This window comes from Pithys albifrons, chromosome 13 (assembly GCF_047495875.1).
Source record: "Pithys albifrons albifrons isolate INPA30051 chromosome 13, PitAlb_v1, whole genome shotgun sequence".
In the NCBI taxonomy this organism is placed as follows: Eukaryota; Metazoa; Chordata; class Aves; order Passeriformes; family Thamnophilidae; genus Pithys; species Pithys albifrons.
In genome coordinates this window covers 4,652,198-4,786,415 of record NC_092470.1, presented here as the reverse complement: position 1 = coordinate 4,786,415, position 134,218 = coordinate 4,652,198, and the positions used below count along the sequence as shown (strand labels likewise).

Here is a 134,218-nt window from a genome sequence, read left to right as displayed (position 1 = left end):
AAGGAATGACAAAGCAAGGACCTGCTCACAGTTCTACTCAGACCACCAGGATATCAGTTGTTTTGTGTCTCTTCAAAAAGATCTGAAATTTGATTTTATTCTGATGTGGAAATGCTCCTGGAATGCCAAATTTCCTTCACTCCTACATTTTACAAGTGCTAAAACCAAAGGCAAGACATCCCAACTAGGATGAAGTTACCAGGAATTTGGAGCTAAATGTGGCATAAAGCACATCTGCTATACTTGATAGCCTGTGTATGGATAGAAATAAAAAGATTCATCACAGTAAAACCTATTCACATCCCTAAGTGCCTCCCCGTGAAATTACCATCACCTGGTGTTTGGCCAATAAAATTCTGCTGAACAGAAAATAAGAACTCTTACTTTTCCCAGAGCCATGGGTTGGAGCTGATTAATCATTCCCTGCCTTTTGACTTAGGAGTACCCCCCAGTGACCCACCTCACTTCCTTCTCCAAGAGCTGACTTGGTGGCAGCAGCAAGGACCAGAAACTGGAATTACAGGGGCTGGCACCAGTGAGTCAAACCAGTTTGCCCCTGATGGAATATTTCAATTAAAGTGCCTGCCTACAAGGTCTCCTTTCCTTTTACAATTAAGACCAGCTTTCCAGGGCTCAATCTTTCACACTGCAGCAGTGGACAGTAATAGAGGGGGAGACCCCACATAAAAACCCTTTTGTACAAAGAATATTTGGAATTATGGATGGGAAGAGCCAGAACTGTTTGCAGAACTGTATTTAAAACCACGAAGAAATTTAGAACTACAACCCAAGGAGTATCAGAAGCACATGGAATCTCCTGTCTTTGAATATGGAAGCACAAATCCTGAGACCATCCCTCTGTCCCTCTCTGGAGTCAGGAATTGAGTCCATGCTGGCTCACCAGGCCACTGAAATCAAAGCAAGGATTTGAACACCTCTCACACAGTTCCCATTCCTGCTATTCATCCATCAGTTTTGTTCCCTACTGTAAAAGCACTTACCTTGCTGCCCTATCTGAGTATTTGTCTCAGAGATATTGCAAAGAAAGGCTGTATGTGGATACACAAATACAACCTCACGTGAATTAATGCCCCTGCTTGTACCACAGTAAGCTGACAGGCAGAAAAAATCCACCACATGTGCCCCCAAAAAAGCAGAAGTTTGAGTCCTTATCAGTAAGGGACGTGGCATACCCGTGCAGAATTCTTTATTAGCATTCTGAGGTACCACAATTCTTCTGTAGACTATGGGCTCTGATTCCAGGATGTTCTCATCGTGCCGATAGCGAGCCGGTTTCTCGCTGGGGGTGCCCCGGGAGCGAGTGCCACTCCTCCTCTCATAAGTTTCAATCTCTTCAAACACAGCTGCCTTGTCAAAAAGGGCCAGGTTCCCTTCAAAATCAAAATCAGTGTCTGGGATTTCATCAATGTCATCCCCAAAGCACTCATCGTCCTTGCTCTTCATCTGCCCGTTCTTCAGGCCGCTCTTCTTGGGAGTCACTTGGTTGGGATGGCGGCTGCTGGATGACCCTAAACAGAAAGTTGAGGGTGTCAGGAATGGAAAAAAAACACTTTCTCAGCAAATTTTATGAGAGAGGAGCTCATGCTTACAGTCCCCACCCCCAGGGACACTCACTTCCCCAAGAAACTGTCACCCTCATCCCTGGCATTACACAATGCTCAGCTAAGCCAGCAGAAAATGGAACAAGAGCACCAGGAAAGGAATTTTCAGGGACTTTCCACCAGCAAGGTTAAAAAAACAAGTTTCACCATAGTAGCAAAAGTGTTTCTCCACATTCTCTTTAATCCCAGGCAGTGTCACATGGGTGGCAAGATAATTAGGTAACTGTAATCTATAAATTTTCCTCCTATACTGAGCTCATGTTAATCCAGGTGTGTGGCCCAAAATCTTCTTTGGAATTCCCCTCAGTTTCAGAAACTACTGTGTTTTCTCACATTAATGATCTTTAAGGGAGAACTTCAAACCATGAATATAAAGCATCTTTTTCCTCATCCTTGCAATCATTTCTGAATGGCACACAGTCCATTCCCTCACTCCTCTTTCATTATCCTGCTTATTCCTCACCTTACATGTTGAAGGGCACTTCTTTCCAATCACAAGTCATTGGGAAAGCCAAAATTCTCTGGAGTGAGACTGATGAAAGTCTCCTGATTATGGCTGGAGATCAGGGACTGATATAAATATGCAATTACAAGGTCAACATACCCCTTTACTTGCTTATTTCTTACATTACTATTGAGGTCCAAACAATATTAATATGTTTGTCATATTAGTGTTAATTTTGCAATTACTAGAAAAAAAATTCAGGCCAATTCCTGCAATTACAGGAATCACCAACAGTGTCCAACAGATGGAGTAAGTTATCAAGCCAGAGCTGTTTACATTACTAAAATATTTCTTGTTGTTTAAGATAATTACCTTTGTGAGGGATTTATACAAAGGAGTTTGAGAGAATCCACTTGATAACACATAAACAAAGAAATCCAAACTCCTCTGAGGAGACTTAGGAAACATCTCAAAAGATCTGCAATGCAATAGGCACAAACTTCACAAGGAACCTTTCTGAGTGCAGACAAGTCCAGCTTAACTACATCTAATTTATGCCATGCTGAAAGATGACTTGCTAAGGATAAGTACTTTTCCCAGTTAGGAATGCTTTGTCTCAGCAAGGGATTTTTCCTGTATTTTAGACAGTGTCTGACTTGATTTTTCTAGAAAACTCTTACAGTGACTAAACTGAAAGGTTTCCCAGCCCCTACAACAAGACCCCAAAGCTTCACAAGGCTTTGCAGAGTCATCATTCCCCATAAAGAAAAAAACCCAGAACACCCTTCTCGAGTGAGAAGAGACTGTTATAATACACCTTTTGTCTCTGAAGGACAGACAGCAGAATTCTAGATGTGCTGGTGACAAAACATGATTTAGGAGAGGGGAAAGGCTTTCTGGCAAGCAGAATTCCAGTAGGCTCACTGCAACCCATCATGCATGTGCATAGTTTTGAAAGCATTTTAATAACAACTTCTGTCCTAGATAAAGAGTTCCCAAAGCAAAAGTGACATGTAAACTACTCCAAAGTTGTACAGAACTTGGTATGGAGCTATAACTGACACTGCAAACGAGGGAATCACATCTGCTGCTGCTACTGTGAAGAATGAAAATGAGAAATGAAAACACAGATCACAGAATCACAGACTATTCTGAGCTGGAAGGGACCCACAAGGATCATCGAGTCCAGCTCTTAAGTCAGTGGCCCACACAGGGGATTGAACCCCTGACCTTGGCATTATTACAACCAAGTTTTAACCAACTGAACACAACAGGTTAAGTGCTCTAAAAACTCAGAACTGCAGGTCAAAGCAATAGCCAAGGGACTCAGGAATAAGCCAGAGCCTCCACTGCCACAAAGGCAAAACATGGTGGTTCTTGTGTCAGCATCAAGTGTTGCTCCTGTTACACTCCTTGCCAGATTCCACTCCATCCAAAGGACCTGGAAAGCCAACTGTGGGGGCAGGAGCAGCTGATGTGAGCAGTGTGTAAATGCTGATGGAATAAAGAGCTGCACCAGCAGGGCTGGGAGAACAATGGCTGGAAAGCTCCCTGGGCTCCCCTGCAGCCACAATGAATGGCAGCCAAGAGTGAACCTCATCCAAACAAGATGTGCTGGCTTTGTGGTAGGCAGCTCCCTAATCCACACTGATGGATGCCAGCTCTGGAAAACTGCTGACCCACACAGCTAGATGGCTTCTCACTGATGGCCTTACAACCTCCTAACAAAAGTAGCACAGAACATGTAGAGGCCTCCAACAAGCTGTGATCAAAGTAAGAGTCTAAGTTTTCCTCTTCAAGCATCACCTTTTAGACAGGAAAAAACAGGCACCTGCTTCTGCTCAGGGGATTCAAAGAGACACAGAAAAGGGCAAGGGGAGGAAAGGGAAAAGCCAGGCTACAGAAAGCCAGAATTCCTAAGTCAGTTCCTTTAAGATCAAAACGTCCAATGCCTCTGCCCTGCATGAAGCTTATTAAGGAGAGGAGCACACAGTTCCACAGCAACAGAATCATAGAATGGATTGGGTTGGAAAACACCTCCGAGATCATCAAGTCCAACCCTTGGTCCAACTCCAGTTCCTTTACCAGATCATGGCACTCAGTGCCACGGCCAAGCTCACCTTAAAAACCTCCAGGGATGGGGAATCCACCCCCTCTCTGGGCAGCCCATTCCAATGCCTGAGCACTCTCTCTGCAAAGATTTTTTTTTCTCATCTCCAACTTCAATTTCCCCTGGCAGAGCTCGAGCTCATGCCCTCTTGCCGAGCTATGTGGCAGCTCCACACCACACAGAAAAAGTACCTCCCTCAAAAGATAAACAATCCTTCCCAGGATTTTTTGTTTCTAAGGAAAAACAAAACCTTTTCAAGTATAGCACACAAGCAAACAAAGTCTCCAGCTGGCATCTTTCCTGCAAGATCCCTGTGGGAGCTGTTCCTGCCAGCCCTGGCACGAGGAGCCCGGTGCCAGCACGGCACCAGAGCCATTGTTGGGAAATCTGCGTTGGTATTTGTCGTTTATTGATTCCTGTCACACAAGTACTCCAGAGGGGGAATTCTGTCCCTGACTGGGCACGCTAAAGGCCAACAAGAGGGCAACTTTCAGCCTTATTAAGCCCTGTATGACTGAAGTGCTACATGACATCTCAGCCCCTTCTTCCCCAGAAAGCTGCACCCACAATCTCCACAGAGCCAGGACCTCTTCCATTCCCTTCCCAGAACTCATCCATCATTCACCCTACTCTCCAAATACACACATTTTAGAGGGTAAACATGGATTCAAAAATGAATCCAAGCTAACAATCATAGAATCATAGAATGGATTGGGTTGGAAAAGACCTCTGAGATCATCAAGTCCAACCCTTGGTCCAACTCCAGTTCCTTTACCAGATCATGGCACTCAGTGCCACGGCCAAGATCAGCTGAAAAACCTCCAGGGATTGGGAATCCACCCCCTCTCTGGGCAGCCCATTCCAATGCCTGAGCACCCTCTCTGCAAAGAGACCTTGTTCAACTTGTTTCAAAGTCTGTCAATTAAAATGTGACCTGTTGTTGTGTTCATGTAAACCAAACACAAGGTATTTGTGTGTTGTACCACTCTCTGCTCACCCCAAATCCACCAGACACCCTGGAAGGGGTGAAAATAATCCAGCTGTTGGGGGAGCAGAAAGACTTCCGGAGGTCTGGGAATTTCCCCACAAAATACAGCCTTTGACCTCTTTACCTGGCCTGGCCCACCTTGGGCTTGTTTCTTTTCTAAATGCAAGGTGGGGGAAAAGATGAAGTCATGGAAACATGCTGGATATATACTGACATTTCAGTAATTGGATGATGGAGATCTGGAAAGCAGGATATCTCAAGGGGCTTTGATAAAAAAATGAAAACCCCAGTTTTGGTCCAATTTTGAAGATTTTATCAACAAAAATAATTAAGGTTTGACTTTGGAATGCTGGTTGTATCTTACAGCATCCTCATTAATTTGTATTTTTAACAACATAGCAAAAAACCATTTGTAATTATTAGAAGAGGAGGCTCAGAGGTGACCTCAGCACTGTCTGGAACTGCCTGAAGGGAAGTTCTGGCCAGGTGGGGGTTGGTCTCTTCTCCCAGGCACTCAGCAATAGGACAAGGGGGCACGATGGGCTCAAGCTCTGCCAGGGGAAATTGAAGTTGGAGATGAGAAGAAACTTCTTTGCAGAGAGAGTGCTCAGGCATTGGAATGGGCTGCCCAGAGAGGGGGTGGATTCCCCATCCCTGGAGGTTTTTCAGCTGAGCTTGGCCGTGGCACTCAGTGCCATGATCTGGTAAAGGGACTGGAGTTGGACCAAGGGTTGGACTTGATGATCTCAGAGGTCTTTTCCAACCCAATCCATTCTATGATTCTATTTTATGGCTCTATATTGTGTGGTTGATTATGGGTATACAGGCTCTAAATACAAAAGTTTGTTAATATTGCAGTTTGTTTCCAGTTCCTTTTAGAGGAAAAGTGGAGGTTGGAAACTGTGTAATTTTCAAATAGCAAGAATGAGGAAATCTTTGAATTGGCATCAGACATTTTCTGTGCATACAGAGATATATTCTGTTTCAGAGTGATGCACAGGGTGGGACAGGGATAGTCTCCAGCCCCATTTTGCAAAGTTCTTGCTGAAGAAGGGCAGATGTTGCAGGTGCAAAGGAAAGCAGCAGGATAACCCCCAAACTCACAGGAATTGTGTCTGCGCCGGAAGCCTTTGGACTGAGTCAGTGTTTCCAGGTGTCGATCCATGTAGCTCTTGGAGCATTGCTGCTGGGGAGAGATGATGATATCCTGGTTCTTCAGGTCTGTTTTCCTTGGAATATTCTGTGGAGCACTGCTGGAGATGGGCTTCTTCAGCACCTTCCCAGTGCCATTCTGGCTGGGCCCCACCTGGCACCCAACCCCAGGGATGATGCCTGTTTCCATCTGCTGTGGATCCCCACATTTCCTGCTGTCCCCTGGCCCTGGGATCTCCAGAATCTTCAGCTCAGTGATGTCACCTGCCCTAAAAGCACAACAAGAAAACCAGAAATCCAGGATTCTAGAACTTTGCAAGGAAACTCCTAAAGCACAACATCCAGCACTGTACAGAGGGATGGTTCTGATGCCATTATCAACAGAAACAGGGGAAGGAAAATATTTTAATACTCAAATATACAGGATATTTCCACAGACAAATGAAACACTAAACAAAAATTAAAAATAACCATTTCAGTACACCTGGATTTTATTTGAAAGGTTGTGTTCTCAGCCAAAACAGGAATCAGTCCAGCAAAAAATGGCCCAGATCTTTGCAAAAATCTGCATTAATTTAACAGTCTCTGGATAATTAATTACTCTCAGCCTTGAGGATCCTATTACTTTTAATCCATTCCTAAGAATGCTTCCCTTAGATTAGTGCAGCTCATGCTCAGGTAAAGACAGTACTTCCCACCTCCACAGAAAAAAAGGATAAAGAAAACTAATCTAGCACTGGGCACAAGCCAAAAGGAAACAAAAAAGTGATTATAAAGACCTGCATTTGCACTGACTGCAAGAATTATACCAGAAATGAGGCTCAGGTTTAACTTAGTATTTGTCAAAGTGGGGTATAAGCAGACAGACTTCAATACATCTTCTGACAGGATATGGTTCTTTCCACACTCTCTCTCTCTCTCCAGAACTCAAGGAAAAAAATTAAGAGTATTAACTTTGTGGAATTAATCTTAATGAAAAGTCAGTGACTCAGAGTCTTAACTAGAATATTCCAGGGAACAGGAAAATGCCCAATGATGAGTGACTGTTATTTATGCTTTTTAAGTACACTGTTACCAGGAATTGCTGGGAAAGAACTGCTGAGGGCAAAGCTTTAAAAAAGTGGGTCATCCCCCTCAGTTATCCAAAATCCCAACAAGGGAATGTACACATACAATAAATAAATTTATACACACAGAGTCTCACCCACAAATAACCTCCAAGTCTAAACTACCCACTGTAACTTTAGAATTTGAGCCAGACACTAAGCACTGCACACAAACTAACACAAACATGAGGCACTCGAAATTTAGGGCAAAGAGGTCATTTCTATGGGAAAAAATTCCCCAAAACATCCAAACCATCACAGACCTTGCCTGGAAAAAGGCAGGGGGAAGAAGAGAGAGACACTAACCTGAAGGTGACTTCTGGCACGAGGCATTTGACCCCGTTGTGGAAGGGCCGAGTCAGGGAGATGGTCTGGCTGACCTGGTCCACAGCAGACACTCTGCCCTGGTACACTCCCAGGCTTTCCCCACAGTTAATGGACACGATGCTCCCAAGCCAGTCCGTAGCCATATTTCTGGCACACAGTTGCTGTAAAGAGACACAGGGCTGGCTGTAACAAGAGGAAGGAAAGTGACAACCTGAATCAGCATCAGCTGCATCCCATGGCCCACAACCCTGGCTCCCACCCAGACTCCAACTCTGTCAGCTTCTCTTTCCTTTGTGGGGAGGAAATTTGCTGATGACACCAAGTTGTCGACCTGCTGGAAGGCAGGAGGGCTCTGCAGAGGGATCTGGAGAGACTGGAGAGATGGGCTGATTCCAATGGGATGAAGTTCAACAAGGCCAAGTGCAGGTCCTGCCCTTTGGCCACCCCAACCCCCTGCAGCGCTCCAGGCTGGGCACAGAGTGGCTGGAGAGCAGCCAGGCAGAGGGACCTGGGGGGACTGAGGGACAGGAAGCTCAACAGGAGCCACCAGTGTGCCCAGGTGGCCAAGAAGGCCAATGGGATCCTGGCCTGGATCCAAACTAGCGTGGCCAGCAGGCCCAGGGCAGTGACCCTTCCCCTGGACTCTGCCTTGGGGAGGCCACACCTTGAGTGTTGTGTTCAGTTCTGGGCCCCTCAGTTGAGGCAAGAGATTGAGGGGCTGGAGCGGGGCCAGAGAAGAGCAACGAGGCTGGAGAAGGGACTGGAGCACAAGTGCTGTGGGGAGAGGCTGAGGGAGCTGGGGGTGTTCAGCCTGGAGAAGAGGAGGCTCAGAGGTGACCTCAGCACTGTCTGGAACTGCCTGAAGGGAAGTTCTGGCCAGGTGGGGGTTGGTCTCTTCTCCCAGGCACTCAGCAATAGGACAAGGGGGCACGATGGGCTCAAGCTCTGCCAGGGGAGATTGAAGTTGGAGAGCAGAAAAAACTTCTTTGCAGAGAGAGTGCTCAGGCATTGGAATGGGCTGCCCAGAGAGGGGGTGGATTCCCCATCCCTGGAGGGTTTTCAACTGAGCTTGGCCGTGGCACTGAGTGCCATGATCTGGTAAAGGGACTGGAGTTGGACCAAGGGTTGGACTCGATGATCTTGGAGGTCTTTTCCAACCCAACTGATTCTGTGATTCTATAGATTTCCCCCCTCCCCTTCTTTTTGTGTTAAAAGGAAACTCATGTTTTTTGAAAGGCTCTCCTGTGTGGGCCACTGACTGAAGAGTTGGACTCGATGATCCTTGTGGGTCCCCTCCAGCTCAGAGCAGTCTGTGATCTGTGATCTGTGTAAGGTGATGGTGTCTGCTGAGCTCTTTCCCTTATTTTCTAAGGGAGATAAAAATGCCAGGAGAGGGAATGAAATTTTAGTTTTCCTGCAGGTACTCAGGGATGTGTTCCCTGTATTTTCAGAGTGCTTTTTATCAGCCATCATCTTGGCCTGCAGACATTGTCCTCACGGGTTAATATAAATACAGAGCAACAGGAAGGAAAGGAGGCAGGTCCTGAGGGATTTATGGCTTAGTGACCAGATTTAGTGTTTTCTTCCCTTTGAAGCATCCCCTGTTTTCAGTCCTATGAAAGTTGGGGGATGTCAAATTTTATGGATCCAGGTTTTTTTTTTCCCTTGCATCTTTTTCCAGGAAGCTCAGCACAGGAAGGGCTTGAAGAGAACCAAAATGCCTCTCCCAGAAATGTGATTTATATATTGACATTGATCTTCCTGCACTCTCTGCTGTGTTTCTGTGTGCTCTGTAGGGTAAATACCAAACATTCTCCCTCTTTGATTGCAACATGAAAGGCAAATCTATACATTTAGGAGCTTGTCATCTCTCTTGCTCTCTGGTGGTGCTGGTGAGCCTGTCACCTCCCTGTGTTCTGAGGGAATCTCAGATCAAAGGAGCTGTTTTGCTGCATCCAGGTGTGTTGGGACTAAACAACTTTGAGGTTTCCTCCCTGATTCTGATGCTGGAAAGCAGAGCAACTTTTTTTTTAAAGTTTATTTAATTGTGGCAGTGATATTAATAATCCTGGCTCTGCACAACATGGAGACTTCTGTCCTGGATCCCAGTGTTTGGGATTTTCCCTCCTTTTTTATCTCTCTGTTCCCTTAAAGGTTTTGGTTTTCATTTCCCCATGCAGAGATCAACCTCAATTATCTGAAAATTATCTCAATTATCACAAAAAAAAATTAATTCAAAGAACAGAAACTGTTCTGCCCCAGTGCTCATATGCCAAAACTTCAAAAAGGGAAGTGAAGATAAATTGCCTGTTTGAAATCACAGGGAGAATGTCCACAGACAGCACTAAATATTGAATGTTTAGAATCTGTAAGTGCTGTGTTCAGTCAGTCAAACAGTGATCTGTGTTACAGTCAGAGACAAAGCCCCATCCAGGGATTTGGACTCTCACTGGGATCCTTGGTGTCCATAGAATATAGAATGGATTGGGTTGGAAAAGACCTCTGAGATCAAGTCCAACCCTTGGTCCAACTCCAGTCCCTTTACCAGATCATGGCACTCAGTGCCACGGCCAAGCTCCCCTTAAAAACCTCCAGGGATGGGGAATCCACCCCCTCTCTGGGCAGCCCATTCCAATGCCTGAGCACTCTCTCTGCAAAGAAGGTTTTTCTCATCTCCAACTTCAATTTCCCCTGGCAGAGCTTGAGCCCATCGTGCCCCCTTGTCCTATTGCTGAGTGCCTGGGAGAAGAGACCAACCCCCACCTGGCCAGAACTTCCCTTCAGGCACTTCCAGACAGTGCTGAGGTCACCTCTGAGCCTCCTCTTCTCCAGGCTAAACACCCCCAGCTCTCTCAGCCTCTCCCCACAGCACTTGTGCTCCAGTCCCTTCTCCAGCCTCGTTGCTCTTCTCTGGCCCTGCTCCAGCCCCTCAATCTCTTTCCTCAACTCAGGGGCCCAGAACTGAACACAACACTCAAGGTGTGGCCTCCCCGAGGCAGAGTCCAGGGGAAGGGTCACTGCCCTGGGCCTGCTGGCCACACTAGTTTGGATCCAGGCCAGGATCCCCTTGGCCTTCTTGGCCACCTGGGCACACTGTTGGCTCCTGTTGAGCTTCCTGTCAATTAGTACCCCATTAGTACCCTATGTTTGAGTGTAAATAAAAACTAAACTATCCCAGCGCCGGAGCAGGGTGAGGTGCCCTCCAGGAACACACAAGGGGTAAACAAAGGGGACCCCCTGCCCCAAGTAACACAGACCCTCCCCAGGGAAACACAGAGTGCCCCCCGCCACAGGCAAACACAGGGGGCCCTCACGGGTTAACACGGGGCCCCCCAGAGTTCCACACAGGCGCCCCACAGACCCCCGGCCCAGCCTCCCCACCACGGCCCGCGCGGGGCGGGCAGGGCCTGGCGCCACGGCCGCGCCTCACCGCAGTGCCGAGCGAGGCGCAGCCCTCTCGGAAGGTCCCGCCTCACTCCAGCCCGCTCCCACCGAGCTGTCCCGGTCCGCCCCGCTCACCTGCCCCACTCACCTGCCCCGCTCACCTGGCCTGTCCCGCTCCGCCGCCGCTCCCGCCTCACCGCGGCCCCTCCGCGCCGCCGACGCTCGGCGTGACGCCACTTCCGGCCCGGCCCCACCCCGCCCGCGCGGCGCTCCGGCCGCCGGCGACCATAGAGAGGAGCGGGGCGGTGGGCGGGGCGCATGCGCAGTGCTCCCGTTCCCGCGCTGCGCGGAGCGCTGTCACCGCTGTCACCTCCGTCACTTCTGTCACCTCTGTCACCGCTGCCACACCTCCGTCCCGCCTCCCCACCCCCCCGACACCGCTGTCGCACTTCTTCCCGCGCCTCCATGGCAGTCGGCATGTCCCCATCGCACTTGTGTCGCCTCTGTGAGCTCTGTCACGTCTCCATCGCCGCTGTCTCATGTCTGCTGTCCCACCCTCATTACCTCCATCACATCTGTATTGTTGCTGCCTGTCTTCTGTCGTGTCTCCATCAGTGCTGTCAAATGTTCTCCATGACCTCTGTCACCCCCATCGCACCTCCATCCCCTCCATCACACCTCTGTCACCTTTCCATCCTCTCCATCCCCTCCATCACACCTCTGTCACCTTTCTGTCCTCTCCATCCCCTCCATCACACCTCTGTCACCTTGCTGTCCTCTCCATCCCCTCCATCACACCTCTGTCACCTTTCCGTCCTCTCCATCCCCTCCATCACACCTCTGTCACCTTTCCGTCCTCTCCATCCCCTCCATCACACCTCCATCACCTTTCCATCCTCTCCATTCCCTCCATCCTCTCTATCACACCCCCATCAAACCTCCATCCCTTCCATCACACTTCTATCACCTCTGTCACACCTCCAATCCCCCCAAAAATACCTCCATCCCCCCATTACACCTCCATCCTCTCCATCACTTCTGTCACAGCTCCATCACCTCAGTCACCTTTCCATCCTCTCCATCTCCTCCATCACCCTTCCATGCCCCCCATTACACCTCCATCACCTCTGTCATACCTCCATCCCCTCTGCCACCTTTCCATCCTCTCCGTCACACCTCCATCACCTTTCCATCCTCACCATTCCCTCCATCCTCTCCATCACACCCCCATTTACACCTCCATCCCTTCCATCCCACTTCTATCACCTGTCACACCTCTGTCACCTCTCCTCCCTCTCCATTCCCTCCATCACCTCTGTCACACCTCCAATCCCCCCAAAAATACCTCCATCCCCCCCTTACACCTCCATCCTCTCCATCACTTCTGTCACAGCTCCATCACCTCTGCCACCTTTCCATCCTCTCTGTCACACCTCCATCACCTTTCCATCCTCTCCATTGCACTCCCATCCCCTCATCACACTTCTATCACCTCTGTCACACCTCCAATCGCCCCCAAAACACCTCCATCCCCCCCATCACACCTCCATCACCTCTGCCACCTTTCCATCCCCTCCATCACACCCCCACCACACCTCCACCCCCTCCCTCACACCTCCGTTCCCTCCCTGCCCTCTCTCTGACTCACCGACAGACACACAGACATCCATCGCCCGCTTTCTCCTCGGTTCCATCAGCACCTCCTTTCCCCGCTCCGCAGCCAGAGGCTGTTTTGCTCATTACTGGGAGGAAGGAGCAGGTGGAGCCCTGGCTGCCTGTGCCGCTGCCCTTCCCGAGCTAAACACAGCCCGGACCGGGGACACTAATTAAGCACAAACTCATTCTGATGGCAGCGGTAACAACAACGCGGAGCCGAGCGAGGTTACAGCGGGAGGAGGGCGCCTCGAGCAGCTTTCCACACCACAACACCAACTTTAAACATAATTCCATGGTCCGACGGGGCTGGAAACCCCGGAGGGCTGATCACTGCAAGGATGCACAAACCCCAGTTTTCCATGTACTTGTTACTTGCGTGGGAATTTAATGTTTATTGCCTTGTTTGTTTGAAGAGAAATTAAGCAAAGCTTCGGATTCAATTGTGCTCAGAGATGGGGGAAAGTGGTGCAGGCGATGGCATGAAACCCCTCCATGGATTGCTCCCTGAATGGCTGGTTAGGACCTATTGATTCCATTTTTTCAGGACTAGAAAGGCTAGTCCTGATTTTCAGTAGAATCCTGAACTGATCCAGAGCTTGACATCACCTCTCTGCAAATCCCAGCTGAGACTTTATACAGGAGAAGGAGCAGAGTCAGCTCCCCTGGGAACTAAAATCTTCCCCCAGTGCCATTGCTGTCACAGGCCACTCATGTCCCACGGGAAAAACCCTGATGCAAAACATCAAGTCAGACTTTCAAGGATGATAGTGATGTGTGTGATGTTTTCCCCCCCAAAAAAATCATTTCCCAGTGGAATAAGACCAACAAGAAACTAAAAAACTTTCAGATAAATATTTATTGGGTTGGAAATATTGTGTGCTTTGTGTCAGAGCACACAGCTGTATTCCATACAAGTGCAAACAAGCAGTTTGCCATGAGGCTTCTCCTTCCCACTGGCTAAAGTGGAATTCATCATAAGGCACTTCCTGCAGTTCTCAAATTCTTGTTCCTTTAATTAGTCTGGATACAGAAATCTATTGCTTCATAAGAAAAAAAACCAACCTCAATAATTAAAAGAAGCAGCAAATACACAGTCTAAAAGCCAGAAGTGTCCTCCTGTTCCTCTTACTGATTCCTGTCCCTTTTTCCCAGGCTTTGTGTTGGGAATTTAGTTGATATCTCAATCCATGAGCAGCACTCTTAGGGACATATTTATTTTTCCTAGCAGGCTGCCTCCAAGGCTTGGTAGAACACTCAGAAAATAATTTAATGAGTTAACATTCAAGGAGTTTACGTGTGTGGGTGCACCCAGGACAGGTCCTCTCGAGGTGGGTGCTGGTGCAGCCACGAGAGCCCTTCAGAAGGCAGCTGGAGCAGTGGGAAGGACCCATTCCCATTGGCACAAAGAGCTGAAGGCTTGGGAAAACAGGCTTCACCCTGTGAGATAAGGCTGGTCAGGTTTCTCCCAGAAGAACCTGCAGGTTTATTTATATTTGGATGAAGGAAGTTGTTCATGGCAGCTGCAGCTCAGGGCAGAGGACATCCCTCCAACATCCCACCCTCAAGCATCCTCCTCCCCACCACAGGGCTTCACTTCACCTGGATCTCTCCAAGAGGCAGGAGTGCTGGACCTCTGGTGAGCATCCATGTGGGAAAGGGTGATGGAGCTGCCTCCAGGGATTGCAAAGAGCCCGACAGAGCTGGCTTTATTCCTCCCTGTTCCCATTTCCATGAGAGGAACAAGCCTCCAGTGAAGCAACACAAAAGGGGCTATGCTTTAGCAAAAGCAGGTTTGAGTGTCCAACGCCGAGGGCTGGCTTTCCTCTGCAGGGCAACACTTCTGGCAGCTCATGGAGAGCTTTTCATGGGAAAACGCTGCTTAATCTGGAAGCATTCACACTTCTTGTACTTCATGGTCAGTCCATACTGAGGGGTGATGTCCACCTCCTCGCCGGGGCGGAGGCTGAACTCCAGCTGCTGCAGCAGGGTGGTCAGGAAGAGGAAGATCTCCCACCGGCCAATGGTCTCCCCAATGCATCGTCTCTTTCCCAGGCCGAAAGACAACACCTTTTCACTCTCTGTCTTATTTATTTCGGTCCTCGTGGAGTTGAGGAACCGCTCAGGGTTGAAGACTGAGGGTTCCTTCCAAAGGTTCCTGGGGCAGAAAAGAGACACACTTGAGGATACCGTTTTATCATCCAATCACAGAATGGTCTGGGGACATAAAAGCTCATCTCATTCCACCCCCTGCCATAGGCAGAGACACCTCCCACTAGACCAAGTTGCTCCAAGCCCCATCCAACCTGACCCTGAACACTTCCAGGGATGGGGCAGCCACAGCTTCTCTGGGCAATGTGTTCCAGGGCCTCACTACCCTCACAGAGAAGACTTTCTTCCCAATATCGTGGCAGTGGGAAGCCATTCCCCCTTTTCCTGTCACCCCAGGTCCTTGTCCAAAGTCCCTCTCCAGCTCTCTTGGAGCCCCTTTAGGCACTGGAAGGGGATCTCAGGTTTTCCTGGACTCTTCTCTCTCCAGGTGAACACCCCCATCCCTCCCAGCCTGGCTCCAGCCCAGAGGGGCTCCAGCCCTTGGGGCATCATGACAGTTTTTGCTCATTGTGATGGGGACAGTGATCAAAAAATCTCTTTGCAGAGAGAAACTTTGAATTGCTGTCTCATTCCACCATCCCAAAACCTTTGGCAAGCTCTATCCCTGATCTAAAACGTGTCTGTGTCAGACTCCATATCAGCCCAGTCTATTGAAACTTCTGATCCAAGCTCGGATTATGTTTGCCTGTGCAGAAACTGGAGATGGATTTAACTCTGCATGCAATTGCCAGAAATCCTGCAGTTTCAGCACAGAAATCAGTCAGCAGCCCTTCAAAAAGGAAGGATGGTGGTGACCAGAGGGATTTCTCTCTTTGAATCTTCCCAGCAAAACTTCCCAACCTGTCCCAGCTTGGCTGCTGGGAGATGCTGGGTGGGATTTAACAGTGTCTTAGCTGAGAACTTCTGCTTGAATATGGGGAATCCTCTGTGTCCTAAAGACAGCATTCCCATTTCATGCCCACCAGAGTAGCAGGAGCAGAAGGAATATTGGAAGGTTTCTGTGCTGCTGGGGTATTTGGATACAAATGTCCTGAGCTTCTGATCAAAGATACCTGGTCTGGGAACCATGTTCTGTATCAAGCCTTAATCAGCTTCCTCCCCACCAGGAGGGTCTCTATTGGGGAGCAGTGGAGAATCAAGATGGGACTTTGGTTCCCAGACCCCTTTTCATTCACAAAACTGTTTATCAGCAAACACAACACAAGCCAATCAAGTTTACTGAAGACATCATGACATTTTTCTCCCTTAAAAAGGAACTGGACCTTTCCCATTAAGCACATCCAGAGCTGTCAATCCAGATCACAAGATCTGCATGGCAGGAGGATCTACTGATTCCTGATTATCCAGCAGCCTGAGCTTCCAGCCCTTGCTCTGTGCATCAAGGGCCTCTCCACATAAACTGGGCAAGCCCTGGTGTTGGGGAGCTGCTGAACTGATGGCCAACTCAACCTGGACTAGCTCCAAGCCCAGGAGAGCCAAGGCTGGGCTCAGCACCTAATTCACATGATTTTTTGTCCAGTCTACCTTTTCTTCCATGATCCATTCATCTTTTGGCACAGATCAGACTGATCTTAACACCAAGCAAACCCATGGCAGCCCAGATGAACACAGGGGGTTTGGAATACTCACTCATCGTGATTCACTTGCCACTGGTTGATAAACACACAGGTGTCCTTGGGGATGTAGTAGCCATTCAGCACTGTTGCTTTTGTTGTGCTGTAGGAAGCACAGGTGGGAAGATAAGTTAAAGGAGACCCACATGATAAATCAAAGCCTGGCAAGTCCTGGCAAGTCATCTTTAATACCCTTTTTTTCCTCTTAGGACTGGCTAGGAAATACCACAGACTGCATTTGGGAGATTAATTAGTCTTGGTTATACTTTCTCTAAGCAGGAAAATTCTAGCTGCATTTCACAACTCATGCCAGGTGAGCTGTGATGTGTTTTTCCCAAGGCAGGAGGAAATTATAAACCCAGGGGTGTTCACTATCCCTCTGCTAGCAAAGTTTTTGGAGTGAAACTACCCTCAAAGCAAAGCATTCAAACCCAGAACAGCAGCAAGCCAGAATATTTCCCCCTAGCAGGGATCACTTTCCAGGCAATTATCTGTCTAAATGGAACCTCCCAGAAAACCAATCCAAAAAAAACCCCAGATAAGGTGTCAGCCACTTCAGCCCATACCTGTGTGGGATGGTAAAGGGCACGAAGGAGGAGTGCCTGAACACCTCCAGGATAAAGGCTTCTGTGTAGGGCAGCATGCCCCGGTCCGACAGCCGCGGTCTCCTCTCCCGGCCGATGGTCTGGTCTGAGGGAGACAGAGGGTTAGGAACAGTGCTGACCAGAGAGGTGCTGGCCCTGAAGGAAGGTGGCTCATGGACTCACCCAGTTCTTCCTGGATCTTCTTCTGGATGTTGGGGTACAAGGCAGCATACATGAGGCTCCAGGATAAGCCAGTTGTCACAGTGTCAAAGCCTGGATGGACACAAAAAAGGCATTCAGATATCAGAAGAGAACAGGTGAGTGGGTGTTACAGATGCCACTGCTCCAGATGTTTGCCTTAGAGAGATTTCGCCATCAGCTGTCACTGAAAAGCTCTGGCCACTGCCAAGGAGGGCACCCGAGAGCTCAACAGCAGCTCCACACACCTAAACATGGCCAAGTTCTCATCCCAACAGCTCTACCTCCCCCTTCAGCCTCCAGCACCATGACTTTACCCTCAGGAACATCCTCACCTGCTCCAAAGAGGTCGTTTACAATGTTGATGATCTTCTCATTAGAGAGCTGGACATGGATATCCTCCCCAACAGTGTTCTCCTGGCAGTGCTCAATCAGTGAGTCTGTGATGTCCCGAATCTGCTCCTGGGAAAGAGCTGGTGGGTCAGGGACTTCACAGACACATAGGGATGGGGCCAGCTAGTGCTGGCTCCTGGGGGGAATAACTGCAGATAGGAGTGCTCCAAGGAGCTTTCCTGGGCAAGGCGGGAGGACGAGGGTGTACCCTCTTCCCCATATCGCCAGGCAGTATCTCTGGAAGTTGCAGACATCTCCACCCACATCAAAGGGCATCCAGGCTCTTACCTTATCAAAGCTAGTGTAATGCTCCTCAACAATTTTTTGCACAAAGGCACTGAATCGCCTGTTGAGGTCCTTAAAGAGTTCCATGGCACGGTTGGGAAGGTACTGGAGCAGGGGGATGAAGTCAGCAGGGTGGCCAGAAGCAGCCACTTCCCCAAATTCATTGCCAAGGTTCACCAAGCTGAGCAGCTCCTGATCATTGTGCTCGTAGCGCTTGCCAAAGCACATGGCACAGATGACGTTGGCCACTGACACCACCAGGTACTGGTAAGGTTCAAAGCTCTTCTCCTTCTCCATCAGCTGCAGGAACTTGGTGATCAGGTACTCAGCCTCCTTGGAGACATGCTCCTCCAGCAGGCAGGAGGAGGAGGAGGTGGGGCTGCGGGCAATGGAGAAGGTTCTCAGGGCATTGTTGGCCAGTTTCCTGCGGGCTTTCCACACCTCCCCAGAGTCGGGGCTGAAGGCCAGGCTCTGCCCATTCGAAATGTACTGGAAGCTGTGGAGGTCAGGGCGCCCCATGAAATCCTCTCCTTGCTTCACCAGGGCTTGCTTGATGGTCTCCAGCCCACTCAGCACCAGCACAGGCCGCATGCCAATCCTGACCTCCATCACGTCCCCGTACTTCTGGCTCAGCTTGGTCAGGGTCAGGTGTGTGTCTTTCCGCAGCTCCAGCACATTCCCCAGGATGGGATAGCCCCTGGGTCCCGGTGGGCTCTTCAGCCCCTTGGGCACGTGCTGCTGGAGGGACTGGAGGAGCAGGAAGACCAGGCAGAAGACAGCAGCCACCAGGAGCACCTCCGTGGCCGAAATGACACCTTGGCTCCCCACCAGGGACATCACAGCCTTCATCATTGCTGCTAGCAGGTAGGAAACCTAAAAAAGTGAACCAGAGTGTGGGCAAGAGCTGGGATCAGCAAGGGACTGAGTCCTGTGGTTGTTCCTGATGCTGAGACAGAGCACTGAGAGCCCTTAAAGAGCTCAGGCTGATGGACCTGCCCATGCAGCACTGGGAGTTTCAAAGGGGAAGAAGCTGAAGATTTGTGAAGACTCCAAACACACCCACCCATGACTAAAAGGGGGACTTCAACCCCCCAGAGCCTTCAGTGACACCCCTTGCCCCAGAGAAGACACTTAGACTGGCATGCAGAATCCTTAGTAGTAAACCAAGGAGGCATTAGGAAGAGGGGCAGGTCCATGAAGCACCTCTAGGTTGAGACACTTTTGGCAGGACTTTTAACAGGACTGTGGACAGGAGAGCTGGTCTTCATTTCTAATTCAGAGGTGCTGCATTTTTCTACACTTTAGGAAACTCCTTGCACTAAAAAGGAGGGGGTTTGCTAGCCAGGAGGAATAGGAAGGAATAGGTCCCATGGCCTTTTCCCTCTGTATGCCAGGAAAGCAAAGGTGCTCCCTTAATCACAGGACCTCTCTTTTCTCCTGCAAAGTCTTTTCCAGAGCTCTTGACTAGGGAAGAGCTGGTCCTGATTCGAGTCATCCTAGCCTCTGCTTGCCAGCAAACTAAACACAACATTGGCAGGATTCGTCCCAAAGACAGATGGCCACAAAAGATAACCATGGCTGTAGCATGGGACTGGCAGGATGAGTGCACCCTGCTCTCAGCTCTGTTGGAAATGATGGCATCATAGAATACCTCAAGTTGGAAGGGACCAACTTCCAGGTTCTCACACGACTAAATCCTTCAGAAAACCTTAGGCGGGGTGGGAAGAGGTGGAGTGTAAAATCCCACCTCTCCTAGGGTTTGGCAGGGTGCTACAGCAACCCACGAGACACCCGTGGAGTGATGATTCTGGGGGGCCGTTGGGACCCCTGCACTGCAGTGGGTGCAGCCCAGCTGAGACCCCTTCCCATCCCACGGCAGCGGAAAGACCCGTGAGGGGAGAATTACCTCCAGGACCCTCAAGAAACCACCTTCCGACAGGAGGGGGAAGGATGCTGCAGGAGGTTTGAGTCGTCGGAAAGTGGGAACAGCCCATGGTGGGGCTGCCCATCACTTGGGGCTGCTGGAAGTGGCCCCCCAACACCTCTCCATCGTGGGTCAGGGCTCTCTGAGTACTCACCTCGGTGCGGAGCGGGACGGAGATGGGACCCGATCCTGCGACAGGTGTCCGCTCCCTCCGGCTCCTGCTTTATATGCATCGCCCCACGCCCTGATTGGTCCGCCCGTCTCCCGTCACGTGGCCCCCAACTCCCCAAGAACTCCCCAAGAACTCCTCGCACCCCCCACATCTCCCTTGGTCTCCCTGTCCACGGGACTTCGCCCCACGAGTGGGGTGCGGGATCCCCGCTGATCCCCGCTCATCCCTGGAGGGGAGGATGGATGGCCGGCGCGGGGGGGAGAAGGAGGGAGGGAGGAGGGCTCCCAATAGGTCGTGGCGTGGGGTGGGGGGGTTGGGGGTGTCGGTGCCGCCCGTGGGTTCCAGCCCGGGGCGGGCATCGCGTGCGAAGCGGGCGGGATGTTTGGGCAAACCCGCACCGCCCCGGTCACTCCAGTCACGCTACCGGCAGGATCTTAAAGGCGCCGGTCCCGCGCCCCGCTGCGCCCCACGACCGCCCCGGAGGGCGCCCCGGCCCCCTCCTCCCCCCGAAAACTCACAGGGTTCCATACACATGCACTTGCACCCCTGTCTCGGTGCCCGCAGCCCTGGGATAGCCCCGGGATAGCCCCTGTGTCCGGAGCCGCAGGGCGAGCGGGAGCGTGGGAAAACCGTTCCGGTACGCGCGGTGCGGGGCAGGAGCGGGGGGATTGGGGCATTCATCACTCCACAAGGCTTCGAGAGCCAGCGGGGATGAGCGTGGACCCCCCCGCCGAGGGGCTTAAGTGATCCCACCGCTCCGCGGGGGCTTTGCCCATCCCGCCACCGGTGTTCCCGGTAAAGCAGAGCGAGGGGCACCGGGTCCGTGCATGTCCCTCCACCCTACGCTGCCAGACCTCCCCACAGCCCCCGTGGGGACGGGGCGGCGGTGCCACCCCAGGGGTCACGGCCCTGACTACCCCGGCCCAGTTAAAAATTGTCCAGGTTCGCGTGAGAAGCCGCCGTGCCCTCTGCCACCTCTGTCCCCTGGGGACAGAGCGACCCAGCGGACGAGGTGGGGCTGGGATGAGGCAGAGGTTACAACAGGAGGGAGGGGGGAGGTCACGTCGAGGGGATGCTCGAGGGTCCAAAGGGGATCTCAGGCAGAGTTTGCAGCCCCCAACCCCGTCGCCGTGGGGTGACAGGTCAGGACCTGCCCTTCAGGGAAGACAAGGGGAACCAGCTCGCACCCCAAATATTCCCCCCTCCACCCGAGTCCTTGTTCCACGTCCAGCTGTAAAGAGATGGGAGATCGGCCAGAGGGGTCCCGCCCCGCCGGGGGGTCCCAGAGGTGACATTAGGGACATCGCGTGCGAAGGGGCTCTGGCCAGACCCGGGAGGGCTGCCCCGGTCACTCAGAGTCACGCTATGGGTGGAGGGGGGGGAAATGGCTTTTAAAGGACCAGGGCGGTGTCCCCACGTCCAGGAGCCTGGCCCGGGGTCAAGGTGGCGCCAAAGCAGCTCAGGATCAGCTGCCTCCATTGCTGTCTGGGTGCTGGGGGGACACGGGGGTCCCCAGCAATGGGTACATTGTCAGGTCAACAGGGGAACATCCCCTCTGCCACAGGATGCTGCGTTCCCTGCAAGGGGACAGCAGCCCCCTTGTCACTTGTGTCAAATGGACACAGTCATCCCAGCCGTTTACAGCCACAAGGAGTGGGGTAGAGGGTGATTTCACACCCTGCAAAGAAGGGAGATTTCAGTTGTGCCACCACCATGTCCCCTTATGTGGTCCGGGTGACACTGGACATGCTCCGAGTCCCTGGGGCATGACCACCAATGTCCCCATGGCTTGGGACACACATAAACCCCAGGCAGGGACATCTCCAGCAGCACAGCACCTCATACAACATGTGGGGGCACCCACACCTGTGGCTCCTGGTTGTGCCCATGTCCCTCACATGCCTGTGTGAGCATCCACCCCGTGTACCTGTGCATCTGTACAGGTGTGTCTCTGCACAGACAGACTGCACACAAACCTTGCACACACAGAGCCAGTGTGCACATTCTTGTGTGTGGGCACACACATGGATACAAACATCCTTTATTCTTCTTATAGATCCATAACCCTCATGTATGTGCACATGCTCATGCACACACATGCCCTGCCACACGTGCACATGCCTGCAGGCACTTGTCATCCTCTTGCTCATGTCTGTCCTTGCACGCACACGCTGGCATGACCAATCCCACGGGATGGTGACCCATGGAGGGAAGTGCGGTCCACAAGACCCATGAAGGGCTGGGGGCTGGCAGCATCCCCCCAGCTGCTCCACAGCCAGAGCCAGGGATCCAACGGCTTGGCAAGGGGTGGTGGTTGGGGCTGAGGATGTGTTTTTGGAGTGTGAGACTGCCTGGCATGCAAGAGAGCAGCTCTTAACACTGTTCTCATCACAATGCACCCTGCCCTCGCAGCACTTGGCAGCCAGCACAGAGGAGCCAGGAAGGGCTGGGAAAGAGTGGAACAAGGGCAGGTGGGTCCCACGAAGCCCCTTTAGGGTTCCTCATGTGGACCCAGGACCCTCCACAGTTTCTTCAGAGCCTTGCAAGGTGATGGATCAGGAGAGGCAGGGATGAGTTCCCCAAGCAAGGCCACCAAGGTCTGAAATGCTCTTGGAGGGGGTCACTCAACCCTCCACCTGCCCAACCCCATGCAATGGATCCAGGTAGATCCATAGGTTTGGGAGACACTGATTGGATCCAGCCTGCCAGAAAAGCCCTTCTCCTTTGAAGCTGCAGCCTGCTTCCCCAAAAACATTCCCAAGGGTCCTCCTCATCAGTGAAGTTGGGGCTGGGAGGGCTGCAACATTCCTGGGAATTATCATCAGGAATATTAACAGCCAGGGTTTTGTAACTGTTCTTGCCAAACATTAATGAACGGCGTCATTGCTATTAATGAGCCCGATTAAACCAGATGTTGAAAGCCTTTATTAAATATTAGCTCAGCTTCTACCTGGGCCAAATTCCCACTGGAATTTTCAAAGACTGAATGAAACTTCGGGCCAAACCTCAAAGGTCTGGCTCATTCCTGCTTATCCCAGCTGCAGTTCCCAAATTCCCCTGAATTTTGCCCCAGCTCAAGGAGCAGCCCCTCTGACTCAGACATTTCCTGGTGAGTATCACACTGTTTGTGCGGGGATGAACTACCACAGCCTTGCCCTGTGCTGCCCCTTCACCTCTCCTATCTCTCTGGCTCACCTCCTCCCCTCTGCCCCACCACTCCTCCTCCTCGCTGCCTGTTTGCCCCGGAGGAGCCAGGGGAAGCGAGCCAGCTGCCTTCTCACGCAAACCTGGGCAATCGTTAACCTGAGACTGGCTCTGCTGCTGGCCCAGATGATCCTGTCACCACCACTCCTGGGACATGGAGGCCAGGGATGGAGAGGGCTGTGGATGCAGGTGCCTTGCCACAAACATGTCCCCTCACTTGCAGCCTGCAGCTCCCAGCATGTCCAGAGTGGCTGTGGAGATGATAGCCCTCTCTGGGTCCTGAGAACAATCTGGTTAGCCCAGAAAATGTTTTTTGGGAAGTGATAGCACCCACATCCCACAGGAAGCAATGCTGAGAGCACATCCTTCATCCTCCCCAAGTAGGGCATAGGGACCCCTTCTTCTTCCCTGTGCTTGGGATCCCCCTCTGCCTTCCCATTCCCGGCTCTAGGGCAGGCACATGCCCTGGGCAGAAGGAGAAGTCACCATTCATCCCCCAGAGCCTGTTGGATGGGAAGAAGGCTCTTCTCGGACTTCCAGCCTAGCTTGGCCCCATTTGTTAATCAGTAGCTACTTCCAAGGGCCTTTGTGCCATGTCCCTCTGGTCACACCCAGCTGTGCAATGAGGGGAGTGCTTAAGGAGTCGTAGTCTTCCAGGTGGCAGGAGGAAAAGGTTTGGGCAGGAGAACAGTGTGCAGGTGGCAGGAGAAGAAGGTTCAGGAGGCAGAGGAGGATCCACTCTGCTACCCAGGGCAGGGTAGCTGCCAGACACCCTGTACCTATCGCTGCTGGGAGCCCTGCACAGTAGAACCAGCCCAAAGACCTGCAGGTAGGAGACAATATGTTTGTGTATGGGTTTGAATGTGACCATAGGACTGGGAAGGTCATGTTTGGGTCTCCCCTCCTGCCCCCGCCCACCCAGAGCAGCCCTGTGACATCCGTGCTCCCCATGCTCCCTGTGTGCTGGTGGCCACCCAGCAGATTCAGCCTCCTGGCAATAACTGCTCATGCATTTGTTGGTCCTCAGGCCATATTCACTGAGGAGCTGCTGTTGCTCTCCTCCTGCTTCTCTGTGCTTTGTTGAGCTGCAGTTTTGCTGTGCCTTGTTAAAAAACCATCTTCCCTGGGCAGGAGATACGGCTGTGCCAGTGGGTGCTGGGGTCTTCTCTGGGGCAAGGGGTGTCACTGAAGGCTCTGGGGGGTTGAGGTCTCCCTTTTAGCCATGGGTGGGTGTGTTTGGAGTCTTCACAAATCTTCAGCTTCTTCCCCTTTGAAACTCCCAGTGCTGCATGGGCAGGTCCATCAGCCTGAGCTCTTTAAGGGCTCTCAGTGCTCTGTCTCAGCATCAGGAACAACCACAGGACTCAGTCCCTTGCTGATCCCAGCTCTTGCCCACACTCTGGTTCACTTTTTTAGGTTTCCTACCTGCTAGCAGCAATGATGAAGGCTGTGATGTCCCTGGTGGGGAGCCAAGGTGTCATTTCGGCCACGGAGGTGCTCCTGGTGGCTGCTGTCTTCTGCCTGGTCTTCCTGTTCCTCCAGTCCCTCCAGCAGCACGTGCCCAAGGGGCTGAAGAGCCCACCGGGACCCAGGGGCTATCCCATCCTGGGGAATGTGCTGGAGCTGCGGAAAGACACACACCTGACCCTGACCAAGCTGAGCCAGAAGTACGGGGACGTGATGGAGGTCAGGATTGGCATGCGGCCTGTGCTGGTGCTGAGTGGGCTGGAGACCATCAAGCAAGCCCTAGTGAAGCAAGGAGAGGATTTCATGGGGCGCCCTGACCTCCACAGCTTTCGTTTTGTCATAGACGGGCAGAGCTTGACCTTCAGCCCTGACTCTGGGGAGGTGTGGAAAGCCCGCAGGAAGCTGGCCTACAACGCCCTGAGAACCTTCTCCATTGCCCTCAGCCCCACCTCCTCCTCCACCTGCCTGCTGGAGGAGCATGTCTTCAAGGAGGCTGAGTACCTGATCACCAAGTTCCTGCAGCTGATGGAGAAGGAGAAGAGCTTTGAACCTTACCAGTACCTGGTGGTGTCAGTGGCCAATGTCATCTGTGCCATGTGCTTTGGCAAACGCTACGAGCACAATGATCAGGAGCTGGTCAGCGTGGTGAATTCAGCTGCTCAGTTTGATGATGTGGCTGCTCCTGGCAACCCTGCTGACTTCATCCCCCTGCTCCAGTACCTTCCCAGCCGCAGAATGAAAATATTTATAGATTTCAACAAGTCCTTCCTCAGCTTCCTCCAGAAGATAGTCAAAGAACATTACGAGACCTACGATCAGGTAAGACCTTGCAGAACCCTCACCTGCACCAAAGGTGTGTCTCTGCACTCCTTCCCTCTGTTAGCAAGTTGATTTTCTTCTTTCAGCCAAGAAGCAGTGGGTATTCTCTCTCTTTCTCCAGACCTCCTTCTCATAGAATATTATAGAATCATGGAATCTCCTGAGTTGGAAGGACCCACAAAGATCATCAAATCCAGATCTTAGCCCTACACAGAACACGCCTCAACAATCCCACCATGTGCCTGAGAGCACTGTCCAAATGCTCCTTGAATTCTGGCAGGCTTAGGGCAGTGACCACTGCCCTGGGGAATCTATTCAGTGCCTGACCACCCTCTGGCTGAATTACCTTTTCCTAATATCCAATTTAAACCTCCCCTGACTTAGTTTAATGAGCTTCCCAGCTTCTCCTTCATTCTCTGTGTCATAGGGCCAGTCTGTTGGTTGAACATCTGTGCCTCAGGATCCTTGGAGAACCATCTTTTTGTTTTCATAGGTGCCATGGGAAATGGAAAATGCTCATATGACCCTGGGCTTCCCCGGCATCAGATGGGGTTGCTCAGGAACATCCATTCCTCTGTCAGTTCTGCTGCCATGAGGTTGTCTCCTCTTCCTTTCAGAACAATATCCGAGACATCACCGACTCCCTCATTGAGCAGTGCCTGGAGAAAAAAGTGGAAGCAAATACTGGGACACAGATTCCTAAGGAGAAGATCGTCAACCTCGTGAATGACATCTTTGGAGCAGGTGTCTCCTTCCTCCTCTCCTCTCACTGCCCCCTCAGCTACTGCAGATTTTCTTAGACTCTTCCTGTTATATCTCTGTCTGATCCATTTTTGTCCAACACCAGGCACACAGTTTGTGTCTAAGTACTCACTCTCCTGCTCACTGGTCTTCTTGGACCTTCTAGGGATACCTCTAGAGACCAGTTTGGGACATTAGCTCTGAAAAGAAGCTTCAGGGACAAGCAAAGGGCATGGCTTGTAGCTCAGTTGCACTTCACAAACCAGGGTGGCTTTTCCCTGGTTGAGAGAAATGTCTGTGGACTGATTCATCTTTGAGTTACCCTGTGGAAACTCCCCTGTTTCCAGAGAAGTTATACAAACCTGACACAATCCAGGAGTGAAACAGGATGAGAGGGAGGCATATTTTAGCAAGGTTTTCTGTGATAGAAAGCAACACATCTTGTTGTGTGTTCAGAATGTCCTCTGCCTTCTTGGCCATCCCAGACTGCTCCATGTGATGGTTAGCCTGCAAGACAAGATAGGTGTTACACAGACCTCATTCACTTGCTTTTCTCTTTGCCCAGGCTTTGACACTGTGACAACTGCCTTATCCTGGAGCCTCTTGTATCTTGTGACAAACCCTGACATCCAGAAGAGGATCCAGAAAGAACTGGGTGAGTCCATGAACCCCACCCCCATCCTCCAGGGATAAAACCTGTCTGGACTGAGCTGACCCCAACCCACTCCCTCTGCTCTGTCTCCCACAGACCAGACCATCGGCCGGGAGAGGAGACCGCGGCTGTCGGACCGGGGCACGCTGCCCTACACAGAAGCCTTTATCCTGGAGATGTTCAGGCACTCCTCCTTCCTGCCCTTCACCATCCCACACAGGTATGGGCTGAGCTTGCAGAGGAGGTCTAGGGATGAGGTGGTCTTGAGGCATTTTGTTATGGCTCAAGGACAACACAACTGCCTCTCATGAAACCTCCCCTCTGGGACACATCCTTCCTTCAGCAGTATCAGGAGCAACCTAGTAGTCCCCTGAGGTTGCAGAAGAACCTTTAGACTTCCCAAATTCTCCATCTTTTCTCTCCCCAGCACAACTAAGGACACAGTGCTGAATGGCTACAACATCCCAAAGGACCGCTGCGTGTTTATCAACCAGTGGCAAGTGAATCATGATGAGTAAGTACCTTGTGAGACAGAAAGCCCCCTCAGTGACAAACAGGGCCCCTTTCTGCAGAGTTCTCTTCCTGAGCAGGAGTGGGGTCAACCTTCTTGAAGAGAAAAGGGAGCAGATAAGGGACTTACTGACTTCAGAGATGTTCTTCTTGACAGCTCCCACCTTCCAGTGTTCCACCTTCACCCGTGACCAGGAGAAACCATCTCAACATCTGACATTTTCCATTCCAGGAAACTTTGGAAGGATCCAGAAACCTTCAACCCAGAGCGTTTTCTCAGTGCTGAAGGAACCAAACTGAATAAAGAAGAGGGGGAGAAGGTGCTAATTTTTGGCCTGGGGAAAAGGAGATGCATTGGTGAACCCATTGCCAGGTGGCAAGTCTTCCTGTTCCTGACCACCTTGCTCCAGCAGCTGGAGTTCAGTGTCTGTGATGGCAAGAAGGTGGACATGACCCCGCTCTATGGACTGAGCCTGAGGCACAAAAGGTGTGAGCACTTCCAGGTCAAGCAGCGCTTCCCCATGAAGAGCACAAACTGAGCAGGGGGACCAGACATCACCAGGGGGCAAAGAACTTGCAGCAGAGCTGGGTCTGATATAACTTTACAGGATGATGTAATAAAACCATTGAAACTCCTGTTTTATCTGGTTCACTTTGTCACGTTTCTTGCCTTTTCCTTTTCCAGTGTTTCTAGTGTTGGATATTCCATTAAGTGTTGGCCATTCCATCACATCTAGTCTTAGACTGTACCCTTTTAGAATCAGTTGTTGAGAGTTGAAGAACAGTAAACCCACACCATAATGCCACAGCCTCCACCACTGTTTAAGAAGCATAGAATTATAGAATTGTTCAGGTGGGAAAAGACTTTAGCACCATCAAGTCCAACCATTAACCCAACACTGCCAAAGTCACCACTAACCCATGTCCCCAAGTGCCACATCCACATGTCTTTTAAATCCCTCCAGGGATGGTGACTCCTCTACTGCCCTGGAAAGTCTGTACCACAGTTTGATCACCTTTTTGGTGAAGAAATTTTTCTCAATATCCAACCTAAATCTCCCATGGTGCAACTTGAAGCTTCCACCACCTCCTTCACCATCATCACTGCTGGCTCTGAAGGACACAGGGAAGGACCTTCAGCCCTTGCTATTGAGGAAGCCATGCTGCAGGTGTTCTGGGCTGGAGTAAGGGTGTTTCCACAGCAGGAAGAGAATGAGAACAGGAATTCCTCCAACTCAAACCCAAAAGTTTACATTGGCTGCCAGTCAACCCTTCCCAGTAAAGCCAGATGCCTCCGTTTCTCCAACTTGCAAGAAAAGCCACCTTAGCCAACCCACCACCTGGCAAGCAATGATATGGGCACAAGTACAACCATCCAGAGCAACATGCTCTGCTCTTGAACCCATTCCCATGGGAGGCATCTGCTCCCATATCCCCAGACCCTGACCAATGAGAGCACCTTTGATGTCCAAATACTGATCACTCATCACATATTGCACAAAAACTTCCAAGAAGAGGCAGAAAAGAAAGCGTGTTGGGGAAGAAAACAGGGAAGTCAATTGCCCAAGACTTCAGCTTGTTCAGACCCGCTAAGCAAGCCTGAGTGAAAAAGAGTAACTCTGTGTGTCCGGGTGCTACTTGGTCACCGTTTACATGATGCAGCCACAGAGCCATGTGAATTCATTGAGCAAGCACAAACAGCTTCACTCGGTGTCACACCAACTTTGTCTTCACTGCTTATTGTCATAATCCCAATATTGTAGGAGAAGCAACAATGAGGACCAGGAGGTCCAAACCACAGTTTGTGCTGCAGGCTATAAGAGGACTTGGAAGAAAAGTAGAAAGATACTTTAGGACAACCCATGAGGTCCACCAGCCAAATGGCATCTCCACTACCTATGACAACGACCGTAGGTCAAGACAATGGAGTCACAAATGCCCTCTCCACGAGGGACATCCCAAAGTCAGCATTAACCTACTGCAGGGGAAGGTGGGGCCATCCAAGAGATCAATCTCAGTGCCTAATCTGGGGACTCAGAAGAGCAGCAAGACTGCCAGGAACTTGTCATCAGTGTGCCATGCTGTCCCTGTGACATGGAGAGGCTCTTGGGGACTTGGCCCAATGACTCCACTGCAGTGGGAACATGCAATGCTGGTCCTGGTGCAGGATCATAGACCTCATTTTCTGGAGTCATTGCGTGACTCTCTTGCCTTGCAGGCTGGCAGGATTTGCTGATAAGGCTGCAATAAGCAAGAGCAGATACAAAGAACAGTGGGAAATTTTTTTCCCCCTTTGGAGATGAGGGTTTTATAGCCCTGGGGTAGATAAGAGCTTAATATTAACATTAGTGGGGTGGAACAGCCTCTTGCTGGTGGAAGGTCTCCCCAGGGTACATTTATCAGGGGCTGATTAAGTCACCCCTGCATCAGCTTAGGGTAGGGGAAGGGAAGAGGCTCAAGGGGAGAGAAATAAGCCCTTCTCTTCATAGTGTCAGAGGGGAAATACCCCAGTTTATAGCACCCCATCTATTTTAGCACCTCTCCCTCTCTTGATGCCAAGGGAGACATCCTATGATACCGTGTAAGACCATTCCAAGCATCTTGCAGAGGCAGGAGAAACCCCTGAGACCTTGGTCAGATATCCCTGCAAGCACATATCTCCTTGAACATCCCATTCAACAGCCTCGTGACCCCAGGTGAAGTCCCAGTTTTCCTGCTGGCATTCATAATAGAACAGAATAGAATGTTCTGAGCTGGGAGGGACCCACAAGGATCACACAGTCCTGGCCCTGCAGAAGACAACCCCAAGAATCCCATCATGTGCATGACAGCATTGTCCAAATACTCCTTGAGCTCTGGCAGGCTTGAGGCCATGACCACTTCCCTGGGAAACCTGTTCCAGTGCCTGACCATGCTCTGAGGGAAGAAACTTTCTAATGAGCAGCCTAAACCTCCCCTTTCCATCATCACTGCAGTGAAAGCCTCAGTTGCTCACTGTAAGTATGGGACTCCATCTCCCATATCTTTGCTTGCCCCTAATGACCTTCCTCAATTAAACCCTCCAATTACTCCTTGGGTAGAGTAGCCAAGTGCCACGATTCCGTTGCTGGAATTGGGGCCCTGATAAGCCAGGGAAGCTTTGATCACTCCATGGCCAACTGCTTTTATGGTTGGTTTTAAAATGAGTCATGAGATCAGTCATGGCAACAGGGCTCCAGCTTCTCTTTCAAGGTGGAGCAATGCGCCCAGCACCCTCATTCCCACAGGAAAAGGTCCAGGCAGAAACACATCTTCTCCCTCAAGCTGAGACACCTGCCTGATACCAGCATTCAGGCTGGTGGCATCTCCTCACTGGGAAAGCCAATCTCCAGCCCCAAAACGGGCCAGAAGTACCACTTGTGACCCTTCCTCATGGGTGGAAGGAAGACAGGATTTGTTACAACATTTAATAACCCTTCTGATTAGAATTGAATGCTGCATTTCTAATTTCTTTCCTTTGGCTCTTTGAGATCTTTTATCAGGAATTATCTCCCCATGGGGATTAACACTTGTGTGCTTCACTTTTGCTGCTTGTCTCCAACAGTGATGACAGAAGGAAATCCCTGAACCTCCACTGGAACAGAGTTGGGATCCCTCATACCTTGAACTAGTTTCTGGTTTACCCTTTTGGGGGCAAAAGTCTCTGCTCAGCCTCCATGAGCAGCTTCTGGGGTGCTGGAGGTGGTGGGACCTTGCACTGATGAAGTTTCCACTGTGGTGGTTTGGGGAAGATGCTGGTTCTCTGCTCTACCCAGGTTCAACCTGTGGATGAAGCAGAACTTGAAACAACAGTGCTGGACACATTAAACCTGGTTCTGCTCCACCGCTGTGGGGGCTTCCAAACCAGTGTGAACCCTTCCTTCTCCTCCCACTCCTCCCCTCCCTCTTCCCTGGAGAAAGCAGTCAGTGTTTGGGCTGATCAACTGCCCTGTGGCATTAGAGGTACAAGGTACCTGTGAATCAGAGGGGATGAAGGCAGGTAAGGGTGGAGTTTGTCCCCCAGGTTGAGAAGGGAACAGCAGAGATTCAGAGATAACTGCTCCCTGCACGCAAAGTGCTCCTCAGGAGAGGCTGAGGGAGCTGGGAGTGTTTAGCCTGGAGAAGAGGAGGCTCAGAGGTGACCTCAGCACTGTCTGGAAGTGCCTGAAGGGAAGTTCTGGCCAGGTGGGGGTTGGTCTCTTCTCCCAGGCACTCAGCAATTGGACAAGGGGGCACGATGGGCTCAAGCTCTGCCAGGGGAAATTGAAGTTGGAGATGAGAAAAACCTTCTTTGCAGAGAGAGTGCTCAGGCATTGGAATGGGCTGCCCAGAGAGGGGGTGGATTCCCCATCCCTGGAGGTTTTTCAGCTGAGATTGGTCGTGGCACTGAGTGCCATGATCTGGTAAAGGGACTGGAGTTGGACCAAGGGTTGGACTTGATGATCTCGGGGGTTTTTTCCAACCCAATTGATTCTATGATTCTAATCTATGAAAAGCTCCAGGCTCCTGGAAAGTTCTTCAAACCTGGCTGTACACCCACTATGGCTTGATTTTCCATGGGGGAAACGAAAAGGGTAAAGAGATGGCAGCAGGTCCCATAGAGCCAGGGGCAACCAGATTCCATAAGCACTGGGAAAGGCGAAAACCTCTAGGATATGGGGTACTCCTCAGGCTCTGACCTAGGTGCAGGATGTGGGCTGGAGAGCCAGGATACACTCAGTGCTGGCAGACACCTGTATGTCCCCAACACTGAGAGAACCCGCATCCCCAACCCAACCTGCTCCATTTCAATTAAAAACATCCTGGGAATGAGGGCTTCCCAGGACAGCCCTTGGAATGGGGCTGTTCTCCACTCCCAAGGGGGTTTTAGGATTGGCATGGGAGGAGAAGCCCCCTGAAAACTCAGACTTGGGATGAAGGGAGCAGGATCCTAATTCACTGAAGCTTTGCTGTCCCCTCACGCTGGGATTTGGGACATGAACGCCCTCCCGTGGCACCCGTCACACCAGCTCCTCCAGTGCCTGTGGCTGCTGGGCACAGAGGAGCCAGGAGGTTTACCCCTGATGGGAGTTTTTTTGTGGGAGGAACATTCAGGGAGGGGGATCTCTAGGAGACTGACCCCCCCGCAGAGTATCCCGCATCTCTTATCATCCTCAGTAGCTGTGGGAGCCACAGAACCAGCTAAACTTGGTTCCCTTCGAGGGTTTTTTCAGCTGGAAGGTGAATTGCCAGAGTGAAGTGAGCTGGAAGTTTTCACGCTGTCTTTACTCTGATGTTCCCAGCCACCGCTTGCGGATTCTTTGCTGTCTTGTACGTCCAAGGCAACAACCGTTACCCTTCTCTGCCCACCACTTCTCATCCTGTCTGCGCTGCCAGAATCCCCCAGAGGCACCAAATCCGCTGCTCGACAGGGACTAAACCAGCCGAGGGATGCAGAGAAGAGGCAGAGACAGGGCAGGCAATTGCCTCGGCAAATCTCGGTCGGGATTTCACCCTCGGCTCCTACTCTGTTGCATTTTCTTCCCTTTCTTTTATTTCCCCGTTTCCTTCTGATTCCAACCAGCTGAAGGGCCCCCTCTCCTGGTGCAGGGCAGGGAGGTGGCCATCCATGCCTCCCCTGCCGTGGCCAAATTCATGCTTCGTTTTCATTCAGGGAATCACACCCTCAAACCAGGACCTATCCTGGGAAAAATTCCAGACGGGACACGGCAGCAGCTGTGCTCAGAGTATTCTCCTCTGTATCTGCTGCATGGACGAGCCTCAGCTGCATCACCACATCATCCATCATCCTTCCAGCCATCCCGGGGAATGCTCATGGTCTTGGGGTTTCAGGGGGAGAAAAAAAACTGTGGCAGCTCTGAGCATCTGTTGCTGTGCTTGTGTTGGAGTATTTCCCCCTTCATGATGGACTCAGAAAACTTGGGACTGGGTGCGATTCCCCACCAAGCTGGTGGTTCATGCCTGATCTTTTCACCCAAGAGCTGAGACCCACCAGCCTCATGTTGCTCCCCAGCCCCAGGGAGAAGGGACTTGTGACTCCAGTGGTGCTGTGATATTTCTGGAATTCTAGTTAACTGACACACAACACATCCTGTGAGGGTGCAGAGGACTGCTGAAGTGTGTGCAAGGCTGCATGGGTGCACTGATGCATGGGTGGATGGGTTTGGGCTTGCAAACGCATTTCTGGTATGTGAGTTGGTTTCAGTTCCTTCCAGTATGGCTCTGCTTTGGGCTGGGCAACGATGAGGCTCTTCCCCAACTCCTCGATGCCATCAAACCCACTGGACCCTGGGGAAACCTGGGCCTACAAAGGGATGCCTGACTCCAGCAGTAGGTCCCTGGCTCTTTCCTGTGCACTTGTGGAGCAAGGATGTGCTTCTTAAATGAGCTGAACTTTGCAACCCACTCCCTTGGCCTCTGGGATCTCCCTGGTTCTGTAACCTGACTTTCCCTGTCCCCTACAGTCTTTTTGTCCCCTTCAGATCCATCTCCATTACCTCTTCCTGGTCCCCTCATCCCAGGGAGATCATCCTTCCCTGCCAGCTGTGCAGAACCCAGGCTAAGAGCTTATTTTTTGCCTCCTCCATCAGGAGATACATCCACAGGGGTGTCACTCTCAGGGGTTGCAATCTCTTCCCATGCCATGGCATTCTGGTTGGGATGCTGAAGGATAGGGAGAAGTGACAGTCAGCCAAAAACTGGTGGTAGGCCAGTACCCAGACTTCCTGCCTCACTGTGTGTGACAGTGCTGGTGCTGGGGCAGGAAGTGACAAACATCTCAGTGTCACCTTGGCGTTCCGGTGAGAACACACCCATGGGCCTGCACCCTTCCCAGGGTATGGATGCACCAGGGATGAGCAGATACCTGGCCATCCCAAGGTAGCAGCATGGTGAAGGAAAAGTGACAGGACACCCAGAGGATGTTTCCCCCCTCCCATTCCTCTCTCCATTATGTTTCCTTGCTGGAATGGACCAAGGGATGTTTGCAGGCTGCAGTGCATGGGATGCCATTGCCAGAGACCCTGGGATGCTGCAGTGAGGGCTAGGAGATGGTGGGGGAGACCCCAGGACAGACCCCTGCTCTCTGCCCACCTTGCTGCAACCAGACCCCCACTCTCACCCCTATCATCATCATCATCATCATCATCATCATCATCATCATCATCAATGAACCATGAAATCAGAGAATGGGTTGGGTTTGAAGGGACCTTAAAGATCATTGAATAATTCTATTAATTCCTTTAATTCTATCCTATGTCATATCATCTTGTTATATGTTATGCTCCATGATATTTTTATGTGATGTCATGTTACATATTATTACTTTATTATTTGAGCAATTTATCATTATTTATTGCTTTATTATTATTGTTGTTATTACTGTTATTATAATAATTTACTATATTATAATATACTATTATATTATATTACATTATGTTATACCATGTCATCTTACATCATGGTGTTATATTCTATATTATATTGTTATTTTCCTGCTTGAGCATTTTGTACTTTTTATTATTAGCAACATTATTATCTTGTAGAAACATAAAATAATGGATTTATTTAAGTATTATAGTATAGCATAGTATAGTTATTATCTTATACTCTAGTCATATGATGTTATATATTATTGTCATTTGACCATTTCATGGTTATTTGTTGTTATGTTTTAATTATTTTTATTATTTTATTGGCATTTAACATCATTTTAGTACTATTTTGCTCCCATGTGAGCACACACCGAGCAGGCAGCCTGGCCCAGGCAGGAACCGAGGGGCCATTCCCGCTCCCAGTGTCGTTCCCGGTGCTGGTCCCGTTACCGGTGCCCGTGTGGGCGTAGCTGGCAGTGCCACTGCCGGTGCCGCTCCCGCTCCCAGTGCCGCTGGCTTTCCCGCTCCCGGTGTGAATTCCCGCTGCCAGTGCCCGTGCCCGCGCGGGTCCCGGTGCCGGTGCCGGTGCTGGCGTCGTTCCCATTGCCGGTGCGGGTCTTGCTGCCTCTGTCAGTTCTCTTGCTGCACCCAGTAGGGGTGCCGGTCCCCATGTTGGTGTCCACCCCGCTACCGGTGCCGGTCCCTTTGCCGTTGCCGCTCGGTGCAGGTCCTATTCCCGTTCCCAGTGCAGGTGCACGTGCCGCTGCCGCTCGGTGTAGGTCCCGCTCCCAATCCCGGTGCGGGTGGTGGTGCCGCTCGATGCAGATCCCGCTCCCGGTGCAGGTGCCGGTAGTGCTGCAGGTCCCATTCCCGTTCCCGGTACTGGTGCAGGTCCCGCTCCCGTTCCCACTCGGGGCAGGTCCTGTTCCCCCTCCCGTTCCCGGTGCCGCTCGGGGCAGGTCCCGCTCCCGTTCCCATTCCCGTTCCCCGTGCCGCTCGGGGCAGGTCCTGCTCCCGTCCCCCGTACTGGTGCAGGTCCCGTTCCCGGTGGCGATCGGGGCAGGTCCCACTCTTGTTCCCGTTCCCGGTACCGCTGAGGGCAGGTCCCGCTCCCATTCTCGGTGCCGCTCGGGGCAGGTCCCGTTTCCGTTCCCGGTGCCGCTGGGGGCAGGTCCCGCTCTTGTTCCCGTTCCCTGTGCTGCTGGGGGCAGGTCCCGCTCCTGTTCCCGCTCCCGTTCCCGGTACTGGTGCAGGTCCCATTCCCGTTCCCGGTACTGGTGCAGGTCCCATTGCCGCTCCCAGTACTGGTGCAGGTCCCATTCCCGTTCCCGGTACTGGTGCAGGTCCCATTCCCGTTCCCAGTACTGGTGCAGGTCCCATTGCCGCTCCCAGTACTGGTGCAGGTCCCATTCCCGTTCCCGGTACTGGTGCAGGTCCCATTGCCGCTCCCGGTGGCGCTCCCGGTCACCGCCGGCAGGTGGCGCCGCGTCCCTCCCGGTGCCCCCGCCCAGCTGCCGGCGCGGTCCGCCCGGAGCATGCGCGGTGCGGCTCGGGGCGCTCCGGTTCCGGGCGTCGCTCCCTCCCTCCCTCCCTCCGGCCGTCTGTCCGTCCGTCCCTCCCTCCCTCCGACCCCGCCGCCCCGCACCCCCCGCCCGCCCCGGCCCTCCGCACCCCGCGGGTCCCGCACCGCGCTGGGCCCCGCCGCGCTCCGGCGGCGGCGGCGGCTCCGGCTTCCCCCGCCCCTTCCGCCGCCCCCCCCGCGCCCCCCGGCGGCCCAGCCGAGCCCGGAGGCCCCGGCGGCGCCGCATGGAGCAGCGGGCGGCGGGCTGAGCCCCGGCCCGCAGGGAGGTGAGTGATGCGGGCCCCGCGCCGGGGCAGCGGGGCGCGGACAATGGGCCGGGGGGCGGGTCCGGCCCCGCTGACCCGCCGTGACCCCGCACGGCCGCGCCCGCCCCGCCGCCGTCCCCGGGGACGCCTCGCCCCGCGCCCTGTCCCGCAGGGACAGACCGACAGACAGGCAGGCACCCCCGCAGCATCCCTGCCCACGGCCCCGAGCCCGCCCGGGGTACCAACTCCTCCTCCCGCTGCATCCCCATCCCATACAAAGGCCCTTGGGAGAGGGGGATTTGGGACCAAAGGAGGGGCTCGGGTGTCCAAAGGCGTTGGCAGCGCGTTTATTGTTGGGTTGATTTTTTTAAATTTGGGGATTTTTTTTTTTTTGGTCAATAAGCCGGCAGCGGGTTATTTATAGCCACGGCTGTTGCTCGTTGGTTTAGCGAGAGTGAAAGGGGCTGTGCCGTCGGGCGAAAAAAACAGTCCCAAAAAAATCAAAATTCAGAGGGAAAAGTAAAAAAAAAAATCGAAGATGGGAGGGCTGGGCAGAGGGAGGAGGAGGAGAATGGCAGCTTTCCTTGCGGGACAGGGATTTGTTCCCAGTGGACCCACGCAGGAGCACAGCCCCATCCTGGCAAGGTAGGGAGGGGCCAGAGAGATTCAGGGAGGGATGTGGAAAGATTTGGGAGCATCCCCATCCACCCTCACGGAGAATCGGTGGGATGGGAGTGATGAAACCCTTGCAAGCCCAGGGAGTTTTGGGGTGCACTTCACCCTGTGGCTGCTGCCTCCCCCCATCTTTTTAGTTTCGAGTGAGTGTTTGCCAAAAAACCCCTTCTGTGCTCCTCTCCACGCCATGTGTGAATCCTCAGGGATACCCTGACATCCTTCAGGACCTGGGGCGGAAAACAATCACCCTGATGAGGTTTTTGTAGGATAGAGGAGGGCCTGGAAAACCTCACTGTGATGGGAAGGCCAGGAGCAGCTTCTCTCCAGGCCTCCAGCTGTCCCCCAGGTGCCTCCTGTGGTCTGACCAGCAGCATCTTCTCTTTTTCTTCTAAAAAAATTTTAAATCATTGAAAAAGAAGGAAGACACCTTCCCTTTCTTCACAGCAGGGCACCCATTTGTGGCTGGTTTGGAGGAGCAGCTCTGAAACCGTGTGAGCTCATGGGTGAGATGAAGGAGGAACGTTTTTCTTTCAATTAGAGTAATCGTAGGTGTTCCTTGTAATAACAGGCGATACGATCTTTCAGAGGCAGGGAGGATGTTGTCTGGTTTTGTGTTGGTTTGGGTTTCTCTATTTAAGTTTAAAGAACTTCCCTGGGAGATGTTTTGGTCAGGGGAGATAGATGAGCAGAAGTGGGTAGATGCAAATCCACACATCTGTTTCCATCAGGAATGAAGGTTTCCTACCATTGGCAACTAAACTTTATTTAATATAGAGTCATCTTGGTGATGGGCAGGTGCTCCCTGTTCCCCTAATTGGGTTTGAAATGGAAATGTGGCATCTTTCCTCCACCCCATGCTATGGTGATGGTGCTCCTCAGGTGGAATTCACACTGGGAGTCCCCAGTTCCTCCCCAGCCTGCCTGTGGGTCTGGCACAGCACAGTTTTGGCTGGTGATTAAGGACAGGAAAGGTTTCCCTAGCTCATTTCTCTGGTGCCCTTTGGATGGTGACAAAGGTACTCACTGTACCTGGCCTTCCCACCTTTCCCAACTCTTGGCTGCTGAGCCAGGCTTCCTGGAAGGAAATCCAGAAGCAGGACTGTGGGGAAGGCAGTGGGGATGAACCTCGGGGGGCAGCGTTGGGATGAGATGCATCACTGGGATTGCTGAACTGAGTGGCTCAGAGCATGCTCAGGTGGAGAAAAACGGGACGTGGGTTTTGGCAGAGTGTGTTCACCTGAGCACAACCCAAACCCCAATTCAGGAATGGGGAGCTTCCACAGGGAACAAACCCACGCCTGGCAGGGCTGAAGATAGCCAGACCCAGCCAGCTCTTGGCTCTGCCAAATTGGTCAAGCTGCTCTCTGGCAAATTTTTAATTATTATTATTTTCTCCCTTGTGCTGCTGCACATCCTCCTTTAGGAGAGAAAGGGCAATGCCTGTGTTTTCCTGAAAGGCAGAGAATGCTGCTTTTAAGCTCTGGATCCACCCCACCAGCATCAGTGCATCCTTCTCCTAACCTACCATCCCACAGGGATACGGGGCTGGCGGAAGCGGCCACGGACACGAGGTCGTGGGTGACGTGCAGAGCAGGAACTGCTGGCTGTCACATGAGGCCACCACAGGCCTTCAAGGGGCCGGGTGGCAGCAGCCCTGGAGCTGGGAGCTCTCAGGGGCGTGTGGTTTCCTCCTCCTCCTCCTCAGAAAGTCTCGGCTTTGAGGCAGGCAATTAGGTAACAATTGGAAATGGAATGAGGCTCAGGACGAGGAAGGTCCGTGCTGGGGTAATTTATGCTGGGGCAACTTGTGCCAGGGCTCTGAAAAGGGCAGCTCTTAGTGTTGGAATCACCTCCCTCTTTAATACTGAAAAGCAAATTTATTTTGTGTATTTATAACAATGACACAGTCCAGTGCCATGAATATCCATGATCTTGGAAGATTAAAAAGCTGGGACCGGCTGGAACATGTACTTGGTGTGGTTTGCTGGGGTAGTTTCCTTTTTAGCAGGGAAAAACTACTTTTTGTGAAGGCAGGCTATGAATTTTATATCCACTCTGCTTTTATCAAATACAAATTCTGGTAGCATCCATGAGCTGAAAGGCCAAACAACTGGCCTGGGGATTGGGAAGATCCAGCTCCTGTGCAGGGTGGGAGGTGGCTTTTCTAACAGGCAGGTGGGCTATGGTCCTGGGGTGGCCTCCTGGGCATCCCTTCTAGATGCTTCCTGATACCCTGACCTGGCTCCAGCCACGGTTTTCCAGCTGGAGTCACACCTCTGATAAAACCTCCATCCTGCTCATTTTTGATGTTTTAAAGTAACACACAGACGGTAGGAAGCACTCACTCAACGCTTTGGGCATCAGCTGCTCCTTGAGCAACGCCCAGAACCAGCTTCTACTCGGTGTCCCCACTGGGTGCTGGATGGGCACCACGGCTGAGAGCCCTGGCAGTGAGAAATTCCCTGCATCACATCTTAAACCACCTCCTTCCAGACTTCAGCCAAATCCTTCTCCCTGGACTGAGAGAGTGTAGTTTATTCCCTGTTTTTCTTGTGGTACATTTTGGACTGGTGGGATCCAGACTTTTTGCTGAAATTTTTGTTGCATCGAAATTTTAATCAAAGGTCAGCTCGGAAAGGCGGGGAGTTGGACCTGCGGCCGTTTCAGGGGGCTGCACTCCCAGCTGGCGCTCCCCAGCCCAGTATTACCCAGCTCTGCCCTCCCCTGGATCCTGGCCCCTCCATGGCATGAGCCCTCCAGGCTCACAGGTGCCCTCAGGTTGGGTTTGGGTGCCATCTCGAGAGGCTTTTCCTCATCAGCAGCCCCGGAGCTGGCTGGGAAGAAAACCAACCTGACTCGGTGGTGACAGACACTGCAAACCCCAGCACTCAGGTCCCCAAACTCTGTTCCTAGGTTGAGCATCCAAGCCTTGGTTTCTCCTTTCTGATGCCGAAAATAAAGCGGTTTGTGTTGTGTCCCCGCCCTGGGGGAAGGTGAAGGAGCTGGTTGGTGACAGCGTGACACCTTTTCCGGTTGGTGCTGGGCATGGCTGTGGTGGAAACAGGGCCGTGTTCTCACCGCATTCTTCCTCCCCACAGTTCTGCCCCTTATCTTCTTCCTCCTCCCGTCTCTCAGCCATGCCCCTTGTTTCACTTCCTCCTTCCCAAAATACTTCGAGTTGCCGACAGCAGGGCTGGGAACGGTGACCGTCAATGACCCTGAATTGATACAATGAATTAATAAATATTTGGGTGGGTTTTGGGGGTTGCTCTGCCTGTGCCCCCAGCCCAGCATGACCCCAGTGCCCCAGCCCAAGAAAGCCTGGTTTGGTTCCAGGGCCAGTGACTTCATCCCTTCCCCGGGGTGGAAGCCATGAGAATAAAGCCGGGTTTGTTCCACTCCCACACACTCATCCCAGGACCTCAGGGCAGAACACAGCACCCCTGGTCAGTGCATCCCCCTGGAGTTAGAAGCTGGTGGGACCACTTTTGTACCAGAGTCCCAATGGGTTTTATCCTTCAGGGAGTAAATACTTTTTTTTTTTTTAATCCCAGGCCTGGGAAGCTCTCAGGGCTGGATGTTTCCACACACGGGTCACCAGGGGAGACTGGGGCCCTGGATGCATAGCCTGGGAGAAGAGTGGGATAGGGCTCCTGAAGGTCATCCCTGCTCCCTTCCCTGGGAATCTCCATTCATCCACACTGTGTTGTAATTTAACTTGATGCAGATGCTGCACTTAAAAACTTTGATGTTAAGAAGCTGTATCCATGCAAATGCCTCATAATCTGGGTGAGCAGCTCCACGCTGGTCCCACCTCTGTCTGCAGGGGCTGACCTTGATTTGGTGATACTTTGGAAGCAGCACCTCAGACAGGACCTTTTTGTGGCAGGAGAAGAGATGCTCACGTGGCTTACAAACACATCCTTTGGGGGAGGCTGCTCCCTGTGCATCCTCACTAGATGTCTGTCCCTGCCATACCCAGTTCTCAGTCGTCCTTTCTCTCCATGCAGGTCTCATGGTACCAAGTGACGTGTCCCCCCTGTGAGATTCGCACCCCCAACCTCCTGAGAAGATGTCAGGGATGCAGGTAAGCTCTGGATGAAGATAGGCCGGGATGGAGCAGCCCCAGTGCTCAGGAGGCACATGAGGAAATGTGGTTTAAGTAGATCCCCTTTGGATTTACATCAGAGGGGTGTTCCTGAGGGTTGAGGGGAGTCCAGGGATGGGGTGACATGCCCATCCAAGACTCTGATGCCATACCCTCTTTCTGGCCAGGCCGTTTGGCCGTCCGGTACAGAATGTATCGCCAAGTACAACTTCCACGGTACCGCTGAGCAGGACCTGCCCTTCAGCAAAGGAGACGTCCTTACCATCGTCGCTGTCACCAAGGTAAGGTTTCCCTGCCACCTCCCACACCAGGATTTCCATGGGACACACTTCCTTCATCCTGTGACATGTGTCAGTGGGATCTCCTGCTCCTGGCAGTCCCACTGGACAGGAATCAGGCCACATGTTCAGTTAATTAATTCATGGCCTTGTTAGTTAAGGTTTCTCTGAAATGTAAGTGCCTCCTGGGAGGTGGAGGACGATGGGAGAAGCAGCAACACTGGGCTTGACTCTGGTGAAGGAAAAGAGGGGCTGTGGGTTTGGGGAGCTCTGGGATGCCCAGCAGGTTGGGAAAGGGTCCACAGTGACCCCCATGGGACCACCAGCATAAGGGTTTGCTGCTTTCAGCACCAACCCCAATCCCCTGCACATCCCATCCTTCCTGCAGCCAGGAAGCAGGTACCAGTGTGCCTGGGGAGTCCCCAGGGCCCTGCTGACACTGCTATGGACTCCTTGGGTGGAATGCAGCTGTCTCCAGAGGCCACAGGCTTGTTGTGACATCCTGCTGTTCCCACAGGATCCCAACTGGTACAAGGCGAAGAACAAGGTGGGCCGGGAGGGCATCATCCCTGCTAACTACGTCCAGAAGCGGGAAGGAGTGAAAGCTGGGATCAAGCTCAGCCTCATGCCGTGAGTATCCAACCAGGACTCTGCCAAGGTGAATTCTGGGGGGAGGTGGCTTGGTCTGGAGCATCCCTGTGCTCAGAGCCATGGCCCAAGCAGAAGCAACATTCCTCACAAGGCTTAGCGATGTCAGAAGGCATAAGAGGCAGGGGCTAAGGCTTCCCAGCACATGGATCTGGGGTTGGGATTTGCTGCTGGGGAGAGGTCTGAACGCCTTGGGAGCTGCTTGCATGGCTTGAAATGTGATGGATGGTTGGGTTGCACTTCAAACTGGGTTTTTTACCCAAAATTGGGGTTGTAAAGGCTGCTGGGAGGAAGAAGGAAGGTTGGAACAGGGTCTGTACAGGAGGGATGGGACATAGGCAGATGGATGGATGGTTTTGGTATTCCTGCTGCATCCCAGAGCCACTAGTGACTCCCAGTGTGGGGGAGCTGGAGGGAGGAAGCTCCTAGGAGTGTGCAGAGGGCTTGGATCCCAGGTTGAGGACCAGGAGATGGGAAGCAGGATGCCATGGAAGGAGCTGTATTGAGGGGTGGATGAGGACAGCAAAGAGGAGCATAGACAAACTGTCCCTGTGCAGGCAGAGATGAAAGCTGCTGCTCCACATCCCATCTTTCCCAAATGCAGTCTGACAGGGATCCAGCCAGCACATCCCCAGCCCTTACCCTGCCCTGTGTGTTCTGGTGCAGGTGGTTTCATGGGAAGATCACACGGGAGCAGGCAGAGCGGCTGCTGTACCCTCCTGAGACGGGGCTTTTCCTGGTGAGGGAGAGCACCAACTATCCTGGGGACTACACTCTGTGTGTGAGCTGTGAGGGGAAGGTGGAGCACTACCGCATCATCTACTCCTCCAGCAAGCTGAGCATCGATGAGGAGGTCTACTTTGAGAATCTCATGCAGCTGGTGGAGGTGAGGCTTGAGCTACCACCACTCTGGTCCCCCTCAGATCATAGCCTGAGGCTGGATGGGGACATACAGGGACATTGGAGCTTGTGGGTCTGGAGGTCAGGAGATGGTGGGACCTTCTCTGCTGACCCCATGGTGTGGGGTTGCTGGGGACAGACCCCTGGGGTAAGGAGAGTGGACAAGGGTAGGATGCTCAGGGGACAGAGAAACCACCAGGAGGAGGGACAAGGACCCCCAGTCCCCACCAGGCCCATCCGTGGCCTCATACTGCCACCTAGTGGGATCCCAGAGTCTGGCATCGCCTTGGCAGGACTCCCACCCCAAGGTGTCTCCCACCTCCCCACCCCCCACTGTGTCCCCCCCAGCATTACACCACAGACGCGGATGGGCTCTGCACCCGCCTCATCAAACCGAAGGTGATGGAGGGCACGGTGGCAGCGCAGGATGAGTTCTCTCGCAGTGAGTGGCCGTGCCCCCTCCCTGGCTCCTGGGAACCCACCCAGCACCCCCTCACTCCCCCTTCTCCCCCACACAGGTGGCTGGGCCCTCAACATGAAGGATCTCAAGTTGCTACAGATCATTGGCAAAGGGGAATTTGGAGGTGAGCCCAGTGTCCTAGTGCTGCAGTGGCCCTAAGCCGGGGTGGCAGTGGTGGGGAGCACTCCTGTGCAGCCCCTTAGGGTGGTGGTGGGGCCCCAGGAGGCCAGGATGCTTCCCAGTGCCTCCAATGCCCACTTCTCCTGGACTGCAGATGTGATGCTGGGGGATTACCGGGGGAACAAAGTCGCCGTGAAGTGCATTAAAAACGACGCCACAGCGCAGGCCTTTCTGGCGGAGGCATCCGTCATGACGTGAGTGTCACCGTCACTGGGGTGGGGACAGCATGAGGGAGGGGCACCTCTGTCCCTATGAGCAGGGATGAGTGGTCCCTGATACCCTGCAGGGACCCCTTCTCCTCAAAACTCTGCCCTTAACCCTCCTGTGCCACGCAGGCAGCTCCGACACAGCAACCTGGTGCAGCTCCTGGGAGTGATTGTGGAGGAGAAGAGTGGCCTTTACATCGTCACTGAGTACATGGCCAAGGTGAGACCCCCATGCCAGCCACCTGCCCTACCATTCTGTCCCTTTTGCCCCACCCAGAGTCCTGGGGCTGCACCCTGCCAGACCAGCTGGGTCATCCCAGCTTAGGTGGCATCTCCCTGGGGCCACTGTTGTGGTTGGAGGTGGCGTTTCCCATCACTGGCTCCAAGGGAGGGTTGGCATCCCCAGATCCTGCCCAAGGGAGGAACATCATCCCAAGATCCTGCCCCCAGGGAGGGGCATCATCCCTGGGTCCTGACAAGGTGGGAGAGGGCAGCAGGTGGGATGCTGACTCTGGTGATGCCGTCTCCATCCCTCCCTCCATCCATCCAGGGCAGCCTAGTAGACTACTTGCGGTCACGCGGGCGATCAGTCCTTGGGGCAGACTGCCTGCTGAAGTTCTCCTTGTAAGTACAGGGCAAGGCCATGCCCACCACCCTGACCTGCACCCACCCGTGTTTTTGGACTGCCCTGCTAACCCCCTTCTCCTCCCCACCCCACCCAGAGATGTCTGTGAAGCCATGGAGTACCTGGAAGCCAACAACTTTGTCCACCGGGACCTGGCGGCGAGGAACGTCCTGGTCTCAGAGGACAACATTGCGAAGGTCAGCGATTTCGGGCTGACCAAGGAAGCCTCCTCCACACAGGACACGGGGAAGCTGCCAGTCAAGTGGACAGCACCAGAAGCACTTAGAGAAAAGGTGGGTGAGGAGAAGGGCCCCTGGACTTACTGGATATGAAGCAGGCTGCAGGAAGGGGGCATATTCCAGGCTGCCCCAAATTTTCCATGCAGAGATGGTGCTTGAGTCTCACTTCCCACTATCTGACTCCACAACCAGCTGCAGAGGAACTATTGCCCCCCATCCCTGCCTGAGCCTGCTCACAGGGCTTCTTTCCCCTCCCTCCAGAAATTCTCCACCAAGTCAGACGTGTGGAGCTTTGGGATCCTCCTCTGGGAAATCTACTCCTTCGGGCGAGTGCCTTATCCGAGAATTGTAAGTGAGGGACTACCCCAGTACCCCGAGGGCTGATTTTTGAGGGTGCTGAGGCTGAGCCCCTGTTGGGGGGAGAGCCCATACCCTCACATCCTGATTGCCACCCTGTACCCGCAGCCCCTGAAGGATGTGGTGCCCCGTGTGGAGAAGGGCTATAAGATGGATGCTCCGGACGGTTGTCCGGCCGTCGTCTACGAGGTGATGAAGAAGTGCTGGACCCTGGACCCCGGCCACCGGCCGTCCTTCCACCAGCTCCGTGAACAGCTAGTGCATATCAAAGAGAAGGAGCTCTACCTGTGAGGTGGGGGCTCACCCACCCCAGCAGCCCGGGGGGACCCACGCTGGGGGTGGGACCGGGGTGTGGGCAGTCCCCCTGCCCAGCCCCAGCACCAGGAGGGAGCCCCGGGGGTATCGTCCCCACCCGAATCCCCCGGTTGCTTCCAAACTTCCAAATCTTGTCAGTTTTTATTTTTTATTTTCCAGGTTTGGGGTGGGGTATTTTTGGTCTCCCAGGCTCCTTTTTTTTATTTTTGTGGATTTTTTTTTGTTGTTTTCTCAGTTTTGGGGGGGGCTTTGTTGGTTTTTTTGGGGTTTTTTTATTATTTCAAGCAGGGCCCAGCTGAGCGCTGGGCATTTTACTAAAAGTACGAATCTTATTTTTTAATGTAATTACAAGAAAAAAGAAAAAAAAAAGAGCAAGAGGAAGGTTGATAAAAGGAGAATAATAATAAATAAACCAATGAAAAGGACACACAAAAAGGAAACCCCCAGCGACAGATGTGATGGTTGACGGGGAGACGCTGGACTCGCCGCCCAGTTGGGAGAGCGTGCCCACATCCCTGCCAGATGCTTTTTTTTTTGGGTTGTTTTGCTTTAAACTCGTTGCAATGTTTGCATGCTGTCTCCAGAGGCCTTTTTTTCCAGTCCTGTCCAGTGCTTTATTCTCATGTAATGCTATCGACTGTGAGATTAAAAACTGTAATAAAAAAAACCATTCCATACAGACGCGGCACATCCTGCCTCACTGCCCCTCTGTTGATGGCTCTGCTCCCTGCGGTTCTGGGATCCCTTGGCAGGGTAAAAAGTGGGGATGAACACCCCTATTTCTGCCCAGGGTCCCCATGCAGATGGGATGAGTAGCTTGGACATCACTTGGCTTGATCCTGCTCATGGGAACTGGTGAGGTTGTGACAGTGATGAAGCTGCCAAATGATGCCAAAACTCTTTAATCCAGGCTTTGCTTCCTGATGCTTGGAGCCGGTGGAGGAAAACCTGGGGATGCATTTTGGGGCTGATTCCTCGACCTCATGGACCTTGTTCCCTGCCCTGCTTGTCTCAGTCAAGAGGGAAAAGCAATCTGTGCAGCAGGACCCCCGTGTCCTGGACCACCAAGCTCAAAGGAGTTGTCCCCGTGCTGCTTTAGAGGGTGTTGGATGGAGGTGGTGTCTGGCACGGCAGGTTTTTAATAGTTCCCTCATCCACAGGGAATTATTCAGCGTTAAACAATGCTCAGAGCATCGGCTTTGCTGGCTGGTTGCTTGGCAAGCCAGAGTCAGGAGCTCTCCATCTGGTTTGGACCAGGATTGAGACTGAGACTGCTCTTGGAGGGGAGTTAAAGGAAAAAATAGGGAGTGCTGGGGCACAGGCACATGGGGAATGTGTGGGATGGAGGATGGAGCATGCATCCTTTGGAGGGAAGATGTGCTCCTGACCCCCTTCCCCTGAGACCTCGGGACATCCAGATGTCTGCAGGGGCCAGGACAGTGATGTAATGGGCTTGGTAGCATTTCATTTCCCCTGGACTAACCCCCCTCCTCTTGTCCATGTCCCCCCCATTCCTCCCAGTGCTCTGGCAGGTCCCAGCCAGATAAGCAGCTTTACTTTTTGGGCTTATGAAGATTAAAGTCATTTACAGGCAAAGCCTGCAAGAAACATGGCTTTGGGAGCGGTGAGAAATGCCCAAAACCTTCACATGATGTGAGACATCAGGGAAGAACTTTGGTCCTGTCCCCCACCATGTCCCCTTTGCTCCCCTTGCCCTGGGTCACTGCTCTGGAGAGACCCCTGCCAGCTATCAAAAAAGGGGAAATCTAACCCAAAAATCGTTTTCCTTCAAATGGCTGTACACTGGCAATTTCTGGTACTGTGCATGGTCCCACAGGGTCTTTGGGAGGGTGTTTGTTGTCTCAGCACCCTCCAGGATGCAGTTCAATGATGCTGAAAGAGAACTGCTGAGAGAAATATGGTTCTTCGTAGCTAATAAGGGTATTTAACTCTGCCAAGCCCCTCCTGCCACTACTGTTTGTGCCTCAGTTTCCCCACACAGAGCAAGTTGCTCCTGCCACTGGGCAGTCTCCCATGCTTTGGGCTGCTGCCTGGAGAGATGCACAGCCTGGATCCCAGTAGGTGATTTCTCCCCAAGGATTTTGGGGCTCTTTTCACCACCTGATAACCCCTCAGCAGCCTGTGCAGCAGTGTGGGCAGAGGGGACAGGCTGGGTGACACCCTGGGGCTCTCGGGTGCTGGCTAACATCATGTTCCCTTCCTCCTTCTCCTCCTCCTCCCATCAGAAATGAGGTTGGCACTGGGCCCAGTTGTGTCAGCTCCCATCCTGCCTCAAATAACCAGTGTGAATCATCTGTGGCAGCAGCATGCAGGGAGTTATTCCCACTGCCAGTGCTGGGTGTCCATGTGATGGCACACATGGACCTTGCCTCTCCCTGCACCTTCATGACGTGACCTGCAAGGAGGAAACAGGGAGACAGGGTTTAAAAAGCTCTGGAAAATCCAGCCTTCAGTTCTGGCAGCTCTCCTGCCTCTCCTCTCCACGCCTCTGAGCAGGATCCCAGCTTGGGCTGGCCCTTGGTATCCCAGCCAGATCAGGACAGGGCTGGGAAGAGCTGGGATTTGGTGTGCAAAACGTGCAGGGGGTGAAAGGACGTCTCCAAAGTCACACATACTTTGCTTTTCCATCCCTCCCATCACCTGCCTCCCTGGCACAGACTCACTGGAGTCACCATGGCCCAAGCATCCCTTCCAGCAGCAGCCCTGGTTCTCTCTGCTCCCATCACTTCTCCATCAGGGCTCTTCCCATAAGCTTTGTCCCTTCCCTGTGTCTCCACATCCTGCCTGCCTTCTCCCCGATACCCACAGAGATGCAGCGAGCCTTCCTCTTCCTAAACAACCAAAAATCCCAATCTCCCTTCAAAGGAACCCAGTTCCAGCTGCAGCAGCCACTTCACATTTCCCGGGGTCCCAAAGCCTCCATTCCAAGAGGAGGGGGTGCAACATGCCCTCCACACGCTGCCCACTGCTTGTTTCCCTCAGGGCTGCTTGGGGCCAATTACCAACTCTAATTATGGTCCTTCTGCTGCATCCTCAGAGCACGGGTTTCCTAACCCCTGGCATCCCTTGCCAGCATCTGTACACTGCTGGCATCTCCTCCCCCTCCGCAATCCACTTTATCACAAGGACTATTTTTAGCATAGTGTACAAAGCCATTCCCATCACCGTTCCATGTCATTCACCTCTTCAGCTCCTCTCTTTCTATCTGGTTATTTCCTTCTGAGCACTCCAGGAAATGAAGGCAAGGCTGAGAAAATCCCCCGTGGGAATACTGTGTGCCTGCGTGGCCGTGTGTGTGTTCCGGCTGGCGTGTGCCTTTGCTCCGGGCTTGCTCTCCACCACCGGCACAAAGCAGCACATGGTCTCCCCATGTGCCTGTTTACATGCTCTGTATGTCTGTCCGGGTGGATTTGTGTCACTGCTTGGTGCAGACACTACCATGGAAGCCCCCCCCCTTCATCCCAACCACCTCCCTCTTCTTCCTCACCCCCCACAGAATCCCTCCTCCTGGCAAGACTGGCAACCACCCAGCTCTCTGCTGTGACCTTCTTCCCCTCCTCTTCTGCTACGGCACTCGTGGCACCCCCAAACACCCCACCCCTTGGGACAGGAGCAGTATGTCTGGTATGGCAGGACCATTCCCACTGCAAACCCATATTACTCAGGATGTATGTGCTGTATGACAGGACCATTCCCACCCCAAACTTCCCCAAACCCAGCAGTGATGAGTCCAGGCAGCTCCATGCTCACTGACATGATGATGAGACCAGTGGATTCAGAGGGAACTGGGGTGACATCCTGGCAGCATCCCCACTTCTGGCTTCCCTTCCTGGGGAGAACTCAGGGGCTCCCAGGGAATGCTCACCCCAGGGTGAGGAGGAGGTGTGTGCACTGGGATGTTTTCATCCTTTGGTGATGGCAACAGATTTTGGGAGCTTAAAGGATCGGTTCTATAGGAGTGGGAAGGCTTTCCATGGGAAAAGCCTCCCTAGGTCAGGAAAAGGCAGCTTTGGTTTCATTTCCATACCAAGCTTCCTGCTGCACTGCTGTCCATCTTTCTCAGCCAAGGCAAAGTCCAGCTTTATGGAATTCTGTTCAAGTAATACAACAGGAAGTCATTTTATTTGGTAGTTTACACACCCTTATAAAATTTTCTTTCTTTCCTCTGTCAGTGACGTGGTAGCACTTTGATTCCAGTAAGGGATCTCCCAGAAGGAATCCCAGAGTCCTCCAGAGCAATGTTTTGCTCAAGACCATAAACTCTTGAGAGATGAGGGTTAATAACAGTACTGGAACCATCTGGACAGATGTCACCGTGCCTAATCCCTGTGCCCAGGGCAGCGGGGGTCACAACAAGGTATCCCTGTTCCCATTCCATTGGAGCACCCCCATCAGCAGGTGGGAAAACAGAAGGTGACTCTGCCCCGGCACCCGGGGTCAGGGCTGAGCGCCGTAGTCCCTGTGGTGGCAGTGCCTGTCGCTGTAACCAGAAGTGACAATCAGCTGCCAAGCACCACCGTAACTTCCCCCAGCAGCAGGCTGCCTGCTTTCTTTGGAAATGCCTCCTCATTTCCTCCCCATTAGGGCTCCAGCACACACACACACACACACACACACACACACACACACACACACACACACACACACACGTGGCTTTCCAGAATTCTTTCACCTACTTCAAAAGTTTGCACCTTTCTGTTCCCTGGCTTTCAGGCTGTCAAGGATCAGATTCCTGCCTTTTGATGGCCTTATTGCCACTGCACTGCAATGCAAGATCACCGAAACTTCCCCTCCTCTCCACAGTATGTGGGATCGCTGCAGGAATCAGCCGCTCCAGGACCATTTAGGGATCTCTGGAGCATCCTATAAAAACCCGGTTGTGGTAATTGTGCCTTTGGAGCCATTTACGTGGAAAGAAGAGCTGTAATGATCCCTCTCACCGTGGCAGAGGGAACTTTTTGCATCCAATTTAAATCAGGTGTCAATGCTGAGAGAGGATCCTCTTAACTTCCACCAGCTTGTCTGAGGCTGCGACATGGGGACGTCTCATCTCCCTCCCGTCTAATCCACGGAGATGTGTGATATAGCATAAGCTAATATAATGGGTCATGCAAGGATTTACATCTCATTATGACAGGTTAGAGTCCTGGGAGGATGGATGACTCATCCTTACTTGAATATATTTCAGGGATAAGGAACAGTTCAGCTGCCCAAGGAAAAGCAAATGGGGAAATCAGCTACCTTGAAGCATCATTTACCAGCTCACTGCACCCTCTGATTGTCCCCGCAGCTCTACTCCCAGGTGGGACTTTCCTCTCCGGGAAACCTTTCCTTTGCCTTTGCTCCACCCCTAAAACCCTGGGCTGCAAGAGACTGCAAAGGTCAGCCTGATGGTCCCCTCTGCGGGGTACATTCATCTCCTGGTGAGTGAGCATCCCGAGGCCAGACCCAAAGCACTGCCAGGAATGGCGTGCTCTTTTTCACCTAGTTGCCTTGGCCAAGCATTTCTGCTTATCAGGAGCTGTTTGCTCTTAGTTTCTCAGACAGGGAGGCTCCGTGGGAGCTGACCCATCTAATCCAGCTGGAAAAAATCGGTCCTGACTTCCAGTCTCTTATTGTTAATGGATGCTTAGAGAGAAATCCGGAGTGAGCAAAGCTTCCAGGACTAGCTGCATCCAAAGTCTGCTCTGCACCCACCCAAGGCTCAGATCTGCCCAACACTCAAGGACACAACCAGGGATGCTTTTCTTTCTCCCTGTCCCTCTTCTCACACAGACTGAAAACCAGAACATAACTGTGCTGTTGGCAGTGGAACATCTGTGGAGTGCCCGGGGCTCCCAGCCTATTTTTACGCAGGCTGTGGTAGCTCATTGTGGGTTAAAATTAATTTTCCATGGGTTTTCCATGGAAAAAAAAATGCTTAGGGGGTCTGCAGATTGGTGTGAAAAGTGAAAGTCATAACTTCAAACATTTGGGAGGACTCCTGAGCTGCCAGCTCAGGGTAAGCAGCAGCCACAGGGTCACCTGCGTGGTGGGAGATGTGAATGACACTGGAGTTGTGCCAAACGGTGCCTCAGAGGGACCTACCCCATCCCAGAGGCAATTTGCACATTTGGGTGAACTCAAGGGAACTGCTGGCATTATTGAGGAGTCTCTGCTCTGCCAGGAGGGCCTTCACCAGAACAAATTCCCTTTAATCACCTCCAAAAAGTGTGTTCCAATCCCTAACAGCAGCAGTCACTGCCAAACTGCTGACCGGATTATTATCCAAGAAAAATATATTATTTTTTAATCTATTTTCCACTTAAGAAAGAATTTTACCTTGGACGGGGGGAATGGGAGGAGATGGGCTGATTCCCCCTCCCTCTGTCACTTTGTTTTATCACTTCACAGCTGTTCCATCATTTTAATCTGCAGAGATTGTCTTCAGATTTCCGAAATGAAATGATTTCCTGCAAGCTGGGATTGGGGTTTGGATTCACGCTCATTTTTCATGAGCAGAGAAGGAGAAAAGGGAGAAATGTCTGTTAAAGCCAGGCTGGCCATCTGGAAAGGGAAGCGTTGCTGATGCCATTAATTGCTCACTCCCCAAGGTCTGGAATATGGCTGCAGTCAAAGGGAAGAGCAGGAGTGAGAGTGGGGATGGAGAGACTGAGGGAATGATGCAACAAAATCAATCCTGCTCCTTCCTCCTGGTTTAGGTGATGGATGGACGGATGGGTGCCTGGGCTGTGGGAACTGAGAGCAGCTTTAATGTTAATTAATATCATAAAATAATGGAATCATAGAATGGTGTGGGTCAGAAGGGACCTTAAAGTTCATCTTGTTTCAATCCACTGCCATGGGCAGGCACACTTTCCACTAGAGCAGGTTGCTCCCAAGCCCTGTCCAGCATAGCCTTGAACACTTCCAGGGATGGGATTACTTCCACGGATATCACTAATGGGAAAAAAGACAGGGAGTTTTTTGAGCGAGCCCTTAGATTAACAAGCAAACCGTTGTGATTGGTGCATGGTACATACAGCTTGTAACGAGTGTCAAGCCCGGCTTTTCCTCCCGCCTGACCCGAAGGATGGGGAATAGAGTGAGAAAAAAGCACTTGGGCTAGTTTGCTCCTCGGTGGGATGAGCAGCCGGGAATCCTGAAGGGAAGAGTGTCCAGGGGGCTCCCCGCGCCCACCGTGGCTCCATCCACTCCCGGTGCCCCCAGGGGACTCTGGGGGCTACTTCTTCCCGCAGGAGTGCCGGGCTCCTCGGTGGCCCCGGGGTGGGTCGGGACGGCGGCGGCTCCGCCCGGCGGAGGGCGGTGGGGCTGTGCGGGAGGCGGCGGGACCGGGCGGGAGGCGGCGGGACCGGGCAGGAGGCGGTGCCGCCGCCGCCGTGCAGGGACACACACACCGGAGCTGTGCGAGTCCCGGTGCTGTAGCGCCCGCCGCTCCGCTCCCAGCCGGGACCGGCTCCGTCATGGGCGACAGGGCGGCACGGCCCCGCTGAGCCCCGGACACCCCGGCAACATCCCGGGAACATCCCGAGAACTCGGTACTCCGGCATCCCGGCAGCTCCGCTGATCCCGGCATCTCCGGAGCTCGGGGCTCCGTTGCCCAGGGAACTCATATCCACAGCATCCCGGCTCCCCGGGAACTCCGCTGTGCTGACCGCAGCTCCTCCAGCACTCGGTACTCCGGCATCCCTGGAACTCCGCTGCGCTGACCCCGACTCCCCAGGAATTCGGTACTCCGGCATCCCGGGAATTCATCTGCGCTGGCCCCTGCTCCTCCATAACCCCGTGCCCCAGCTCCCAGGGAACTCAGTTCCTTGTCCCCGGCTCTTCCACACCCCGGTACTCTCGCATCCCGGGAATTTAGTACTCCGTCATCCTGGGAACTCGGCTCCGCTGATCCCGGCTCCCTGGGAACTCGGTCATCCCGGGAATTCATCTCCGCTGACCCCATCTCCTCCCCGTACCACAGCTCCATGGGAACTCAGCTTTGCTGACCCCGGCTCCTCCACCGTACTTCTCCATGCCGGGAATTCAGCTCTGCTGATCCTGAACCCTCCATAACCCAGTACCCCAGCTCCCTAGGGATTCACCTCCACTGACCCCGGCTCCTCCACAACCTGGTACCCCAGCTCCCCGGGCAGTCAGTACTCGGATCTCCGGGAACTCAGCTCTGCTGACCCCAGCTCCTCCATACCCAGGTACGCCGCCTGCCCAGGAGCTCGTACCTACAGCGCTCCGGCTTTCCGCTAACTCCCTACTCCCTGCACCCCAACACCAGCCATACCTCGGGTCCCTGGCGCTCCTTTTCCCTCTTAGCCCCGTTCCTCGGGCTCGCCATAACTCCGCATCCCCACCTTCCCCACTCCTCGTACCTCGGAGCCCTCCACTAATCCCGGTTCTCCCAGCTCCACAGCCGCTGTGCCCACCGATTCCCCGGCCCCCGGGCTCCCTGGCCCGCCGGAACCGAAGCCATGGCATTCATGGTGAAGAGCATGGTGGGGGGGCAGCTGAAGAACCTGACGGGAGGCCTCGGCGGCGAGGAGAAGAGTGAGGGCGAGAAGTCCCCGGCCGAGGCACAAGGCATGACCCGCGAGGAGTATGAGGAGTATCAGCGGCAGCTGGTGGAGGAGAAGTGAGTGCGACTGGCACCGGGACAGGCTGGACCCCCAGGGTCCCCGAGGGAAGGGGATGCTCCTGCTGCAGTCCTCTATCCCGTACATGGGAGTTGGGGGGAGCCAGGACTGGGGACAGCAGGACCGTGAGGGAGTTTAATGAGCCCCCTAATCCCTTAATCCGCTTCCTCGCCCGGGAGATGGAATTGTTTTCTCCCTTCAGGCTGAGCTAGGGGGAGGAAATTGTGGGGAACCGGGACTTTTCAGAGACAATGGGGGATACTGAGGTCGGGGAGTTGTGCAAACTCAGGGATGGGGGTGCATGGGCTGTTGGTAACAGCCCTGTGTGGTTCGCAGGATGGAGAGAGATGCCCAGTTTGCCCAGCGCAAGGCAGAGAGAGCCACGGTCAGGTCCCACTTCCGAGACAAGTACAGGCTCCCCAAGGTATGGCTGTGATGGAAATGGGGCAGCGGCGGGGGGAGTGGGTCACATGGGGACACAAAGCCCAAATGCAAAACATCTTTCTCCCCAAATTTTGGCCTCTTTTCATCACCCCTGAGCACCACAGACCACCCAGACAGCAGGACTCCCAGCCTTGCTTGATCCACCTCTTTCTTGCTTTTGCCCCCTAAATCCAGTTGGATGAAGGAAAGCCACATTCACCCCAGACTCCCTGGAGCTGGGAGCACAGTCAGGGTTACACCATCCTGGCTGGATTAGCCAGCTTCTCTCCCCAGATTATTTGGCAAATGTCTCCCACCTAAACTCCAGTTTTGGAATTTCTGCCCAATGAACAATTCACTAAAAACAACTTAATCAAGGCATAATTCATCTATTCTTAGAATTGCTATGAGCTCTTCTCCCTTCAAACCCACCCTTTATTTGAGAAGAGTCTCTCAGTGGTGAATACTCCAAATTGGAGCCGGGCTAATATTAGTTCCAAAGGGTCAGCTAAGCCAAGTGAGATTGTTCTGATTGTTTAGCATTGTTCAGCTACCCTGGATTCACATCCCCTGCTTCCCACCCCCCTTTTAGTGCCAGGAAATAAACAGCCAAAAGCCAGAAAAGGCAGAAAAAGAAGAGATGGAGATCTTTTATTCTTCAGGGGAAATGGGGATTTGTTTGGATCTGGCCCCACAATCCTTTCTCTGCTTTCTTGTGCTTGAAATGTTCCTTCTCGTCTTTTGACAAGTTTCTTCTGCTTATTACTGATCCCGCTTGGCAGCTGGGCTGCCTCATCCAGAGTCTCCCCATGGCTCCTGGCACAGAGCTGATCCCAACCTCCTGTGCAAGCAGTTGTTAAGCACACGTGTGGCTTAATTAGGTGCCTAACCCCCCAGAATGCATGCTGAAAACCAGGGTTTTCATCTCAGCTCCTGCTGTGAGCACCCAGGCTCTGCTCAGCTGTGTCCCCTCTGGATCAAGATCCCACACACAGTCCCAGGGACCTTCCCACATGGGCCTTGAAAAGGGAAGACAGCCCAAAGTCCCTACTGTGAGGCTTGCATGTGCTTCCAGAAGCCCCCTTACCACTGTGACATTCCCCCTCTTGACTTTCTACTGGCTCATTCCAGAATGAAACGGATGACAACCAGATCCAGCTGGTGGGAGGTGACGTGGAGCTGCCCAAAGAGCTGGCCAAGATGATCGAGCAGGACAACGAGGAGGAGGAAGAGAAGAACTCGGTTATCGGGCAGCTCAGCAACATCCAGAACCTGGACCTTGATTCCTTGAAGGACAAAGCTTCAGCCACACTAGAGGACCTGAAGCAATCGGCGGAAAAATGTGCTGTGATGTGACGGGGCTGAGCCCCCCTCGCCGCCGGTGTGATGGCGGGGGAGCAGGGAGGGGATGAGCCAAGGGTCTGGGGGGGCTGTTGCCTGCAGTGGGGACCCCACCAATGTTGTCACCCTTGCCGTGTGTCACTTGGGTCCTCCTGAGCCATGTGACCCCTTGAGTCCCTGACCCAGATGTTCCTGATGTGTGGTTTTTGTTTTGTTCTCCGGTCTGAGGTTAGAGCCAAGAGCCAGCATGTCCCCCTGTGCCCCAGTGCCCCTCCTGTGCCCACGGCAGTGGGTGTCCATAGCCAGAGCTGGGCAGTGGCAAGGAAGGAAAATGACCTTGGAGTGTTATTGACCTGTGACAGCATGGGAAGGACGCTGTGTGGTGGCCATATGCCATGTTCCTGCCTCCACATTTCCACCCAACCTCCTAGGAATGACTGGGAGGCTCCACCAAGGACAAGGCATGGTGTGGAACACCCTCCTTCCCTGCATCCCATCCCCATCCCCTGAGAAATACATCCCGTCTGTGCCAGAAACACCAACCCCTCTGCCCTTGAGGACCCCTCTAAAGGAGCCAGCTGGGAAGGACCTGCTATATAACGTGCTATATGATCCCATTATCCCTGTGGGAAGAAAGGTGTTGAGGATCAGAGGGCTGAAGCCTCAATTGTTAATTGAGGGCCCACACCAGCCCTTCCCTGGAGCTGTGGTGTACACTGTCCCTCTCCTGGGGTGGGATCTGCTTCTATCCTTGTTCCTTCCAGGAGAAGAACAAAGTGATAAGGGAATATTTCCCCATCCACCCCCTCCATCGTGCTTGTAGCAGTGTGCTGTGCTCAGTTGAGTGTCCCTCCACCTCCTGTGCTGCCCCCATGCCATGGTACTGTTATAACCGGTGGAATAAATACCAGGAGATGTCTATGCATTTATTTTTCTCCTCAAGCTCTGTTTTCCTGATCAAGGTTTTGGGGTGCACCTTTACAGGGTAGAGATGGGAGCTCAGGGAAGAATTCCCTGGCAGCAGCACCCCAAAGAAAGCATTGTTCCTGGCTGTGGTCACATTTGGGACCAAAGGGATGCTACAAGCAGCTCATTGTCAGCAGTCAGGTTTAAAAGCAAACAAAATTTCCATTTTTTTCACAAGTTTTTGGCTATTTTAGTATAAAACCTTCAGGACACTCAGTCTGGGACACTGTGGGGATGTCCACAGCACTGCTCCGAGCAAGGACACGTCTCTGCAGGGGTGAGCCCATGATGAGTACAGGTGTGACTCCAGCCAAAGCAGCTCCAGCCAGATGGCATCCCGGCAGGCAGTGGGCTCCTACAGAGAGGCTTCCTAGAAAAACTTGGCAGGGGCTAGAAATTTATCACTCCAAATCCCAAGGGAGCTGATTAATTGCACTTTGGTTTTGTGGGGGAGGTGGGTCGTCCAGGAAAACAGGAGAGGGTGCTGGGAAGTTCATAATGTTATTCATCATCATTATCATCATCATCATCATTAATGCTGGATCAGGCCACAGCTGGGGCTGCTGGGGCAAGAGATCCCTTTCTGCCCCAAGCTCCCTGTTAATACCCTGCCAGGGCCAGGTAATTCTGGGAAACTCCTGATATCCATCCCTGAGAGGACAGACAGACAGACAGAGGCAGCTCAGGTGTGATGCTCTTCCCGTGAGGACATACATCCTCATGACCCTCCAGTCCCAGGGAGCAGAAGACCTGCCAGCAGCTCTGGAGACATCTGGCCTCAGGGATCCCAAATCCAGCCCCACACAGCTCTGGGAGCTGGGGAGAAATGAGGGAAGATTGGCAGGAGCAGCTTTAGCTCTGAAAGGAGATCATACCTGATGAGGATCAGCCCAAGCTGACTTAATCCCCCACCAGGAAAGGGATAGCAGAAAGCAGGCACGGACTGAGCTGAGCCCTTGGCATTTAAATCCCAGGCTGATGACGAGGCATAATCAATAATCACCCAATGGGAGAGCAGGATCCCAACCGGAGCAGGACGTGGTGGGGCTGGGGGATGCAGTCTTTCGGTTCATCCCACTCCAAACCAGCCAGGATCGTCTTTTCCACCTTTTCCTCTGCCCCCTTCGCCTCTCCCTCCTTCCCGACCCTTCAGCTCTGCTCCGTGCTCTCCCCCGGCCCACGTGCCGTCACGCAAAGGCCGCGTGAAGCTCAGCGGGTTTATTTTAGGAGGCACCATGACCCCCAGGCATGCGAAAAGCAAAGCAGCACACGCTCCCCCCCGCCTGGCTCTGTGAGACGTGTTAAGCTTCAGCAAAGCATTCCCGGCAAAGTCTTCAAAGCATTGGGAGCTCTGAGGATGCTCCGAGCTCGCATCCCTACTCCCATTGCTGGATTGCTGCCTGTACCGGGGAGGAGAGGTTGGGATGGAGGGAGAAGAGTTTGGGACGGGAGGAGCAGGGGCAGCCAGCTCCCCTCCTGCCTTTTCCTTTCCCATCACAAGATGCATCCCAGTTTCCAGTGTTCCTCACTGCCGGATCCCTGAGCACCCCTGCAGACAAACATCCTGGCTGCCTCCATGCTGTACAAAAGCTCCAGGCATCAACACAGACTAAAAAACTTAAAGCAAAGAATTAGTGTGGATTAAAGCAGAAAATGTATTTTTTCTCTTCTACACTCCCTATATAATTCCCTCACCTATGGGACCAGGCTTGGGATGGATTTGTCCAAGTAAGCCCCTGCTGGCTGCTGAAGGATGCCAGCAGCAGGGAATCTGTTGATAAAATAAATTTTATTGACTGAACTGCCCTCCTGCACCAGTCCCTTCCTTACCTGGCCACAGAATCTTCCTCCTTCCTTACTTGGGAGTTTAGGGTAAGTGGTTTCCCCGATGGATTAAGCATTAAATGAGCAGTTGTTAAAGTGCAGGAAGAATTGAGTTTCCATGAAAGGCTGGGGGAATCTCCCTTCATTTTCCAGGCAATTACACCTCCCTGTGAACTGCAGGAAGGGACGGCCCATCCGTCCAACTGCTGATGGTCCAACTATTGGCATAATCCACACACTGACCCAGCTCTCCCCAACCCATTGTCTGGACTCACATCAACCCCCAGGCTGGCGCCTTGAGTATGACAACCCATCTGCCACCCCCGTGTCCTCCTCTGGGTGATAATCTGGCCCCAAGAGCCACCCCATGTGGGTTGGAGGAGCCCTTTTGGAGAGCTGGATGATGGCACGGATGGGACTGGAGCACGGCAGTGCTTGCTCCTCGCTGTGCATCTGAAGCCACACTGAGTGACAAAGGCCACACTGCCAGGCTCAGGACTGCTTCCTTCATGCCACCTTCCCTCCAGTCCGGGCAGCGACATTTGGGCAGCACTCTGCTGAAAAGCCCTGATGTAGACGAGACTCACATCCACCTCGACACAAAGCCAGGGCACCCCAAGCTCCATCACCCCTGGGGGAGCATCTGAAGCCTCGTCGTGCTTCCAAAGGCTCCAGAGTCAGCGGCGCGGAAAGGCAGATGCGATTATCCGCGCCGGCTGCCGCAGCCAGCCGGTGCAGCCATCCCCGGTGGCCCCATGCTAGCCCCAGGCCAGGGAAGGACACAGGGCTGAAAGCTCTTTAAAGCCTTGGGATATAATCTCTGCTCAGAATAATAAAAAGATATAAAAATGCCTTGTCGCATCTGCCGGAGAAGCTCTTCACCAGTTTGGGCACGGAGCAGGCGGCACAGGGGCAGGAGCTGGTGGGAAAGCTGTCTCAGGAAGAGCTCAACTGGGGTCATGGCTGAGAATATCCCCAGGACCCCCAAAAATTCCTCTCATCCAGCCCCTCTGCCTTCCCTCCCAGGCCAGCACAGTCCTTCTTCACCTGCCACAAAAATCTACTGGAGAAAACAGGATTTTACGTAACAGCTCGTGTCATTCTGCTCCGTGTTTTTCATGCACATAAAAAATAAAAAGATGGGAAGTGAAAACAAGGTCAAACCTTGCTTTGGCTGCCTTGTGTCCCCAGGGAGCACAGGGAAGGGCACTGCTAGAGCAGAGGAGGGGACGCCTTGGCTCTGCTCCTGGGTGACAGGGATAAGGATCCCCAGCCCTCTTTGATGGCTCCAGGATTCCATGATGGCTCTGGGTCCTGGGCTTGGCTTGGGACCCTCTTAGGGCTCAAATCACAAACTTGAGAGTGAAGGAGGTGGAGAAACCAAAATAAGCATTTATTAAAGACAATAAATTACATTTCCCTTGAGATACAGTAGATTTTTGAGACAAGTCCCTTGTTTTGTAGGACAGGCAAACCTCAGCACCCCTGACAAGAGACTCCTGGAAATATGATTTGGATCTTGGGGCTGTCAGAGCCCTGAGGAGTGGAGCAGAGCAGGCGGGATGCTGAGGATGGCTGTCACTGAAGATGACTGATTCCTGCTCATGTCTGACTCAATCAGTCCCTGCTGAACGCTGCTCACATGCATGACACTGATGATGCATCCGGACCTGCCAGACTCCAGGTTTAGAAATGAAAAGCCTCATTCCCAATGCTCCAGCAGAGAGGGAGGTGTGGCTGGGCTGGGACAGTGCAATGAGGTGCTGGAGGCTGGATGAGCCACACTGGGTGCAGAGGTAGACGCTGGGTGAGGAAGGCACAGCAGAGCATTCTTGACTACCCTGAGCTCCCGGCTGGGATCAGTGGACCTGGGCTGTGCAGACACTCCCCCAGAATTTGGGAGGTGGAAGAAACACCCAGCCAAAAAAGCAGGGTGGATATTCTGCTGGAGCCTGGTGCCAGGATAAAAATACCCATCCCGTGGCAGCCAGTGGAGGGAATTAGAGTGGAATAACCCGCCCGCCGTGGACGGGGAGGCTGCAGCAGCAGACAGTCGAGGCAGGGCTAGGAGGCAAGTGAGCTGATGCCAGCACCTGGGAGAGGAGACAGATGGCCCTGTGGACCCCCAGGGATGGGAGCCCGAGGGTGACTCCCGAGATGTTACCCTGATGTGGCGGGGGCGGGAGCCTCATCTCTCCAACGGCATCTCTGCACAGGGCAGTGAGCAGCATCCCACTGGCCAGCTCCTGGGAATCACTGCAAGGTACAGGCTGTGCCAAGGGACAGAGGGGTCTCACCTGGCTGCACACACCACTGTCACCCAGACTTGGATGACCTCATGGTGGGGGGAGAGGTGGGAGTGCAGGATCAGGTCACCCACAGGCAGGGATATCCCCATGGCTGTGGCAGCTGGAGGGATATTTCCTGCCAGGTCCCCTCTGAAGAGGGCGACTCACCGCTCTGGATGGGCTCTGCCAGTGCCTCCTTGCCCATGGACTGGGCCTCCCGCATCTGCCATGGAAGAGGAGAGTTTTCTAGCCTGTATCCTTGCTCAGCTCCAGATCCACACCAATCAACCATACCTTGATCTGATCCTTCAGGTACTCAGCTCGGGCCATCAGTGTCTGGATCTGGCACAGAGAGAGATGACACAGTCCCTCTGGATTCAGGTCAAGGGAGACAGGTGGGTGTGCCATGACTGGAACTCACCTCTGTATGGAGCAGTTCCCGTCGCCGCCCTGCTGGCTCCGCTGCAGAGGGAAGAGGGATGTGCCATGGGATGAGGGATGGGAGCAGGATCCATCCCTGCCCTCCAGTCCCCACCACAGCCCCAACCCACCGGCCAGGAGGAGCAGCAGCTCCCCCAGACTCTGCTGGTACAGCTCCAGGGTGTCACCATCATCCTTGCCTTCCTCCTCCTGCAAAAGATCCCAGGGGTTGGCCACAGCTGGGGGAATCCATCGGCTTGCTCCCCACCAAGTTTGCTCCTTCCTCTTCCACTTGAGGGAAGAGGGGAGCACCCTCACCTTGGCAATGGCAGCTGAAGCCATTTCCAGAGCTGCACAGAGCTGAGGCTTGTCCTTGGCCATCTCTGCAAGGAGACGTGACAATGGGGATTGCCCAAAACCTTCACCCTTCAGCCCCAAATTCCAGTAGTGCCCCCTGCCCACTCCAGCCCTGGGGGATCCCCCAAAATCCACTACCTTTAAGGAGCTCTCTGGCTGGATTCCCTTTCTCCAGTAGGTTCTTGTTCCTGGAGTTGACCAAAGCCTTCAGCTCCTCTGCTCGGGAGATATACTGCCCCACCTGCACACACTTAGGGGGTGAGGGGATGTCATGGGGGTGTGGCCCCCCACCTTCCCAGGGGTTTTCGGCTCACCTTGGCCCGGATGGCTTCTTTTCGCCTTGCATCACTTTCATCTGGGGGAAGAAACAGAACACTGGGGTGAGTGGGCTGAAAAATGGCCTCTCCTGGGGTGCTTCCCCCCACAATACACCCAGGACACACACAGCCCCCAGGGGGAACTCACAGTCCAGCGCTGGCACGAAATACTCCAGGGCTTTGCAGTAGAGAGAAAAGGCGGCGTTGGCGTCCCCCTCCTGATCCTTCCTCACTGCCTCTACCACCAGGTCAGTCTGAGGGACACGAGGTGGGGCTCAGGGCTCAGTCCCCCCACATTCCCGGGGTGCAGCCCCCCAGCTCCCTGCTCACCGCCTTGCCAAGACTCTCAGGGCCAGGGATGTGCTCCATGTCCACAAAGGGGTGGGCAAAGAAGCGCTCGAAGGAGATGCGTTTCTGAGGGTTCCTCTCCAAGAGCTGCCCCAAGAGATCCCGGCACTCCGGGGAGAGCTGGGGTCGGCTGGGAAGCTGGGGAGGGAAGGGACTGAGACTACTGACAGCTGTGAGAACCCACCCTACCCCACCCCACCCCACCCCACCCCACGTTACCTCCACAGCCCGGTCGCTGCGAATCTTCTCCTCCAGCTCAGCAAAGGAGCGGGAAGCAAAGGGTGGCTTCCCAAAAAGTGCTTCTGCAAGAGGACAAGGAGAATTGGGAGGAGAGGGAGAGGGGAAAAGCAGCCCTGAGCGGACCTCCAGGGGGATAAAAGCCAAAGCCCACCGTAAAGGATGACGCCCACCGACCACAGGTCCACGTGGGCATCATACTGCTGGCGACACACCATCTCGGGGGCCATGTAGAGGGGGGAGCCCCGCAGGACGTGCTTCTCATCCCATGGGGACATGTACTGCGCAAAACCGAAATCTGGCAGGGAAAGAGCTCATGGAGGGACAAGAAGAAATTCTGCCCCGCCAGACCCTGCCGGGGAGCGGCCCTGACCTGCCAGCTTCAGCTGAGGGTTCTCCCGGGAGCTCAGGAGGATGTTCTGTGGCTTGAGGTCCAGGTGGGAAATGTTGCGGTCGTGGAGGAACTTCAGGGCACAGGCTGGGCGGGTGGATGGGCACATGGCAGTGCAGCCCTGCCCACCAAAATCCCTGGGGAGAGTCCCTGACAGAGCCAGTGTGGGAACCAGGCAGGGTGTCCTTACCGAGTTGCTGCAGGAAGATGCGTGCCACCTTCTCAGGGAGGATCCTGCGCATCCGGATGAAGCGGGAGAGGTCACCCCCAGCACAGAACTCCATGATCAGATAGATGTGGTCACTGTCCCACTGCAAGACAATAAGACGCCATCATGCCATCCCAGCCAGTCCCACTCACACAGGTTCACCTGGACCAGTTTGCCCAGTTGCTGGCACCAAGCCACATGAGACACCCTTGGGAAGTCAGGATGGACCAAAGCCAGAGTAGTTCTGGCTCAGAGCCCCCCCCCCGGAGAAGCCCCAGCCCACCTGGAAGTCCTTGAGCTCCACAATGTGTGGGTGGCGGATGGTCTTGAGGATCTCGATCTCTGTCAGCAGGTTCTCCACGGATGCCCGGTTCAGACTCCTCTTGCTCACACATTTAATGGCCACCACTTCACGCGTGTCCCTCTGACAAAGAGGAGGGATAACCCTGAGTCCCCCGCCCCAGCAGCCATCCTGGGGCACTCCCTCAGCCTGCTGAGTGCAGAGGGGAGGGAAGAAACCCTTGCAAGAGGGTGGCAGGTCCCAGGAGAGGGCTACAGGGGTGGTACCCGACGTGCAGGGCTGGAAAAGGGGGTGTCCCACGGGAGTGGGGGAGCAGACTGGGGGGCAGGAGGGGGACCAGGCCCTACCTTCCTGTAGGCCTTATAGACGGTGGCGTATGTGCCCGAGCCGAGGCGCTCGGTGAGAATGAACTCGTCCAGGCGTGGCGGGGCCCAGGCGGCCCCGGCCATGGTCCCCCCGGAACGCCGGTCCCGGTGCACGGGGCGCGGGAAACGCTTCCGCCTTCCCGGGGCGCCACGGGCGCGGCCACGCCCCCAGCGGCACAGACCACGCCCCAAACCCCGCCCCGCTTGTGGTATCCGCTGCGCAGGCCACGCCCACAAAAGCACAGGCCACGCCCCCATCCTGTCCCGCCCCTCAAGTGTCGTCCAGGCCTGCCACGCCCCCAGCAGCACAGGCCACGCCCCCAGCCCAGCCCCGCTTGTCATCCGCTCCCCTGGCCACGCCCACAAGAGCTCAGACCACGCCCCCAGCCCGCCCCGCCCGTTATCCTGTCATGGCCACGCCCCCAAATGGCTCCATCCCCATTTGGCCACGCCCCTCCAATTGACCACGCCCCGACCCAGCAAAGGCCACGCCCCCATCCGCAAGCAGGAGGGGCATCGTCATTTGGACCACGTATACATTTTATTATTAATAATTTTTTAAACATTAAAAGATCAGACACGGGGCAAAAAACAGTAATAAAGGAGGAAAAAGGTGTTAAAATGTTGATTTCTGGGTCCCAGCCCCCTCCTCCAGCCCCGCACCAGCACAGGTTTGGGGTCTAACACAGCCCCCACCCCATCCTGGGAAATGGGCGCCACAAAGCCAAATGTGCATTAAATGCCCTCCTTGACACCCAAAACACAGGGCTAAGCAGGGAGCAGGGGGATCTGCCCCCACCAACCCCTGCGCCTCACCTGCATCCCAAGGGACATCCCATCTCGGGATGCAGCTCAACACACATGGAACGAGTTCCTTCCCAGCTGGAAAAAAATTAAACTTGGGAGGACTGTTCCCTGGAGAAAGATTCATCCAAGGTTAGCTGGAGAAAGACGTTGCAAGCACCATTTGGTGGCTGAAGCAGCGTCTTCAGTGCTCCTGGTGCTCCAAACTTAGAGCTGGGAGTCAAACCAAAATCCCTTTTTCTCCTTCCTCTCCTGGTTTCAAGTCACAGCCCCCACTGATCCCTTCTCCCCCTCTCCATGCCCAGAGCTGTCGCCTGCAGGATCCTTGTGGAAGCAATGGATCTGCCACAGGGGGACAAGGAGAAATACATCCCCTCACACTCCCTGCTGCTCCCAAATTTTCCTTCATGCCACGTTATCCTGACGCTCAGAAAGCCAAGCAGTTACGAGGTCAAAATACAGTATCATGTGAGTGTAATAAACCAAAAGTACAGTTTCTGTTCTTAAAATTAACGACAAACTACATGCACATTACAAAACCCCCCCAAAACATCAGATAATCAAATTCTTCGTAGCAAAGGCCAAGAGAAAAGAGAGAGTAAAACCAAAAACCTGCTTCCCCTCGTCTTCCTGCTACAGAGTGAGGGGAGGATGAGACAAACACCTGGTAGGTCCTGGATAGAGAAATACATTTGTCTCAGGGAATGTCTCCCCGTTCTCCCCACACCCTAAAATAAGACAGAGAAAACTAATCATCAAAACCATAGCTCAGCTGAAGCTAAAAAACCTCTTCTCATCAGGAGTCAGCATCACAGAGCTCACATGGTAGCCCTAAAAAGTGCATTTTTAGGGAAAAAAAATAAATGAAGGTTGGTGTGGTAAGGGCAGAGAAAGCAAGGGGGAGGCAGCCCAGGAAGGGCTGGTTTTGCTGGGAAGGGCTAGTTTCCCCGGAAAGCATTCTGTGCAGCTGAGGAGGCTGCTCCAGCTGCCACATTCTGGAAGCTCCTGTTGGTGAGGATGCCTTGGGAAAACTCCTCCTGGGCCCTTTGAAAGCTGGCTCCTGTGCGCCGATACAGGGAATGCACCTGGGAACAAAGGGAGAGGGGAAAAATTAACCAAATCAGCCTGTAGCTGTGGAATTGCTGCACATGCCTTGCTTTTCCTTGGCTCTGCTGCTAACCAGCTCTCCTGACAGCCAGCACCCCCATCGCTCCCAGGATGGGATGCTGAAGATTTCAGGAGACATTTGCTGTAAAATACAGAGTTTTGGCAAAATTGCTGGTTTCAGACCCAAAACTCTGCTCCCCATACTGTGATGGCACAGACTTAACCTGGCATTTACTGGAGGGCAGGACGTGAAAGTGCCAAAAAGCATCAGTTATTTCCTTCAAGATAAATGTAGGAGAAAAGAAGCAGCAGCCCAGGATCAGCCCAGACTGTCCTTGACTTCTCCAAAGCTCTATTTCTGCTGTTCCTGTGGAAATCCACCCCTGGTGTGGTCAGGCAGAAGGAGGGCTGTGTTTAGAAGCCAGCAGGAAGGCGTTCACTGGGATCTCATCAGGATTTGAAAACCCCACAACAGAGAGTAGTGATTATAAAGCCCTGGACACTGAACAGAGCTATGGCCACCTCTGCTCAGCTGGGTTCAGGCAAGATAAGGGGGAATGGTTTTAACCTGGAAGGAAGCAGGCTTACAATGGATATTTGGAAGAAATACTTTCCTATAAGGATGGGGAGGCACTGGCACAGGTTGTCCAGAAAACCTGTGGCTGCTCCATCCCTGGGAGTGTTCAAGGCCAGGTTGGATAGGACTGGAGGAACCTGGTCTAGAGGAAGGTGTCTCTGCCTATGGCAAAGAGTGAAACAAGATAAGCTTTCAGGTTCCTTCCAACCCAAAACATTCAATGATTCTAAAGGGAGGCTCAAGTGTTCACAAAATTTGGCATCCATGCAGGAAGCACAAGTAAAACTACTTTCGTTAAAAACTCTTGACCTGCCAGTGCTCCAATTCCATCTTCACTCCCAGACAGTGAAAAGAGGCAGAAAACCCAGGATATCCTGGGAGCAGCCTGACCTCTTCACCTCACCTCCAAGCCACTCACCTGCTTCAGGAGGAAGAGGGAGAGGACGGCACACAGCGTGAAGAATGCTGCCACCACCATCATGATGACTGACACAGCCAGGTTCCCGTGCACCTCCGACAGCGCCGCGATCCACCCGCTGCGAGCAAGAGGAGAGGGGGTGAGCACGGACCACACTCCACCATAGGAGGAGGTGGAGCAGTGGAAGAAGAGGCACCCATGGTTGCACAAGAGCTTTAGGATGATGTAACAGGGAAGTTTGAAACCAAACAGCTGTGAAAACAGGAACCTAGAGCTCATTCAGGCCCTCATTTTGGGGGAGAGTTTCCACTGTTATTTTTAGGTAAGGACTGTGGTCATCCCACCCACGTTCCAGACCTGGGCCACCTCCCTCAGGCAGGAAAATCAATACCCTTGGCACCATCAACTTCCACAAACACCTTCTCAAAATTCAGTCAAGCCAGGTAAAGATAGGCTGGAATAGCCACAATGGAAGAGATCAGCTAGCAGGTTTGGAGCCTGGATCTATGTGTCACCCTGACAAGGATGTAAGCATTGGGAAGGGAAGAAGAGAAAGGAAAGGATTAAGTTGGTGAGGCCCTGGCACAGACTGTCCAGAGAAGATGTGGCTGTGCCATCCCTGGAAGCATCCAAGGCCAGGCTGGATGGGGCTTGGAGCAACTTCGTCTAGTAGAAGGTGTCCCTGCCCATGGCAAGGGGGTGGAAAAAGCTGGGCTTTAAGGCTCCTTCCAACCCAAATCTGTGATCCCATGATTCTAAGCTAGAGCTACAGAAAGGAGGAAACTGGGAGTTGTTAAAGGGAAGTGACAAAGGGAATGATGGAAGTTACCAGCACTTGGCTGCAGGTGAAAATACTGAAACACCTCATTCAAAACACCCTCTTGGGTGCTGGAGAAAGGAATCTTTCCAACTGCTAAACCAAGCACACTGTGAGCTACCAGGAGAGGGGGAATCAGCTGAGCCAGAACAACCCATCTGATGTGCTGTACAGCTTCTCACTCGTCACAGGAAGCAGAAAGGCACACCATGCACTGCAGCCAAAAATACACGAGCTGTCTGGCGGGAAGAAACAGAGCAGAAAGCTCCAGGCAGGCTCTCCTAACCAGACTAAACTTGGAGTGCCCCCTCCCCGTCCCCCATGACTCAGGCAGCAGGGACAGAGGCCATCTCTGCCCACAAGCCCTTCTGCAGGCAGTGGGCAAAAATAGACAGCAGCTTCACTGCTCACCTGAAGGCTTCCCCTCAGGAGAACAACCACAAGCTGTTAACCTTTTCCCTATTCTCCATAACTCCCAAATGTGATCTGTGGCCAAGGCAGCAAGGCGAAAAGAAAGGCTGTGCTTTCCCTGCAGGGCACAGCTGCTGACACGAGGCTGCTGGACCCTCTCCAGAAGCCCAGGCTCATCCTTCTGTATAATGTCACTGAAAAAAGGATGAGGGTAAAACTCTCTCTGCTTACTTTTTTGAATCACAGCCCACTGACAACACACTCCAGAGAAATTCAGGAAGAGCTGGGGGCAGAGTCAGGCTGGTAGCAGCAGTATCAAGCTAAGCCACACCCAGACTGCAGGTCAGAGATTCCTCAGCCCCAGGCTACCTCTATCAGGGAAGGCTCCAATTTAACACAAGGCAGACATGGACAACACCTGAGACTTAGCATCAAGAAGAAGCAAATATGATCTGTATTAAATGAAGGAGAAGGCAGCCAAAGGGGCGTGGAAGAGTTATCACAGACTCTCCAAACGGTTTGGCTTGAAAGGGACCTTAAACCCCATGACATTCCACCCGCCCTGCCATAGGCAGGACCACATTCCACTATCCCAGGTTGCTCCAAGCCCCATTCACCTGGCCTTCAACACTTGCAGGGATGAGACAGCCACAGCTCCTCTGGGCAACCTGTGCCAGGGCCTCAGCCCCCTCACAGGGAAGGATTTCTTCTCAGTATCTAATTATTCACATACTCCCATCAGCACTGGCTCCAGCAGCAGTAGAACAGGAATAAGCCTTTCCTCTGACTGGGATGGGAAGAGCAGAGGAGGGAGGGAGCCCAGCTGGGACCTGCCAAAGCTGTGCAAGGACTGAGACAGAAAAACCACAGGAGAAAGAGGCCCCAGAGCTTCTGACAGTCACAGCCTTGGTGAGAAAAAGGATCTGCTTAAGGCAGCCAGTGAAACCAAGCTTACCTGTCTCCCCAGCCAGGAATGCCAACAGCCTGGATGACGTAGATTGCTATTTGGCAGAAGAAGACAAAAAAGAAGACGAAGAAGCTGAAGGAGCTGTCAGACCTGTGGGAGAGATGGCAACAGGAGTGAAACCCATGACCCCTGCACAGACTCCTTGCTCTAAGAGGAAGGGAAAATTTTCAGTGAATTCCTTTCTCCAGGAAAAAGCTGCTGAGGGGAGGTGATTTGGGGAGGAATCTGGGTACCCATACAACCTATGTGGCCACTGCAAATCCAATGCTCTGCCCAGAACAAGAGAAGGTGAAGGCAACTCCCTTAATACATGCAGTGTGCTCAACATTAATGTACCAGTGTCTCAGAAATGAACAAAATGAATTAAAACCCCCCAATGACTGGCTATCTGTGGATTGCAACATGAAAAAGGATCACCATAATTAAATTCTATCAGATAGCTCTAATATGTTTAGGAACATAGTGGGTTTGATTTATCTAATGATGCGAAGAGCTGGAAAAATCCTGCAGGCAATACACGATGGGAACAGATAAACCCAAAGCTCCTCCCACTAAAAGATACATCCCTTTTACAGGAAAAAAAAACAGTACTTGCCTGAAAGCCTTGTAAATTGGTCTGTACCAACAGAGAAAGGCACAAGGGGTGAATAAAATTAACCAAAGAATCGAGAGACCGAAGTCTACTCCTCTGTTACTATCAACTGTGAACCACGCCAGACAAGCAAGCAGGTTTAGGAGCAGGGTAATGGTATGCACTGTTTGGGGTGAAAGAGAGAGAAAAAAACATCAGTAAGCTCTTGGAAAATCCAAAGCATCCCTAATCTCTCACTGAACACACTGAGCACTGCAGAAATTAAGGAGACTTTGCGCCATCTAATTCCACTGCCTCCCTTGGAAGGAAAACATAGCTTAACCTAAGAAGCTCATCTGATCCTACTGCTTACAGCCAAATCTCAAATAGTTGTTCAAGTCTCCATTAAACAATTAAAACTCTTTCACAAATGAGCTGTTCCCAAAGCATAAACCTGGAGTTCTTCATACTTGGGAGGGAAAATGACTTTACCCTTGCAGACAACACCGACAGAATTTTCTGTGTGACAAAGCTCAGCTTTTGATACACATCTTAGAAGGATGTTTTATTGCAGTTCAAGCTATTACTTACACATCCACAGGTAATACAGCATCTTGCATATCCGCTGGTAGTCAGCTGGGATGTCTGCAGAAAAATCCTGATAAAAACACGGCTTGATGGGACACTTCTTGGGAAGAGGTGGCCAGTTGTTCTGCCTCGCTGTGGAAGAAAGGAAGGAGCAGCTCTTCACTTGCTCGTCTCTCACTGAAAGACTAATCCACACACTATAATTGCCAAGTAGCCATTTAGATATGACTTAATTCAAACATTAAAACCTTGGGAGAGCCCAGGGGTTGGTCAGTATCTGTTAGAGCAGGCAGCACAACAGCAATGTGATAAACTGCTGTCAGAGCAAGGCAGACCAACCTAGCTTGGGGGTTTTCCTCTGGGGAAGGCAGAATTCCCCTGCAATGGCCAAAGGGCCATCACAAGCATCATTGCTCTGCAAGCCCAGATTCAGCCATTTAAAACCAAGACTAGGGAGAAATATTGGTTTATTGTGCTTAAGAGAGCCTCAAAAATGAAAAAAAAAAAGCTCTGTTGCTCTTAGTGAAAATCCTTAATATGGCAATGGCTCCAACATAGGTACAAAATTGGTGTTTGAGAACTTTTTGTGGTGAAATGCAGCTGCTGACAGCACACTCAAGGGCAGGGACCCACCAGAGTCTGATCCTTTCCCATCTTGGAAGCTACAGGATGACAGGTACAGTCAGGAGGATTGCCACAGCTGTGATGGACTAGAGGAAAGCCTAAAAAAGCTTCTTGAAGAGCTGTGCATGCTTGGACAAGCTGAGCTTTCCTGAAATTCTGACAGATCAAGCAATCCAGGCTTCCCTGGGCACCCCAGTGAGGGCAGGCAGGGCGCTGCAGGATGCAGTACTCACGGTTAATGCTGGCTGAGTGGCTCTGCAGTTCCCTTTCCTTCTTCTCCAGCTCAGCTGCCTTCCTCTCTAGCTCTGCCTGCTGCTGAAGCAGCCCAGCCTGTGCTGCTGCAGCCACGGCCTAAAGCAGGGGACAAAGAGGTTAGTCCTGCCCCAGGTGAGGCAGGGGTGGCACCACCAGCAAACACACCAAACTGCAAGACAAGCAGGGCAGAGGACAACATGAAAACTCAAACATCTTAACTCTTTCTGCCTTACCTGCTGAAGGACAAACTCAAGATCAACGCAGGCCTCCACCCAGGTGTCCCTCTTTTATCCCTATCCTTATCCTACAGGAAGGTAGGGCTGGCTTATTGACTCCATTCCCCATCCTCTGTGTCCTTCCTTTTCACCAGAGCTATGCTTTTCTCACAGCTTCTTCTACCCCACAGTTCACCTCATTGCTCTGAGCACCTCACAATGGAGCAGAGAGCAGGGCCTCCTGGGCTTACCAGGGCAATTCCCTGGCGACATAGCTGGCTACCAAACCTCTTAAGCTTCTCTTCTACCTGTTTTGTATTCTGAGAACTGATCCTTTCTCCCAACAGCCTCAGCCTCTCAGCTCTTTGGATGAGGTGGCCCTGGTGGTCAGGTACTTGCATTTATGTCTGACCAGACACCAGAACTAAGCTGAAAGCAGGATATATACCACAGGATGCATTCCACAGTTTCCAGAGGGAAGCCAGAGCCAAAAGGACATAAGGCAAAGCAAACTGTCACCACAGGGACAGGGAAAATGGCATTAAGATGCATGTAGTCCCTATAAACCTCTGCTTCCCAAATGAACACTGAAAAGACCACCTGCAGCTTCTCACACAGAACCCCAGAGAATCCCACTCCCCTCCTACACCCCCAGAGGCCCCTGGGAGCTGCTGGAGGCTGGGAAGGCAGCAGTGAGGAGCTGCCATACCTGGGGAGTGGGCTCCACAGACGTCTGCAGCACAGCCGGCTGCGAGTGGCCCGAGGGCTGTGCGGCTGGCGTCGTCCGGGCTGCATTTGTCTGCACAGAAATCACAAGCAACAGGGTAAAAACATGGCACAAGAAACAAATTGATCAATTGTGTAAACCACAAATCTTGGTTTCCTGTTCTCCTTCTCCCAGCTGGCTCATGGCAGCAGCCAGGGAATAAGAATGCAGCTCTCCCAATGATCCATCAATGGTATTGCCATGGCAGTTCAGTTCCCAACCCAGGGACCAAATAGATCCTGATGTGTCCTGCCACAAACCATCTTCCCCTTCACGCTTCAGGCGGCTTTCCCATGAGTCAGCAGCCAGCTGGAGAGAGGCTGTTCAATACAAGTGGAGAGCCCCAGTTGGGAGCTTATTAGTGCTCCAGTGCAGAAGCACTTGCTTGCAGCTTATCATGCAAGCCATGAGTGACATTCCATGGGGAAATCAGCTGTGAATTCCTCTTTTCTTAACTTGCACCTACCAAGGGACCTTTTACACCACTAAAACCATCACAAGATACACGGGGCACAGACACGTGGCACGTACCAGCTGGGAGCTCTCAGAAAAGGGGTTGAATTCATCCAAGCCACTTTGGCTGGTGTTTGTGAGCTGTGTCACTGAGGGATCCTGAAGGGAGAGAGCACAAGAATCAATCAGCATTGGATATAGGGCATCATCACTTCTATCATCAAATTGTTCAGGTTGGAAAAGGCCTTTAAGATCATCAAGTCCATGTTATCCATGCTGCCTGCCTTCCATCTGCTCATTAGCTGGGAATTGGATGGGGTGAAACACAGGCTTGCCACAGGAGGATGGCCTTGGCTGGCATCGAATTTAAATATCCAATGAAATTAATATCAGAAAGGCAAAATTTGTGGGCAGAAATAAATTTCTGTTCAGCCAAGAGGTACATCTGAACACCTATAACATGCTTTTGGTACAGGAACCCTTTGTGCAGGTTACTACTGCTTACCTACAGCAAGTTATCTCTGATTTCCAGGGATTTGGATTCATTCATGGTCAGAATGTTGCTGGACATCCAGGACCACCTCCCAAACCTTACCTGCACCTCATAAAGCAAGTACAGACCCACAAAGTACAGCAGAGCCACACAAAAGAAGGTTCTAGATATAACTGGTCCTGATGGAGAGATGTCAGCAACTAAAATGCCAATGGTTTTTTTGAAAAGGCTAAACTCTCAGGTAAACTGAGCTGGAAGTGTTACACCCAATTATTTTAGGAAGTTTTAATGCTGCTGGTATAACAGCTGTTTTCCCTTTTACTCACAGCATCTCCCACTCACGTCCATCAAATCATCTGAATTTAAAAACAGGCTCTCTGCACATCTGAGAGCACCTTTCTCCCCTCACCTGCAAAGCATGCAGCTATTTTTATCTCCTCTTTCCTACATACTACTTTCCAAGCAGAGATTCCTCTTTGACAGCCAGATGTTGACCTCTGCAGTGCTCCTCTCCCCAGCTACTCCAGAAACAAGGTCCTTTTTAAACTCAGAAATCCTCCTGCCTGGCAACTCGAGATCTGGGTGTGGGTCAAAAAATTAAAAAGTGGCTTGTATCCCTCCCTCAGCAACGAGGGTGTCCAGATCAGTCATTATAATCTGGTGTTTAATGGGGTGAGAAACCACTGAGGCTGCACGGAGGTGAGAGCGAGACATGCAGGGGCTGAGCGAGCCAGAGCGCTGCAGGAAAATCCCTCTGGAGCCATTCCCGGGGTTTTAGCGCAGCCTTCTGCTGAGCAGGAGACACACCGAGCAGTTAATGAGTAACTCCACGCAGCTCCTCGACAGCAGGCACTCCCTACTAACAGGTTGCACTAGTTTGTGAATCACCCCGGCTGAGGGATCGCAGATGAGGAGGATTTGCTTGGTGAAGCACAACTCATGAGCCAGAAAGGGCTGTAAAAACTAGGAAGCACCAAGAGAACTGCCGTGCTGGAAATAAAACCAATGCCTTTATTCACTACTGACTCCTCTGGAAGCTTCAGCTGCACCAGTTTGACAGAGACAGGGGCTGACAGCACAGGTTTACAAGTCACTTAATGCACAAGTGCTGCACACCAGCACAAACCCTTTAATCCCAAGCAGATGAGGCCCCAGCCACACTGAAGTACAGCAGAAAACTACATGAGGAAGAGAAACTCCCTTAGAGGCATGGGAAGCATAACCCTCTGAAGAGCCTAAATGGTCAGGCTCACAGACTATTCTGAGTTGGAAGGGACCCACAAGGATCATCGAGTCCAACCCTTAAGTCAATGGCCCACAAAGGGGATTGAACCCATGACCTTGGCATTATTACAACTAAGGCTGGAAGGAAAGTGCTTGGAAATAAGGAGAAATGCTACAACAGCACAGTAAAACACATATTTTTCTTGCCTTGGCTCATCTCCATTCCAAAAGAAAGCTGGAGGTTCATCAAGGGTAGGAGAGCAGCATCACTGCTTCCCTGCTCCACGCTGCAGTTTGATTTCCAAGGCAGACAAGCTCTTATCTTTCAAAAAATCACTAAATTAGGTGGTAAGGCCAGGCATAGCAGCTCAGCTTAAGTGGCCTGCTATTGTGTCTAAAATAGAAACACAGAGAGCAGGGAATTTGCAACAAAGCTGAAGTTTTTTGTCACGTGCCTCTGTGCCCTGGATAGGGCAGGAAGGAAAACAGAGGGTGATACTCAGCACCAGCTTCCTCCAGCCTGGACCAGGCAGCGTGAAGGATGAGTAAGCACCAGGGACGCAGAGACGAACAAGAAGTTGCCTGCAAACTTCATGTTTTACAGTTACTTTCTGTAAGCAGCAAAAGGCAGCTGACCCTCTTGAAACAAGCACAGGCCTGATCCTTGGAAAGGACCAGGAAACAGGGTCTTAATTAAGCCACAGAACCTCTTGAAGCCACAAATAAGTATGTCCAGCCACAAGCCTCGTGTTCACAAATCAGTGATTGTCTTGATCTGCAGGATTCCAGTGAGCAGATTCCATTTGTTGCCCTTCCAACCATCAGTTCCTCAGGCACCACGGAGGTGTCACATCATTTTTCATGGCTTCCAATGCACAAATACAGAATAAATCATGTTTTGACCAAATTAGACTGACATGAAGATTAAACTAATTTTCAAACACACGTAAGAAGTTGCTGTCACGCTGTGCCAGCTGCTAAAATGTTTTTATACAACAGGTTTGTGCAAGAAATTCCATTCTTTCATTTCCTTCTGTTCCCAAAGATTAAAGAAACAAAATGAGATGCCTCTCTAGATGAGATCAAGGCAAAAGAACTCAGCTGAGAATCACCTGGAACTTAACAAAGTTGTCTAAAGTTGACATTATTGTCACAAATATCAGCACTCCTGCAGCTGGAAGATGCACTGAGAGAAACCTCAAGGATTTTATTATTGATATCTCTAAAAAGAATGGAGGTTATCAGCTCTGCCTGAAGCTTGGATCAAAGTTTTGTAGGCAGCTCCCACTTCTAGCAGGTTACTGGATAAACCAAGGCAGTTAATCATCCTCTCATTAACCAGTAGCAATAAATAACAGAAAAGCCAAAGATAATTTTAACAGGAGCAAAGCAGCTTATTTTATACCAAGTTTAATGAATATTGTAAACAAAGTCTCCTTAAAAGGCAAAGATCCTCATCATGTCAGTATTTGAAGAGTTTGAAGCATTATCCTGGGATCCCCAGCAAGGAAAGAGAACCCTGGTGCTGTGACAGGAGAGATCCATCAGTGGGACAGGGCTGGGAGGGTGAAGATGCTTCCAGTCTTTCCAGTGTGTGTGGAAGGGGATGTCAGTGGGAAACTGTTGCCCCAGCACTGAAGGAACACCTGGATGCAAACCCTGACCTGGAATGGGCTGTCCCATATCCTGAGATTCCACTTCAAATCGGAGCAACAAGGCTTTGAGGCTCTGGGAAGCAGCAGCTGGAGACTCCTCACAACGAGCTGTTGAGGACTGGGCAAGTTTTCTTTAAAAAAAGGTCAGACAAAACCTCACAGTCCTGAAAGGAGGATACAGAACCTGCCACAAAGATCAGAGGAGCAGCAAAGAGCCATCAGACAGGGCATAAATGGTGGGTTTTTCCATTAAAAAGTGAGCCTGACATGGGAATTACCTGCTGGAAATCACCTTCAACCTTTTTTGTTTGAACAGTGAATAAAGTGTGTGCACAGCCCTGTGCAGTCAGATACCAGGACAGCTTTAATGTGCACAAAACAGGTGAAGGGGACCTGAGGGAGCTGACAAGAAAGGACTTTTTACAATGGCATGGAGTGACAGGAAGAGGGGGAATGGCTTCAAACTGAGAGAGAGAGGGATTAGATTGGATATTAGGAGATTCTTCCTGTGAGGGTGGGCAGACCCTGGCACAGGTTGCCCAGAAAAGCTGTGGCTGTCCCATCCCTGGAAGTGCTGAAGGCCAGGCTGGTCTTGGAGCAACCTGGGACAGTGGAAGGTGTCCCTGCCCATGGTGGGTTGAAACGAGCTGAGCTTTAAGGTCCCTTCCAACCCCAAACATTCTGTGATTCTATGAAAAATTTACTTCCTCAATGCCAAACAACAAATCCCAACATGAAAAACAACACATTCCACCCCACAGAAGGAATATCACAGGAACAGGGTCATCCCAACCCTTCCCATTCCTGAGACTCACATGAACGTACTAAAACGAAAGCAAGGAATAAAATGAATTTTTGACTCTGATTCCTCAAAACAGTCAGCAGCCTCCTGAAAAAAACAGTTTCAGTTTGGCTCAGCCCTGAAATCTGAGGTCAGGACTCACTCCTGCCTGTGGATCACATCTCAGCCAAGCAGTAAAGGTGAGGTTAAGCTCACAGATGGCAGCCAAAGGCCAGACACTGATTTTCACACCACTGCACAGGCTCCAGGTCCCAGAGGCCATCCCAGGCCAAGTCCTTGCATAAATGACCCATTTTCAGAGCACAGGGGTTAACCCAGAGATGAGAAACCCAATCAACACAGTCCAAATCCTCAGTGACCTCAACAGGAATCCCACGCTTTGGACCCTGAAATCCACAGCCAAACACTGCACTGTTTAGAGCTGCAGCACCTTAAAACCAGACCCAGAAAGAGCCAGCAGACAGCCAAACCAACAGGTAGCACACCCAAGGGAGGTTCAGCAATTGACTATTTTTAATAAGCCCACAAATTAGATATTCAGGGCAGAAAAACCCCTCCCCACTGCCTGGGGAGGAGGGGACTGACTGGGTCTGGCAGCACAGCGTGGAATTCTGGAGGTGAGGAGCAGGATGGGCCGGTAGAGACACAAAGCTGCGAGGCAGTGGTGGTGGGAAGGACCCCAGTGGCAGAGGGCAGAGCCGGGGGGACCTGCGGGGGACTGGGGAGGGGGCATGGGACTGTCACCCGAGCTGGACGGGACACGGGGAGGAGGAGCAGGACCCCCAGCCCCGGATGGAGGGGGGTGCAGGGAGGGGGAGCGGGGCCCCGGCTCCAGGGAGGGGATAAGGAAGGGGACGGGACCCCCGTCCGGGCCGGAGGTGGGTATGGGGAGGGGGAGCGGGACCCCGATGGGGGATCAGGAAGGGGAACGGGACCCCTGTCTCTGGGCCAGGGGAGGATCAGGAAGGGACCGGCACCCCTGTCGCCAACTCTGGGTGGGGAATCAGGAAGGGACCGGAGCCCCGGGCCGGGGTAGGGATCAGGAAGGGACCGGGACTCTTGTCCTTAGACCAGGGAGGTATCAGGAAGAGACCGGACCCCCGTCCCGGCCGCAGGTGGGTCCGGGGAGGGGGAGCGGGACTCCGATGGAGGATCAGGAAGGGACCGGGACCCCTGTCCCCAGCTCTAGGTGGGGGACCAGGAAGGGACCCGGACCCCCGTCCCGGCCGCAGGTGGGTCCGGGGAGGGGGAGCGGGACTCCGATGGAGGATCAGGAAGGGACCGAGACCCCTGTCCCCAGCTCTAGGTGGGGGACCAGGAAGGGACCCGGACCCCCGTCCCGGCCGCAGGTGGGTCCGGGGAGGGGTCGCCCAGACCGCCCTCCAGTTGAAGGTCCCGCCCCCTTTCTCTGATTGGCCGCGGCACGGCCAAGCGGCGCCCCCATTGGCCAGCGGCGCTTCAGTCAGCGCCACGTCCCGGTGGCGGGCGGGGCCCGGAGGGGCCGGGCCGGGCCGAGCCGGGCCGGGTCGAGCCGAGGGAGAGTGATCCGCCCGTGCCCCGCGCCCACCTGGAAGGGGTTGATGTCCACCGGGTCGGCGAACGGGTTGGTGTCGAAGCCCGACATAGGCGCGGTCCGGTCGGTCCGCTGCGCTCCCGCCGCCGCCGCCGCCACTCCTGGCGCTTCCGGGCCACCCGCGTGACCGGGAGCCGCGTGACGTCACAGCGGCGCATGTACCGCGCGCGGTGTTACCCCTATGGGCGTGACCGCGTGACGTCACAGCGGCGCTTATAGCCGGCGGGGGGGGTGGGGGGAGGAAGGGAAAGGAAAGGAAAGGAAGGGGAGGGGGAGGACAGTCCTGCCCGGCCGAGCCATGGCGGAGATCCGGGGTGAGCAGGGCACGGGGCACCCCCTGCCCGGGATGGGGATGGGGAGCCCCCGAGAATGCCCCCAGGACGATGGGGCAGAGAAACACTGTGAGCCCTGCCCTCAGCCCGAGCATCCCGAAATTGCCATATGATGGTTGAAAATCGCCCCCCCATGCGGTCTCCCCTCCCAAACCCTTGGTCCCCTCCTTCCCTGATGCCCTCTCAGTCTGCACCGGGGGCTTTAGGGGTGTCTGGAAGGAGTTTGGGGTGTTAAGTCTGTTCCCTGCTAACATTTGACTTCTCTCCCGTAGTGTTCCCCCTCTCCTGCGTGGTGCAGAACTATTCCTGGGGGAAGGTGGGCCTGGAGAGTGAGGTGGCCAAACTGCTGGCCAGTGGTGACCCCTTGGTCCAGATCCAGCCTGACCAGCCCTACGCTGAGGTGAGTACATCTGTGCATCCATCCTGTTTGTCTGTCCATCCTGTTCATGTGTCTGTCCCTCTCCTGTGTCCCTCTCACCCAGCTGTGGCTCTCGCCATGCTGTGTCCTATGTCGATGGATCCTGATCCACCCCCCCAGCCTGTCCCCCTGTGGGGCTGCCCAGGTGGAAGAGGAGAAGCCTGGTGTGATTCAGCCCCCGAGGGAGCTGCCTTGGCTGCACAGGTCACCCCTGGGGCCAAGCAGCCTCTCGAAAAGCCCAAGTCATCCATGTTGGCTGCCCAGCTCAGGGTTCCATCAGTCTGTCTGTCTCTCACAGCTCTGGATGGGCACACATCCTCGGGGTGATGCCATCATCCGAGATAATCGCATCCCCCAAAAGACCCTGGGCCAGTGGATTGCTGACAACCCTGCCTGCCTGGGGGCAAAGGTGAAGGACACCTTCCAGGGATGCCTGCCCTTCCTCTTCAAGGTGCTCTCAGTCGATACTGCCCTCTCTGTCCAGGCACACCCCAACAAGGTAGGGAGAGCTCCATATCGGCAGCTCAGCTGGACCCCATGTCCCTGGGAATGTCACCCAGCTTCTCTCCCCCTCTACAGGAGCTGGCAGCAAAGCTGCATGCCCAGTTCCCTGAGCACTATCCTGATGCCAACCATAAGCCTGAAATGGCCATCGCTCTCACCCCCTTCGAGGGCTTGTGTGGCTTCCGGCCCGTGGAGGAGATCGTGTCCTTCCTCCAGAGTAAGGATGAAGGGTGCACAGTCAGACCCTGGCATGGGGACAGTACCCATGTTCCCTTGGGTTGGGGTTTGGGGTGGGGACAGGGGCTGTGCTCCCTTGGCATAGGTTTTGGGTTGGGAATGGGGGCCATGCTCCCTTGGGATGGCATTTGGGATGGGGTTCAAGGTGGACATGGTGGCCATGCTTCCTTGGGATGGGGCTTGGGGTGAGGATGGGGGCTGTGCTCCCGTGGGATGGAGTTTGGTGTGGGGACAGGAGTTATGCTTCCTTAGGATGGAGTTCAGGGTGAAGGCACTGCTCCTCTGGGATGGGGTTTGGGGCAGGGATGGAGGCTGTGTACCCCTGAGATGGGGGTACTGGTTCTGGCTGGGGCTGTGCACCCCTGGGATGGGGGTGCTGGTTCTGGCTGGGGCTGTGCACCCCTGGGATGGGGGTGCTGGTTCTGCCTGGGGCTGTGCACCCCTGGGATGGGGGTGCTGGTTCTGCCTGGGGCTGTGCACCCCTGGGATGGGGGTGCTGGTTCTGCCTGGGGCTGTGCACCCTTGGGATGGGGGTGCTGGTTCTGCCTGGGGCTGTGCACCCTTGGGATGGGGGTGCTGGTTCTGACTGGGGCTGGCCCCACAGACGTCCCTGAGCTGCGGGCTCTGATCGGGGAGGTGGCAGCAGAGCAGCTGGAGCGCAGTGGGAGTGACGACCCCCGTGGTGTCTCGGCTGCCCTCCGCGTGTGCTTCACCCGCCTCATGAAGAGCGAGAAGAAGTTCTTTGTTGACCAGCTGAACATGCTGGTGAAGAGGATCTCCCAGGAAGGTGGGTCCTCACTGTGGTCCCCCAGAACAATTTGGGGGGCTCTGTTTAGAGGAGGGGCGAGGACACCCTTGGCTCCCTCCTCATGTTGTGCCTGGTCTCTTTCTGCACAGTGGAGGAAGGGAAGGACACATCAGGGAGCAATGGGGAGCTGCTGCTGCAGCTGCACTCCCAGTACCCAGGAGACATTGGCTGCTTCACCATTTATTTCCTGAACCTGGTGAGGCTGGAACCGGGGGAGGCCATGTTCCTGGGAGCCAATGAGCCCCATGCCTACCTGCATGGAGGTGAGTGTCATGGCGGGGGGGGGGGGGGGGTGTCTCCTAAGCCAGCATCCCACAAGGACTGGCCATGGGGACAGGTGGAAGGGCTGAGGTGGGCTGACAGCACTGCCTCATCCTGCAGACTGCGTGGAGTGCATGGCGTGCTCTGATAACACAGTGCGTGCTGGGCTCACCCCCAAATTCATCGATGTGCTCACCTTGTGTGAGATGCTCAACTACACACCAGCACCCAGCACCTCCAAGATCTTCCCCGCTGTGCAGAGCCAGCTTGATCCCAGTGTCTACCTCTATGACCCACCCGTGCCAGATTTCACCATCATGAGGATAGAGGTGAGCAGTGACGGGTCCGTGTTGGGGGCAGCAGCTTCCTCTGGGCTCTGGGTGGGACACCCCAGTGCTGGCTGGGGTTCACTCACTTTTGTAGTTAGTACCCAGTGAGGAGAGAGGGATGCTTGGGGATGCTGCTTGTCTCTTTATCCCTCCCCTGTTCCCTCTGTCTGGAGCTCATTCACATTCTCCAGAAGCCCCAGGCAGAGGGAGAACTAGGAAGAGGTTTTGGGTGTCCTCAGCCAAGCCTGAAGTCTCTGGGCTTGGGCTGCTGCAGGCACAGCCAAGGGGTGGGAATGGGGATAACCCCCTCCCAGCTCTCTGTAGAGGAGGAAAGCTGGAGGACACTCCAGCCACAGTGACATTTTCCTTCGCAGATACCTGCCTCCATCAAGCTGTACCTCATCTCTGCCATAGACTCTGCCAGCATCTTGCTGGTGATCCAAGGGACAGCTGTGGGAACCTCCACAGCTGCAGCCTCTGAGATGTCTCTCTGTCGTGGCTCCGTGCTCTTCATCTCAGCTAATGAGAGCATCTCCCTCCACCTCTCCTCTGCAGATGGGATGCTGCTCTTCCGAGCCTGCTGCCTCCTCTGAGCAGGACCTGGGACACTTCCTCTCCATCACTCCATTGTTTGAGTAGATAGAAACTGGTGTGGGCAAAGTCATCTCACTTGGAAGTTTTCCTTCCATCTATTAAATCCCAAAACTAGACCTGATGTATAGAAAGAACAATTCTATAGATGGACTCCTTAGACATGGCACAGAGCAGAGCACACTGAGGCTTTCTGCCACTTCTAGTGGGCTCTTCCCAAGCCTGGCTGATGGCAGCCAGTGTTGCCCCTTCCCTGGCTGTAAAAGGGGGCTGCTTGGGCAGGCTGATGGAGTGGGAAAGCTTCCGATGCCGTGAATAAAGAGGTGACTTTGTCCTCAGCACAGGGCAGCGTGGTGCAAGGATCAGGAGGAGGATGGGAGTGGGAGACTGGAGGAAAGGCTGGGAGCAGCTCCAGCTGTAACCCCCCTCACTCCTCAGGGGAACAGGAAATGGGTGAAATGTGATGAAAGAAAGCATTGCTCTGAAATCCCACCACTCAGGGAAGAAGCTGCTGGCAGGAACACTGCACAGCCCCCACCACAGCACCAACACACCCTTCAAGTAATGAGTTCCAGTTTATTGAGTGCTCCCTTTAACAAGTAAAATACAAAACCGAAACCCCAAAAGCAAACAAAAAATTAAAACAAAAAACCAGTTCAGATCTCTAGACATGAAACATTTAAATAAGCTTTCTGTATAAGAAGCTGATTGTCCCCAGTGTTGTAGAGCAGGACCATGGTTTAAGGCAGCTTTTAAGGTTTGCAGCAGAGAGACCCCAGCCCCCCAGATCCCTGTGTGGAGCTGGTATGGTGGGTCTGGGCTATCCTTTGGGATTGGTTGGTATCTGCCATAAGCAGAACCATTCAGTCATTGTGTCACCATCCCAGCATGGGCCTCAGACCCTAACAGCCATCCCATGGGACAAAGAAAGTGCTGGACTTTGACCTGTTCTTGTGCAGCTATTGGATCACACAGGAGAGATTTTCTCCAAAACAACAGGGGCAAGAAGAGGACGCAAGAGGTTTTGGGGGGATGAGATCCAGGTCTTCATCATCAGGGACCTCATCAAGGTGGTACCCATCCTGCAGCAGCTGCCGGCTCAGGTCCTGGTTCACCTGCTGTGGGGGGACAAGGTGGAGCTCTGCAGGATGGGACACATCCACACCCCGTGGGGTGACACTTCCAGCCCCAATCCAGAGTGTCAGGCTGTGAGGGGAACAAGGGAGCCTGCGGGGACCACGCTGTTGGAGTCAAACCCCCACACTTGCCTCAGCAGAGGAGTATCCTGAGGAACATCTGGATCCTGGCTCCCCATCACTAAGAGAAAAAGGAAACAACTGGCCAGGAAATAACCTTAGAAATAAGCCTTGCATAACTGCATGGGATTTGTTAAAGTTGGGACAAGAGAAGCATTTCAGAAAATATTCTGAGTTGGAAGGGACCCACAAGGATGATCAGTAACTCTTTAGTGGCCCATACAGGGATCAAACCCACAACCTTGGTGTTATTTGAACAATGTACAAACCAACAGAGCTAATCTCTATTTCACTGCTCAGAGTGCCCAGTGCTCTACAAGTGACAAGGAAAATCAATCCCCAAAGTGAACCCAGCTCTGAGCACACCTCACCAAAAATGCTGGGATAATCACCCAAAAATCCTGGAATATTCACCTGTCTGAGTCGAGGGAGACCAGGTTTTCATCAGCTGTCTGGCTGAGAGCAGTGTAGCCCTTGTTAAACTTCACCAACCTGCCAGAAAGCAGCAGAGTGAGACCAGGACAGATGTTTTACACATGGAAACACATCCATGGCGCTGATGGACTGAGGAGCCAGGGCAGGAATTCTGCTCCTTCCCAGCCATGAACTATCCAAGGCAACCACCAGCTAAGTTCTAGGATACCCAAACAAATCCATAACACCAAATCATCCCCAAAATAAAAAAGCCCCATATTTTATTATGTTGGATGCTCCTGGCCAAACAACCAGCAGAACAAGGTTCCAAACTCCTATTTGTAGTTCTCTGAATTTCCCAGTCTCCCCGAGAAAGCAAAAAATACATTTTGGGAACAGAAAAGGGGGATCAGACCTTTTAGGTGCTGGTTTCAGGGTGGTGGGTCCCCCCAGCAGCCCCTGCCTTCGCAGAGCTGCCTTCGCCAGCTCGCGCTGCCTCTCTGAAAGCCAAGCACAGGGACAGAGATAAAAATTCCCAAGTGTTCCCCAAGGGTCTGGTCTTTTTGGGAATGGGTGGTGGAGGTGTTGCAGGTGAGCATGGGGGCAATGCAGTGCTTTCCACAAACATCACTATGGGGTTTTTAATGTTTTTTTTATAAAGGTTTTATCCCACCAAGGAATAAAAAGGCTTTTGGTAACTCCTGCCCTGGCAGAAATTACTCCCAAAATCCCAGCACAGTCCACCAAGCATCATTTACTCAGCTTGGCCTGAATGGAGGGAGGTTTGCTCAGGATGTATGGTCCCCTTTTCTCCACTGTATCCGTCCCCTTGTTCAGCCTCTTGTTTTCAGCCCAAATCAGCTAAAAAAAAAGGGAAAGAAGCACATTTAGCATCTCTCCATGGGGATGAAATAACACAGAGTCATCTCAGAGCATCCATTCATTCCTGGGAGCTCAAGGTCAGCTGGAGAGGGACAGCTCCTCCTCCCCAGATGAGGAGGAGGGAGAGGAAAAGCAATAAGCAGATCTAGTCACAGATGAAGGGATTATGTGGGAATGGCAATGCTAAATCAAAACCATGTGTGGTGCCCAGCAGTTCCTGCACAAGCCTGGCTCCAGTAATACTTGGGAAAACCCACGATGGAGGAGATTTAATGAGCAGGTTCATCAAGTAAAAATGTAAGAATAGTTTATTTTAATTTCTCTGGAGAGTTTGAGTCTTCAAGCTTCTCCTTTCATCCAGTTATTCTCAAGGAGAGCCAGCACTCCTGATGGCAAGGGGGAAGAAAAAAGCTCCACAAATAAGTAATGAAGAAAATAGAGGGAAAGTCAGGAAAGGGCAGAGGAGAGTTGGTGTAGGAGGGATGGGGAATTAAAGAAACAAGGCAGAGGACTTATGCTGGTGATTGGAGACTGCAGTCAGGATTAGCCTCAGCGTCTTAAAATGGAATTAGCAGGGCAGAGCCTCATTGTGGGAATAACCAGGCAGGCAGCAGACCCCAAACCCCTCCAGATGTGCCATACCACTCCCTACACAGCATGAACTGTGCTGATACACTGTCCCTGCACTGTGCCTCTGTGCATGTACCCCCTCTACCCCCATATTGCCCCTCTGTACATAAACCCACCCCATAGTGCCCCACAGACATCCTCCAGCCCCATACCCATCATTCACATACCCCATAGTGCCCCACAGACATCCTCCAGCCCCATACCCATCATTCACATACCCCATAGTGCCCCACAGACATCCTCCAGCCCCATACCCATCATTCACATACCCCATAGTGTCCCACAGACATCCTCCAGCCCCATACCCATCATTCACATACCCCATAGTGCCCCCCACACACACACTCCAGCCCTATAGTACCCCCAGGTATAATCCCCATACTGCCCCATGCCCCCCCAGCCCCATACCACCCATGCACAAACCCCATACAACCTCGTGCTCACTCCCAGCCCGCTAACCATGATATACATACCCCATAGTGCCCCACAGACCAGCCCTAACACCCCCATACACACACCCCACAGACAGCCCCCAGCCCTACACCGCCCCCATACGCATACCCCATACTGCCCCGCGGACACACCCCACACCACCAGCACCCCCGTACCCCCGAGCCCCTCAACCCGCCGCCTCGGCCCGCAGCGGGATCGGCATCGGGACCGGCATCGGGACCAGGACCGGCCCCCGCTCCGCCGCCGCCCGTCGCCATGGCCGCCTGTGGCCCCGCCCCTGGGCCTGTCAGCCAATGGCAGCGCGGGGCTGCCGGGACTTAGCCAATGGGAGGCGGGGAGGAGGCGCGCCCCTCTGGCGCGCATGCGGGGTGGGAGCGGGATGGGACATCGGGACGCACAGACGGACTGCGGGACGGGACAGACAGACAGACAGCGGGACGGACAGTCGGACTGCGGGACGGACGGACAGGCAGCGGGACGGACGGACAGGCAGCGGGACGGACGGACGGACAGCGGGATGTCCCGCCCCGCACGACCCCGGCGCTGAGCCGGCTGCGCAACGGGGAACCCACAAACTCCTGTTTTCCCCGAACATTCCCCTTTCCCAGAGTGAAAATAGTAAAAATTAAGTAATTTCTCTTCTCTCCCACGCAACAGGTCCCCTCCCAGTGAGAGCTCATCCCCTGCAAGGAGCAGCCTCTCACCCCTCTCTGAGGCTTTGGGAAACTTGGGCAAGTTCATCCCAGGGAAACTTGTCCCCCGAGGGCTGCCAGAGCCTGTCACGTTCTTGCTCTGCTCCTGCCCAAAGCTGTGACAGGAGGGTTCACCGTGCCCTCCACACAGTTCCTGACCTTGCCCCTCCCAGGCAGGTGCTTGGGATGGCCACAGACACAGCCTTTGCCAAGCAAATAATAATTTATAAACTCCTAAGAGTACATTTATGTTTTATTTCTTCCTTTTACCTAGAAAGGCAACAAGAAATAACCACACAAGCCACTGCTACCGTATCAGCCAAGCCGGTATTTCCTTTATTAGGTCCAACTTCACAGCACTTACATGGCAACTCAATAAAGGAAGAAGTTATTTCAGATAAGATTTAAGGTTTGTGTCTCCAAGTGACTGTGTACAATCAGGTAGCATCAGTAAAACACTTGAGTAATGCACCTGCAACAGAAGAGGGGAAAAAACCAAAAAAGCCATTTAAGAAGCAGCCCAGTATCTCCACAAAGTTTCCATGAGGTTTCAAATTATTTTAAATTATTTCCATCTCTTTTACCTTGAAAGCCTCATTTGACCATCCTCAGCCCGAAAATGCAGGTACTGCATTCCCAGAACAGTTGCTTCAGTATGCCCTAACACCAAGACATCATATTCCAGGGAAAGGAGGAGGGAAAAGTCTTAACAGATCCAGAATTAAGTACTATTTGCAGCAGGCTGACTCATGGTATCTCTATTCTGAGCACAGGATTTAAAAAAAGAATGTGACACTGGTCATCTCCCAAAGAAACTGAGTTGAGGCTTCACTTCCATGAGAACTTTTATTTTGGGCTAAATTTTAGTCTGGGATTAGAGCACACCAGGTCTTGCCCATACTCTGTCTTTTCCAGGGGTTTTGGGGTACAGAAGTCCCATGCCAGGAGTCTGGGAAGCAACATCATCCCTTACCAATAAGGTTTATGCTTTGTCCAGGCCCAGTTCCTCTGGAGTGGAGATTCCCAGTTCACTCAAAGTTGGTCTAAGCTCCTGGATAACGTAAGGATAGATTTCCTTGTGAGGTCCTGCCTTGTCCTAAACAAAAAAGGAATGGCGTTATTTCAACATAGGAAAATTCTTCCATTGGCCTTACACCTCCAAAACCTCCACTGCTTGTAGCAGAGCAGAACTGCTGGCCTGTAGGGCTGGCTCCTGTTAACTTCCTGGGAAGGCTGGATTCAGGATTCAGGGAGATGGTGTAAGGTGTTTTCCAGGCCTACACAGCCTTGTGAGTTACCACTCCCAGCCAGCTCAGCACTCAATTCCTTAAGGAGCCACCAAGCTTTGTGTTCATCATGCAGCCATTGATTGTGGCAACAGGAAAGACTGATTTCCCTTTTCAACAAGAAGAATCCAGGGAAAACTCTGCTGCTGCCAGGCTCTAGTGATGGAACACAGCAGTTCCACCCACCTTTACAACCTCGAGGATGCGGACAGTGCTGGCAAAGTCATTTAACCGTCTGCAGGCCCTCAGAGCTGCGTCGATGATTTTTGGTTCCGGGACCAGGTCGTAACCCACCAGTGTGTTTATACCTGTGGAAACACCAAGAGGAACCTGCAATTAACTCTTCATGCTGCCAAAAGGAACTCCTTGCTGTCTATTCCCTTCCTCTGCCCTTTGGCCACCCCAACCCCCTGCAGCGCTCCAGGCTGGGCACAGAGTGGCTGGAGAGCAGCCAGGCAGAGGGACCTGGGGGGACTGAGGGACAGGAAGCTCAACAGGAGCCAACAGTGTGCCCAGGTGGCCAAGAAGGCCAAGGGGATCCTGGCCTGGATCCAAACTAGCGTGGCCAGCAGGCCCAGGGCAGTGACCCTTCCCCTGGACTCTGCCTTGGGGAGGCCACACCTTGAGTGTTGTGTTCAGTTCTGGGCCCCTCAGTTGAGGCAAGAGATTGAGGGGCTGGAGTGGGGCCAGAGAAGAGCAACGAGGCTGGAGAAGGGACTGGAGCACAAGTGCTGTGGGGAGAGGCTGAGGGAGCTGGGGGAGTTTAGCCTGGAGAAGAGGAGGCTCAGAGGTGACCTCAGCACTGTCTGGAAGTGCCTGAAGGGAAGTTCTGGCCAGGTGGGGGTTGGTCTCTTCTCCCAGGTACTCAGCAACAGGACAAGAGGGCACAGCTTGAGTTCTGCCAGGGGAGGTTTAGGTCGGATATCAGGAAGAAATTCTTTACAGGGAGAGTGGTCAGGCATTGGAATGGCTTGCCCAGGGAGGTGAGGGATTCTCCAACCCTGGAGGTTTTTAAGGTGAGACTGGACATGGCACTGAGTGCCATGATCTGGTGATCAAAGTGGGGTTGGACTTGATGATCTCGGAGGTCTATGATTCTTTCCAAGGAAAGAGCCCAACACCCAGCCAGCTGCTGCTGGAATGATCCCTCTGGCTGCAATTATCTAATTATGCAAACACATTTTTAATTTCTAATTGGGGAAGCTTAATAAACTTGGCAACGACACAAACAGACTACCAGACAAACAGCCTGCAGGTGGTTATGGCCAAGCATCAGGTCAAAGTCCAAAGAAAAATGTGTGTGGTTACACACTAAACTGAGCTCAAATGCACTTTCCTTGGAGCAAACGTTTCTCTCCCTCTCATCCAGGTGTTAAAATCATGGCATGGTTTGATTTGGAAGTGACCTCAAAGGTCACCCAGTCCACCCCTCTGCCAGAGACACCTTCCACTAGACCAGGTTGCTCCAAGCCCCATCCAAACCTGGCCTTGGAAACTTCCAGGGATGAGGAGTATGCCAAGCAAAGTTGTTATTTCTGGTCACAAAACTTACATTTACTCCAGGCTACCCTTCCCTTTTCCCCAACATACCTTTCCTGAGCTCCCAGGCATCAATATCTGGCTTGTTGAAATATGTGACCCAGCGAGCATCAAATTCTTCATCTGACTCTTGTGACCCATGAGAGTAGCAGCGGGCAGGCAGCACAGCTGAATAAAAAACAGATAAATAAATAGAAGAAACTTGGAGCTAAAGGAAAATAATGGCATTTCAGTCCTGACCAAGAGGTCAGAAGCCATAAAATATGGATTTCACTTGGTGCAGTCAGTCTGGATCAGTCCTGGAGAGCAGAGCATGGATACAGCTATTAAATACTGTGGTTTATTTCATGGCAAAGTACCTATTTTTATCCACATCAGACTTCCAAAGTGTCCCCAAAGCTTTTGGTCAGAGCAGGATTATTTAAAGAGCACTATGTAACCAGTCCTTAAGAGAGGTTTTCTGGCATCCCTGTTTCTCCAAGATACAGGAATTTTCCCTCTTTCAAGAGCCAAGTGAGCTGCAGAAACGTAACAACATTCATCACCAAAACTCCATGAGCCCAACTACAAAGGCTCTCAAAAGCAAAAGGATGAGACACTTCTTCCAACAGGCTGCTGAAGGGCTGAAGGAGAAAAAAAATGATCACTCTGTGTCCATCCAGGGTAAGACTCCTGGATCTCAAGGTTGTAATTGCATTAATATTTGATAATTAATGACAAAAGTAGATTGGACCCCAATGCACAAATCAGTCTCATATGATTTACGAATTAATTTCTACCCTCAACACTATCACAAATTGGTTGGGGGCTTGATGAAATTATCTTATTTTACCCCACAAAGGTTGGAACAGATTTCCAAAGGAACTAAACTAAAGGAACACCAGCCTGGTGCTTCCTTTCCCCATTGCTAATCTCACTCCACTAATATTTGCACAGGTCACACACCAGATACGACCTTGGAGCTCAAAGCTTTGCTTCAGGGAAGTCAAATTTAGCTCCTGACTTTTTCTTTCTTAACCCAGCACGAGCCATTTGTGCTGAGTAGCTACAGAGTTGTGAAAAAATAACCCCAAAACTGGGCTGTATTTTTGCTGATATACTTCTCTTCAGTTTTATTACAGACTGACCAGAAGGCAAACTGTTTTTTAACAAAATTTAACGTGGTCCAACATTTCAGCTGCAATTCTGAATTATGAAATGAAAGCACAAAAATATTTATTTTAGCTAGGGAGAAGTAAATAATAGGCCAAGCTGGATTATAATTATCTTTTGCCATTCTGTAGGGAAATTCCCCCTCCTGTCCCCAGCTCCAAAACAGAACTTTGGCCCTGCTTTCTCCAACAAATCACCTGCACAGCTGAGTTCAGAACAAGAGCACAGCTCTGTAAATGCTCCTGCACCCAGGATGCTGCTGAAAAACCCCCAGATTTCAGCTGTTTGGAGGAAAAGCCTTGTAGGAAAATCCTACAGAGAAACAGTCAATTGCAGTTTGAGAAAAGCCTAAACTGAAGTGTTCAAAAGACACATTTAAGTTGAAAAGCTCAAGTCTTTCCTCAACAAAACTATTCTCTGGATGCTGAACGAAAATAAACACCATAAAAATTATAAGTCTGGATTTCCAGGGTAAACTTTTTAGCTGTTGCTACACTTCCTTCCACCCTGTGTCTTCCACATTAATGTTTATATTTTGGAGACTGGGCTCTCAGATTCACTCAGCCTGGAGTTCCAGCGGGGTCCCTCAAGGTCACTGTCACACACATGATGTGTGTGTGACAGCCAAGCCAGGCCAGGCTGTCCAGGCAGAGCTTCCCAACCTATCCATGCACAGATTCCCAGCCTATCCATGCACAGATTCCCAACTCACTAAAGAAGCAAAGGGCACGAACCTTTGCTTTCAACTGAACACAACATGCATCAAGAAGCCTAAAATCACCTAATATTACACAAAAACACACTAAAGCTTCTCCTCAAGGGCTGGAATTTGTCAGTTTTCCCTGTTAACGAGCACAGAAGAAAAGCACTTATAAAGAAAAACATTAATTTACTGAAAATCTGGCAGTGAGGGGCACAGGGATTACAGAGGGAAGGTTTGTAACCCAAGACCTTGGAAAAGAAGAACATGCAGAGGGGGTTCAGCAGCACAAAGGAACAGCGAGGAAAGACTTTTGGTGGACTTAAAAATGACTAAACTCCAAGGGTTTTAAACATCCATGAAATCCCTGTTTATTAAAACGGCAACGCACTTCTTTAGGGCAGCTGTTTACCTCAGACTTGCCGCAGCCCAGGCACACACAGGTCCCCGAGCATTAGTAGTGTCTGTTAATTAGCTATTAATTCCGATGCAGAGGTTAATTAGCTATTAATTAGCAGCGCGTTCTCTCAGTCTCTGTATTCCAGCTCTGCCACCCTGGCCACCACCACACCGCACTGTCTGTGGCTGCTATTTTCCTCCTCTCCCTATTAACTGGTGTTCTAATAGAGCATTGTAATTAACTGGGGTGTTAATTAGGACGGTGAGGGCTGGGAGGGGGCCCGGGGGTGGTCGCGACGGCCCCGGTGCTGCGGAGGCCACGGCCGCCCTTCATCAATGTCACCTTGGTGGGGGCGCGGGGAAGGCCCTTCCGCCTCCGCACCGCACCCCGGGGAGGTGCCCGGGCCCCACACGAGGCGGTACCGGCGGGGATGTCCCGGTGGCGGCGGCGGCGGGACCGCAGGACCGGCCCGCATAGGCCGCGGGGTCACCGCAAGGACACGCCGGGCCGGGCCGGGCCGGCTCACACCGCGATGCCGGGGCTGAGCCGCGATGCTGGTGCTGGAGCCGCAGCAGGGGGCACGGACGCATGTGGCCGCTCACCTGCGGGGCCGGCGGGCCGGCGGACGGCGGTGCGGAGGCCGGAGACGGCGCAGCGGCGGAGGAGGGAGACGGTGGCGGCCAGCATGGCGGCGGGCTGAGAGGGAGGGCGCGAGGCTGCACCGGGGGCACACCGCTGGCTCCCTCAGCGCACCGGGAGGGAGGGAGGGAGGCAGGGCCGGACGGAGTTGAGAGAAGGGGTAGCCGGTGCAGGCGGGTACGGCGGCGCGGCGGGGACGAGGCGCGCCAGGGCGGGAGGCCGAGGGGACGGGCCGGGGGCGGGGCCGCCGCCATCTTGGGGCGGGGCCGCCGCCATTTTGTGCGTGAGGGGGCGGCCCTGCGGGCGCTCCCACCAACGAGCCGATCCCCGAGCGGGTGTTTAGAGTGGCTTTTTGAGGGGGCCAAGAAGGCCAGTGGGATCCTGGCCTGAATCCAAACTAGCGTGGCCAGCAGGCCCAGGGCAGTGACCCTTCCCCTGGACTCTGCCTTGGGGAGGCCACACCTTGAGTGTTGTGTTCAGTTCTGGGCCCCTCAGTTGAGGCAAGAGATTGAGGGGCTGGAGCGGGGCCAGAGAAGAGCAACGAGGCTGGAGAAGGGACTGGAGCACAAGTGCTGTGGGGAGAGGCTGAGGGAGCTGGGGGTGTTTAGCCTGGAGAAGAGGAGGCTCAGAGGTGACCTCAGCACTGTCTGGAAGTGCCTGAAGGGAAGTTCTGGCCAGGTGGGGGTTGGTCTCTTCTCCCAGGCACTCAGCAATAGGACAAGGGGGCACGATGGGCTCAAGCTCTGCCAGGGGAAATTGAAGCTGGAGATCAGAAAAAACTTCTTTGCAGAGAGAGTGCTCAGGCATTGGAATGGGCTGCCCAGAGAGGGGGTGGATTCCCCATCCCTGGAGGTTTTTAATGTGAGACTGGACATGGCACTGAGTGCCATGATCTGGTAATCACAGTGGGGTTGGATTAAGGGTTGGACTTTATGATCTCAGAGATCTCTTCCAACCCAACTGATTTTATGATTCTATTCATTTCTGGGTGGTTTGGGATGGTGGTGCTGCCCCTTAGCTGAGCTCTGCCGTGACCCCTGTGCAGCATCCCCCTTGCTGTCAGTGAACACCCGCCTGACTCCATCCTTGTGAAGGGAACGGGCTCCGTCCCACTCTGCTGCCCCGTTCAGCAGTTCCGCAGGTTCTCTGGCACTCATGGCCGTGTCCTTGTCCCCACACTGGGGGGTGCTGCCCTGGAACAACTCTGAGCCACCATCGCACCACCCCAGCCGCTGCACGGACACAAAGTCACCCCAAAAATCATCTGTGGGACTTCAGCAGTGCTGCACAAACCCATCGTGGTAATTCCACTTGTTATGTCCCCTAATGTCATCACTCTGTTTTAAATGTTCCATTTTTTGAGTAACAGTCATAATTTTTTTTATTTCAGGAATACCTCAGTCCACAGCCAGCAAAGTGTGAAACCCCCAGTGATGGCCCCCAAGAGTGGAAACTACCTGCTTATAAAATCAAATTAAATAATTTTGCACATGGACAAAATAAAGAGAAACCAATGATTTTTATTTTTTTTCCCTTTTCCCCTTAGTGGCAGACAGCAGCAGTGGAGATGAAGGGCTGTTAGTGCTCAACTGTGTGGCTCCCACAGTCTTCAGCCTCTGATCAGAGGAGTTAATTAATTAATTTTATTAACAATTTCCTGTGCATTTGGGGTATGAGCCTCTACCCCGTGCTCTCACATGGGGCAGAGGGTTGAACCTGATTGGGGTCTGCACTGAAGAGAGGAGCTGGATGGGATAGAGCCCAAAGCTTTCCCAGCCCCCAAAGCACAAAAAAACTAATTAAAAAAATGGAAAATTAATGTTCAAGTGAAGGGAATCAATCTGCAGCAGAGCAGATAAGCACAAGCCTCTGGCTCAAGGAGCAGCTGCCTGGTGAGGGAGATGGCAAGGTCATCACCAAACAAAACAGACCCTGCTTCCTCCTCCTCCTCCTCGTCTTCTTTCATTCCTATTCCCAGCAAAGCAAGCCCTTGACAAAGAGGGGATGCTCGCTGTCCCCAGGGACTGTGCGTGAGGCTGGGAGATAAGGCAGCTTCATCTGTAGCATTTCCCAGGGATGGATTTTGGGAAGGGTTCACTCACTAATTCATCCTGCAGTGCCCCTGGGCACTGAGCCAGCGGGAACCAGGTGGATCAGGGCTTGCTTGGACCTGTGCCCCAAAATCACCCCAGTCCCCACTGTGGGGGCTGGAATTGGGGCTTTGCCAGGTACTGCCATACCAGCAGGGATTGGGGCTCACAAGAGACCCTGATCCTGTTCTTCCAAGGGACAGGATTTGGCTGGGCGGGCTCCCCTTATCCTGGGTCAGCAGCAGCCCCCACTGTGCTGATCCATGCTGTGGTCAGCAACCAAGATGATGCCACCCTTTTCCCATAGACAGATCTCAACTATTTCTAAAGAGCTTTTATTTTCCATTAATTTCCCTTTGCCCCTTGGAGGAAGCAGGAATTTTTTTTCCAAGGGCTTTCCCAGGCTCTGCAGCCAAGCCACAATCCCCAAACCTCCCTGTCCCTCCCTGGGCACTGTATCCAGCCGTGACAACCACCCACCCAGCACTCCCTTTGCTCCCAGCTCCAGATTCTCCAGGAGAGCAAACACCGGAATATCCAATGCAGGTTGTTTTATTTCCTTGTGCTGTCCCACAGGCAGGTGGCACAGCACAGCACTTCACTCTGCAGGCACAGGGAGGGAGCAAACCCCTGCTTGTTTGGGTGGGTTTTTGGGATGAATCATGGCCCCACGGGATGCCGAGCCTGGCATTAATAACCCTGACAGCTCCTCAGCAGCAGGTTTGGTAATGAGCTTGGGGCAAAACCATCTCTCCGATGGATGAGGCGTTGCAGTGGGGAGCTGTGTTGGTGTTGGTCCGGGTACCCCTTGGATGCTCTGGCTCCGTGAGAGTCTCTGCAAGGTGTGTCTGGTGGTCGTGGTGTCCCTGGGTGGCTGAATTAGGGGCCACCAGCCCCCTCCCCAAGCCCTCCCCTGCTTTAATCCATAACCGAGAGCTTGTGGGTTTAACTCTTTAACCCTCACCTCCAATTTGGGGACCTCCAATCTACAAGGGTCAGATGGAGCAGGGGCAGCAAGTGGGGGCACACCAGGGAGAGTCCACAGCCCACCGGTGACCCTGGAATGACTGCATATTCCTGCCACTACACTTCTCTGGTTGGGGAGGGAAGCACTGTGGTCAGTGGTCCAACTGGCCAGCAGTAGTCCCTGAGCCCCTCAGGCTGTCAGGAACCTGTACCTGCAGCTTCTTGGGCAGCAGCTCCTCGTGCGAAGGTGGCAGTGGCCGCTTCAGCCCCTTGGTGGAGGATCCAGATGCATCTGTTCCTGCCTCACTGAGCCCATGCTGGGGCTCCGGGGGCTGGTAGCCCGTCTGGTTGGGATCCAGGGGGTCTCGGGAGAGCAGGATGCAGATGGAGGGGACGTTCTTGTGGACGGTCAGGTTCTGTGCTGGGCCGGCGGACAGCAGGTCCTGGTTCTCCCAGACCTCCAGCACGGTTTTGTAGCGTACCTTGGTGACCTGGTGGAGCCCTCCCAGCTTGCGTTTCATGATCTCCACGCAGGTGATGGTCTTGGTGATCGCCCTGCCACAGCCACTGAAGATAATCTGCCGGCTGCCCTTCAGCTCCATCTGGGCCATGGCGAAGTTCATCAGGTTCCTGATCTTGCTGCCCTCTTTCACTTTCATCTCCACCACATCCGGGGACAGGTCGAGGAAGGGCAATGGCATCTCCTCCTCAGACGTCCTCACCTTTCGGAAGTTCTCCATCCCAGACTGGGCACCAGGCTTGGCTCTCCCTCCTTCAGCAGCCATCCTTCACCCCTTACCAGTGGATCCAGGCAGGCTCCCAGCCCACTGGGACCATGGCAGGGCTGACTTCACTGCCCTCCAGCCCAGCTCTGTGTCCCCACAGCCACCAGCCCCTTCCCCTCTGCTCTCCAGGGGCTGGCAGCAGGCTCAGCAGCTGTTCTGGAGGCTGTCCTCTGTGAGAGACAGGGCTTCAGGATCCCCTGGGTGCTCCCAGTCACTCCCAGCAGGGAGGACAGCCGGCTCCAGCTCTCGGTGTTGCTTGGGCTCCTCTGCTCCCACTGCAGCACTCGCTTCTGCTGCTCTTTGCTTCATTCTGGACTTCAGCAGCCCCCAGAGCTGTTCTGTGTAATTAGCAGATCCTCCCTCTCTCCCTCCCCTTACTCCCCTCCTCTTCCTCCTCCCCTGCTCAGCCACCCATCCCATCATTCAGCTCCTGCCTTCATCCCTGACAGGCAAAGGGGAGGGCAGGGAACCCAGGTCCCTGTCCAGAAACAGGGAAGGGAAGGGAAAGGAAGGAGGGAAAGGTGGAAGGCAGAGGGAGAAGCTCACTCTTGCCTTCATGATGCTCCCAAAGTCCTGCCCCCTTAAAGAGAACCTGGTCTTCTCTCTGCGCTTGCTCCTCTCAAGGGCACCCACTGCTAACAGCAAAAGTCACCCTGCCTGCCTGCCCTGCAGCATTCCCAGAAGGATGAGGAATCCTGGCTGTGCTGTGCCCAGGGATGGCACAAAGATGCAGCAGGTACTGTTGGAAGTACTTCAGAGCCTGAGCTCAACCTTTATTAGCCAACAGAGAAGCCACTGGGACCTGCAGCCAGGAGAAAGCCTGGCAGATGGCATTGCAGCCAGGTATGCATCAAGTGTGCCATGGCTTTGCTCCCCCTGACACCCTGCATCCTCAGCCCTGGCTCTGCCTGCAGGAAAACAACTCAATTCCTAAAGCTCCGAGGAGCAGATGCTTTGGCAGAGCTGCTTTTCATGGGTGATTTCTCTCTCTCTCCCCCTCCTTCTCTTTCCCTCCCTCTCCCTGCTGCTCTCCCAGTCCCTGTGCCTCACTCATCTCCACATCCCCAGTGTGGAGCTGCCAGCTGTGGGCTCACCAATACATTTACTGGCAATAAATCCCAGGGGTTCCCTATTGGAAGCCAGGAGATGTCCCCTTCCTGCCCCTAATCCCTTCTCGGGGCAGTGGCAATGTCCCTGCCCCAGGCTGACCCTCTGCCTGGCCCTGTCACCTCCCTGTCCCCTCCCACCCTGCTGGCCAGGGATCATTGCACAGTGGAAAGACATGCCGAGTATTGACTTGCAGTCAAATCTTATCGGCCTCTACAGGTCCCTGGATTGGTTTCACTCTGAGCAGGGCTTGAAAAAATACGTAAATAAATCAATGGATCCCATGCCCATGGAGGTGATGGTAGGATGTGGCTGTCATTACCCATCCAGGATGAATTCCACATCCGTGTGGTTCCCAAAGCAGCTTTCTGTGGGTATCACTGCCTAAATGGCAGCAGATATGGGACACCCCCTGATCCAGTCACTGGAATGGGGCCTGGGAGGGGTCTGCAGGCAGTGGGGTGGGATGAGATGGGATCCTCCATCTATGAGCAGTGTGCTGGAACACCCCAGGGTGGCAGAGCACCTTTTCCCAATCCATCTAACACTCCCTGAGGCCCCTTGGGCACAGAGAGGGAAACTGAGGCAGGGTAGGCGATGCTTCCAGGCCGACCCCCAGCACCAGATCCAGGCTCTGAGCATCCTCCTGTTCTGTCTGCTGCTCTGCAGTAGTGAGCATTCCTGTTCCCTGTGCTTCCACCATGGACCCCTTGCTACTGTGAGACAAAACAATGGCATCCCCCCCCCCCTTTCCACTTGGCATCCTTGCAGATGGCACTTGGTTCCTTTCTCAGACAATGCAGGCATGGATTAAAGCCCTCAGGGAAATTGCTGCCTTGAAAAGGTGCTAAAGCCCTGGGAAAATAACAGGGAAATATTTTAGTGACTGAGAAATCCCTCAAGGTGATTGTCCAGGTAGCCTGGGAGGATCACACGAACACTGAGGGCTGACAGCTCCAGGGTTTGGCCAAGCCAGATGAAACCCTGGTGCTCACTGAACCACCCATCCCTTCTTTCCTGGCCCAGAACCAGCTCCTGCCTCCTGTGGCACATTTTCCATGGCGTTGTGGCACCTTCCCCAACACCGGATGATGGAAGCAGCAGCAGCTTCTCCTCCCCAGCCTTTGATTGCTGCTTACTGAACTCTGCTCATTGCAGCCTCCGAAATGGAGGCAGGTGAGGGGCAATCAGGAAAAGGCTTCAGGAGGATGCACTTCTCCCAAGGCCAAGGCTGTGCCGCATTAATGACAGGGTCTTATTTTTCCTCTGCAGCGCTTAAAATGCAAATGAAATTCATTATTAGCAACTCCATTGCTAATTACCATCCAAAGCCATTCATTAGCCTGTCAGCTTATTTGTTGGAGGGCAACAGAGTGAATGGATTATTCCAAATGAAGGAATAGCTGAAATGAGCTCAGTGGGGTGGGAGAGAAAAAGCAGGGATGGAGGGACAAAGGCACAGAAAACTCCAGCCTTGGGGGATCAGGGAAAACAGCTGGGAAAGAGGATGGGAAGTCTTTTAAACTGGGCAAGAGGCAAATAGGAAAGACAGGAATGGCAAAAAAAAATAGGAGTAAAGGAATTACACCCTGAGTATTGTCCATCTGTCCTTCCTGAGCAGGCACTCTGGTCACTGTGGGACCCAGGGAGTGGTTTCTTCCTCGCTTTCTCCACTACAATTTCTCTCTGAGCATCCTGCATCTCAGTGCCAACCCTACCTCATCCCAAGTGGTTCCAAATCCTCACAGGACCCTCTTGCCTGGTTCCAACCCTACAGGAGATGTGAACTTGAAAGGGCTGTTTGGGAGAGGAGCCAAGAAGAGACCTGGTGGTGGCAGGGATGGAGAGGGCTACAGGAGACAGCACAGAGCCTAGCTGAACCCAAAAAAGTGGGGGAAAAACCCAAGAAACATGTTCCTAATGGAGATCAGGGCAGCTGGAGAGGAACAGTAACCCGAGCCCCTGTCCTCCAGATGCCCTCTCTATATTTTATTTCATCCAAGGTGGCCCTGCACAGGAGCAGGACGGAAAGTGGAAGCATCTGATACAAGGAAAGTCTTGGTGCCATCATCCATCTCTGCGTCATATCTGCCCAGCTCAGGTCTCAGCCTCTCATCACATTGCACTCAGCAACAGGCTGATGCCAGAGCTGATTGTAACACTGGGAAAGGGGGTACAGATAGCCCCCTAGGATGCCACAGCTGCAGGGATCCCTTGCCCCAGTCCTAACCAGGGTCCTGGAGCTGGTGTTCCCCAGAAGCAGCCCCCTGGGAATGCACTCAGTCTTCCCAGGCTGCAGAGGCTGTGCCAAGATGCTGGAGGAACCTTTGGGACATCCTGCAGTGGCACCAGCTCCCTGTTAACTACAGTACACAGACCATTACAGAGCTCAAGGTAATTCTCATTTTGAAGAGTAAGAAGTAAAAGAAAAGGGAAAAATCCCTCTTATAACACAAATCCCTTTGCAGAGCTCCAGCATGATGAGCACATAAATGTTGTAAGGACCCTGAGAGCATTAATAAACATGAATTGCCTGCACCAGCCCCACCTAGGACTCCCACCCACATCCTGCCCATGGCCCAGGAACTCTATTTAGCTCAGCCCAGGGGTCTCAGTCTTAGTCTGAGCTGTGCTGGGGCCGGTTTCTGGGTCAGCTGCAGCTGGTCTGGACTCTGATCCACAGACTGACCATAGACTGCACCTGTGGATTGACTTCAGTGGCTTTGAATCAGTTTATTTGCTGGGAATTTGCTGCTTGATCCAGACTCTTGGCTGAATCCTTCCCAGCCTACCCTGCTCAGGTAGTGTGGTGATGGGCAGGGGGGCTCTTCCCCTGCCCCTCTGTTATCCCCCTGGCTCCCCAGGCATTCCCTATGAGCGAGGAGAGCACACATCTGCTTGAATCATGAATATCCCTGCTTGGAAAACCTGTGGACAGATGGGAATGTAGTGATGCCAAGGGCAAGGAACAGCAGCAGGACATTCCCAAAGCCTCAATGGGATGGGAAGGCACTGGTGGGCCTGAGGCAGCACAGAAACAGAGGCAGGGGAGAATTTAGGTGAGAGAAAGCTCAAGAAACAAGGGGCAAGAAATAAGCCCCAGATCCCTGGGGTGCTCAGCCAGATAGGCTGTCCAAGGCTTGGAGCAACCCTCTGAGGTCCCACATGCGGCTGAGCAGTGGTGCTTGAAAGACTGAGGATCCATGACCCCATCCCCTTCTCCCTTTTCTTCCCTGCTGTCGGGCAGGGGGTGGAGCTGGATGCCTGTGGGTCCCCACTCTCTGCAGGGAACACCTCACGGTCCAAGACCCAGAAGGAGGTCAGAGTGGACAGCTGGGCCACCTGCTATGGGGTCATCTGTGGCACACTCGTTTTCCTGCTTCCCTCCATTTTACCATCTGTGAAGTGGACCTTTTCCCTGTTTCTGCCAGATTTCCTTCCTTGCATCTCCACAGCAATGCTGTTCCTATGCTGAGGGGTTTGGTGACCAGGGCTTGCTGGTGTAAAGGGATTTTGCTGCTCCCTTTCCTCACTCTTCATGTCTTCCTGTGGTGGGATGTTGTCTTTGTGGCCCCTTGTGACCCTCGAGGCTGCAGTTCGAGAAGGGAGGATGATTCAGTTGTCAAATAAAACCATTTTCTTGGAACTGCACTGATATTCTCACAAGCACTGAGGCAGGAGACTGAAGTGCTGTGCACAGAGCTCCATATGATGACACTGAGGACAAGGGACACTGCCTACGGAGTCCTCAGGCTGATTTGGGATTTATGTCCCTTTTATGAGTTTTGATCCCTGCCCTAGTCCACCTGTGAATCAATCCAGTCCCTTCCCTCTGCCCTCTGAATCCTGACCTTGGCACTGCCAACAAAAGCAATCAATACATCCCGTGCCCTTTGTGCAAGCTATTAATTAATTACTGCTCCCAGAGTGAAGAACAGCAGAGTGTGGACATGGGGTCACCCACCTTTGGTCCTGCCGGTGGGACCTGCTGGCTTTCCATTGCCTCCTGAGTACAGGGAGTCTGTGTGCCCTGCCAGGGCACCCACGGAGTGTGGTCTTCTACCCATGTGGAGCTTGCCATATGCTGAGTAGGGGTCAATACATCCCTGCCCCATAGAGCCAGACCCCTACAGAGCCCCCCTCCTATAGAACCCCTTTCCCATGGAGCCCCATTTCTACACAGCCCCCATCCCTACAGAGCTCCCCTCCCTATAGAGCATCCCCCGACAGAGTTCCCACCCCTACAGAGCCCCCACCCCTACAGAGACCCCTTCCCTACAGAGCCCCCACTCCTACAGAGACCCCTTCCCTACAGAGGCCCCATCCCTACAGAGGCCCCATCCCTACAGAGGCCCCATCCCTACAGAGGCCCCATCCCTACAGAGCTCCCACCCTTACAGAGGCCCCACCCCTAAAGAGCGTCCCTCGACAGAGCCCCCACTCCTACAGAACCCCCATGCCTACAGAGCCCCGACCCCTACAGAGCCCTCACCCTTATAGAGCCCCCATGCCTATAGAGCGTCCCCCGACAGAGCTCCCACCCTTACAGAGCCCCCATGCCTATAGAGCGTCCCCCGACAGAGCTCCCACACCTACAGTGTCCCCACACCTACAGTGCCCCCACACCCACAGAGCCCTCATCTGTACTGAGCCCCCATCTCTACAGAGACCCCATCGAGACCCCTCCCCTGTCCTTGGCCCCGCCCCTCCCCTCAATCCCACCCTCCTTGGCCCCGCCCCTCTCAGAGGCCCCGCCCCTCCCCTTGGTCCCGCCCCCCGTCCGGCGGCATCAGGACCCTGGACAGCGTCTGCGGGTGCTCTCGCGAGATCTCGGCGCTGCCCATAGCCCGGGCGGCGGCGGCGCCGCAGTCTCGCGAGAGCGCGGCCGCTGCGGCAGGAGCAGCACCGGGCGGGCGGGCGGCCGCCGCCACCCGCCGGGGACCGGACGGGACGGGACGGGTCACGCCACGTGGGTGAGTCCCGCGGCCGCGGAGAGGGGGAAATGCGTGCGGGGGAGGGCGCTGGATGTTCCCCGCGAGCGGTGAGACCGCCCTTTGCACCGACCCCCCGATGTGCACCCCAGTTGGAGGGGGGTGCGCGGCGCGGGGGCACCCACAGTGACCGCACACACGCGTGGGCGCACCGGGAACCGAGACGCCCTTCTCACCGAGCAGGGAGTCTGCGCCCGGCCCTTCGCGCGTGGAAATCCAGGCCGATCGCAGCCCCGCCTGCCCTCACAGCCCCACACCGCGCACCAGAGCGGCTTCCCCGCCGTGCCATCGCCCCTGCCTTGAGCACCCCCATTTCCCAACCCCTTCACCGTATTCCAAACCCCCCACACCAATAACACCCCCCACAATTTTGGGGAAAAATTACCACCCAAAATTGACTCAAATGTGTGTGTTTTGTCCCCAAGCGGCGCAGGTGGCGGGCCGGGGGCGCGCCTGGCCCCGTGTCCCGCACACGTGGGTGGGGGCGGCCGGGGGGACGTCACCGCGCCCGAGGAGCTCGTATTTATAGCACCGGCGGGAGGGAACCATCCGCGGGCTGCCGGCGGGTGCGGGCAGGGATGGCGAGCCGGGGGGCTTTGCCGTGCCAGGCCCTTGTCTTTGGTGCTGGGTGATGGTTGGAAGGTGGGAATAGACCCCTGGAGAGAGCCCCCCAAACCCTCTGGGGAGCCCCAGGCCCCAAGTGCTGAGACCCCGTGTCCTGGGAAGTGTGTTGGCTGCTGCCAGATCTGCACGGATGGCTGGAAGAGGGCAAAACCTGCAGGCAGGTGGAGATACGCCATCTTCACGCTTCTTTTTAAAACCTCAGCTCTTAATTTTTACTGTAATTTGCCTTAATTTTCACTTGTGTGAAAGAGCTGAGCCTGGGATGGTCCAACATCAGTAATCATTAAGCCAAGCACTCAAGTGACTCATTAGTGACAATCACCACCGATTTTTTTTTGTTTTCCAGCTGATGTTTCCAGCTGATTTCCCTCCTCCCTTTTTGACCTGGTTTTTGGTTTGGGTTTGCAGGCATGGGAGCCATGAGGTAGCCAGGCAGTTCCCTGTGCTGGAATTCAGCAAAAATAATATTTTTTATCTAAAAATTAGTTTAGGACAAGATAATGAACTTGGTGGTTTCAAACCACCCACAGCTGCCTCCTTTCCCTGCTGTCCCACCTGGCCTTCTCCTAGATATAGGTCACTTTGGAGTGGGAGGCCCATCACTGGATCCTCTCGTAATCTTCTGCCTTAAATGGTGCATAAGCCTCAGCCAGAGGAGCTGGGATTTATTCCTCTGTCAGGCAGGTGCAAGCTTGGATGTGTGATATCCCAGAGTGTCACAGAAATGAAGCAAACTGTGCTGTCCTTGAGTTGTTTTGGAGCAGGGAGGAGGTAAAGGCTGTTGGGGAGGTGCCTGACCACTTCAATTTCCTTTTCTCTCATTCTCCTCCAGCTTTGCTAAAGCTCACAGGTTTTTCCCAAGTATTTTTCCTGAGGAGCAGAGAGGCTGAGTGTGTGCCAGCATGGCAGGTATGGTGGGGAGGGCTCTGAAACCCATCAGGGGCTTTACTGGCCATGTGACCTTGTTTGTCCCCAGTGGGGTGGTGGGTGTCCACACTTGCAGGATCCACATGGCCAGCAAGGGCTGAACTTGGTCCTTGTGAGTGGGTTGGTGGTGGGTTTCCCTGGGAAATCCTTAATTCCTTCATGAAACTCATCAATTTTGGGGGCTAATTAGGAAGCCTCTTAGTTTTTGTTCAGCTCTGGGCTGTGCCCAACACTGATGAGACTTTTAATTGCAGAAAAAGTGAACAACTTCCCTCCCCTGCCCAAGTTCATCCCCCTGAAGCCATGTTTCTACCAGGACTTCGATGCAGAGATCCCACCACAGCATCGCACCATGGCCAAGCGACTTTACTACCTCTGGATGTGTGAGTCATTGGGAACAGCTTGGGTGGGATTTGTTTGCCCCTCCAAAGGCTGCTCCTCTTGGAGCTGCCAGCTGAAAGAGCAGGGCAAGGTCAGGAGAAGCCCTTCTTCCCCTCCAGGCCTTGGGGTCTCCTGTTAAAACCCAGCAATGGGACATGGGCTGCAGCACCCCATGGGTCTCAGCCCTTCCAGCCTCCAGGATGGAGGTGCAGAGTTGGGGCCATCACTGGTGATGTTGACCTCCTACTGCAAGAAGGAGACAGCTCAGACTGGAGGGCTGGTGTGCCTGCTCCCCAAAATGTGGGAGCCCAAGGCTTCCCAGAGCTTGCCTGTTCCCCTCGCATGCCTCTATGTGCCGTGCTGTACTAAAAGAGTTATCACTGGCTTCCAACTCTTCAAACTATCCTGGATCTCTCTTCTTCATGAACCCTTGACATGGAATAGAGCCAGAGGGACAAATCACATAGGTAGAAACATATGTGTGCAGCTTGGGGCAAGCTGGCACTAGCATTTAATTTCTTTTTAGAAGAACTTAGTTCCCTTATCAGATGTTTTCCCTGAACTTTGGAAGTGTCAGTGCCCAGGGAGTGGCTTGTGCTTTGGAGGCAGGTTATGAAGAGCTGAGCTGGCACTGGAGGGGTTGGGGTGTTCCTGCTTTCAGCACAGCACCAGGCTGGTGCCCCCAGGGCTGTGTCCCATCAGGCTGTGTCCCTCATCACGTCAGGAGGGTTAGTGTAGCTTGTCTGAGAAAGCAAAAAGCTTTGCTTCCCTTGGGAAGCTGTCTCGGGGGGTGTTCAGTGCCCTCCCCGTTCCAATCTGGCTGTTCTTCCTCTTAATGTAGCAGAGCTTGGTTCTTGCTCCACTGCACAAGCACCAGCTCTTGAAGCCAGTTGCTGTCCCTTGGTTTCTGCCTCTGGACCTCCTCTCTGGGGCATTTTCTCCCCAGCACCTCCTCAGATGGAGCAGTGGGAAGGTCCTCTTGGTGTTCTTTAGGGCAGCCCAGGCAGCTGAGCTCCTTTCCTTGCCAGCTGCAGCTCTCAGGCAGGCGACGGTGGGAGGGTTTTCGTTCTCATCAAAATAATGAATCATTCTCCGAACTCAAAGGCGTCAGAATGCAGCTGAGCATTCCCTGCTTTGTCCTGTGTCTGCTGATCTGGGATTCATAGTTGGAGCCCTTGTGTGGCCTGACCCCAAGCAAGAGTGGGTGAGGGAAATATGTCACCCCCTGAACTGGTGAGGCAGGGCCAGGAGTTCAGGCTCTTGGCTCTCAGCAGGGAATTCCTGCATAAACTCCTTCAGCAAAACTGTATCTGGACCATGCAAAAAAGTTTCGATTCCTCCAGTTTCCTTCCCTTAGTGGAAACATATTCTGGCTTAATGGGAATGGGAGAATGTGGCTCTTCCCAATCCTCAGAGCCCTGGACCTGCATTAGGAATTACAACTCTGAGCAATATATTGATTTTCCTCCTACTCTTCAGCTGAGGTTTGACCCAGTTTGGCTCAGCCAGCCTGGGAGTGTACTCCCAGCTTAATTTAAGAGTAATCTGGCTGGGGCAGGACTCTGAGGCCACATCCCTGGGGTCGGGGTCTCTCGTATCTCACTGCTGTCCTTGTGCCTGCACTACTCTGCTCTGTGTGTGTGTGTGTGTTTGCAGTGAACAGCATCACCCTGGCGGTGAATCTCGTGGGCTGCCTCGCGTGGCTCATTGGAGGCGGCGGAGCTGTAAATTTTGGACTGGCAATTCTCTGGCTCATTCTCTTTACACCCTGCTCCTATGTCTGCTGGTTTAGACCTATTTACAAAGCTTTCAAGTAAGTGGTCGCACCTGAGCCTGACTTTTTGCCTTATTTTCCTTCCTAAACCATCAGTGTTTAGCCTTGGGCATTACTAGTGGAATTTCTTTCTGTCCAGCCTTTTAGCTTTACTTTCTAACCTTCAAAACAAGGGCATTTGGGATTTCCTGAGGGTGAAACCCCCAACCATGTGATGTAAGGACGCCCTCCATGTGTGTCTGTGCAGCAGCAAGGGAGAGTGGTGAGGATGCAGTTGGCGTGCAGCTCTCCCTCTCTTTCATCCCTGAGGCTTCCTTTATATTTTTAACGAGTCTTCAAGGTATTTGTATGGACTATCCATGCAGCTGAGGTTGATTCCCAAATCTAGAAGTCTGGGAGTGTATTTATTCCCTATGTGGGGTGGTGTGGGCCAAGAGCCATGTCCCAGCATGGATGTCCTCAAGCTCAATGTGCAGACCTGGCCAAACCATGGGGAGGCCCTGATGCCCCGGTGTCTTTTCCCAAGTGCCCCTTCACCACCTTCAGCCTCTTGCAGTTTCTCTTTTGGCTTTAATTTTGCTTCTCACCACGCTCCTGCTAAACCACAGCCAGGTCTGAGTCATGGGAGCACCTCCTTGAAGCACAACAGGGATGGAGGTGCAGGGAGTGATTGAGTCCTCTCTTGCAGGACAGACAGTTCCTTCAGCTTCATGGCCTTCTTCTTCACCTTCATGGCCCAGCTGGTGATCAGCATTATCCAGGCAGTGGGAATACCTGGATGGGGAGTTTGGTAAGGAAAATGCTTCTGTGTTGGGTGCAAGGATGGTCACCATGGTGTTTTAACATCCCCAGTGCCTGATGCGTTAACATCCTCGGTCCTTCTTCCCTTGGGGAAGGTGGTTTGAGAAGCTGGGAGGGATGTTGGCAGTTTGGGAAAGCTGGTGAACGAACTGGTTGTTTTCATCTCCTTGCAGTGGCTGGATTGCAGCGATTTCCTTCTTTGGGACCAATGTGGGGTCAGCCGTGGTGATGCTGATCCCCACCGTGCTCTTCACAGCCATGGCTGTCTTCTCCTTCATCGCTCTCACCATGGTATGGCCAGAGAAATGGGTGTGCCACATTGATTCGGGGGGCCCTCACTGCCACCCTGGGAGCTCAGTGCTGGCTGCAGGTGCTCAGCCCCTCTGGGTTTTCCCTCCAGGTACACAAGTTTTACCGGGGGAGCGGCGGCAGCTTCAGCAAAGCACAGGAGGAGTGGACCACGGGGGCGTGGAAGAACCCTCACGTACAGCAGGCAGCCCAGAATGCAGCCATGGGCGCGGCGCAGGGCGCGATGATGCAGCACGAGACACAATACTCTGCCACCCCCAACTACACCTACTCCAACGAGATGTGAGCAGCAGGACTCTGTCCTCAGAGGAAGAGCTGGGGGGGAAAAGAGAGGAGGAAGAGGAGGAGGAAGGCTGGGCCGAGTTTCTGCAGATATTTCAGAAAGTCGGAGTGTACCATAATGGTGGTTCTTTTCCCATCTTTGTAATGAGATCCTTTGGGATTTTTTCTTCCTTTTTTTTTTTTCTCTTGTTTTGACCTCTTATTTTCTCCTTTCTTTTTCTTTCTGAAGAGGCTGTGAGTTGACCTGCAGGACTCTTGTTGTGCGTGGTAGCCAGTGTCTGTTCACGTCTTCTTTTTCCCTGTGGAATAGTGTACAGTGGTGGGTTTTTAATTACTGTGGTGATAGGTGTACATTAGAACCTCATGAGCCAAAAGCCCCCCCACACTCCCAAAAAGGGAAAAACAGTAACCAGCACCCGTTTTCTCTCTTGGAATAAGCCCTGAACCACAAGTTTCCGATGTGTGTGAGTTTTCTCTTTCAGTGTCCAGCCACTTGCCATTGTTTCAGCAAGGGCAAGCAATCTGGGAATTCTCCTTTTTCTTTTGCTTTTTAACTAGCAGGTGGCTGGCTGATTTGGCATTTATAAAAAGGAAAAAAAAAAAAAGGAAAAAAAGATGAGAAACCCTCAATCCTGCTGTTGATATGCTGGAAGCCAAGAGATTCCTAATCTATACTCTGGCTCAGGATCTACAACTTCTCTAAGTGTGTGGTGTTGTGAGTAGTTTACACACTTTGATGTGGAGGACCAGCGTGTGTGTGTGTGTATGTGTGTTTGTGTTGGGGAGCAAGGACAGGTTTTCCCTGCGGAATACAACCATACCAGTCTGGATTTTACATCCTGAGTCTGTGTTTCTTAAAGGCTTCTGTTTTGAAAAGCAGTTGTAAAAGCAGCAGGTCCTTTAGAGGACCTACTCTCAGGCAAGGCTGCAGGTCAAATCTTGCCACCCCGTATCCAGGCAGTCTCCCTGACAACAAAAATAGCCAGACCAAGATTTGTCCCTGCTTGCTTTGGAGGCATTTGCTAATTTAAGGCTCTTTAGGAAACCTCCAGGCTGGCAGGAAGGATTCCTGCTCACTTGTGATTCCAAAGAAGTGCAGTGAGACGTGGCCATGGCAGAAATCCCTGCCAGCCCCGTGTCCTGCCTGGTTTGGGGATAGTGGACATTAAATAATGATCCTGCACCCTACAAGAGGCAGCTGAGCTCAGACTAACATCTCTTGGGGAGGGTGACTGGCACACCCTGGAAAAGGCTTGAGTGGGATTGTAAATGGGATGGATGCTGCAGGGCAGGAGTAAGGAAAGCTCCTTCTCAGAGATGCTTTTCAACTCTAAATGCACTTTAAATATGCCATTTTTTTCTCCCAAGTCCTGGAAAAGTAGTCAAAACAGAATCCAGTCCAGCCCAAGATCCAATCCAATTAGCTCCAGTATCTCCTGCCTTGCACAGGGTAAGGAGCTTGGTGTGAGTCCCCAGCCCTTCACCCATCCCCTCTAGCCCTCCAGTGATGCTTGGATGTGACCCCTACTCCTGAGAGTCACCCCAAAAAGGACTTTCTCTTCTCCAGCAAAGCACACCAAGACTGGTTTCCTTTTTAAAGGTACCACTCCAGTCATTCTGCAGTAGGCAGTCGTCTTGACCAGACTAAAATGCAGCTACGATAAAATGCCTGTCTGTGTGTGTGTGTGTGTATGTGTATATATTTATGTATAAAATGTCAGGAGAAAAGTAATCCTTTGCTGAGCCTATTATGTTTAATCAGGTTTAAATATTGTGCAATCCATTTCTAGCTCGCCTAAAACTTACTCTGCCAAACCATGTGCTCTGTCATCTGTGTCTGAGAAATGATGGATTAAGTGACTTCACCTTTTGCATTGACAATAAGATGCATCAATAATAATTGTAACGAGCTGTAACTAACAGACATTGCTTCAGCACCTACCACTCCTCTTTGGTGTGTCTCCTGAGTGTGTGAGCGCTGAAATGTGCCCCTGTGACAATAACCAGGTTGGAAACTCTACCCTCTGTTCTCACCTTGGTTATTTTTAAGCTGTCCCTGCTTTAGGGGGGGCTGATGTGGTTGTGATCAAAGTGTGGTCCTCCTGAAGCCCACAGGGTGGGAGAGATGGGGTGTTCCTACAGCTGGGAAAGAGGCAGCTCCAGTAGAACACACCTGGGGGTTTTCCTGACATCTCCCTGTTGCTTTCCATGTCCTGCAGTCAGCAAAACAGAGCTCTCTGCCTCTTGCCTAGTTGGTTGTAGCTGATATTAGAGGAATGTCTAAATACAGTTAAAAAGCAGCAGCTCTCTGGAAAGGGTTGTGGATTACACACTCCCCGAGATCTGTTGTACTCACGTAATCATGGAATCATAGAATCGATTGGGTTGGAAAAACCCTCCATGATCATCAAATCCAACCCTTGGTCCAACTCCAGTCCCTTTACCAGATCATGGCACTCAGTGCCATGGCCAAGCTCAGTTGAAAAACCTCCAGGGATGGGGAATCCACCCCCTCTCTGGGCAGCCCATTCCAATGCCTGAGCACTCTCTCTGCAAAGCATTTTTTTCTGCTCTCCAACTTCAATTTCCCTTGGCAGAGCTTAAGTCTGTGCCCCCTTGTCCTATTGCTGAGTGCCTGGAATGGCTTGGGCTGGAAGGGACCTCACATATAATCCAGCCGGGACACCTCCCACCAGTGCAGGTTGCTCCCAGCCCTGTCCAACCTGGCCTTGGACGCTCCCAGCGAGGGGGCAGCCACAGCTTCTCTGGGACCCTGTGCCAGGGCCTGCCCACCCTCACAGGGGAGAATTCCTTTCCATTATCCCATCTCTAACCCTGCTCTCTCATTTTGAAGCCATTCTCCCTGTCCTTTCTGCACCTCGGGCAGTGAGTGATTCCTTAACCCACTTTCCCTGCCAGCTCTCTGTGGCTGCCCAGAATCCTTTAAAAAGCCTTCCCTTCTGGTCTGTACCACTTGTTAAGCTCAGCCACCACCTGGAACTGTCACTTGTGAGTACCTCACACCTTCTTTTCCCCACACGCCTTTTATGCTCCGTAACAGTGACTTTTGTTGCCCTCTGTTATGTCCAAATAGCAGAATCTCCCTTAACCTCCTGAGCAGCCTGAGGTCACCCCCCTCCCCTTGGTGAGATCCCTGTTGTGGGCTTTTTTGTTGGAATGAGTGGGCTGGATTCCCCAGAGAGAGGAATTTCATACAATTACAGAAGGGTTTGTGTTGGAAGGGAAATTAGAGCTGATTCAGTCCCACCCCCTGCCATGGCCAGGGACACCTTCCACTATCCCAGGTTGCCCCAAGCCACATCCATGGACACTTCCAGGGATGGGGCAGCCACAGCTCCTCTGGCCAACCTGTGCCAGAGCATCAAAGGGAAAAATTTAATCCCAATATCCCATTTAACCCTTCAGTCACCCTTCAAATCCCTATGGGGCGGCAGCGGAGCCGCCACACCAGGGGCTGCAGGGCGGGCGCTCTGAGGGGGCTCGGGGCCCGCCATGACACCCGCCCCGCCCGCCATTTCCCGGCGGCCCCCGCGCCTTCCGCGCCGCCCTCTGGCGCCGGGCGGGGCTCTGTCGCGACTCCGCTGTCTGTCGCGGTGCTGGTCGCGGATCGGGTGCCGGTCGCGGTCCCTGCAGCCGGAGCTCGGGGGTCGCCGCCCTCCCGTCCTGCGTTCACCGGTACGGAAACACTGTTTGTTGTGTTCTGGAAGGGTTTCCCGGCGCTGTTCTGCTCCCCCGCAGCATTTTGGAGCTGTTTCGAGCATCGCTACAGCATTAAAAACCTGTTTAAATAGCGCATAAGGCCCTTATCACTCTACAACTATCTGAAAGGATGTTGTAGCCAGGTGGGGATTGGTCTCTTCTCTCAGGCAACCAGCAGGAGAACAAGAGGGCAGAGCTTAAGCTCTGCCAGGGGAGGTTTAGGCTGGATATCAGGAAGAAATTCTTTGCAGAGAGAGTGCTCAGGCCTTGGAATGGGCTGCCCAGAGAGGTGATGGACTCACCATCCCTGGAGGTTTTTAAGGTGAGACTGAACGTGGCACTGAGTGCCATGATCTGGTAATCAAAGTGGGGTTCGATCAGGGGTTGGACTTGATGATCTCAGAGGTCTCTTCCAACCCCACGGCTTCTATGACTCTATATCGATATTATAATAACATATTACATTATATATATAATATATAGTCAGCTTATACTATGATTTTTATCACTCCTACCTTTTTGCCATTATTTTACAATTTAACACTTCTATAATTATCCTTATTTTACCGGTTTTATAATTATTTTCTATTTTTTATCATTGTGTCATGTTTATAATTTTATCCTTTACAATCCATTTTGAAAGGTGCCCTTTATTCCCCAGGCTTTAATTTTTGGATGCTTTAGGGAATTAATTGTTGTTCTGGAATCATAAGGGAAGTTTTGAAAACATCCTTAAGATGTTTTAATTAGATAATAATTCTAATAATTTGTAAATAAACAATAACCTTCTAGTTTTAATTAGATATAGATGAATATGTGAAGTGCTGTAGTAGCATTAAAATCCTCCAGCCAATGTGCTTGCTGCTTTTCATCCTCTCTAATTACCCTTGATAATCAGCATAGCTGAAATTGGGCTCTTATCCTGGTAATGCATTTTATAAACACCCTTAGAAACTTCTGGGGATAGAGTTGAACATGTTAACTCTGAGCAGAGCATGGAAAAAGAAGGTGGTAGTGATGGTGTTTGAGGGGCTTAGAGAGGATGTTTGGCTGGTCTAAGGGGTCAGAATTCCATGTAAGTGCTGCACAGCCATGAAGGATCCCAAGTTAACCTGCTGCTGGATCATCCCTGTGAGTGACTGAAGGGTTAAATGGGATATTGGGATTAAATTCTTCCCTTTGATGCTCTGGCACAGGTTGGCCGGAGGAGCTGTGGCTGCCCCATCCCTGGAAGTGTCCATGGATGTGGCTTGGAGCAACCTGGGATAGTGGAAGGTGTCCCTGCCCATGGCAGGGGATGGGACTGAATCAACTCTAATTTTCCTTCCAACATAAACCTTTCTGTAATTGTATGAAATTCCTCCCTCTGGGGAATCCAGCCCACTCACTCCAACATCCTAGTTGGTCCCAGAAATAAGGGCAGTCTGAACCTCTCCATCTTTATTCTACCCAAAGTGCTTCCAAGCAGCTTTGAACAATAACAACAGCACTAAAATTGAACAAACTTTACTGAATGTAATGATTTTTCAAGAACTGAGTTTACTCTTTGCTAATGACTTGTTATTTGATGATATTTTGATATTTGAGGTATTTATGTCCATTCTAATGATTCCTTCACCAGTACAGTAATTTCTGATTTTTACTGGTCTGGCAGCAGCAGAGAGAGCCAGGATGAGGCAGGGGAGATAAATTAAAGCTGCTTGGGAACAATTTCTAGTGCTGCTCTAAATATTTAGGAATACAATAAGAAATGGGATGATTATGCTTGCCTTGAGGCCCTTAAATGGGAAGACATCTCCCTGAATTTTTCACCCACCAGGGCATACAAGGAGAAAGCAACTCAGCTAGGGGTTGTATGTCTTTGCAGCACTCAGTGAGAAAGGTATTTATCCTAAATTCTGGACTATGTTCTATGTGTGAGAGTGTATTTTCTTTGTTTTGGGGCCTGGGGTCTTCAGCAGAGCAATTCTGTGGCCTTCTAGTACAGGTTTTAGTGGTCTGTTCACCAGTACCTGAGAGCAAATTGAAATTAAACATTAAGCTGTGCTTAAAGGTTTATTGGTGCTTAAAAACTTTGTGGATTGGACTCTGAGTGTTGTGAATTACTCTGAGTCCTGCAGAGCTCAGGCTTAGATCCATGCCCTCTGGAATATGATGGGCTAGGAGCCCTGCTGTGCTTGGAGGTCCTGTTAGTCCCCTGTCTTTGTTTTTCTGTGCTTGCAGAGTTTGAGTGGAGCATGGAGCCTGCATTCCCCCCAGGACCAGCAATTCCTGCAGAAAAGAACTCACCTGTGCCACAGAAAAAGTTCCATGTCTTGGTGGGAGTGACTGGAAGTGTGGCTGCTCTGAAGCTGCCCCTGCTCGTCGTGGAATTGCTGAAAATCCCTGGGGTAAGAAAAAGCTCTTGGTGGAGCTTTGTAAGGTTGGAGTTACCCTGTTTGTTAGGAAAGATCACATGGCTGCTGGAATGAAAAGTGCTTCCTTGGAACCCTTTTAGTTTAACAATTTTTTTGGAGGAGAATACCTCTGGATTTAAGATTTGATTATTTTTTCCCCTATCCTATAACACTTGAAAAGGTTTTGCCTTTGGGTGGGTTTTTTTTGGGTGGGTGCTGCTTCTTGCTGCTTCTTCTTCCCTTTGAAGTTCTTTGAAGAACTGCACCTCTTTCTCACCTGCACTGCCCTCTCTGCTGTCCTTGCTGTGAACACGTTTGGCAGGTGGGGACCTGCCCATTTTAGGTTGGCATGAAATGAATCTCTGGCTCCTGTGGATATCTGTAGTGGCTTGGCCTTTTAGGTATGAATAGGCAAGGTCCTCTGAGAAGCCACAGAGCTTTCAAAATTGTCCTCAAGTCTAACCATTCATCTTTTTCTTTCTGCTTTAGCTCGAGGTGAAGGTGGTCACTACTGAGAGAGCAAAGCACTTCTACAATGCTCAGGAGATTCCTGTCACCCTCTACAGTGATGAAGATGAGTGGCAGGTGAGTTCTTGCAAATTGAAGCACTCATCTGAGTTTCTTTGCAAGTAACCACACTTAGTTCTTTTTTAATCCTGGGCTAAGACTCACTCCTTGGTCTGGTAATGTATGTTTGGTATTTGGCTTTTGAAGAACGTGCTGTAAATGATGAAGAAGAAAAAGGCTTCCCTGATGGAGGATTTTGTCCTGCCTTAGCAGACTCGCAGCCTCTCTCACCCCCCTGGGCTCAGCTGCTTTGAGAGGAGTGTCAGGAAGTGTCCAGAAAGCCACTGCAGAGCTGTGGGGAGCTCGTTTGGTGCTTGTCATGAGTCATACACGTCACAAAGGCAGCAACTTCTTCTCCTTAGCTCAGCTGTCAGAGCTGCTTGTCTCTGCATCTCTACATCCTGTAAAATAGCCCTTTCTCCTGACTACAGTTTTGCTGACACACTTTGAGGGTCCTTAAGTGTGAAGAGGTTCGTTGTATAAGCATCAAGATTTTTTTTCCATACATTTTATCCCTGCTTTGCAGTAGTGATCTGAGTACAAGGTGATCTACTCTTACCACTGCTCCTGCCACTGCACTCACACATGAGTATCACTTTTAAGTGGAGACATGCCAATGGAAACTTTCTGGCTGGTCTAGGAGATTGGCAGAGCTGTACTGGAACCCACAGTGCTACAGCTCCAGGCACACATTTCTAGGAACTCTCAGTGGGGTAATAGCAGAGGTGCAGGTCAGGCCTTGAGGTCTGCTGGCACACTGGAAAGCAGGCATGGAGCCCTTACAGTGGGAAACAGTCATAGAATCACAGAATGGTTTAGGCTGGAAAGAACCTTAAAACTCATCCAGTTCCAGCCTCCTGCCATGGCAGGGACACCTTTCAGTAGACCAGGTTGCTCCAAGCCCTGTCCAGCCTGGCCTTCAACACTTCCAGGGATGGGGCAGCCACAGCTTCTTTGGGCAACCTGTGCCAGGGCCTGTCCACCCTCACAAGGAAGAATTTCCTCCTAATCTCTAATCTAAGCCTTCCCTCTGTCAGTGTGAAGCCATTCCACCTTGTCCTGTCACTCCAGACCCTTGAAAATAGTCTCTCTCTATCTTTCTTGCAGGCTCCCTTCAGGTACTGGAAGGCCACGATTAGGTCACCTCAGAGCCTTCTCCAGGCTGAGCAATCCCAATTCTCTCATCCTTTCCTCATAGCAGAGCTGCTCCATCCCTCTGATCATCTTGGTGGCTCTGCTGGACTCATTCTGACAGCCTGCTCAGCATCTCTTTGAGAGATATTTCATTCTGACAATAAAACTACAAGAAAAAAATAAAAGTGAGTGGAAGAGATAGGAGGGGTGTTCAGGAAGCCCCAGCTTTCTGGATGCTGTCTCTTTGTTGTGATTCAGAGAAGGAGCAATTTGTGGCCCCAGCACACCCTTTGCTGACCTGTGGTTGTGTGTCCTGTAGGGAATTAAGCAGCTGCTTCTCTGGACATCTTCCCACTTAACTGAGCTCTTAAGACCAGGATTTGCTCGAGCAACTCAGGACTTTAGTGAAAATAGAAATATTCACTCAAGAGTGAATATTTCAAGGAGAAGCTTTGGATGTCTCATCCCTGGAAGAGTTGAAGGCCAGGCTGGATGGGGTTTGGAGCAACCTGGTCTAGTGGAAGGTGTTCAGCCCATGGCAGGGACTTGGAACAAGGTGAGCTTTAAGGTCCCTTCTATCCCAAAGCATTCTGTGATTCTAAGAGCCAAGAGAGGAGAAAAGTGCCCAGCTGGCTAAACTTCATCAATCCTGGAGAAAACCAACAGGACTGTTCCCTGCAGTACTTAGAGGATTTCCTTTGCTGCTGTATGATTGTGTATCCTAATTAAAAGTGACTTGGAAAATTAGAGATCTGTACCTCGTGCAAAGCCAGTGGGCAGCTTCACTTCAATGTGACACTTGTAAATCACATGAGTTTCCCAGGAAATGTGCCCCTTGTTTGGTCCTGCCTGGCTTCAGCTGGCTGGTAGGATGGAGCATTTTCCCTGCACAGGTGTGATATGTGCTAAGAGAACTCCTAGGAACAATTCCAAAGCTGAGAGTTGCTGTGGATGGGGAAGCCTTTTTCCTGTTGTGCTGGTTTAAAGGTAACCTGGCAGGAGAAATGAACCCCACTCATGAGAGATTACAAGTCAGAGTTACATTTTAATAAAAAGATTACAATCACTACAATCATACAGATTAAAACTGGTTTTCACCCACAAAAACAGATCTATAACCTGGCACCCTGGGACATAAACAGAACAGTGTTCATTAGCCCTTGTGCTGAGCACCACGTGGTCCCCCTGAGTGCAAAGGGAAAGGAAAGGAAACCTGCTGGTGAGGATGATGGTCACAGTTCTGTCCAAGTAATGATTACAGTCCTGTTGAGGTTCTCCATCTTGTGTCCTCCACAGCTGTGGAAGGGTCGGTCGGACCCCGTCCTGCACATCGAGCTCCGACGGTGGGCTGACCTGATGGTGGTGGCACCCCTGGATGCCAACACGCTGGCAAAGGTTGCCAATGGCATCTGTGACAACCTGCTGGTGAGTAACTGGGGCTCTGCCTCCCACTCCTCTCACCTCTCAGGATTGCCTGACCTTTCCTTCATGGAAACTTGTGCTTCTGCAGCATGAGCTTTACTGGAATGTGATACCAATTAGTCTCAGCTCTGTGAGTTAGTCCAGCTGTGCTGACAGATAGAGGCTTTTGACCCAGGCTGGGAGAGCACTTCTGTGCAGCAAAGGGATGGGAAGGAATGAGGAAATCCAACACATTTCTTGGCTTCTCCTGTAGACTTGTGTCATCCGTGCATGGGATCTGAGCAAACCTCTGCTCTTCTGCCCAGCCATGAACACAGCCATGTGGGAGCATCCCATCACAGCTCAGCAGGTGGAGCAGCTGAAAGGCTTTGGTTACACAGAGATCCCCTGTATTGTGAAGAAACTCGTGTGTGGAGATGAAGGTCAGTCCTTTTCCGTGGCTTCTGACCCTTTTCCTTCCCTCTCATCCTGAAGGGATGTTTGGACAAACAAGCTGAAGCTTTGCCTTGTCTTATTCCTCTTTATTAATTTTTAAGTAGTCTTAAGGGTCCAGGCTTTCAGATGAGCCTGATACTGAACAGAAATGCTTGTTCAAGAAGAGAGATGAAAGAGAAGGAAAGCTCTGCAGTGAACATTATCAGCCTGGGATTTGGGTGTCCTGACTTTGCCCTCTGCTGTGACTGGGGACTGTTTTTATCATGCTTCAGTTCCTGAGCTCTGTCATCGGGATAAAATCTTGTCCTTGAGAGCAGACAGGGAGAAGAGCCCTTTGAAGATGTGGCTGAGGGTGTAGCTGGACACACATTTAACATTTGTTGTTGTTGTTGCCTTGGTTACTTTTCAGCGTCTCAATCGAATTTTGATTTGGGGTTTTGGTATCAGATTTATCTGTGAAGTTAAAGAGGGGGTGGGGAAGGTTGTCACACTCAGATTTGATAGATTTAGCTTGCAGAGCTAAGAAATAGTACTGAAATGGTCTCATTTGCTTTTTAGAAGCTGCTTTAAATGGAGGTATTTTGACTTTTGGGAGGGGTTTTGATACAAACTATTTGGATGAATGGATTTAGTTTGTTAATAAAATTTCAGTGGATTAATAGTCAGTAAAATGTCCCCAGATTCCAGCCATAATAGCAAACATGCTATTACATGTGCAGTAAGATGCTTCTATTTTTATGTAACCACCTCAATCCAGCAGGATTTTAACCACCCTGTCAGTTCAATAAACAATCTGTAGCTAAGCCAGGATGTTATAATGTCCTTCATGGTTAAATTCTAGGGCTGGCTTGGTTTTGGAATCCATAGGAAATACTTACAATCAGGTAAGTGTAGTCAAGTAACTCAGGCATCAAGTGAAGTATCCTGGATGAATCCCCTGGGATTTTAGACACGATTACACCAAATTTCTTCATATCCAGCTCAGCTGTCTCTGCTGTGAGAGCAAACTCCTGAAGGAGTTTAAAAGAGAGGGATGGCACAGACAGCTGTGCTACAAGTAGCCACCTCTGACTCGACTCCACTTGTACTTGTCAGTCAGTTCACAACAAGATTTTCCTGTTGGCAAACACCAGGATTTTCCTGGCTGTTTGTAAGGAAATTATGGCAGAGCAGTAATGGATTCCATCTCTCTGAATACCCAATACTCCACCACTGACTTGTTCACCCCATCCCCTTCTTTTTTCAGGCCTTTCACCCCAGAGCCTCTTCCACTCTCATTTGGGCTTTGTGGGTTCCACAAACTCCAAACAACTAACAGGAGTGAATGGCCTGAGTTCCCACTGCTGAGACAATTTAGTCACCTGTGGGCTAAAAACCCTGAACCTGAGTTTGAAAAGTATTTCAGAGGGAAGCAGCAGCACAGAGTAGATTAGATGTTCATCTGGCAACTAACTAGTTGGGAAGGAAAAGTTTTTCTTTTTGTTCTGTCCAGCACTCAGCCTTCTCCAAGAGTTACTCCCAAGATTCAGGCTGGTGAGAGTCCAGGACAGCTCTCTGTAATGTGGGTCTCACTGCAGAGTCATGGGAAAGGCATGAGACTGAAATCACACAATGTTTATCCTGGAGAAAGGAGGAGAAATAGGGATTTTTGCTCCACACATACTTTTTTTTGGGTCAGTTTTGCACACTTGCCCACACCCTGGATTTCACAACGTGGGTTTGCTCTTACCCTGCAGGTCGAGGTGCCATGGCAGAAGTGTGGACCATCCTGGAGAGAGTTAAAGAGATCCTTGAAGAGCTGGATGTGCCAGGGCAGAGCTGATGTTTTGGCATGTAGATGATGTTTTTGTGCCTTTCTGATGGTTTGGAGATAAACCCAGCAGGAAGCCAAGCTGCCTGTGGGTACTCATGGCATCTGTACCTAGAGCTGCTCTTCAACAGAAGGATTCAACCCTTGTCTTCCAGCTGCTGCCAAACTGAAATGTGGTAATCACCACAGACTTTCAAAAACCAAAGCCAAGAATGTGCTGCTTTAGGGTGACAAACTCTGTGGTATTGTGCAAAGAGGCAGTAAGTTCCTGAGGCTGCTTAGCCCCCGGAACATCACACGTGCTCTCTTCTGAGGAGGCTGCAGAGGGTTTTTCAGCTTCAATGGCTTCCCCAAGAACTTTTGAGAGAGGAGAATGCTGTGAAAATTCTGGTGATGGGAATAATGCCAGCTCCTTCCAGGACAGGTATTTTGGATCATTCATACCTGCTCTCCAAAGCTTGGTCCAGAGCTGTGCTGGCTGCACGTTTCCAGCAGGAGTCACTGTCCAAAAAGCATTTTCCTTCTGGAAACTTAAAGAGCTTTTAGTCCTGTCCCTGATGAATTGCCTCTTGTAGCTGCTCTGGGAGGTGTTTGCTCCTAACAGCTTTCCTAGGTTGTGTCTGCTTGTGTTTTTTGTCAGAGAAAAATTGACAGAAAGACGCTCTCCAGCCCCCAAATTAGCCTGTGTCCTTTTATAACTGTTGCCTAGACAGGCATGCAGACATCAATCTTGTTCCAAAATTTCACCTGCCCATCCATTCTCCAGTTAAGAAATGAACAGGCTGGGCCCTCACAGAAAGCCAGGGTACATGTTTCCCAAGGGAATGGAGACACACTTCACCTGTGATGATCCTTTCAGCTTGAAAATTAACTGATAGACATGAATAAATTGGGAAATCCTGTGCCCTCATGGGCCAGACCAGAGCTCATCCAGTCCAGTCCAGTCCAGTCCAGCCTTTCCTTGGGAATGTGATCTTGCTCACAGAGGAATGGGAGCAAAGTGGGGCTCTGAAACATGCTGCTGTAGCAGAGCACTGCTGACCCACAGAGTTTTTTAGCTAAACCCAAACAAATTTAACACCTTTGGTACAGCATGTGCATCCTGGTGTGGGGGAACCTCCTGCCTGTGGGGGAACCTCCTGCCTGCTGTGGAAGAGGGAGGAAGTTAACAGGTTAGGTTTGCTTACCTTACCAATCCCTGTTTTGGCTCTTCCAGTGACAGAGTCAAAGCTTTTGAGAAGGACCCTTGTGTGAGCAGAGCTTGTGGCTCACACACAGGGCTGTAGTGGTACTGTGGGTGTGAGCTTTGCATTTGGCCTGGATTTATGGTGTGACCTGCCTCACTGGCTCGTGTTCTTACATGATCAAGCTCTCAGTCTCTCAGAGGATATTACTTTAAGCTTATCAAAGGCAGTAATAGAGATGCCATTTGGTTTCCATGAGTTTTGATGGTGGATGTTGTTTCTCCTGCTCACAGGGAAATAAATGTGTATTCTGACAGTTACAACTGTCACTTGCCCTGGTCCCTCCTGTGGTCAGAGTTGCTTATCCTGCCCCCTGGTCCCTGACTTGGCAGCACAGAAAATCCAATAGTGAGATTCCTTATACCAGGACAAAAGACCATGTCCCTGTTAAGAGCCTTCATCTCTTTCAAGCCTGGTTTGCTGGCTTAAACTGCCCCAGAAAGTTGACAAATGAACCTCTGCATAATTGCTGTTATTTTTAATTGGAAGTAAGTCATGATAGCATTCCAGGCTGGGATAAACCTGTGCCCAAACCACCTTTTCTTCAGGGCAAATAGCAGAAACAGCTGAGTTCCTTTTGGGAGGCAGGAGCAGCTTTCAGCCTGGCACAGGCACGGGTCCCCACCCGCGGCTGGGGCGGTGCAGACAGCCTGCAGGCAGGAGCTGTGCCCTGTGGAAAAGGAGAAGGAATAGAAGCTGCGGAAAGCCCTGTGTGCTGTCACCGAGGCTTTAGGAGGGGACTTTGGGACGGTGTTTCCCAGGATGAGGCTTGGGGCAATGAGTGAAGGACCTTATTCCAAAACAGAGCTTTATGCTGGTTTGGGAGGGTCTCCTTAGACACTGAGCCGGTCAATGGATCCCTCAGGGCATTCAGGCTTTAAACTCCTGAAAGCTCTGTGTGTCTTGGGTTCACAGGGGAGACCCGAGATGCTCCCCATGTGCTATTCCTTTTCCACTCTTCATTTTAAGCTGCACACTGATTTTTTGTTTCACTTTCCCATGAAACTCTGGGACGACTGAGGCAGCATCCCCAGGAATCCTGCTGTGTTGCAGTTTCACTGATCCTGCTTTAAACAGTTTCTCTCAGCAGGGTTTGGGAGTGATAAAGAGCTGGGACAAAAGCTCAGCTAAGGCAGCAGCCCTCCTTTCCTGGGCTTGGACGTGACTCTCAGCATCCATGTCTCCTGCAGCTTCCCTTATCCCAAACTCAATGAGATCCCTTAGCTGCTTGAATTCAGGGGGCACCAGAGGAGGATGGAGATGCCATGGTACTGCTTTGGTCTGGCTTTGATCAGGAGTTGGCTCCCCGGCTGTGACTTGTGATGGGAATTGCATCATGCCACACGTCTGTCCCATCCCATTCCTCCATCTTGGGAGCCTGCAGCAGGAAAAAAAGCTCTTAACAAAGTGATAAAACCTCATAATATTTAGACTTTGTGCAGCTGTGCCTCTGTGATGCACCTGGTGCAGGGGCTTTGCACGCCAGGGCTCCGGATTTGGCACCTGCCCCCAGAGTGAGCAGGGATGCCACCCACTCCCCAAGAGAACCTGAGGTGGAAGGAAGTAGGTTTTGGTCCCCAACCACAGCTGAATGAAAAAAAATTAATGATTGTTTTTAATCTCCACTACCTCCAACATTTTTATTTCTCATAGTTCTCTCATCGATTTAAACACATGAGTGATCAGTAACAGAAATTCTTCTGGCTTTTTCTTTTTGATGGGGGTGGGGAAACTGCACAAGAATAAGCATGTAGGTACAACTTCATGCAATGTGTCATTCAGTATGAAATGACATGTCCAGTTCTGGGCTTCTCAGTACAAGAGAGACACCAGGAGCTACTGGAGAGGGTCCAGTGGAGGCCACAAAGATGTTGAGGGGTCCAGAGCATCTCTGTCATGGGGAGAGACTGTGGGAGCTGGACCTGGTCAATCTGCAGAAAAGACTGCGAGGGGATCTCCTCAGTGCACGTAATTATCTCCAAGGGGTGTCAGAGGATGGGGCCAGACTGTTCAGTGGTGCCCAGTGACAGGACGAGGAGCAATGGCCACAAACTAAACCACAAGAAGTTCCACCTCAACACAAGAAAGAACTTTCCACTGAGGGTGGCAGAGCCTGGAACAGCTGCCCAGGAGGGCATGGAGTCTCCTCTCTGGAGACATCAAACTCACCTGGACCCGTTCCTGTGTCATCTGCTCCAGGTGACCCTGCCTGGGCAGGGGGTTGGACTGGGGGAATCTCCAGAGGTCTGTTCCAACCCTGGATTATCCTGCAATTCCAGCACTTTGTATGGAAGCAGATGGACTTCCAAATTCCACGTATCACCGGTAAGCTGCTCGTGGCCTAAACTACCCACTCTGTGGGGCAGCCATGGCTGGTGCCTGTCCTGGTGCCTGTCCTAGTGCCAGTCCTGGTGTTGGTCCTGGTGGTCAGTCCTGATGTCGGTCCTGGTGTTGGTCCCAGTGTCGATGCCGGTGTCTGTGTCACCACTGGTCCCAGTGTCGATCACAGTCCTGGTGCTGCTGCTGGTGGTGGTGTCAGTTCCGGTGTCGATGCTGGTCCCGGTGTTAGTCCTGGTGCCAGTCCCAGTTCCAATGCCAGTGTCGGTGTCAGTGCCGGTGTTGGTGTCAGTGCTGATGACGGTCGTGGTGCTGGTTCTGGTGCCGGTGTCGCTGCCAATCCTGCTGTCAGTCCCGGTGCCAGTCCCAGTGTTGGTCCTCGTGCCAGTATCGGTGCCGGTGTCGGTGCCAGTGCTGGTCCTGGCGTCGGTGACAGTCCCAGTGTCTGTCCCAGTGCCAGCATCGGTGTTGGTGCCAGTCCTGGTGTCTGTCCCGGCGGTGCCGGTGCCAGTCCCGGTGTCTGTTCCAGTGCCGGTGTCAGTGTCGGTGCCAGTCCCGGTGCCGGTGCCGGTGTCAGTGTCGGTGTCAGTGTCGGTGTCAGTCCCGATGCCGGTCCCAGCCCCGGTCCCGCCCCGCCCCGCCGGGCACCCGGAGCGGCCCCTCGGGCGGAAGGGGCGGTGCGGAGCGGGCGCTGGGGCGGGTGCGCGGCGGAGATGCCGGTGAGTGGTGTGTTTACCGCGTGTTTACCGCGTGTTTACCGCGTTTCCCGGCCCTTTCCCGGCCGTTCCCCGCCGTGCCGGGGCCCCGCGGGGCCGGGGCTGCCGAGAGTCGTGGCGGCCCCGCTGAGCTGCCCCGGGGACCCCCGGCCCGGCCCGGTAACGCCGTGCCCTTCTCTCGCCCCTCCCAGCTGGCCAAGGACCTCGTGCATCCCTCCCTGGAGGATGAGAAGAGGAAGCACAAAAAGAAGCGTCTTGTGCAGAGCCCCAACTCCTACTTTATGGATGTGAAGTGTCCAGGTACGTATTGGCAATGTTCATGCCTTAGAGAAGGAGCGAAACTAATTTTGGATACTGTTCACCTTCATAAAACAGCTGGGTATTTTATATATTTTTAAATCTAAATTTAGTTTATCTGTTCTGTAGAGAAAAATGTTTGTATATTGCCTTGGGGTTTTTTAAGTGTTTTCAACCTTTTTCAAAACTTAATTTAAAAAATGAGTGTTTTGTTTTGGAGGTCTGACATGAGGTTTTTCTTGTTTGTTTTTTTTTCTTTATGAAACCCTTGTAAGTAGGGAAAAAACCCAATGCCCTGGATTTGCATGTACAGAAAGTGAGATATAGCACGAGTTTCAAATAGAAGACAACATTGTTTTCCTCCTTTTGTAAAGGTGGTTGATTTTGGAAGAGCAGCTGGAAAAACTTGTGACAAGGATATGTGGAGGGATATTGCACATTTGCAGAGGCAGCAAAGCAGCCGCAGCTGCCTCTGTCACGTGGTGTGTTAACAACTGAACTGCCACGCAGCTCATACACTGGGCTTGTATTTCAGGTGTTGCTGTGTCCACTTCTCACAGATTCTCGTTACTTTGGCTCAGAGACATCTGTGTAATCAGTTTGTCTTTATAAACTGAACCCTGGGAGTGTCTAACACCGTGACAGGAGTGTGTTCTGCCATGAACAGCTGCTTTGGCCAGCCAGCTACATCCATGGCAGGGCATGAAAAGTGCCCCGGGTGGTAACTCCCTGCCCAGGAGCTGCTGCAGTGTAAGATCACAGCAGTAACAAAAGGCACAGACTTATTTCCAAAAGGGATCTTCCTGACCAGGAGCAGATTGATGTCCTCAGGTTTTCTTATTATCTTAGTCTTTATTAGTAGCCTGGGTTTCTAAGAGGCTCTAAGACATTGTTTTCCATCTGAAAGTGAGGTAAATTCATCTAAACTTTTTGAAACCTTTAAACACATAGATGTTTGAAGGTTCAGCCACTTTTTTTTGACCCTTCATTCCCACCAGTGTGCGTGAATTCACACACTGTGATACAGTTAATGTCAACGCAGACCCACAGGTTGTGGGTTATCTTTGTTATTGTTGGGTTAATTGGTTTGGAGTTTGAGGGACACACAGGGCAAAGCAGGAGGGCCTCAGGAATGACAGAGTCCTGTGCACAAGGCACTGCAAACAGCAATGGCCTTGTGCCTCCCTCAGTGCTGCTGGAAATCCCTGCCTTGTTACTGAAAAGGATTGGCCTCAAAAACCCTCTCATCAACATGAACCTTCACATTCAATGAGGGCTGAACTGTTTGTTTTGTTTAAATTGTAGCTGTTTGCAGTTTTCCACAAAGTTAGATTTGTGCAGTGATTTAAACAAAGCAGGGATCTGTTATCCTGTCTCATGGCTCTTGTCCCTGCCAAGCAGTGCTCTTGTCAGAGAGCTTTTTGAGGTCACCTTCTCACATATATTCTGTCTTAGCTTTCTGGTCCACACATGCTGCAAATGGAATCTATACTCACCTTTACCTATTTATTTTCTATATCCGTGTCTACATTAAATCCTTTACAAAGTTTTCTCTCTCCAAAAATGTCTCTTGGCTAATTAGAAATACTTTTCAGGGGAAGAAAAATAAAACCCCTTTTTTAAGCCATGTATAATTCATGTCATTCTTTCTTAGTCATGGAATTTTTAAGCTGTAGACAGAAGTGTTGTGTGAGGAATTAGTGGAGTTACTCTGTGCAAGTCTTCTCATCTAAATGTTAACTTTACAGAATGCAACCAAGCACCTGCCTTACCTGTACCAGTTACTAAACAGAAAGCAAACACAGCTTGGAACAGCAGTGTTTGCATTCACAGCTGCCAGACTCTGTCCACAGCAGTGTTCTCCTGTTACAAGTTAAATATTTCTCTAGGGAGATGTGTTCTGTTCAGCAGGGAAGGCCAATCCAGAACTGCTGGACATGTTTGGAGGAGACATATTACAGGCAAATTAAGGCTTGGCAGCCTCCAGGCTCTGTTGATTTTAATATGTGGAGTCACCAGTTTCATTACCTAACTTGCTCTCCTGTGCATGGAAGGAAAAGCAAGTACTTCAGACCACAACAATGATTTGCTTTGTCTTACTTGGTATATTGTGCAATTAAATATAGATGCATTTTTGGACAGCTGTGCTTAGAGTATCTGATTGAATACCACACAATAAAACCATGCTAGAAACACCTAATGGAGAGTTTAATAATGCTGTTTTTCAGGATGCTACAAGATCACCACTGTGTTCAGCCATGCCCAGACAGTAGTTCTGTGTGTAGGGTGCTCCACTGTGCTGTGTCAGCCTACTGGGGGCAAAGCCAGGCTCACAGAAGGTAAGGGGCAGTGTTAGACTGCCTAAATATTCTGCATATATAAATGCATTTTATAGCCTGCAAATATTTTAGGTCTGATTTTGGAAGCTGATATTGGGACACTTCCTTTGCAAATGGTTTAGAGTCAGCCAGTAAACACAGTAGTGGGCCCTGAATTGAGAATTTTAATTCAGATCCTTGTTTTAAAAGGCAGCCAAACAGCTACATTGTCAGAAAACACACTTCATTTTAGGTGCTTTGACTTGGCATTTTTGTTAGCTTGTGTAATAAAACCTGCTGTTTAACTCTGGGCTGTGCTTAGAGTGTGAAAAAGCACCATCAGAGCAGTAGGGTGCTTTTGCCAGGCTGAAGTGGTTGTGTGCCACTGGAGTCAGGGCTGGCTTGCCTGCTTGTTTTTAAACAGTAGCACTGTAAGGCAGTTCCCTGACTCATGTTCCTTAATAAAAATTGTTTTGTATAAATTATAAGGGGACAAATAACCACTGGCAATTATACACAGATAACTGGTATAAATGTACATGTAAAATGGACTGGAATCGCTTTAGGGTTTAAAAAATTAAATTCAGATTTTATTCATTCTTGTTTAAAGGACAAAAGATAAACATGTATGCAAATTATATGGGCAATTTTTCAAGGCAGTCCAATATTAAGGACTATTCACATCTATACTGTGTGTTTGCTTTACAGGCTGTTCATTTAGAAGAAAGCAACACTGAACACTTCAGCATGTGGGTTTGGATCTGTGTTCCTGAAAGCCTTACCAGTTCAAAATGCCTGTTACTACAGCAATGTAATTATGATTGATTTTGTAAAAATTACCTGCTATTGCTGACTAATCTGCTGGAATCTCTTTTTCAATAAATGATTTGAAGGGCAAGTTTTTTCTTGTAAGTTTGCAGACAACTGAGTTCTATTTTTATAATTTTACTTCCTTGGACTTGCTGCATCTTTGGTAATCATCAACCACAATGCATATAGTGACAGAAACTGCTTTAAGAATGCATTTTGTGTATTTTATTACTGCAACTGCCCCAACTGCAAGGGTTGGAAAAGCTGGATAGATTTAAAATGCTTATTTGCTTTCAGTGTAATCCCTTCACCATGTTGGGTGGGTAACATGGTGGTAAATAAAAATGTCAAGTTATTCACCTGTGTCCAGCTGTTCCTCTGGAATGCCTGTTTTTTCCCTGCCTCTCACTTGGTCTCTAGACTGCATTTGATATTCTCTACACAAAAAAATAAAGGAGTTCTTTGCAAGACACTGAAAGCACTCAGTGTAGAGAAGGATGTGGTATAAAAGCCACAGAACTGCAGTAAGAGCTGTGAATGGTATCCAGGCATTAAAAAACCAGTACAGCAAAACCATGCATATTGTCAGTATTGAACACTGACATAATGCAATAAAGAAACAGGTTTTAATTAGTTTTTGCAAAAAAGAAACAGGGGTTTCATTAGTTTTTTAAAGCCTTTCTGAGTGGCTGCTTAAAAATGGATTTTGTTTTTATCCTTGAGAAAACATTCAAACAAAACCCTACATACATGTATCTTATTTTACTAAATAATATTTCAAGTTATGTATCAATATTGCTTTCAAAGGATCAGATGTCTTGGTGAGCTAATTAATGTTGTGAGTTTCTATTTAACCAGCATTCTTTTAATGGCTTTTAAAACCTGCACATTTCTAGTCAATAAAAAAAACAAGCCAACAATTCCTGGTATTACAATTAGTTGCATTTGCAAGGTAAGTTTTATTTCAGTTATTTCAGACAGTGAACACTTGTAATTACTAGATGCAAAAAGTAGGTGTTGATACAGAAACAGATGTACCAGTATAGGCCTTTTAAGGAAAATGCAGTTTTCTGTCAGTGCCATACCATGTATTCACAATAAAGGTTAACTCATGATAAGTTTATCATGACAGCTACTCTTAATTGCAGTTTCCCATGTGTCATGCCAGTCCATCCAATAACTGCTTTTAGAACAAAGGAGCAATATTTGTTCACCTGTGACCTGAACACAGATGCAAAGGCCAGACTGATTCCCAGTCTCCATCTCTGCCTTCTCTTCCTCTACCCTAAAAGGTAAGAACTCGTGATTAAGTAAATACCATGGCAGAGAATGTCAGTGGCCCATTTTGTTGCAGGTAGTGGGAGATGAAATGTGGATATCAAGGCAGCTCCAGTGCTGCAGATGTGACAGCAGAGGGTTATGGGAGGTACAGTGGAAGAGCACGGGATGCATAGAAAAAGTGGGTGGCTACATACCCTATATGGGGAGTGAGACACTCGTTAATATCTTGGTGTTAGAACTGCCTCAGTTCTTACCATTATTCACTTTCATACTACAGATATTTACATTAATTAGATCAGAGGCAGACAAGCACAATGGTAAACCTACACCTTCCACATTCTGAATCTTTGTCTAACCCACACACAGGGTTTAGACAAAGTGAATGAAAGTTTCATTTCAGGGGATGAAACTTTTTTCTCCCAAGTATGCAAAATGGTTTTCAAAACTGAGAAATCCCATTTGCAAAACAGGTGCATCATACAAGACACGTTATAAATCCTAAAACAAGTGTTACTTTCCAGATTTTCTATATTCAGAACATTGTATTTGGTCTGTTTCTATTCGTGTGGTCTTGAACATGAAAATAACTCAGAATTTACTCCCTGTGTAAAACAAGCAATGACTTTTGCTGCTGCATGTTTACCAGGTAGTAGGTGCTCAAGACTAGGGGGGAAAAAATTACTATTGTAGAAGATGCTCCCCCTCCAGTCCTTCTGTATTGGAGGTGTCAGACAATACCAAAGACTTCAGTGGAAGAAGATACAAAGACTTCAGGGGGAGAGAATTTATTGCTGACCAAAGGAAGTTCTTTCAGAAGGGTGCTCTCTGTTGTCTGATTGCATATTCTTGAGATAAAGACAGTGCATTACTAATGAATGAAACAGAGAAGTTTTGGTGAGTGGGTGAGAAGCCCCAAGCACATGGTTTAGGTATAAGCTTTTACTGTTTTAAGGCACAAGAATGATTATAATTAAGCTAGTAGGACTGGTTTAGTATCTTAAAGTAAAAATGTAGGTAAAACACTGACCCCTCCAAGTATTAAATTTCCTGCTTTGTCAGCCTTGGGTAATAGATCTCACCACAGACACCCTGGGAACAGACAGGGCAGCAGCTTGTTCATCACAGTGCAGGTGACAACTATGACATCTATACTAAAAGCACTAACTTGGGGAAGAGGCAGATAGGGCTACTTTCTGCTAGCTGTTACCCAAGACATCTTGTTCCTTAAATTCAGAGCAGCAGAACTGCTAAAGAGTCCAGGAAAGTAAGTACTGGAACATATTTTGTGAAAAGATACTTCGTTTCAGCCTGGAAATACTGTCTGATGGAATTGCAGGGGAAGTGAAGGGGGCATAAATTTTCAAAACAAAATTTTGGAGATCTTCCATGCCATTGTGGAATATGTAAAATGGACATTTCAGACATTACTATATCCCTAAAGTCAAACTAAAGATAAGAGAGTCTCACACCTCCAGTGCTGTGTCCAGTTCTGGGCCCCTCAGTGCAGGAAGGACATTGGAGCCAGTCCAGAGAAGGGCAATGGAGCTGGGTGGGGTCTGGAGCACAACTCCAGTGAGGAGCAGCTGGGGGGGCTCAGCCTGGAGAAAAGGAGGCTCAGGGGAGACTTTATTGCTCTCTACAAGTCCCTGACAGGTGGTTGTAGCCAGGTGGGGGTCGGGCTCTGCAACAAGCAAAGGGACAAGAGGAAACAGCTTCAAGTTGTGCCAGGGGAGGCTGAGGTTGGGCACCAGCAAGAATTTCTTCACAGAAAGGGTTGTCAGACATTGGAAGGAGCTGCCCAGGGAGGTGGTGGAGTCACCAGCCCTGGAGGTGTTCAAGGAGTGACTGGACATGGCACTGAGTGCTCTGGTTTAGTTGACAAATTGGTGATCAGTCAAAGGTTGGATTCCATGATCTTGGAGGGCTTTTCCAACCTGAATGATTCTGTAATTCTATGAAAATGCTTCTTTGGAAGACATCACAATTCTTGTTCAGCCTTGGGCAAAAGAAACTCCTTGAGGCACACCTCCACATGGAAAATGAGGTGGTTTAAAAAAAAATAAATCTCAAAAGTCTATGAGACTTTTACTCCTGGCTTCAAGAATGAGCTTTGAATTTTACTGAGTTCCTAATTCCTGTATATAAAGGAATAATTACATTACAGAATACAGTGCCATCTCTGGCTACCAAGTTAGCATGTGTATCATTCAAAAACAAAGGGACAGTTTGGCAGCTCAGCACACTGTGACATTTGGGTGTATTTGACTGTAGCAATAATACCCTTATTGCACAGTAAACTATTTTCACACATTCTCTGTGTCCAATAAAAATGGATGAGAGAACATCTGAATAACAAAAAGATTTTTACTTAATGTTGCTCTAGCTTCATTCTTTTCTAATCCATAACAACCTGCCTGCTTCTGGTATAAATCTGCTTTCTGGAGGTAGCATCAAGATTTGGGGGTTGTTGGGTTTTTTTAAGCAAATAAGAAATGTGCTATGGGAAAGCAAAAATCAACAGTGAAACCATTTTTCTTTAAAAAGTAATACTGAACAGTTTGGCAGACTGGAATGGTGAGAACAACAAATAACATCTTCGTGTGCTCAAAGCAAGATGTGAAGTTTTTCAAAAGTTTAACATTCAAGGCAGATAATTTTTTGTACTTCTTAGTGCAAAAAATAATGTTAGTTGTTTTAAATCTCGGTCAAGTGTCTCACTAGTTGATAAAAATAACCTGCTACTATAATGATATTTACACATGTACCAGAGGAAGTCAACTTTGACTGTTACATTCTCCTTTCTGTAAGTTAGGAACTTCCCTGAGACAGGAATTCCAGTTAAAGTTTAGCACCACTAGCAGAGGTTAATGAAGTGAATTTTTGATGCTTTTTCTTCACATGTTCTCAGTGATCTCAGAGTCCCCTTACACCCCTCTCCCTTTATTTTTCATGTCCAGTAGTGAGTTCTGTTACATCATCTCCTGGGTTCTAGTCTGTATATTGTGCCTGTCTCTCCTTGTCGAATTCCCTGGCGATCTTTAAGGCAGTGCTGCTGAGTGACACGGACTGCATATTGCAGACAATGGTGACAATGACTCCCCTGGGCGGGGCAGGGGCAGCGCCAGCCCCGGGGCGCAGCTCCTCAGGCAGGATGAGGAGGACACTGCTGGCCCCCACGGCCCCTCCCGTGTGGGATGTGTAGTGTCTCTGCTGCCTGCAGCAGCCACACTCCTGCTTCTTCTCCACCACAGCCCAGGCCATGGCGTATTTGCCATCCCTGTCCCACGACACTTCTGTTTTGGGCACTGGGGTCCACATCATTGCGACTGTGCCCGGTTTGAGGTACCCAGGGAGAAGTTTGCCAGTGCTGCTTTTAAACTGTCCCGCTTGGTAACTGTACAACAAGGCATTCCCAAACTTCAGGAGGTCCCCCACTGAGGACAGAAAGCCACCACCAGCCCACTTGTAGGAGTTGTCCACGTAGGGCGCGTTCACCAGCCGTCCCTTCTTGTTGTAAACGTAACACCTACGAACCAAGAACATTCAACTTGTCATTCCCACACACTGTGCACAAATATTTTAGGCTGCCCAACCTTAAAGAGCCAACTGAGGATGTATTAGCTTCATCTCATGGACTATTTTTAAAGTATATTTTTCTTGAGTATATTTATTGCAGAAAAATCAATGAGAAATTCAGACAGGAAAACAAAAATTAAGGTGACTTCTTAGGTTAGAAACTTAGTCTTAATGAAAGTACTAATCCTTCTACTTACTCTTAGGATATACTAAGACGAAAGGCAATAAACAAATAAGAGATATAACAGAAATCAGTACATCAGCCAACACAGAATTTTTGTTAAATCCCTGTCCTCGATTTGAAGTGTCTTAAAGGAGGAGGAATCCTCCAACTACCTCATGATTATCAGACACTGAGCTGAATTTTCACTGGTCTTGGGTGACTGCTCTGAGTCAGTAGCTTCCACTTGTGACTGATTTCCCCTCACTGCCTCATTATGGTTGCCATAATCTACAACAAAGCAAGAAGCATGAAAGAGTCTTGCAAAACACAAATTAGAAACAGTCCAATCATGACTTGATTGATTTCATATATATGTGTATATACATATATATATACACACATATACACATATCCCTCTCTCCCTCTCTCTCTCTATATATAAATATATATATATATATATATAAACCAATGAATTTCAAGCTTTGGTCTTTAGACCACAGAAGGTCCATCTATTACTTGGAGAATTCTGAAAAGGGACAACCCTATCTAGTTTGGAAAGCTTTTAGGAAACTTCTGAAAGTTGTAATATTGAAAACCAGAGGTTGAAGCAAAGGAAGAGAGATGAATGGTCCAAGATCCAAGACCACCATCAGCTCTGACAGTGATTTAGTTTATCATTGTCCCCATAGTGAGTTTTTTGAGCACAAAAAGACCCTGTTACAAAGACACTGAAATGCCTGACTTACACCACTAAAGATCTACAACATGGATTTTAAACGTTTTCCTATCAGTTAAATATAGTACAACCAAACCATTAAACAAGACTCAAGATGTCAGTACACTCTATCTTGAGGCACCAAGCTACCATTTGTGGAAACACACCCATCACATCTCAGTTTTGCTTAACAATTAGCCCAAAGAAGACCCCCAGAACAGCACCTGTCCCAATTCTTTCATTCCTACCATACTGCAGTTTATAAAAGGATTAAAATATGCACATGTTTAATAAACTTGACTGTACAAGCTTGATAATTTATGAGAACATCACGAACATCCAGGTGAGCTTCTAAGCCTACAGAGGCTCTGAAAGTTTGCAAGCAAACTAAATACCAGCACAAAGCACCTCAGAATGCAGCAGCAAAGCCACCCCTGAACCTTTACAAGAGGCTTTGTGTGCACACACACTGCACAGACACTCCTGTATGGAAGTGCCACAAACCTCACATTCAACATCTGCATTGTCCTTTGGGAGCATTGTACAAGCCAAGCTTGTAAAAAGTTTGAGTCTCATTTTCATGAGACTTTCACCATAACTTGCTTTGTCATTCAACAGAATTTCTGTCCCACACCAAAACTGACCAGGTGAGTCAATTATCCATTGCAGAGTTCAGGTTAATAAAATAAAAGAGAGACAGGCAAGAAACTTCAGCCTTATCCTCTGTACTGGAATGGATTATCCAGTTACATAAATTTCTCTGAGCTTGTTGTTGTGTGTGTGTTTTTTTAATTTTGTTTGTTTAGGGTTTTTTTGGGGTGTGTGTTTTTTTCCCATGTTAAATTAATTTAAAAATCAATTGGTAAAACATGTTTCATGTTCAACAGAATTTTAATTCTGGTCCAAATTGGTAATGCAATTTGATTTATGAAAACCCTGTGTTAATGTGAGACTTTTACAATTCCACTGAACTATTAAAATGCCAGTATATTAAGCAAACCAAGGCAATTATATAGGCCAACATTATCTCCTAGTTACTCCTTATTTTACTCTATTTACACTTATGTGCTTACTTGTACCTAAAATAATTGTAAATTTTTAAGTCACCTCTACCACTTCCCCCCATATTTACTCTTAAAACAGAAAATACTTATTTCCTACCCTGTAATTTTACACACTTATTACAGAATCAATACCATGGAACCAGCCACATGACTAAACTTTGAGATAACCTGCAACACTTCATGGAAAAGCCTGGAAAAAAATCACACAGTTCTAATTTAGTTGACTTAAAGACAGAAAGAGTGACAGTTGTTGGGGGAAAACCAAGTTTCATCCTTGTTTACCTTGCTCTGTTATATATCATTGCTTCATTGTCATCCAGTACAGTTGACAGCATATCCAAATCACGAAACATTTTCAGCATGTAATCTGTGAATTTTTGTCCTGAAGCTCTTTCCACAACAGCACTTAAGAGGGTAAAGCCATATGTTGAGTACAAGAACTGACTGCCTTGAAGAAACACAGGGAGAAAGGGAAAAAAATCCATTAATCACGTGATGCTTAACTGGAATCACAACCATATGAATAATCAATTAAAAGATTACCTCTCCACCCTCAGTTTAACACTATGTGAATGACAAGCTTATCATACCAGGCCCTGGGAAATTCTGCACTGCAGAACAGAACAAACCCCCACACAAAGAATTCTTTACTGGACTTTACCATCCTCACTGCATGTAAAACTACTTGAAACAAAAACCTCACCAGAAGAGCCCATTTTGGACTAAATTAATAGAAACTCACCTGGTTTAAAGAATAAAGGATCATTTTTAAATATCTTCAGTGAGTCAATCACACTTTCAAATTTTTCCTTCAAATAATACTCTTCCTGCTCAAACTCCTTGTCTCTCCTGCCAGGTTTTGAATTTCGGCTTTTTGTCTCACCGTCATGTTCTCTCCTTGGTTTGGCAGAATCAGCCTTTTCAACCCCCTTGCCTTCTTTTTGTTCTTTATCCTGATGGGGTTTTGTTGGCTTCAGTGCTCTGTTTGCCTTTTCCTTTTCTTCTTTTACTTTTGCAATATCTTTTTCATAGTGACGAATCCCACTCAAGTGTGAAACCAACAGTCTTGTAGTAATAGTGACCTAAGCAGACAGGAGAGTGTGAGTTCCCTTCATCAAAAGACAGGACACACCAAAACCACCAAAAAAGTGACACACCAAAACCACCAAAAAAGTGACATTCACCATGAGAAGGAACAAAGCTGTAAGACCTTTTAAGGCCTT

General features: G+C 51.5%; 15 protein-coding genes across 24 annotated transcripts in view; 7 read left to right on the top strand and 8 right to left on the bottom strand.

The window, feature by feature from the left end:
- EDC3 (enhancer of mRNA decapping 3) overlaps positions 1–11,377 on the bottom strand; it is a 24,692-nt gene extending 13,315 nt beyond the window's left edge. Inside the window, exons 1-4 of one of the 4 annotated variants that reach the window (XM_071568048.1) lie at positions 11,296–11,377; positions 7,730–7,911; positions 6,270–6,586; positions 1,194–1,529 (exon numbers count right to left, since the gene is read on the bottom strand). In XM_071568048.1, the coding sequence (XP_071424149.1) occupies positions 1,194–1,529; positions 6,270–6,586; positions 7,730–7,893 (817 nt within the window). In that variant the 5' untranslated portion in view covers positions 7,894–7,911; positions 11,296–11,377. Of the gene's footprint in view, positions 1–1,193; positions 1,530–6,269; positions 6,587–7,729; positions 7,934–11,282 lie in introns of all 4 variants that reach the window. The other 3 variants (XM_071568046.1, XM_071568049.1, XM_071568047.1) reach the window with 3 other exon arrangements.
- Positions 11,378–13,628: 2,251 nt separating this feature from the next.
- On the bottom strand, positions 13,629–20,157 carry LOC139678053 (cytochrome P450 1A4-like). The gene is made up of 7 exons (XM_071568594.1): positions 20,051–20,157; positions 17,976–18,845; positions 17,630–17,756; positions 17,280–17,369; positions 17,079–17,202; positions 16,529–16,615; positions 13,629–14,945 (listed from the first exon to the last, which is right to left on the bottom strand). Exons 2-7 carry the CDS (start codon positions 18,822–18,824, stop codon positions 14,639–14,641), a joined length of 1,584 nt encoding a protein of 527 aa, XP_071424695.1. The 5' UTR covers positions 18,825–18,845; positions 20,051–20,157; the 3' UTR covers positions 13,629–14,638.
- A 3,721-nt stretch (positions 20,158–23,878) lies between these two features.
- LOC139677842 (cytochrome P450 1A5-like) lies at positions 23,879–28,097 on the top strand. The gene is made up of 7 exons (XM_071568176.1): positions 23,879–24,101; positions 24,689–25,558; positions 26,176–26,302; positions 26,865–26,954; positions 27,048–27,171; positions 27,379–27,465; positions 27,694–28,097. The coding sequence occupies exons 2-7, from the start codon at positions 24,710–24,712 to the stop codon at positions 27,998–28,000; spliced, it is 1,584 nt and encodes a 527-aa protein (XP_071424277.1). The 5' UTR covers positions 23,879–24,101; positions 24,689–24,709; the 3' UTR covers positions 28,001–28,097.
- Positions 28,098–36,464: 8,367 nt separating this feature from the next.
- On the top strand, positions 36,465–46,349 carry CSK (C-terminal Src kinase). Its single transcript, XM_071568666.1, has 13 exons — positions 36,465–36,700; positions 41,365–41,441; positions 41,630–41,743; positions 42,258–42,370; positions 43,055–43,274; positions 43,637–43,730; positions 43,807–43,872; positions 44,023–44,122; positions 44,264–44,354; positions 44,685–44,758; positions 44,857–45,052; positions 45,260–45,346; positions 45,464–46,349. The coding sequence occupies exons 2-13, from the start codon at positions 41,427–41,429 to the stop codon at positions 45,644–45,646; spliced, it is 1,353 nt and encodes a 450-aa protein (XP_071424767.1). The 5' UTR covers positions 36,465–36,700; positions 41,365–41,426; the 3' UTR covers positions 45,647–46,349.
- Positions 46,350–53,018: 6,669 nt separating this feature from the next.
- CPLX3 (complexin 3) lies at positions 53,019–57,010 on the top strand. Of its 2 annotated transcripts, none has more exons than XM_071568442.1 (4): positions 53,019–53,421; positions 54,097–54,323; positions 54,661–54,748; positions 55,879–57,010. In XM_071568442.1, the coding sequence occupies exons 2-4, from the start codon at positions 54,163–54,165 to the stop codon at positions 56,101–56,103; spliced, it is 474 nt and encodes a 157-aa protein (XP_071424543.1). In that variant the 5' UTR covers positions 53,019–53,421; positions 54,097–54,162; the 3' UTR covers positions 56,104–57,010. The 2 variants fall into 2 exon arrangements, with proteins under 2 accessions (XP_071424543.1, XP_071424544.1); XM_071568443.1 differs by lacking the exon at positions 53,019–53,421 and adding an exon at positions 53,444–53,889.
- Positions 57,011–60,246: 3,236 nt separating this feature from the next.
- ULK3 (unc-51 like kinase 3) lies at positions 60,247–64,268 on the bottom strand. The gene is made up of 15 exons (XM_071568298.1): positions 64,093–64,268; positions 63,728–63,868; positions 63,427–63,547; positions 63,219–63,323; positions 63,000–63,143; positions 62,828–62,910; positions 62,591–62,746; positions 62,409–62,514; positions 62,258–62,298; positions 62,082–62,184; positions 61,905–61,969; positions 61,718–61,796; positions 61,588–61,628; positions 61,461–61,508; positions 60,247–61,389 (listed from the first exon to the last, which is right to left on the bottom strand). Exons 1-15 carry the CDS (start codon positions 64,192–64,194, stop codon positions 61,246–61,248), a joined length of 1,479 nt encoding a protein of 492 aa, XP_071424399.1. The 5' UTR covers positions 64,195–64,268; the 3' UTR covers positions 60,247–61,245.
- Positions 64,269–64,628: 360 nt separating this feature from the next.
- SCAMP2 (secretory carrier membrane protein 2) lies at positions 64,629–78,568 on the bottom strand. The gene is made up of 9 exons (XM_071568116.1): positions 78,425–78,568; positions 72,762–72,842; positions 72,174–72,263; positions 71,228–71,345; positions 70,374–70,502; positions 69,807–69,966; positions 69,200–69,301; positions 67,017–67,134; positions 64,629–65,999 (listed from the first exon to the last, which is right to left on the bottom strand). The coding sequence occupies exons 1-9, from the start codon at positions 78,479–78,481 to the stop codon at positions 65,853–65,855; spliced, it is 1,002 nt and encodes a 333-aa protein (XP_071424217.1). The 5' UTR covers positions 78,482–78,568; the 3' UTR covers positions 64,629–65,852.
- Positions 78,347–82,034, top strand: MPI (mannose phosphate isomerase). Of its 2 annotated transcripts, none has more exons than XM_071568115.1 (8): positions 78,347–78,460; positions 79,035–79,162; positions 79,479–79,679; positions 79,760–79,901; positions 80,526–80,708; positions 80,819–80,992; positions 81,111–81,319; positions 81,694–82,034. In XM_071568115.1, the coding sequence occupies exons 3-8, from the start codon at positions 79,485–79,487 to the stop codon at positions 81,910–81,912; spliced, it is 1,122 nt and encodes a 373-aa protein (XP_071424216.1). In that variant the 5' UTR covers positions 78,347–78,460; positions 79,035–79,162; positions 79,479–79,484; the 3' UTR covers positions 81,913–82,034. The 2 variants fall into 2 exon arrangements, with proteins under 2 accessions (XP_071424216.1, XP_071424215.1); XM_071568114.1 differs by lacking the exon at positions 78,347–78,460 and adding an exon at positions 78,667–78,744.
- A 432-nt stretch (positions 82,035–82,466) lies between these two features.
- FAM219B (family with sequence similarity 219 member B) lies at positions 82,467–85,811 on the bottom strand. 2 transcript variants are annotated; one of them, XM_071568117.1, is made up of 6 exons: positions 85,701–85,811; positions 84,339–84,441; positions 83,996–84,080; positions 83,581–83,658; positions 83,179–83,227; positions 82,467–83,028 (listed from the first exon to the last, which is right to left on the bottom strand). In XM_071568117.1, exons 1-6 carry the CDS (start codon positions 85,800–85,802, stop codon positions 82,870–82,872), a joined length of 576 nt encoding a protein of 191 aa, XP_071424218.1. In that variant the 5' UTR covers positions 85,803–85,811; the 3' UTR covers positions 82,467–82,869. The 2 variants fall into 2 exon arrangements, with proteins under 2 accessions (XP_071424218.1, XP_071424219.1); XM_071568118.1 differs by having other exon boundaries at positions 82,467–83,025.
- A 734-nt stretch (positions 85,812–86,545) lies between these two features.
- COX5A (cytochrome c oxidase subunit 5A) lies at positions 86,546–92,191 on the bottom strand. The gene is made up of 5 exons (XM_071568246.1): positions 91,917–92,191; positions 89,114–89,230; positions 87,710–87,831; positions 87,211–87,333; positions 86,546–86,709 (listed from the first exon to the last, which is right to left on the bottom strand). The coding sequence occupies exons 1-4, from the start codon at positions 91,999–92,001 to the stop codon at positions 87,220–87,222; spliced, it is 438 nt and encodes a 145-aa protein (XP_071424347.1). The 5' UTR covers positions 92,002–92,191; the 3' UTR covers positions 86,546–86,709; positions 87,211–87,219.
- A 2,673-nt stretch (positions 92,192–94,864) lies between these two features.
- RPP25 (ribonuclease P and MRP subunit p25) lies at positions 94,865–96,117 on the bottom strand. The gene is made up of 2 exons (XM_071568489.1): positions 95,008–96,117; positions 94,865–94,878 (listed from the first exon to the last, which is right to left on the bottom strand). Exon 1 carries the CDS (start codon positions 95,792–95,794, stop codon positions 95,162–95,164), a length of 633 nt encoding a protein of 210 aa, XP_071424590.1. The 5' UTR covers positions 95,795–96,117; the 3' UTR covers positions 94,865–94,878; positions 95,008–95,161.
- A 5,643-nt stretch (positions 96,118–101,760) lies between these two features.
- On the top strand, positions 101,761–108,934 carry SCAMP5 (secretory carrier membrane protein 5). Its single transcript, XM_071568622.1, has 7 exons — positions 101,761–101,874; positions 103,349–103,425; positions 103,698–103,826; positions 105,481–105,637; positions 106,287–106,388; positions 106,573–106,690; positions 106,800–108,934. Exons 2-7 carry the CDS (start codon positions 103,419–103,421, stop codon positions 106,992–106,994), a joined length of 708 nt encoding a protein of 235 aa, XP_071424723.1. The 5' UTR covers positions 101,761–101,874; positions 103,349–103,418; the 3' UTR covers positions 106,995–108,934.
- Positions 108,935–110,574: 1,640 nt separating this feature from the next.
- Positions 110,575–122,107, top strand: LOC139678207 (phosphopantothenoylcysteine decarboxylase-like). 4 transcript variants are annotated; one of them, XM_071568869.1, is made up of 7 exons: positions 110,575–110,686; positions 112,934–113,100; positions 113,596–113,691; positions 116,104–116,232; positions 116,483–116,651; positions 117,506–117,548; positions 118,401–118,480. In XM_071568869.1, exons 2-6 carry the CDS (start codon positions 112,948–112,950, stop codon positions 117,529–117,531), a joined length of 573 nt encoding a protein of 190 aa, XP_071424970.1. In that variant the 5' UTR covers positions 110,575–110,686; positions 112,934–112,947; the 3' UTR covers positions 117,532–117,548; positions 118,401–118,480. The 4 variants fall into 4 exon arrangements, with proteins under 4 accessions (XP_071424970.1, XP_071424968.1, XP_071424969.1 ...); XM_071568867.1 differs by lacking the exon at positions 117,506–117,548 and having other exon boundaries at positions 118,401–122,101; XM_071568868.1 differs by lacking the exons at positions 110,575–110,686; positions 117,506–117,548 and adding an exon at positions 110,948–111,032 and having other exon boundaries at positions 118,401–122,103.
- A 609-nt stretch (positions 122,108–122,716) lies between these two features.
- Positions 122,717–126,561, top strand: RPS27L (ribosomal protein S27 like). The gene is made up of 4 exons (XM_071568871.1): positions 122,717–122,774; positions 122,963–123,071; positions 125,297–125,407; positions 126,095–126,561. The coding sequence occupies exons 1-4, from the start codon at positions 122,769–122,771 to the stop codon at positions 126,121–126,123; spliced, it is 255 nt and encodes an 84-aa protein (XP_071424972.1). The 5' UTR covers positions 122,717–122,768; the 3' UTR covers positions 126,124–126,561.
- A 3,262-nt stretch (positions 126,562–129,823) lies between these two features.
- LACTB (lactamase beta) overlaps positions 129,824–134,218 on the bottom strand; it is a 9,709-nt gene continuing 5,314 nt past the window's right edge. Inside the window, exons 4-6 of the mRNA XM_071568866.1 lie at positions 133,738–134,077; positions 133,278–133,443; positions 129,824–131,003 (exon numbers count right to left, since the gene is read on the bottom strand). Coding sequence (XP_071424967.1) covers positions 130,466–131,003; positions 133,278–133,443; positions 133,738–134,077 — 1,044 coding nt within the window. The 3' untranslated portion in view covers positions 129,824–130,465. The remainder of the gene's footprint in view (positions 131,004–133,277; positions 133,444–133,737; positions 134,078–134,218) is intronic.

Bases quoted from the DNA above. Each gene is read 5' to 3' on its own strand.
- LOC139678053 (XM_071568594.1), bottom strand. From the start codon at position 18,824: ATGATGAAGGCTGTGATGTCCCTGGTGGGGAGCCAAGGTGTCATTTCG. The intron at 17,203-17,279 runs GTGAGTCCATGA...TGTCTCCCTCAG, and splicing joins GAAGATCCAGGAAGAACTGG to ACCAGACCATCGGCCGGGAG. The intron at 16,616-17,078 runs GTATGGGCTGAA...TGCTTCCTACAG, and splicing joins CCCTTTACCATCCCACACAG to CACAACAAAAGCAACAGTGC.
- RPS27L (XM_071568871.1), top strand. The intron at 123,072-125,296 runs GTACGTATTGGC...GCTGTTTTTCAG, and splicing joins TATGGATGTGAAGTGTCCAG to GATGCTACAAGATCACCACT. The intron at 125,408-126,094 runs GTAAGGGGCAGT...TTTGCTTTACAG, and splicing joins CAAAGCCAGGCTCACAGAAG to GCTGTTCATTTAGAAGAAAG.
- LOC139678207 (XM_071568868.1), top strand. From the start codon at position 112,948: ATGGAGCCTGCATTCCCCCCAGGACCAGCAATTCCTGCAGAAAAGAAC. The intron at 113,101-113,595 runs GTAAGAAAAAGC...TTTCTGCTTTAG, and splicing joins AATTGCTGAAAATCCCTGGG to CTCGAGGTGAAGGTGGTCAC. The intron at 116,652-118,400 runs GTCAGTCCTTTT...CTTACCCTGCAG, and splicing joins ACTCGTGTGTGGAGATGAAG to GTCGAGGTGCCATGGCAGAA.
- CPLX3 (XM_071568442.1), top strand. From the start codon at position 54,163: ATGGCATTCATGGTGAAGAGCATGGTGGGGGGGCAGCTGAAGAACCTG. The intron at 54,324-54,660 runs GTGAGTGCGACT...TGTGGTTCGCAG, and splicing joins CGGCAGCTGGTGGAGGAGAA to GATGGAGAGAGATGCCCAGT. The intron at 54,749-55,878 runs GTATGGCTGTGA...GGCTCATTCCAG, and splicing joins ACAAGTACAGGCTCCCCAAG to AATGAAACGGATGACAACCA.
- SCAMP2 (XM_071568116.1), bottom strand. From the start codon at position 78,481: ATGTCGGGCTTCGACACCAACCCGTTCGCCGACCCGGTGGACATCAAC. The intron at 72,843-78,424 runs GTGGGCGCGGGG...CTCTCCCTTCAG, and splicing joins TGGACATCAACCCCTTCCAG to GATCCCTCAGTGACACAGCT. The intron at 70,503-71,227 runs GTGAGTACTGCA...TTTCTTCCACAG, and splicing joins CCACTCAGCCAGCATTAACC to CGAGGCAGAACAACTGGCCA.
- CSK (XM_071568666.1), top strand. The intron at 43,275-43,636 runs GTGAGGCTTGAG...TGTCCCCCCCAG, and splicing joins ATCTCATGCAGCTGGTGGAG to CATTACACCACAGACGCGGA. The intron at 45,053-45,259 runs GTGGGTGAGGAG...CCCTCCCTCCAG, and splicing joins CAGAAGCACTTAGAGAAAAG to AAATTCTCCACCAAGTCAGA.
- MPI (XM_071568114.1), top strand. The intron at 79,680-79,759 runs GTAGGGAGAGCT...CCCCCTCTACAG, and splicing joins TCCAGGCACACCCCAACAAG to GAGCTGGCAGCAAAGCTGCA. The intron at 80,993-81,110 runs GTGAGTGTCATG...CTCATCCTGCAG, and splicing joins CCATGCCTACCTGCATGGAG to ACTGCGTGGAGTGCATGGCG.
- COX5A (XM_071568246.1), bottom strand. From the start codon at position 92,001: ATGCTGGCCGCCACCGTCTCCCTCCTCCGCCGCTGCGCCGTCTCCGGC. The intron at 89,231-91,916 runs GTGAGCGGCCAC...TTTTTTATTCAG, and splicing joins CCGGCCCGCCGGCCCCGCAG to CTGTGCTGCCTGCCCGCTGC. The intron at 87,832-89,113 runs GTATGTTGGGGA...GTGTTTCCACAG, and splicing joins TGCCTGGGAGCTCAGGAAAG to GTATAAACACACTGGTGGGT.
- LOC139677842 (XM_071568176.1), top strand. From the start codon at position 24,710: ATGATGAAGGCTGTGATGTCCCTGGTGGGGAGCCAAGGTGTCATTTCG. The intron at 25,559-26,175 runs GTAAGACCTTGC...TCTTCCTTTCAG, and splicing joins ATTACGAGACCTACGATCAG to AACAATATCCGAGACATCAC. The intron at 27,172-27,378 runs GTATGGGCTGAG...TTCTCTCCCCAG, and splicing joins CCCTTCACCATCCCACACAG to CACAACTAAGGACACAGTGC.
- SCAMP5 (XM_071568622.1), top strand. The intron at 103,827-105,480 runs GTGAGTCATTGG...GTGTGTTTGCAG, and splicing joins ACTTTACTACCTCTGGATGT to TGAACAGCATCACCCTGGCG. The intron at 106,691-106,799 runs GTATGGCCAGAG...TTTTCCCTCCAG, and splicing joins CCTTCATCGCTCTCACCATG to GTACACAAGTTTTACCGGGG.
- RPP25 (XM_071568489.1), bottom strand. From the start codon at position 95,794: ATGGCTGCTGAAGGAGGGAGAGCCAAGCCTGGTGCCCAGTCTGGGATG.
- FAM219B (XM_071568117.1), bottom strand. From the start codon at position 85,802: ATGGCGACGGGCGGCGGCGGAGCGGGGGCCGGTCCTGGTCCCGATGCC. The intron at 84,442-85,700 runs GTACGGGGGTGC...CTTTTTTTTTAG, and splicing joins GCGGGTTGAGGGGCTCGGGG to CTGATTTGGGCTGAAAACAA. The intron at 83,659-83,995 runs GTCTGATCCCCC...GCTTTCTGGCAG, and splicing joins CTGAAACCAGCACCTAAAAG to GTTGGTGAAGTTTAACAAGG.
- ULK3 (XM_071568298.1), bottom strand. From the start codon at position 64,194: ATGGCCGGGGCCGCCTGGGCCCCGCCACGCCTGGACGAGTTCATTCTC. The intron at 61,970-62,081 runs GTAGTGGATTTT...GTCTCCTTGCAG, and splicing joins AGCCAGAGAGCTCCTTAAAG to AGATGGCCAAGGACAAGCCT. The intron at 61,390-61,460 runs GTATGGTTGATT...CTTCCATGGCAG, and splicing joins ACCTGAAGGATCAGATCAAG to ATGCGGGAGGCCCAGTCCAT.